The sequence below is a fragment of the Mya arenaria genome, chromosome 2, assembly GCF_026914265.1.
Source record: "Mya arenaria isolate MELC-2E11 chromosome 2, ASM2691426v1".
NCBI classification, from domain to species: domain Eukaryota; kingdom Metazoa; phylum Mollusca; class Bivalvia; order Myida; family Myidae; genus Mya; species Mya arenaria.
The window spans coordinates 48,058,980-48,203,158 of record NC_069123.1 but is presented as its reverse complement, the minus strand read 5'-3'; the positions used below and the strand labels follow the sequence as shown (position 1 = coordinate 48,203,158).

Sequence of the window (144,179 nt, the reverse complement as noted above, 5' to 3'; positions counted from 1 at the left end):
GGTAAACTAGGAATATCTCCATCCAAAGAAGGGTAATAAATTATTTTAAATAATCACGTTTATCATAAAGATTGATACTCAATATATCTTCCTTTACTTCGAGTTGCAGATCTAAATATGATGCTTTTAAATCGGATGTTTTAGATTTATTAAGTTGCAATTGTGAAGCTTATATCGATTTCATATTATCTGTAAATACCGGATTATCCAAACTTGGAATATCATCAATATATCTTAAAGTGCTATTGAATTTATCAACAAGATCTCCAAACTTAGATAACAAGCCTTAAAGGCATATATACGACGGGTTATCATTGGAGCCATAACATTTTTTTATGTGTTGAAAATGCTCCAACGCGTTTTCCGTAATAGTGCCAATGAGTGGAATATGAAGTGAGTGTGGTTTCTTATTTTTCATTTTTAGAGGTTTATACGAGTAATTAAAAAAAATATTGAAGAATGTAGTTCCACATAGGAATGGCCATGAGTTGTTCTAAATGTAAAATTTAATATCTGATCGTCTAGAACTTGTATAACTTGCTAGACGTTAGTGTTGATAACGTAAAAATCTGGATTTTCGTGAGAATTGTTCTCGTACCTTAGGTTTAAGCATTTTCTTTACATGTGTGTGACTTTTTTTATTGACAAAAGGTTGCCGCGTTACAAATTTTAGATCTTTGTTTGTTATACTTGCTGCACTATGATCGATTTTCTGAACGTTGTGGTGCCAATGAATAGGTTGTGGTGCTCATGAATAGTAATTTAGTAGGAAATGAGTTGTGAAAAAACTGTAGCAATTTCATAACATGAAAATAAACTGAATTAATATCATTTTCGATCTTTTTTAAGTATGACCAACTACCACACTGCTTCGCGAACTTTAAGGTTCATTTTGTGTCTAATAAATTAATACTTAATACGTAATTAAACTTCTGTATTTCCAGGTATTATAAGGCAAAAATCTAACGATTGTGTTTACATATTTTCAGATATAAACCATGGACAATTATGTATTATTCAAAATTAAGTATTTTAATATATTGTTATTGAAGAAAATTTTGTATATATTTAATGGTATGACTTAAGGTGATAAAATCGGTAAATGCATACTTGAATATTTGCCACCACAACTGCTATGTTTAAAGTAATTGACCTGTTTGAGGTATTTGATATCTGTCCCAATATGTCTGCTGGCCTCTGTCTGATATCTCTCACCCTTCATATAAACATTTTTTTATAAAGAATACAATCTATCAGGCTTCGACCCTAATTATGTTGGACAACACCAAATCTAAGCTATTTATCGAAAATATTGATTAACCTAAAATGTGTTCAATTGATGGGAAATTAGAATAGATCATGAATAGTAATGATGTTACGCTGGAAGAGAGTCGATCGATCTATCCATCCATCCATACACCCAATCACCCACCGACCCATCCATCCACCCATCCATCCATCAAATGAATTATCTTATATGTTTTATGACATACAGTTCAAAAATGTCCTAACGTTAGGAAGAAGAATAATATATATTCAATTAACAAATCGAACGACACAAAAACCTGGTACAATCATAATTGTTACCGGCGAAAATTGGGTCAACAACAATCTGTGTAGGAATCGCGTCAGTTCAAGGTTAATGTCAAGGGTTGAACCTCATACATCAATATTATAGTGATGAAACTTGGTGAAATGTACAACTCATCAAAACAACACTAATAAGAAATGTTTGTACCTCCTTCTTCCATGGTCAGGGTCACCGTTCCAAGTTCGGCATCAATTTTGGGTGAAAGAGTATGTACCTATGTGATGGGCGCCATTGTCGTTGTGACGTAGAAGTACATACAGTAGCTTCTGTATCCGAGTGCATAATGTGAAAGGTTTAACGCGAAATCTGGGGGCCCATTGTATGTTATTTGCAATGATATGTTTGTGCGGACGTGCGGAAGTCATAAAATGTCCGATAAATTAATGTTTCCATTTTGCTCTATGTTATTTGTAATGAACATGTTAATAGCGGGCCTAATGAACAGTGGGAAGGGGAATGAGGTTTAACAAGCTAGACTCTCACGTGGTGAATCAGATTACAGCAATTATGAAGATGAAAGTCAAATGATAACTTCAAATAAATTTCCAATACACTTTTGCTGCAGAAGGACTGTGTTGTGTTTCATGCCAAGCTTAGGGGTGGGATATCGAAAACAGCGATGTTAGTGCTGCTTGTATAAATGTCTTGCTGGACGTGGTCATTTATCCATATTACTGTGCAAATAGAGCTTGCTTCTCACTGTGAACAATGAGTGAAGACTATGGCTCCTTCCGTTCGGGGCGGGAGCTGCGGGCCGGCGTGCTCATGTGGCAGGTCTGTTCCCCAGTGTTGATTGTGCTGGGAACCATCGGAAACATCATCACCATTATCGTGCTGTCCAAACCGCGCTTTAACCGGTCCGCATCTACCGTGTTCCTGCTAGCGCTTGCAGCCGCCGACCTCAGCATGCTTTACATCGGTCTTCTCCGCCAATGGGTGAAGTATGCGTTTGACTTTGACATCCGACACGCATCCGAAGCCGTTTGCAAGATGCACTGGTGGCTCATGTACGTCATGTCGGACTGGACGGTATGGACACTTACTGCTATCACCGTGGAGCGCCTGGTCGCGACACTTTGTCCATACAAAAGCAAGCGAATCTGTTCGAAACGACTTGCTCAGGCTTCTGTTGGTGGCATTGTTTTGTTGGCTTTACTGGTGAACTGTAACCTGTTGTATGGGTTTGGAGATGTTGACATTATTGAAGGAAATTCGACGATCACTTTGTCATGCATTCCAGTCAACGACAGCTATGCTCGTTTCTTCGGTAAAATATGGACATGGATCGATTTGTGTAAATTTTCATTGGTTCCTTTCGCAATACTGTCTGCGGGGAATGTATGTATCATATACAAACTTCTTCAAAGTCGGCGAAAAGTTGGAAATGGGATAAGGCCAGCGAACCAGGACGCCCCAAGAGACAAGACTTCCAACATGTCGGTGGTATTGGTGTGTCTGAACTTCATGTTCATTATCTTTACCCTGCCTGTATCTGTCTACTTCATAGGCGAGCCTTATTGGATCCCGTCAGACGTGCCACGCGCTGTCCAGCTGCAGGACCCCTGGTGGGCCGTCGTGAACCTCGCCATGTACACGAACAACTCGTGCAACTTCGTGTTGTACTGCCTAACGGGCTCCAGGTTCCGGGAGGAGGTGAAGAGGCTCTTCCGGATATTGAGATCCCGTATTCAGCCCGACCGCGTGTGGACCACGCCCGCCAATCGCACTATTAACGTCTCCGGTACTTTATAAACAAAGTGCTTGGATAAGGAAATTGAAGTCATAACTCCTTTCTATTAAATAATGCATATTTTAAATACTGAAAAACACCTCTTTTTCGCATCCTATGGTGAAACTGATAAAAGGTTCGTTTAACATTGTTAGCGAATAAACTATTCTGGTAAAACTAAATAGAGAAGGATTGATGAATACAAAACAACCCTCAATGTGACGGCCTTATGTACGTAAGTTGTGCTTGGCATTGCTAAATACGAACATATTTTAATAAATGCATGAAGTACAAGAAAACTTTCATTGGTTAATCAAAATATTTATTAGGCTAAAACTTCCATTTGTTACTGTCGTCGACATTTTTCGAGCCTCTGACAACTTCATCTAGTCGCCGATTGGCTCTTAGTCTTTTGAGGAAAACTCCCGAAAAGAATCCGCGAAATGGATTCATGAACAAAACAGGACGGTAACTCGTATGGCAGTTGAAACGTCCATTGAGATACTGTACTACACCTACCATAGCTGTGTGGGTACTGGCCACAGTACTGCAGTGAATGTAACAAGCCGAAAGTTATCTACATTTTTAACAAACGCCTGAATCCGTCGCTGATATGAGTTCCGACCGAAGAACGAAAAAAACAACAACTTATGGTTATGTTTACATAATGCATGGAATATAAATTTAATGAACATGGACACAGTTTTATAATTGCAACTCAATGAGTATGATTTTGAGCTTACAAAAAGCTATCAAATAGAATGTATTTCTACGCGAAACTTGGGCGCTTCGTTTAATGACAGTTTCGTATGCAGATATACTGTGGACGTTTGTACTGATCCTATCAATATTGTTTGGAAATTTCGTACCCATTTGAAATTGTTCTTGCCATTAGTTAACGCACTAAACGAACAGTAGATGTGATGACGATGTGTACCGTTTTATTTTGGTATTATTGATTTCATAATACACAATTTCATATAACCTGAGAGGGTAAACTGGTACTTAGTATTTAATTTTAACTCGAGTCAAAACTTTCTTAAGCACCGGGGTGGCTGTCTACCGACAACGTCATTTCAAGTAAGGACATTATTATAATGAAGTTATTAATATTAAAATATAATAATGAGGTAATTAATATAGAGATATTATATTGATTATATTGTTGTAAATAATATAGAAATATTATATTTAAGTAATTAATCTAAAGATATAGTAAATAAGTAAAAGGTGAGAGCGGAGCGACCATCAGTATTTTCTTTCCTTTACTTTTTCACAATCAGAGATGCCCCCGGCTTTCCGGTGTATCTCTGGAATTGTGAAAGAGATTTTGTGGATGTTAACCTGGTAGGTGTAAGGGGACGGACGGTGGGTCCTTTTTTATTACTGATTTAGGTTAATAGATATGCAACAGGTTGAATAGAATATATATATAAAACGCATGTTAATCATTGGTACCATACTTAATTAATTAACGTACCATAAGACCCTTTTTAACATTTTAAAAGTACACCTTTTAACATCTCATAGACCGAATATACCGGCATGATTGTGTTGAATAAAAAAACGTTTATCCATACTGTCCTGATTCTAGGTGTAAAAAGGAAACAGATACCTATATCAATGCAAGCTCACAAACTCCAGCTGATGCCAATTCTGTTCAGAATATATAGAGACAATGGAACATCTTTTTTCGGGGAATGTAGACTTATACAAAAGTTGTGGAACGATCTTAATAACCTATGCTTGTCAATAAATACACCAATTTGCCTAAATATTAAAACCATAAGCTTTGGATTGTTTCAAAAATCGAACTTTAGTCGTCTTATTAATTTCTTGATTGTGCTGTTGAAAATTTTTACATACTTTATGAAGCTTAGAGATATTACTTCAACTTTTACAGCTTTCAAAACTACACAAGTTTGCGAAACAAAATTGAACATGAAATTGCATTCATGAATGACAACTTAACAGTCAACGAGCAAAAATGGCATGTATTAAAAGAAAGATTACATTTAAGTAACACCTTCTAGTACAGTTTTGTTTTCTTTCTATCTTTTCGTAGTTTATAAATGCTTTATTTACTTGTTAATATTTTGGGTAAAAAATTATCTCTCCTTTTTGTTTTGTCTTTTCTCTTCTTTTTTATAAGTTTGTTTAACAATATATAAATGTTTTCTGTATGGGCACCACTTTCACTTCTTAAAATAAAGCATTACATGATAAACACCATATGTTTAACATTAGGTGTGTATGTGATTAATTGTGTTGTGTAATGTGGAATATTTAATAATAAAAACATGTGTGAATAGGAAGGAATCAGACCCACAAATACGTAAAATTATTTTTACCAGTTATTTTAAAGGTCAAAATGTAGCACTGTGGTCAAGGGAGCTAAGAAAGAACTAGCAAATTTTTGGGTCTTATGCTTTTTTCAAGACTACGGAAGCTATTCATTTATGTCGTGTTTAGAGGGCATAGAATCGCCAGTCTTGAACATTTCGTACAATGCTCATTTATTTCATACACTTCAAATTGATGTGTTTTGTATAGCAGTTTAGGCGAGTTTCCGTAGATAATTTCCATTGTAGCCATGGTATTCAGTTAATGGATTTTTGTAAATTTTGTCGGTACGTTAACTGTGATTGTTTTCAAGAAAAAGGCCGAAACGATAATTATGAGCGTTTACACTGTTTTAGGTGCCTAGGGACATCATTCAACTCACACAAATCAGAATACCTTTGTCAGTTAAGGCCTTAAAGCTATAAATATGATATTGAGTAAAGTAAAACAAAATCGAGTTTACACATAAGTATATTGTAAACTGTTTGATGCATTTGTGGTATCGATAATTAATTAATCATGGGAAGTATAGGGAACTATTTAATCAAAAGGATAAGAACGCGTTCACTTCAGACTTTGTGGCAACATTGTCCTGTAGAAATGCTGCATTATATAGAGAGCTGCATAGATACTCTTTGTTTGTTAACATAAGATTGATTACATACTGGTTTTAAGAACTAAAATCTGACAGTTGCATCATTAATAGTAATATCTAAAAATCTTCATTTCTAAACGACAGCTGAATTAAATTGTCAATGACAGTCTGTATAAAACAGCCACAAACACTACTTTTAATAACATTGCTGTACAAATATACATATCTAAAACCATAATCGGTTACTTTTACTTTTGAAACCAAATTTACTTCGCCGGTTATACAGCCTTGAACAATTTCTTGTTTATAGTTCAAAGTTGTTATTTGCTGACGGCATGGCCATTGTAGGAAAGAGAGCTTGCATCTGGATAACCTTTCAGAATAATGTTGGGTTTATCAATAAATACACTAAACTTTAAAATAATTGTCTTTCGTAAAACAAGAGGCCAATTACTCACGGAGAAGTGGATCTATAATGGAAACCCTTGAAGTTTTATATTTACTTAGGAACTGTTTTGAACTATACTGGTTATTTTGCTTTTAACCAAGGACATTAAGTTATTGGTAAAGCATTAAATGTGCTTAATATTTTATTCTGTCATGCTTTTGAAACTCTTGTTTTTAACTATGCTTCTGGTAATAAAAAGTAATATAGTTACTCATATTTACCCTTTTCGAAACTTTGTTTTCATGGGACATGATCGATGAAATCAGTGTAATGACCACCAGTAAGCAAAAATAAATTTCATATAGTATGATATAGTCTAGAAAACTTTGAAACAAATGATTTCATCGATCATGCCCAATTTAAACTTTTGGCTACTGTGCTTCTTTTTGTAGTTTTTCATATAAATATTGTGAATGTATTATAATAGTGACATTGGTGACTGATCGATTTTGTCCGAAGTTTAAACTGACATATGTGAGTTTGTAAATAACGTGCGTGAAATATTATATGCTTTGATCATGCTGATACCATGACGACAGTCCGCCAAGAAAATACTAATTTGAACAAGAACGTCGTTTCCCTACTGACCAATACAGCAGCTGAAAATTTGGAGGACCGTTTGGCCAATAACACAGCGAAACCAAGGCACTCGGACATCATAAGGAGGAGTAGGACAAATGTAAGTTAAAAGAGGATATTATAATATCTGCGCAATCTCAGAACAGGGAGATACTCTATTATTTAGGAACATTCAAGATCGGGACAAATTTCTGAGGAATTTCAAGTAGACGGTAGATAGAATGAGATTCAAGAGGCTGTTTGTGACTTGCCAGAAACAGATCTAGCCAGTTGGTAGGAGGCCACTAGAAATCGGAACGACCTTGCATATGTGTGCTGATTGTTGATGTAATAAACACTAGCTTTTTGGATCTATCGACGATATAAACCATTTATCCGTCACTGTCTTGATTGCAAAAAGATTAAAAATGCCTTAGTTGCATTTAAATCCAAAAGTATTATTTGTGACGAGTATATACCGTAGTCTGACGCGGAAGATTATGTGACAGTCCGCCACCTGTCCGGACCGGGTGAATTTCCCCTTGTTGAGTCAAATTTAGCCACAGGCGTCGGTCCTGGTGGTGCCCTTTCTTTAATCACTGTAAGTTTCGATTGGCAGTGGCCTTAAGTATGTTTGGACATATGTAAGGTAACTGCATTAATAATTGTACATGCCGACTGTGATCGGAGTATGACATGGGCAATGCACATGCTACATTAACCGTAGTCCAAGTTTACTTGACTACATGTATATCATGCAAAATGAAATTTATTTTTGCTTACTGCTGGTTTTACATTAACTTTATCAATTATGCCCCATTGTCGTTTGATATATTTTGCAACACACATGTATTTACAAAAGACTTTTATGTAAGTGATGAGGAAATCAATTAAACATCAAAAACGGCTTAGTGAATTGCTTATTTCAATAATTTAGTTTAAAATAGTGATAATGGCAACAGTATAGAAAAATCTAACAGATACTGAAAAGGCAGACCAAATATTACGTTTGTTAAGTATATTTCGATTTGTTGTTAAACTGTATTATAACTGATTCTGCTAAATGGTTCGACCAGAAATGTAAACATGCCTGAAACTGGCAAACTTACGTTAATAATAAATCACATAGTTAAGTTAAATGTTAAATTGTGTAGACTGAAACTATTATAAAAAGCTATGTCATAGAAACACAGAGCAGAATTCGAATTTAAACGCTATATTTAAGAGTTTGAAAACCTGAAAAGTAATATACCTTTATATATTCCAGTTCGAAACATGCAAATGATAATGCTAACATAACCCTTAAAGGTTATGAACATGAAGTGTTTGCTAGGAATAACCATGACATAATTGAGATGGCTTATATGTTCAATGCCAATTATGATTTCAAAGACCTAGATAACACGATTACATCAGATGGAATTTTTAAAGGTATTCCTCTGCTTTAGAAGAGTATATCGCTTTGAAAAGACAATTTATTTAATGAGTGTTTTATGAAAACATGTGCTATTTAAGGTGGGTGCAGAAATGTTTAATATTATTTAAACTCCGAATGGTACAATGTAAAGCAATTTTCCAGAGCTATTTACATTTGTTCTTATAAAGAGAATAACTACACTGTAAAAGTAGCATGTTGAATCTGCGATTTTATAAGCGTTTAGATCAAACATGTCAACAATGTTTACGAATTGCTAAGATAATACAGTGTAATCTTGATTATAAAATCCACATGTTTAGAAGGTTTAACACGTGCTAAGATAACAACTAGAGCTATCACTCAGGTGATAAATAACCCCGCAACATCATCTTAAGGTCACATGTGTCATGTTCGACCTTGTCTTGCAGACTATCATAAAGCATCACTATCAATGGTACTTGATATAATAATAATTTTCTTAGTTCAAAGGACGAAAAGTAAAAAACAACAACATATATATATATATATATATATATATATATATATATATATATATATATATATATATATATATATATAACTTCTGGTCAGTGATCACGGGGTCACATTCAACAGTACAATCATTGAAATACAGTATAATCATTGAAATACAGTACAATTATTGAAATAAGTTCAATTATTGAAATAAGTACAATTATTGAAATACTGTACAATCATTGAAATACAGTTCAATTATTGAAATAAGTACAATTATTGAAATGCCGTACACTCATTGAAATACTGTACAATAATTAATTGTAATTAATAAACATGATAATCTACCCTGATTAACACACATGTCAATTAGGGTCAGTCAGGCGTATCGGCGATGACGGACGTGTTATTTCTAGTGTTAGTGAAAATCTTCAATTATGATGTTTTAAAGTAAATTTGTGTCATGGAAATGGAGATAAAGGATAGTTCAGTGTTTGTGATGTCATGTACAGTTCTCAAATATTGTGTTAGGAAATTAACGCATATGGATGACTTTGATGAATATTTCTAGCGAGGTATTGTATTTTGAAATTTCGATTACTCTCACCTAAAACTGTATTGATATTTTACACCTGTCAATCTATTACCTAGGAATTAAAGCTATTTATCCTTGTCCTTTATTAATACCACACCTGTGTTTATTCACCATTTACTGTATTTAATACCGCACTTAATCCCCCCATTGACTGTACTATATAAAACTGATAATCACAGGTTATTTTATTTTGTGATTGTTTGACTACCGCAATCTAGATCATAATGTTTCTTAAAAAGATTTTTCTTTTTTTAATTTGAATTAAGAAATAATTATTGTGTTACTTATAGCTAAAAGATAACTGATTGTTCATTAATTATACTGATATTCAACTGGCTAATTGTTTGGCTTTTTTCAGGTTTTTCCTTTCTTGTACCTCTATTTCTGGTCCGAAACATAATTGTTCTCATAATAGAAAATTCGGTATGCATATGATCAATTTAGTTGAAGTTAGACCTACTTAATGGTAATAATGTACATTCATTGTTCGTGTAAAAGTTATTTCTTTTTAAAGTTAAAAGTTTACACCAGTAGTACTTACTATCAAGATTTCTTTTTTCTTCTTTCTATTCTTATTGTTCTCAAATGTGCATGCTATTCGCTTCATGAAAGTTTGTGGGTACATACCAGTGACATTTATTGTCGTCAATCGCAGGTTACCGGCGGTCATTTTATTCTTGTTTCTTATACACTCTATTTCATGAAAACATCTTGTAATATGACCCCGGCCGCTGGTTTGACACAATTAAACGTCAGGGGAAGTTGGAAAAACAGTATCATTTTTATATTTTCAATTCCAATTATGTGCAGTGTGTTAGCTGTGATTTCCCTTAAATCATACCATGCTCCGCACCCAATACCAATCACTGGTAAAAAATCCGTTCCAACGCAACTAAACACCGCTGTAATGGGTTATGGTTTGTGCTCGTCTTTTCAATATTTGCTTCAATTGTAGTTGAATGTTGGATTGTTGAGCTTATCTTATTATCTGGTGATATTCACCCCAATCCTGGCCCTGATTCAGTTTCACTAGCATCAGAGTCAGGCTCAGAGTTATCCAAACTTCTCTTGTCACAACACCATGTTTCATTCATCCATTACAATGTCCAAAGCTTACAAAGCAAATTAGATATACTTTTCTCGGAACTGAGTGGGTTTGATATAATAGCTTTTACAGAAACATGGCTTAATGATTCAATTTTCTGCGAAGATATATCATTTAATGGTTATCACACGGTTGAGAGACGCGATAGACAAGGAGACAGTCATGGTGGTGTTTGTGTCTTCGTCAAAGATTCTATTCATTTCTCGCGTCGTCCTGATTTAGAGCTCCAATGTCTCGAATGCGTATGGGTCGAGATTACACTAAAGAACCGTAAAAGGTTATTATTTGGTACATTTTACAGACCCCCAAACTCCTCTACCGCATTTTGCGATTCTATAGAGGATTCTGTGGGACTTGCCTTTGATACAGGAATAAGTGATATAATCATCACAGGTGACTTTAACTACAACACCAGCAATATAAGTTACTCTAGACGTGTTCAAACTTTATGTTCACTATATGGTCTATCGCAGGTGATAATAGAGCCAACTCACTTTACTGAAAGTACCTCATCAACACTAGATCTGATTTTCATTGCTAACTCTAATAGTTTAATAACATCGGGTGTCGGAGATCCTTTTCTTCCATCAAACATTCGCTACCATTGCCCAATCTTTGGCATTCTTAAGTTTTCAAAATGTAAGTCTTCCTCTTTCTCGAGAGAAATATGGTATTACGATAGGGGTAATTACGATGAGTTGCGTGATCTTCTCGAGGGAACTGATTGGGACTCTCTTTCTAATTTGAATATCAATATATACACTGACAATATTACCAATGTCATTTTGACTAACGCAAAAAGATGTATCCCGACTAAAACAGTCGTTATTCGACCAGATGATGTACCCTGGATGACTTTACATGTAAAAAATCTTATTCGCAAACGTAAACGTTACTATAGTAAGGCTAAAAATACAAACTCAACCCAACTATGGGGTAAATTTCGTAAACTTCGGAACGAAACAACTTCGGCTATTCGTGACGCAAAAGAAACATATTATTCTAATCTCTCAGAAAAAATTTGCTCAGGGTCTTCTCAGTCTAAAGGATGGTGGACAGTTTTGAAGTCGTTTGTTAATCCTCAACCAAGGCCAAACAACATTAATGCAATCCAAGATCCCTCTGATGGCGAACTCTGCCTAGATGATGCTAGTAAAGCTGAAATACTCAATACCCACTTTAAAAATCAATCTTTATTAGATGATACCGGCCACATTGTTCCGCCAGCCAGTAATCATAACAGTAACCGCAAAATTGACAATATCACAGTACCAAATGAGATAACTGACATTATATCATCATTGCCTGTTAATAAAGCTTCAGGACCAGATGGCATAAGCAATCGAATCCTAAAAGAATGTTCTAACGCGTTAGCTCGCCCGTTGTGCTCCCTATTTAATATGTCTCTCTCAATCGGTAGATTTCCAAAATCATGGAAAGATGCTAATGTGTGTGCAGTTTTCAAAAAGGGTGATTCCATACTTCCTGTTAACTATCGTCTTATCTCCCTACTTAATACAATGGAAAAGGTGTTTGAAAGGGCAATATATAAACACTTCTTTAACCACCTTCGTGACATAAGCTTTTTTACCCCATTCCAGTCAGGCTTTCGGCCAGGCGATTCTACTGTCAATCAGCTTGCATACCTTTACAACACATTTTGTAAGGCATTAGATGATGGCCTAGAGGTTAGAGCAGTATTCTTTGATATCAGTAAGGCATTTGATAAAGTTTGGCACAAGGGCTTGATTGTGAAGCTACAAGAAACTGGTGTCGATGGCAATTTACTTTCGTGGTTTAGTGACTATCTTAGCAAACGTAGGCAACGTTTAATTCTCCCTGGCTCCATATCTAGTTGGGTCTTTCTTAAGGCTGGTGTACCCCAAGGTTCTATTCTAGGTCCCCTCTTAATTTTGATATTTATAAATGACATTGTTGTCAACATTGGAAGTAATGTTAGGCTATTTGCAGACGATACTAGTATTTATATTCTCGTTGACGAGCCCTTAAGGGCCACTGAAATAATCCAGAGAGATATTGATAGCATAAGTACATGGGCTGATAAATGGCTAGTCACCTTTAATCCTGCAAAAACTAAGTCAATCCTGTTCTCCAGGAAACGCCTACCGCGTACTTATCCAGATTTGTCTATGCATGGTCAACAAATCTCAGAAATCAATTCGCATAAACATCTTGGTTTGGTTCTTTCCAGTGACTGTACATGGCATGAACACTTTGAGTACATCAGAAGTAAAGAACTTAAAAGAATATGCATCATGCGAAGGCTTAAGTTCCGTCTGGACAGAAAATGTCTAGAAACTATTTATTTTTCGTACATCCGTCCGATTCTTGAATATGCGGATATTGTCTGGGATAATTGTACGGACTACGAAAAAAACGAACTGCAAAAGATACAAAATGAAGCCAGTAGAATAGTTTGTGGGTCTACTAAGTTAATTTCGATTGATGTTCTCCATACGGAGCTATGTTGGCCTACTCTATCAGAAAGACGCATTAATCACAAACTATGTCTCTTCTATAAAATGAAAAACGGCCTTGCCCCAGAATATCTATCATCCCTTGCACCTTTAAATGTCAGTACACATAATTATCCACTACGGAATGCATCTAACACAAGAACGGTTATGTCACGCACAGATTCTTACTTTTCCTCATTCTTACCTTCAACTATACGTGCATGGAATGAACTTCCACAGAATATGCGGGATTGTCGTTCAATTGCATCCTTTAAATATGCACTTCGTAGTCGATTGCCAGTCTGCCCGCCTTACTATTATTACGGTAACCGCCGATTACAAGCACTTCACACTCGACTGCGTACTAGTTGCAGTGGTCTTAACTATCACCTTTATTGTAAAAATATTATCAGCTCTCCTCTTTGCGAGTGTGGTGAAGTTGAAAGTAGTACTCACTATTTTATGCATTGTCCTTTATATACCGACTCTCGACAAACTTTCTTTCGTGATATGTCAATTATCACAGAAATCAACATTGGTTTCATTCTCTATGGCAATCCAACCCTAAACAACGAGAACAACTCCAAAATATTTGATACTGTTCATAAATTCATACAAGACTCGAAACGTTTCTGATCATAACCTGAATTACAGTGTTTCCCCAATATGGTATGTACCCAACTTCTTGTCTTCCTTCATATCTGTCCACACCCTACTTATATATCCTTTATACTGTCACTTGTGCTTATTTTGTATCTATTATGTATCATGTTTGAACTATTGAATCCATATCTAAAAAATAAAACAAACTTATTCCTATTTTTTTAGCATTAGAAACAACCTTTCTCGCATAAATGATATATATCGTCTAATCGTCAATCATACGCTTTTTTCTGGAAATGAGTAATTTAATTCCTTTGGAGAAGAACTCTATAAGCTTTGCTTTCGTTCCAATCCATTTCAATATTATAGACAACTTGTGTGTGTGTATATTCTGTGTAGTTTGTTTGTATATGTTGAATAAAATATGTTTAAATCAATTATGGTTACATTCTGTAGAAATCCAGTTGCGCCAACAGGTAATTGTGTAAATACAGATCAGCCTGCTGGTTAAAGAACAGCACATTTATGGCATTGGGGTTATCGAATACATATCCAAAATAATAAATGCATGTACTATTAGGGTTTTGAAATATATATGCAAAATCATAATAATTAAACACAAATATATTTTCCTCCTCCTGCGTATCTCTGACAATTTGATTTAGTTTAGAGAATTACAACTAATTATATGAATTTTTGTTAGTTCAAGTTTCATTTAGTTAATTTTGAACTTGTACATACCATATGAATGAAATTTGAAATTGATTAAATGCTTAAGTGTGTTTTCTTTTCTATGTAACACAATGTCTGCAATGTCTCTATATTATAATAAATATTGTTATGTTCCATGCTCATTTATTCATACACATGGGTTTGACTTTACAGTTCAAAGTTAAATTGTTCCCGCCTACCAATTTCAGATTAAAATAATTGTAATCATGATATAAGCATTTTATTTACTTCACCCTGAAATAATGTCACATAAATAAATTGGCTCCTTATTGCTGGGCACTATTTCTTCTTCTCAACAGAAACAAGACACTGGAGCCAATTTCGCTAACACGCCTGCAGTATAAAAATATTATTTATAAACTTTATAAAGCTTTTGCAAAATTAAACTAAACCAAGATATTACTTAGATAGTAGGTGGTCTCCATATATGTTCAACAATTAACGCCCTCTAGGAAAAACACAGTGTCGTGGCATGGGCGCGGATCCTTGAAAAGGGTAGCTCAAAGCGATTATGTTTATTTTTCGGTAACACCAACCAGCATCTCGAGTGGTTCATGTCGAGGTGATGCTGACAATAGACAACATGCCTTTTCCTATATTTGGAACAGAGTGTGAAGCTTTGAACCTGGACTACAAATAATATATTTGTTGTATGTTATAGGTATGAAAGTACCTGAACACATTACTAGGACAAATACCTAAACAAATTAAAGAACAGATTTAAACATAGAAAGAAGTAATAAAATGCCACATAATTGCGACAAAACAATTCTAAAATAGAGTTTTAAAATTTAAACTTTGAATAATGTTTGGTACAAGAAAACACTCAATCCACAAGTGTGCATATATGGCATATTTAAACAACACAGACCAGAATATTTTAACAATTACACTGGTTTATACACACATCTTACCTATGATACAGACATCAGCCTTGATAAACCGGTTTCCGAAATCGAAGGCCTCCTGGCAGGTCATTTCTGATGGTATTCCCGTCCAGTCTTTTTCATCGGTATACGCATAAATAGTGTGTAATTTTGTCTCACCTGATGCTGAGGCGATTACATCGCTTACAGTTGAGTTGTCAGTTCTTAAGAAATCGATTAAATGCAGATGGTGTGTTGAAATTGAGAATTGATTTTATATACGACCTTCGCTTCACTGAGATCGCCATTTAGTGAAACTGCACCTTACTGCAACAACAGGTTTTACTTGAGCATACATAAATTGTCACGTCAGCGGAAGAAATAAAATCGGATTTTTTTTCATGTTTTTTTTTTTGAGTTTTCAAATAATTTGGCGGCGGATCCGTTGACCACTCAATTAAAATAGGCCTTATATATTGCTGTTTTCTCGTTGTATAATTTACAGATCGGTATCAATTACTTCGTCCTTCTCCATTGACAATACTGGGCATATAGAGCAGTTATGCATCGTGGGTACTGCTCACAGTCCAACACCACTGAAAAATATCATGCACTCGTAATATAATACGTAAGAGAAAATAACATGCAATACAAAGCTGTCACAATATATAACAAACACCACATAGTCTGAACTTGTTCTACTTTGGTTGCCTGACTGCCTTTAACACAATTAAAAAATAAACAGACTGATCTCTGTAAAATTTTAAGTCACCAAACCCAGTTTTTAGATTGATAGAGGAATGTCTAGCCTTTTCACAATATTGAACGGTCTATATATCTTTTAAATTACCACAGTATCATCCATTTTTATCATAACATGTTTCATTCAAATGCTTATTACAAGACTGTGATATTCTATGCGTACTGAAACACACACCAATGCCATTAATTACAAAGTACCTTGACCTACTTGGCCTGCTTTACTATATTTCAAAACAATTATATAACAATGACTGATCTCTTTCAATGCCAGTAAACCCAGTTCTTTATCGGAAGAAGGATCAAAATGAATTTTCATATCATAGAACGATCAATGTATCTTTTAAATTACAACAGTTTCATTCAGTTGTATTATTAATAGTTTCGAAATGAAACATACACCATTGCCATTTATTATACAGTATTTAGGCTCACAGTTAATAACATGGCTTTCTGCCAACACAATAACACAATAATTAATTACGCAAGTAATTACAGGCTACTACCAAGTAACCCTGACGCGCAGTCATGGTGATCTGGGTTAAACCATATGTTTTTTTTTTAATTTGTGTTCTCACGAGCGGAGGTTATTTATGGGACATCAATCACTAACAGCTTATTGGATTGAAAAGGATTGGTGCAATTAGCACCATACTCGGTACCCCAGCGTATTCATGACGTAAATGATACTCCGGGGTGCCAAGGATGATTTAGCGCCTGCCAATCTTAATTTGGAAAAGGACTGGTGCATTTGCACCCGGTCAGATTTTATTGTATGTTTACATTCTAAGATATGTAAGGATAAAAGTGCCATAAAGTTGGGTGTATATGAAAGTCCCAAACCAAGTCCAACGGGCCCTTAGACAAGGCTAATAAATCCTATAGTTAATATCAATTAATAAAAAAATGACTGAAAGAAACTATATTGCTTTGAAAATTATGCAAGAAATTAAAGTTATGTCACTCAATGTTGGCCATACCGACCCGACAGTTTAAGGTTGTAAGACACGTTATAGAAACTGCAAAAAAGAAAACACTTCTAATTGACATTTATATCGTGGCATTCCAAACACTGGGTGTACATTAAATTCATCACCAGCACTGAAATCACTCACAAGCCTTGAATTAAAAAAAAAATCTGCAATGAGAAAAACAATAACAAAAAAACTCCCGGTTGCTTTGATATCTCAGCTGTTTAAATAATTTGCTTGTCGCACTCTGGAATAAGATTGTTGAGAATATTTTCGCTCTACAATTTCTGAAATAACCTTATAAGGGAGGATGGTTTTTCACATACATTGTGAACAAAAAGTTAAGTAAGTAGATTGAAGTCGAATAAATCATTGCTACTAGTTAAATTTGCAATATTTTGTTTGAAAGCTTTTGAAATAAGGAAGAATGGTGTCTTATGGTTATATTCATGAATTGTCATCCAAAACAAGACGTGTTGAAATGACTTTGTATTACCTTTTCACACGCATTTATTTTGATTTTATTTGTTTTATTCACAACCATCGTACATGTACACGCTGATATGGTGTGTTCCCACTTTCCCAACCGCTATTTTTCCTATAGAAATTGAGGTTGGGGTTGGGGAGATGTATTGTGTGTTGTAACAATAGAGTTGAAAGGTGGTGATTGACGAAAAATGCTATACTGTGCTGAAAAAGTTGCGTCTCTAGTTTTGAGAAAGACATTCTTAAATTTCACAAACTAACACAAATATAGAGCTGATTATTTATTTGCAATCTGGGATCAATAACACTTCTTCCAGTTGCAATTCATAAGTTCATATAATTAAAAATGCAAGAATATAATGCAATTATGGAAAAACATAAGAATTGAATTAAATTGTGAATATATAATTACACAGCACACTACAGATATAATTATATTCTTCAATTACATATTTTAACAGTATAAATAAATAGCACATATTCAAATATTTATTTATTGATTAATTATGACATTAAAACATATACTTACTCCTAATACAATACTTTAATGCTACCTATTCACATACATTTACTTCAGTTTTACTAAATGGGCAGCAGCATCAACATATGTCATTATATCCATATAGTTTGTAGCTGGAGCTTAAACCTTCCACCATTGGCATGCGCTGGAATATCTTGGCCTCGTTAGCAGTCTACTCTTTCTGGACAATATTAATCAGAGTGTTTACGTTAGGGTGGCAGTGGTTATTCATTTTAAGGTGCCAACCCTCAACATGATTTGTAGTGTGTGGACCTTCATTGCCGTAGTGGTTCCGACGTTTTCTGGTTTTCATGCCATTTAGAACTAGAGTCTGGCCTCCACTGCTATTCTCAATAAACGGTATATTAACTAGCACGTTTGCATTTTTAGGTGGATTATGCATGCCGAGGAAACTGACCGTCTTTTTATACTATGCTAAACAATGACTTACTGTTAGTTTCCTTCTTCTGAATTTCAAACTGTTCATTACCAGGAATGTCTTAATTGCTTTGAAATACTATTCTGCAAGTACAAGTTTGCTGCGTGTAGTTCATTTTTTGTTGAACAGTATAGAAAAATACAAGTAAGTTTGGGGTGCAAAGAGATAATTGGGGATAATTTGTAAGTGTGAAAATTAGCGGTGGGAAAGTGTGAATGTTTATGGTGAATTGGTTAGATACCAGAGTGTGCGACTATCAACTTCTGATGCTGCTGCGTATGGTGAATTGGTTAGATACCAGAGTGTGCGACTATCAACTTCTGATGCTGCTGTTTGTGGTGAATTGGTCAGATATCAGAGTGTGAGACTATCAACTTCTGATGCTGCTGTTTGTGTGAGACTATCAACTTCTGATGCTGCTGTTTGTGGTGAATTGGTCAGATACCAGATTGTGCGACTATCAACTTCTGATGCTGCTGTTTGTGGTGAATTGGTCAGATACCAGAGTGTGCGACTATCAACTTCTGATGCTGCTGTTTGTGGTGAATTGGTTAGATACCAGAGTGTGCGACTATCAACTTCTGATGCTGCTGTTTGTGGTGAATTGGTTAGATACCAGAGTGTGCGACTATCAACTTCTAATGCTGCTGTTTGTGGTGAATTTGTTAGATACCAGAGTGTGAGACTATCAACTTCTGATGCTGCTGTTGTGGTGAATTGGTTAGATACCAGAGTGTGAGACTATCAACTTCTGATGCTGCTGTTTGTGGTGAATTGGTTAGATACCAGAGTGTGCGACTATCAACTTCTGATGCTGCTGTTTGTGGTGAATTGGTTAGATACCAGAGTATGAGACTATCAACTTCTGATGCTGCTGTTTGTAGTGAATTGGTCAGATACCACGGTGTGCGACTATCAACTTCTGATGCTGCTGTTTGTGATGAATTGGTCAGATACCAGAGTGTGAGACTATCAACTTCTGATGCTGCTGTTTGTGGTGAACTGGTTAGATACCAGAGTGTGCGACTATCAACTTCTGATGCTGCTGTTTGTGGTGAATTGGTTAGATACCAGAGTGTGAGACTATCAACTTCTGATGCTGCTGTTTGTAGTGAATTGGTTAGATACCAGAGTGTGAGACTATCAACTTCTGATGCTGCTGTTTGTGGTGAATTGGTCAGATACCAGATTGTGCGACTATCAACTTCTGATGCTGCTGTTTGTGGTGAATTGGTTAGATACCAGAGTGTGAGACAATCAACTTTTATTGCAGCATCGAGTAGATACCTGTTATAAATAAAGTTAAAAAAAGAAAGACTGGTTCAAACTCAAAAAAAGAGATACTATAGCATAAAATATGCTATTTAGAAATGTTGAAGAAAATTGTTTCAGTTCAATTAAGAACCTTCTCACAAGATAAACTTTTTATTACGTATTGTTTATCACACACACAAAAAAACGGATAATATTTTATTGTTTTATTTTTCGAATCGAATCGGACCAGGCATTTTGATTTATTTTCGAACAATAATCGAAAGTTCATAATATCATCTGGGAATACAGTCTTTATACATAGTATCATCATACTCATTTACATGGTTAAACCTGGAATCAGTAGGTAAATTCCCATACACATTTATTGTCTTAGTTACTTAACGAAAGATAAAATCAACACAAACCGCATCAAGGAAAGTCTTTCAGAATTTTATCTCAGGATTTCGCGTTTTCATCATCGTAGTATCGAGTATCGCGTTTCAGATCAACGCATTCGCAAGCGATGGCCCTTACGGAATTTCGTACATTTGTGGGTCGAATACAATAAAATTTGTCATTAACTGCAGTCTCGGAGCGTACGATGAGACCTTTGTTAAGTTCGAACTAAAAAAGGTAGGCAACAGAAAAACACACATCTGAAGAGGGACAGTAAAGTGTTCTTTAAGCCACTAATAGTAGCATTTAAGAGGGAGGATTCCCTAAGGATTGCAAAGTTTAATTGAATCATGCATGGATCACTGTCATATCAGATTAAATGCAAAATCTGTTTATAAGTCAAACAGTTAAGGGGCAATATCTGCACAATATGCAAGATAGAGTTACCATACTTGATTGTTTAAAGTTTCAATGCGATACATCAAGTAGTTATTAAATGGTATGTACTAACATGCAAATAAAATAATGGTATTATATGCAAGATAAGTAATCTTACTTAATTGAATAAAAATGTTTGATGGTTAGGAGATGGTTGATAAGGTCTGAATGCATTATATGATTTGCTGAGTGACTTAGATGTGGTTTTCGAAAATCTTTACGAGCATTTTTAAGTCGAATAATAAATGGCCATTATTTGCAAAAAGTTATTTAACTTATTTATTAAAGCAGGTTGGATGTTGAGTACCGTTGTATTAAGTAGCAATGCAGTACATCTAGTTGTTGCTGAGATATCAACATATGTGTGCTTACATGTAAAACCTTAACTCAAGGTCGAATTATAAAAGCACTAGATTAATTCAGTAAGTTGGATAGTTGGAAACACAAAGTTTTAATGCAATACATGATGTATTTGCTGATATATTGACATAAATGTGATTAAATGCAAAACCTTAATCAGAATTCCATTTGAAATTGAATCGTATTTAAGCTCGTGTTTATCTCGTCTGGTATTGAAACTTTTCCATCAAGATTCAATTTGATAGCAGATATAGTTGGGATCTCTAATCATAGAAGTACTTGGGGTTTACTTATAAGTTTATTATTATTTGTTTTGTTGTTAAGTTTCCTCAAGTTAATGCATACTTTGATAACATTTTCCTTTTGCGTTTTTTTCTTTTTAAGATTGTATGGGTTTGCTGACCGTTCCAAGGCGGAAGTTAACAATCCTTGATAAACATACCTATATTTTGTATAGTGTGTGTGCAATGTGCTGTTTGTGGAGTTTTTTGCTGTTCTTCCATGTTTCTTGTTTGTGATTTTTTTGATGTTCTATGTCTTTGGCGTTTACCCAGTGCCATTAAACCGGGTTCATACTTTGATAAGATTTATCTTTTGCGTTTTATCTTTATTAAGAATTGTAAGGGAATTGTTAGGATAAGAGGTTTGTACACATAAATTGGTTTAAACCCCCAGTAAATTTACATTTTACTGACCGTTCCAAGACGGTACCTAACAATTCTTGATAAACATACCAATTATATATATATATATATATATATATATATATATATATATATATATATATATATATATATATATATATATATATATATATATAGTATTTATGCACTGTGCTGTTTGTAGAGTTGTGTGCTGTTCTATGTTTCTTGTTTGTGAATTTGTGTTCTATGTCTTTGGCGTTGCCCATTGCCATGTGCATGAACATGAACATAATTTTATTCGACGTATACCAACAAGGTACATAGTCATAGAATATAAATACATTTATATAACGTGAATTCAACATGTCACATAATACAGATTCGATACAGGCAATGTCTATACGTAGACATGAATAATTGTCCATACGTGAAAAAAGAATATGCAAATGATAAAACATGAGGATGAGCTGATATAAACTAATCACTATATGTAATGGAAGTTCTATGTTTAAGAGCTTCTTTTATATATTTGGATAATTTAAATACAGTACTTTGTTGTCTAACTTAAGCAGTTCTATAAACTTGTACATGCTTGGTCTGACATAAAAATATTTTTTAATGTATTTCCTTCGGATGTCATTATAACAAGGACATATTAATATTAAATGAAATTCATCTTCTAGATCATTTGAATTACAAAAAGTACAATAACGTTCATTTCTAGGAATGTTGTTATTAGCATATCTACCGGTGTGGATTCTTAATGAATGAGCAGACACTCTTAATCTAGTAATATAAAATCGTAAGTCATGCGGTAGAATGTTCAAATATTGTTCAAGGTCTAATGTACTTTTAATATTATTATACAGGTTTAGAACACTACTTCTAGCTTTGTCATCACCCCATATTTGCTTAAATGTATCATTTTATGTGTCTCTGAATAAACTGACAATTGTATTAACATTATATAGCTGTGGATTATCGAACACATATGCAAAGCCATGTTTGCTTAGAATATCTTTAACATCAGTAACCAAATTATGTTTACCATTTTGACAGTCTTTAACAGACATATTATATATTTCCTTGATTATAATATTATCTGTTTCAATAACTTTGAACCAATACTTTAAAATTCTAATATATCGTAATACATACAGGGGATAACGGCCTAGTTCCCCGTATATAGCACAATTGGAAGTATTGATGCGTACATTTAAGATTCTTTTACAAAACTTTAAATGAATGCGCTCGATTTCTTTTGATTTTCCAAATCCCCAAACCTCAGACCCATAACAGAGTATTGAGCCAACGAAGGCATCAAATAATTGACAACTAACTTTTGGCTTGATATTATACTTATTGCAATTAGCCAATAAAACATTTAGTGCCTTAAGAGCCTTTCCAATTATGTGTTCATGATTCCTGGCAAATGTGCCCCTGTAATTGAAAACAGTTCCCAAATAATTGAAGTCGCTAACAACTTCAATCCAATTATTTTTATATAGAAACTTTTCATTTCTGAACAGACCACCTCTTTTACGAAATACCATGGCTTTTGTTTTACTTGTATTAACCTCTAGACTCCATTTATTACAGTACACTTCTAATAATGACAGTGACCTATTGATATCTTCAAGTGTGTTGCCTAGTATAATCATATCGTCCGCAAACAATAGTAGTATAACTATAAGGTCATTAATAGTGAGGCCTGAATTCATATCTGCTTGTAAAAATAGTTCTAAATCATCTAAAAACAAGGAAAACAAAACCGGAGACATGACTTCACCCTGCCTCAAGCCTATGGCATATTCGAATAAGTCAGAATAGTTATTTAACACCTTAACAGCCGATTTTACTTTTTCATACATATCTTTAACAATTCGTAAAACTTTACCTTTAATACCGGTTTTATACATTTTTAGCCATAACGCATTTCTGTAAATGCAATCAAAAGCCTTTTTAAAATCTACAAAAACACGTTTATTTTCGTTAAGAAATTTTTATATAATACTTAATAAAACAAACTGAGAATCAACTGTTGATCTACCTTTTCTAAAACCATATTGGGCGTCTGATACAACATTCGCTTCATCACAGAAATATATTATTCTTTTGTTTAGTATCGTCGTAAACAGTTTTGACATACAACTAACTAGGGTAATGCCTCTATAATTATTTACATCGTTTTTAGCTCCCTTTTTATGTAAGGATATAACGATTCCTTTAGTCCAGCTTTCGGGGAAATAACCACTGTTTAAAATAGCATTAAGAACATCGCACAAATGTAAACCCAAAAAATCTATAGATTCTATGAAATATTCATTTAACAAGGCATCTGGCCCACAGGACTTGTTACGTTTTAATGCCACTAAACCGGGTTTATGTTTAAACTTTTTGCTACTGAGCATGTTTCTGTAGCTTTTTGCATATATATTTATGTTTAAACTTTTTGTTAAAAAATAATAAACCGACTGATCTCTGTAAAATTTAATGTCACCAAACCCAGTTTTTAGATTGGTAGAGGAATCAACATGTCTAACCTTCCCACAATATAGAACGGTCTATATATCATTTAAATTACAACAGTATCATCCATTTTTATCATAAAATGTTTCTTTCAAATGCTTATTACAAGACTATGATATTCTATGCGTACTGAAACACACACCATTAATTACAAAGTATCTTGACCTACTTGGCCTGCTTTACTATATTTCAAAACAATTATATTACAATGACTGATCTCTTTCAATGCCAGTAAACCCAGTTCTTTATCGGAAGAAGGATTAAAATGAATCACTTTTCCATATTATAGAACGATCAATGGATATTTTAAACAACGACAGTTTCATCCATTGGTATTATTAATTGTTTCGACACACACCATTATCATTGATTATACAGTACTTAGGTCCACAGTAAATAATATGGCCTTCTGCCAACAGGGCCCTACCAAGTAACCTTTACGCGCAGTCATGGTGATCTGGGTCTACCTTTATTTTTTTGTATATTTGCGCTCTCAAGAGCGGAGTTTATTTATGGGACAACAATCACTAACAGCGTATTGGATTAAAAAGGATTGGTGCAATTAGCACCATACTCGGCACCACAGCGTATTCATAATCTAGAGGTAAAAGTGCCATAAAGTATATTAAAGTCCCAAACCAAGTCCAACGGGCCCTTAGACAAGGCTAATAAATTCTATAGATAATATCAGTTAATAAAAGAATGACTGAAAGTAAATATATTGCTTAGATGCAAGAAGTTAAAGTTATGTCACTCAATGTTGGCCATACCGACCCGACAGTTTAAGGTTGTAAGACGTTATAGGATCTGCAAAAAAGAAAACACTTCTAATTGACATTAATATCGTGGCTCTCCAAACACTGGGTGTACATTTACTTCATCACCAGCACTGAAATCACGTACAAGCCTTGAATTAAAAAAAAATCTGCAATGAGAAAAACAATAATAAAAAAACTCCCGGTTGCTTTGATATCTCAGCTGTTTAAAATAATTTGCTTGTCGCACTCTGGAATAAGATCATTGAGAATATTTTCGCTCTACAATTTCTGAAATAACCTTATAAGGGAGGATGGTAATTCACATACATTGTGTACCTAAAGTTAAGTAAGTAGATTGAAGTCGGATAAATCATTATACTAGTTAAATAAGCAATATTTTGTTTGAAAGCTTTTGAAATAAGGAAGAATGGTGTCTTATGGTTTTTATTCATGAATTGTCATCCAAAACAAGACGTGTTGAAATGACTTTGTATTAACTTTTCACACGCGCTTTGTTTTGTTTTTCTGTTTTATACACAACAATACATATCCAAAACAAAAAAATCACTATCAAAAGCATTACATGCATGTACTATTAGGATTTTGAAATATATATCCAAAACCATAATAATTAACACACAAATATATTTTCCTCCGCCTGCGTATCTCTGACAATTTGATTTAGTTTAGAGAATTACAACTAATTATATGATCTTTTGTTAATGTCGCTGACACGCCTGCAGTATAAAAAATATTAGTTATAAACGTTATAAAGCTTTAGCAAATTTTAAATTAACCAAGATTTTAATTACTTAAATAGTAGGTGGTCTCCATATATGTTCAACAATTATCGCCCTCTCTGAAAAACACAGTGTTGTGGCATTGGCTTGGATCTTGATATAGGGTAACTCCACACGATTATGTTAATATTTCTTTAACACCAACCAGCATCTCGAGTGGTTCATGTCGAGGTGATGCTGACAATAGACAGCATGCCTTTTCCTATATTTGGAACAGAGTGTGAAGCTTTGAACCTGGACTGAAAATTTAAAAAAATGGTGTCAACTGTGAGCTCCTTAAACTAGGCCTTCACGTGGAGATGGATCAATAAAAGAACAAGTAAACGCGGATATGGATTTACTTAACGTATCTAATTTTCGTACATTACTACAATCAAAGTTTCATTTATATTTATAGTGAATTTAAACATTTCGATCATTGTTTTAAGATTCCCAGACGACGATTATTGATTTATTTTTTTTCGATCGTATGGTATTTTCGTACCAGCCTAGGCGAAATCCTGGCAATCAAATGGGATCATACGGTATCCGACTGACCGAATTAGATACAAACCACAGCCACGCGCCTTTGATCTTATCACCGCTCGTGCTCTGACGTCACAAATTGTACCGTTTGATCTGCAGCCGACACATTCCAATAAATGTCTTGTTAACTCTCGCAGTATTTTGTTTGGATTTCAGTTGATGGGACTTAAATAAGGCGAAATAAATAACCATTGATAATTGCGGATAAATTAATGTAACGATTAATGGAATGTGTATTGGAACCTGGCAGTTAGCCTGCATGAATTCGCAAAGCCTAGTCGTAAGAAGCCTGCATGATATACGCAAAGCCTAATCGTAAAAAAGTTTTATTTTGGACATGGATATGGATAAATAACACCGCGAACTATAATTCAAAATATTTTCATTAAAAAATCAGCAAAATATGCCACGTGTTTGGACCGTAAACATGCGTTTGCTAATTTGAAGGTATCTGACAGGGTTCGCCGCCCTCCGCCATTTTGTTTCCGTCTCGGTTATACATAATTAGGAATGAAAGTATATTCTCCGAGGACATTGAAAGACAAACCACGAAAATAATAACAATATATTTAAAAAAAAATATTTTTTATGATAGAATTTAAAAAATATTTTTTTTTCTTTTATGTCAAAATTAGGGTCGGCGAGGAAAAAATAGGGTCGGTCGGGTTACCAGAAACACAGGTATTTTTTTGGCCTAATAACACGCACTGACTGTCAATCCGTGGAGTCCTGGTTTTCTGCTTCGCAAATAAAAAAAACAACATCACGTTTTGACAGGTATGTTCAATTGAAGTCAACTGTGTGATAAGCTTAACACTTGACCTGGCCAATTCTAAAATAGAGTTTTAAACATTTACACTTTGAATAATGTTTGGTACAATAAAACACTCAAACCACAAGTGTGCATATATGGCATATTTAAACAACACAAATCGGAATATTTGAAGAATTTCACTGGTTTATATGCATATTCTTACTAGACATAGCCTTGATTATCCAGTTTCCGAAATCGAAGACCTCCTAGCAAGCCATTTCTGGTGGAATCTGCGTGCAGTCTTTTTCATCGGTTGACGCATTAATAGTGTGTAATTTTGCCTTACCTGATCCTGAGGCGATTTCATTGCTTACAGTTGAGTTTCTGTAGTTTTTCATATAAATATGTTCAGCTCATACAAAATTTCTTTAAAATGCAGATGGTGTGTTAAATTTGAGAATTAATTTTATGTGCTACCTCCGCTCCATTGAGGCCGCCATATTGAAAAACAGATTTTAAAAACTGCACTCTACTGTGACAAAGGAGCAGACAACAGGTTTTACTTAAGCAGACAACAATTTCCACGTCCGCAGAAGATAAATATCGGATTTGACTGACACACCTGCAGTATAAAAAATATTTTTTATCAACTTTACTTTGCACCCGCATTCAGTTACCTTTTAAAAGGAATAAGGAAACGTCTTAGTTTTAAACTTGAAAATGAATTTGTATTCAGCAATGCGTTTTTAAAATTGAGATATTTGTTCTGCAGCTTTGGCAAAATTGAACTAAATCAATATTTTGATTACTTGAATACTATGTGGTCTCTATATATGTTCAACAATTAACGCCCTCTAGGACAAATACGGTGTCGTGGCATGGGCTTGGGTCCTTGAATAGGGTAGCTCAAAGCGATTATTCGTTAACACCTACCAGCATCTCGAGTTGTTCAATAAAAAAACCCATCACGTTTTAACAGGTATGTTCAATTGAAGTCCTGTGTGATAAAGCTAAACACTTGATCTGGCCAATTCTAAAATAGAGTTTTAAACATTTAAACTTTGAATAATGTTTGGTAGAAGAAAACACTCAATCCACAAGTGTGCATATATGGCATATTTAAACAACACAGACCAGAATATTTTAACAATTACACTGGTTTATACACATATCTTACCAATGATACAGACATCAGCCTTGATAAACGGGTTTCCGAAATCGAAGGCCTCCTGGCAGGTCATTTCTGATGGTATTCCCGTCCAGTCTTTTTCATCGGTATACGCATAAATAGTGTGTAATTTTGTCTCACCTGATGCTGAGGCGATTACATCGCTTACAGTTGAGTTGTCAGTTCCTAAAAAAATCGTTTAAATGCAGATGGTGTGTTGAAATTGAGAATTGATTTTACGTACGACCTCCGCTTCACTGAGACCGCCATTTAGTAAAACTGCACCTTACTGCAAAAGCAGGTTTTACTTGAGCATACATAAATTTCCACGTCTGCGGAAGAAATAGAATCAGATTTTTTTTACAAACACCACATAGTCTGAACTTGTTCTACTTTGGTTGCCTGACTGCATTTAATACAATAAAAATAAACCGACTGATCTCTGTAAAATTTAATGTCACCTAACCCAGTTCAAGATTGGTAGAGGAATCAACATGTCTAACCTTCCACAATATAGAACGGTCTATATATATATTTTAAATTACAACAGTATCATCCATTTTTATCATAAAATGTTTCATTCAAATGCTTATTACAAGAATATGAGATTCTATGCGTACTGAAACACACACCAATGCCATTAATTACAAAGTACCTTGACCTACTTGGCCTGCTTTACTATATTTCAAAACAATTATATTACAATGACTGATCTCTTTCAATGCCAGTTAACCCAGTTCTATATCGGAAGAAGGATCAAAATGAATCACTTTTCCATATTTTAGAACGATCAATGGATCTTTTAAATAACGACAGTTTCATCCATTTGTATTATTGATTGTTTCGAAATGAGACACACACCATTATCATTGATTATACAGTACTAAGGTCCACAGTAAATAATATGGCCTTCTGCCAACAAGGCTCTACCAAGTATCCTATACGAGCAGTCATGGTGATCTGGGTCTACCTTTATTTTTGTGTATATTTGCGCTCTCACGAGCGGAGTTTATTTATGGGACAACTATCACTAACAGCGTATTGGATTACAAAGGATTGGTGCAATTAGCACCATACTCGGCACCACAGCGTATTCATAATGTATATGATACGCTGGGGTGCCGAGGATGATTTATCACCTGCCAATATTTATTTGGAAAAGGACTGGTGCATTTGCACCCGGTCAGATTTTATTGTATGTTAACATTCTAAGATATGTAATAGGTAAAAGTGCCATAAAGTATATTAAAGTCCCAAACCAAGTCCAACGGGCCCTTAGACAAGGCTAATAAATCCTATAGTTAATATCAGTTAATAAAAAAATGACTGAAAGTAAATATATTGCTTAGATGCAAGAAATCAAAGTTATGTCACTCAACGTGGCCATACCGACCCGACAGTTCAAGGTTGTAAGACGTTTTAGGATCTGCAAAAAAGAGAAGACTTCTAATTGACATTAATATCGTGGCTCTCCAAACACTGGGTGTACATTAACTTCATCACCAGCACTGAAATCACGTACAAGCATTGAATTAAAATTATTTCTGCAATGAGAAAAACAATGATAAAAAACTCCCGGTTGCTTTGATATCTCAGCTGTTTAAAATAATTTGCTTGTCGCACTCTGGAATAAGATTGTTGAGAATATTTTCGCTCTACAATTTCTGAAATAACCTTATAAGGGAGGATGGTAATTCACATACATTGTGTACAAAAAGTTAAGTAAGTAGTTTGAAGTCGGATAAATCATTGCTACTAGTTAAATTAGCAATATTTTGTTTGAAAGCTTTTGAAATAAGGAAGAATGGTGTCTTATGGTTTTATTCATGAATTGTCATCCAAAACAAGACGTGTTGAAATGACTTTGTATTACCTTTTCACACGCGTTTTGTTTTGTTTGTCTGTTTTATTCACAACAATGCTGTCATATTATCTGTAATCTGTATGTATTAGTCTCCTTAATGACTGCAATATTGTTTCTATTTTCATTTCTCATTCTGTTGCTATTCGCATTTTTTTCAAAGTGTCGGTGTAAAATAATCTATTTAACATTCCCACATTGATATCAACCATCGTACATGTACACGCTGATATGGTGTGTTCCCACTTTCCCAACCGCTATTTTTTCCTATAGAAATTGAGGTTGGGGTTGGGGAGATGTATTGTGTGTTGTAACAATAGAGTTGAAAGGTGGTGATTGGCGAAAAATGCTATACTGTGCTGAAAAAGTTGCGTGTCTAGTTTTGAGAAAGTTGTTCTTAAATTCATAAAATAACACAAATATAGAGCTGATTTTTATTTGCAATCTGGGATCAATAACACTTCTTCCAGTTGCAATTCATAAGTTCATATAATTAAAAATGCAATAATATAATGCATTTATGGAAAAACATAAGAATTGATATTAAATTGTGAATATATAATTACACAGCACACTACAGATAGAATTATATTCTTCAATAACACATTTTAACAGTATAAATAAATAGCACATATTCAAATATTTATTTATTGATTGATTATGACATTAAAACATATACTTACTCCTAATACAATACTTTAATGCTACCTATTCACATACATTAACTTCAGTTTTACTAAATGGGCAGCAGCATCAACATATGTCATTATATCCATATAGTTTTTAGCTGGAGCTTAAACCTTCCACCATTGGCATGCGCTGGAATATCTTGGCCTCGTTAGCAGTCTGCTCTTTCTGGACAATATTAATCAGAGTGTTTACATTAGGGTGGCAGTGGTTATTCATTTTATGGTGCCAACCCTCAACATGATTTGAAGTGTGTGGACCTTCATTGCCGTAGTGGTTCCAACGTTTCCTGGTTTTCAGGCTTTACATGTAGCCATTTAGAACTAGAGTCTGGCCTCCACTGCTATTCTCAATGAACGGTATATTTACTAGCACGTTTGCATTTTTAGGTGGATTATGAATGCCGAGGAAACTGACCGTCTTTTTATAATATGCTAAACAATGACTTACCGTTAGTTTCCTTCTTCTGAATTTCAAACTGTTCATTACCAGGAATGTCTTAATTGCTTTGAAATACTATTCTGCAAGTACAAGTTTGCTGCGTTCATTTTTTTGTTGAACAGTATAGAAAAATACAAGTAAGTTTGAGGTGCAAAGAGATAATTGGGGATAATTTGTAAGTGTGAAAATTAGCGTTTGGGAAAGTGGGAGTGTTTATGGCGAATTGGTTAGATACCAGAGTATGAGAAAATCAACTTCTAATGCTGCTGCGTATGGTGAATTGGTTAGATACCAGAGTGTGCGACTATCAACTTCTGATGCTGCTGTTTGTGGAGAATTGGTCAGATACCAGAGTCTGAGACTATCAATTTGATGCTGCTGTGCATGGTGAATTGGTTAGATACCAGAGTGTGAGACTATCAACTTCTGATGCTGCTGTTTGTGGTGAATTGGTCAGATACCAGAGTGTGCGACATTCAACTTCTGATGCTGCTGTGCATGGTGAATTGGTCAGATACCAGAGTGTGAGACTATCAACTTCTGATGCTGCTGTGTGTGGTGAATTGGTCAGATACCAGAGTCTGAGACATTCAACTTCTGATGCTGCTGTGCATGGTGAATTGGTCAGATACCAGAGTGTGAGACTATCAACTTCTAATGCTGCTGTGCATGGTGAATTGGTCAGATACCAGAGTGTGAGACTATCAACTTCTGATGCTGCTGTTTGTGGTGAATTGGTCAGATACCAGAGTGTGAGACTATCAACTTATGATGCTGCTGTGCATGGTGAATTGGTCAGATGCCAGAATGTGAGACTATCAACTTCTGATGCTGCTGTTTGTGGTGAATTGGTTAGATACCAGAGTGTGAGACTATCAACTTCTGATGCTGCTGTGCATGGTGAATTGGTCAGATACCAGAGTGTGAGACTATCAACTTATGATGCTGCTGTGCATGGTGAATTGGTCAGATACCAGAGTGTGAGACTATCAACTTATGATGCTGCTGTGCATGGTGAATTGGTCAGATACCAGAGTGTGAGACTATCAACTTCTGATGCTGCTGTGCATGGTGAATTGGTCAGATACCAGAGTGTGAGACTATCAACTTCTGATGCTGCTGTTTGTGGTGAATTGGTCAGATACCTTAGTGTGAGACTATCAACTTCTGATGCTGCTGTGTATGGTGAATTGGTCAGATACTAGAGTGTGAGACTATCAACTTCTGATGCTGCTGTGTTTGGCGAATAGGTAAGATATCTTGTTGCGAGACAATCAACTTTTATTGCAGCATCGGGTAGATACCTGTTATAAATAAAGTTAAAAAAGAAACACTGGTTCAAACTCAATATAAGAGATACTATAGCATAAAATATGCTATTTAGAAATGTTGAAGAAAATTGTTTCAGTACAATTAAGATCCTTCTCACAAGATAAACCTTTTATTACGTATTGTTTATCACACACACAAAAAACGGATAATATTTTATTGTTTTATTTTTCGAATCGAATCGGACCAGGCATTTTGATTTATTTTCAAACAATAATCGAAAGTTCATAATATCTTCTGGGAATACAGTCTTTATACATAGTATCACCATACTCATTTACATGGTTTAACCTGGAATCAGTAAGAGTAATACAAATAACTATAGTCATGCTTTTTGAAACAGTAGGTAAATTCCCATACACTTTTATTGTCTTAGTTACTTAACGAAAGATACAATCAACACAAACCGCATCAAGGAAAGTCTTTCAGAATTTTATCTCAGGATTTCGCGTTTTCATCATCGTAGTATCGAGTATCGCGTTTCAGATCAACGCATTCGCAAGCGATGGCCCTTACGGAATTCCGTACATTTGTGGGTCGAATACAATAAATTTTGTCATTAACTGCAGTCTCGGAGCGTACGATGAGACCTTTGTTAAGTTCGAACTAAAAAAGGTACGCAACAGAAAAAGGGAACACCTGCTAAAATGTAAAAGCAGCAAACGACAGACAGATAGTGTTCCATCCCCTTCTTATTTTTTCGAGGTAGTTTCCAAATGTGGTAAACATCCTAAAAGCACCTTCCGACTCTAGTAGTAATAACACACATCTAAAGAGGGACAGGAAAGTGTTCTTTAAGCCACTTATAGTAGCATTTAAGAGGGAAGATTCCCTAAGGATTGCAAAGTTTAATTGAATCATGCATGGATCACTGTCATATCAGATTAAATGCAAAATATGTTTATAAGTCAAACAGTAAAGGGGCAATATCTGCACAATATGCAAGATAGAGTTACCATACTTGATTGTTTAAAGTTTCAATGCGATACATCAAGTAGTTTGCTGAGTTATTAAATGGTATGTACTAACATGCAAATAGAATAATGATATTATATGAAAGATAAAGTAATCTTACTTAATTGAATAAAAATGTTTGATGGTTAAGAGATGGTTGATGAGGTCTGAATGCATTACATGATTTGCTGAGTGACTTAGATGTGGTTATCAAAAATCTTTACGAGCATTTTTAAGTCGAATAATAAATGGCCATTATTTGCAAAACGTTATTTAACTTATTTATTAAAGCAGGTTGGATGTTGAGTACCGTTGTATTAAGTATCAATGCAGTACATCTAGTTGTTGCTGAGATATCAACATATGTGTGCTTACATGTAAAACCTTAACTCAAGGTCGAATTATAAAAGCACTTGATTAATTCAGTAAGTTGGATAGTTGGAAACACATGTTTTAAGTTTTAATGCAATACATGATGTATTTGCTGATATATTGACATAAATGTGATTAAATGCAAAACCTTAATCAGAATTCCATTTGAAATTGAATCGTATTTAAGCTCGTGTTTATCCCGTCTGGTATTGAAACTTTTCCATCAAGATTCAATTTGATAGCAGATATAGTTGGGATCTCTAATCATAGAAGTACTTGGTGTTTACTTATAAGTTTATTATTATTATTTGTTTTGTTGTTAAGTTTCCTCAAGTTAATGCATACTTTGATAAAAAAAAATCCTTTTGCGTTTTTTTCTTTTTTAAGATTGTATGGATTTGCTGACCGTTCCAAGGCGGTTTATCCTTGATAAACATACCTATTTTTTATATAGTGTGTGTGCAATGTGCGGTTTGTGGAGTTTTTTTGCTGTTCTTCCATGTTTCTTGTTTGTGATTTTTTTTTATGTTCTATGTCTTTGGCGTTTACCCAGTGCCATTAAACCGGGTTTATGTTTAAACTTTTTGCTACTGAGCTTGTTTTTGTAGTTTTTCGCATAAATATTGAAGCAAACGCAGAGAAACCAGACGAAAACAACCAGTGACGACTCATTTAACTTCGTTTTTTATCCAGTTCATCTTTACCATGTTGTGTACAATTATTCTATTATTGGTCTCATGAAAGACATAAGTATGTATGACCTCAAGGAATTTCTTATCGAGTTGTCGAATTCGTTTCATGATGCTTATTCCATACCATCCGTTGTCTTTAATTAAGTTAATATGAAAATGCTAGTTGTGGGTATTAGAGAAGGATAGTTGTGTCGAGCATGGATGAATTAATCAGTTTCTTTTAAGTGATATGACTATTTAGTCATTGAGACATGTGGGATTGAATTTAACAAGCTATTTTTCAGCTCTGGATATACTGTACTATAACAATCGGTGGTTTCAAAGAGAGTCCACTATTACAGTAAAGACTTGTTTCAGGATACGAGTTTCTAGTTTCTCGAAATATATTAAAGGGGCTAGACACCAGATGGTCCAAAATTCGCCAGATACAGTATTTTCTCAAAACAAGCATAGATTTGTCAATGTAATCTAGAAGAATGCCGATTATACAATATTTTACATGGTTTAAATAATGAACGCAACATTCATGTTGCTGTCTCATCTGTGTTTCCCCGTTTAAAATAGCGCATAATGGTTTACCTGTGTTAATCATGAGTACCTAGTAAACTTCGATTTGGAGAAATGCGCAGAAACTGCAAAAAACGCATGTGTCGTAAGCAATTCGATACATCAGTAAGTAAGATTCAATGCGTTGTACACAATGATGTCAATTTTATGTAAGTTTATGACAACTTTCTTTTCTTGCTAGTGAATCCTGGTATCAGCCCCTTTAAGCGTTACAGGTTTAAGTATTATATTTCATTGAGCAGATTCAATTGCTAGGACTTGAATTTATAAACCAAAACATATTTTCTCATAATTATCTTTAAAATCATTTCCTTTTAAGCTCTCATAATTCGTTAAAACTACGCAGCTTAGCTTAGCTTATCTTGTTAAAAGGGGTTTAGGAAGGAATTTGCACTTGCATGTGGTGTTATAACGCAAAACAGAGTATGCAATTAATATTGTGAAAATAAATTTTAGCATTGCTGTTTCGAAATTACGAATAATTATGTTCTCATAATTTAAGAATACAAACAGGTAGATTTGATAGCTAAGAAAGTGACTTACATCATTTTCAAGTGTATATTATTTTTATATTACTAGTTGATAGAAAAGTGTGATGATTTACAATGGTGCTATTTTAGCCTTCCTTTATAAAAAACATTCTATTATTCATTTCAATGCTTTATTGCCGCCAGTCTCGGAGATATGAGAACATTGTAAATGGTGATATACTGATATTTCATTCAGTGGCGTTCATTCACACCCTTTCCATTGGAAACGTTTAAAAGTGAAACCATGAAAGAGCGATCTTTAAGTTCACTTCTCCCTAACACATCGGTGCTAGCACTAAAAACAATATCAACTGGATATGAAAGAGTTCGTTCATCGAACAAAGTTCATTTTTTTGCCAAGGAAGCCATACCTGACAACAACCGAAGTTTTCTAATCACACATTACAAGAAACATAGTAAAAAACCAATATCATTACGGAAATCATTAGCTCAACGTTAATGATTGCCCCCCGTAAACACATCCGTTGGGTATTTAGTCTCGAAAACTCGGGATCGATCAAATGCGACTTCTTGTGGTTTCAAAAACGACTCTTTTACAAGTGATGAGTAGGCTCCTTATTCAATTTCAAGATAAATTACCGATACGTAACACTAAATCAATTATAACCTTTTGTATTAAGTCTCTTTGAACAAGTAAGTTTAATTCAATGTCATATATACAATATGACATATCCTTGAAGGTCCATTATAACCTACCTGGTAGGTATAATATGACATACCTGGTAGGTACAATATGGTATACATGGTAGATACAATATAACATACCTGGTAAATACAATATGACATACATGGTAGGTACAATATGACTTACCAAGTAAGTACAATATGACATACATGGTAGGTACAATATGACATACCAGGTAAATACAATATGACATACCAGGTAAGTTCAATATAAAATACATGGTAGGTACAATATGACATACCAGGTAAATACAATATGACATACCTGGTAGGTACAATATGACATACCTGTTATGAACAATATGACATACCTGGTACTAACAATATGACATACCTGGTAGGTACAATATGACATACCTGGTAGATACATTATCACATTCCTGGAATGTCCAATATGACCTACTTGGTAGGTACAATACGACATACATGGTAGGTACAATATGACATACCTGGAAGGTCCAATATGACATTCCTGGAAGGTCCAATATGACATTCCTGGAAGGTTCAATATAAGATATTTGGTAGGTAGAATATGACATTTCTGGTTGAATCAATATATAACATATGGTTGGTACAATATGACATTCCTTAAAGGTCCAATATAACATATATGGTAGGTACAATATTTACAGAAAAAGATGTACATGAAATGATGAATACAGTAAGGAAACGCATACATGTATAAAAAATCAGAAGAAACGCACGTTCACAAATAAGTCTGCGTAATTAAGTAAACTAAGAAATACAAGACAAGAAACTATGCTATGTTCGGACAAGGCACTGCCGAATATGTTAATAGACATGTGGTTAAGTTGAAATATACAGAGGAAGTTTGTCACCTAGTTCGGAGTACAGTCCGCAGACCCCAGACCCTCCCTTAACCTGCAAAGTGTTGCCAAGACTCTAAATGCCATGTCCGCCATGCCCGGGAGCAGAGTCTCTGGAAAACATATCTCCCTCTCTGTGGCGTTCATCTTAGTTTCAAGTATGCGTTAAGCAAAGTAGAGATCACTGTTCTTGTAACAAAACAACGACATAGCAAATAGCACGCTAAGGAGGAATTTTTAAAGTGTTATAATATACGCCATGGAAAAAAACCTAGAACGACACATGTAGTACGCAGCAGGCGATAGTTTGTAAATGTAAGTGCTTATATTGTACATTAGACTAAATAAAGGCATTAGAAATAAATTTACTACAGTCTTTGTAGTTTGTTAAAGTTGTATATTCTCATATTAATTTACTGTAATACTGGATAATCGCATATTATGTGTACGGTTAATCAAGTTACTATTTTAAACTATCATCGTATGGTCTTAACAACAAATGCATAAGATTATTTAAGAAGATGTATTTCATCATCAGTTTCCATTAAGCTGGTTCATGGTGCTCCGAGCAATCGTTACGTTAAACCAAAACTGTCTAACATCCTTTATTTGTTAAAGAATACAACAGTTCTAATGTTACATATACATATTATAAAATCAGAAAGAACCTGAGACGTATGTGCACAATTAACATCTAATTGTACAAGTTGCACCTGGTGCCAAGATTCACATTTGTCACAGTAGAAAGTTGCTAAGGTTACACCATTTGATGTACACCAAAGTCTGGCAATTGTCGACATCGCTTGTCAAAAAGAAGTCTTGTTTCGATGTTTGGTATACTTTACATGGCTTAGATAGATAGATTTATTCGTGCATATATATGTCATAGTAACAAACCAAATGTCTCATAAAGTTATAACACAGACTGATTAACAAAGTATTAGTGATGATATCTATACTAAAGCACAACATCATTAGAATGCTTTGGATACATACGTGCGTTAATAAAGATTTAATTCAATGTGACAAATATATAACACAGGATAACCCATTAAAGTTATTTAACTTATTTCCAATGGGGTCCTTATGACAAATATAATTATTTGCCAAGATCTCAGTTGTAAGCTGTTTAAATTAGGTTTACTTATATAAAAATAACATACATGTACTCTTGACCAGTTAAAGAATGATTAAATGTTTGATATCGAACTTTTACAGTTATAATGCAACCGACTGTTAAAACCATATGACACTTTAGCATAATATGATAAAAATCTTTGGACTGATATGCAAGATTAAATGAATAACAATTAATAAAATAGGAAATCTTCCATTTCTGCACATTTCATACCAACAATGAGATGTGATTTCACTTCTTTTTTAAAAGTATTCTTATTTTTCAATTCTTTTAACTTTATTGGAAGACTGTTCCAGTCCTGGATTGCTTGATAAAAGAAAGTATTTAATATAAAACTGTCAGCCTGTGGCACTTTAAAATTTCCAGCACTATGTCTACTGTTGTAAGAATGTGTGGATGAGACTAAAGTAAAATGTTCATGTAAATATGATGGGCATTTGCTATTAAAGATTTTATGTACATGGTTTAGTCGTAGTTGCTTTATCCTATTTTCTATATTAAGCCATCCAATATCACTGAAAGCCGAGACTTTCAGGGAAGTTCTACAATCATAGCCATAAATAAACCTGACAACTTTGTCCGTATGTCCGGATAGGTGTTGTGTTGTTATTGTTGTTGCGTATTCCACAATGATACCTCAAGTGTACGTATTGGAACATTAACTGTATTTTCCCAACACGTAACAAGTCGTACACAAGTAAGAGAAGGAGCGTTTCTAACGCAGCACTCTGGTTCAGACAGGTGATGTAGACGTCTGTTCCACGTTCAGCGTTGTAATAAGTTGTTTCGTGTAAGCTGAACGACGTTGAGATGCAGCTCAACTTTTGTTGAAATACGTGCTGGGCTTTTTGAATATTCGTAAAGAAAACGGTATGTTCAGGTAATGAGCGCCGGTCTGTAGCTCGAGGGGTCGGGTTTGTCATTGCCTTTCACATATAAATAAGGACAATACTACTACAGTGTGTGAATACCATTCGTATTACGTATTACAACGACAAACAGTTCAAAATCCATTTGAACGACAATATAACATTATATTTATGTTCGAACAGTTGTTTTCGTCGGTAATTTGTATGGTATGTAAGCAAATGTTCGAACATTCAGTTTTAAGATCAAGAAAACGTTTGAAAAACGGGATATCTAACATTTTTTTTAATAATTGGTAAGTTATTAATTTCCAAATATATCTTTATTAAAACTTACGTAACATTTCTTTAAATTTTAAATATTGTATTTGCCAACATGTTCTGGTTCAAAGTAAAGTGTTCTGTATAGATCAAGGGAATTAACTACAATGGATTTTAAAAGTAGTTCTATATTTCACTCCTTATTTTGCAGTTAATATATCAAATTGATATTTTCACTGTTGTTATTTCACTGATAAAACTCCATATTTCATCGAAAATTGCATTTTAGTGTTAATTTATAATATGTTAAATGTATTAATGTCATAAGTGTTTGAATTTCACGTTTAAAAGTGAGTTCAGTTGATCTTTTCCCGCGTTATTGTGACGTCATTTGATAAAATGTTTCCGGTTACAGTCGGGTCGTTTCATTTACAGAATGTGTAAGAAAGGATTACTGAAAGATTCTTAAATGAATTGAAGTATTCTTTTAACGATTCTTGAATGAAATAATGAACTATAAGTAATGAATTAAGGGTTTGATGTCATCAACCCCGCAATGCATTCCTTAAATTAATTGATTCAGTGCTCAACTTTTGTTGAAATACGTGCTGGGGTGTGAAAATGTTTTCGAATGTTCGTATAGAAATAAAAAAAACAGTATGTACAGGTAATGAGCACATGTCTGTAACTCGAGTGGTCGGGTTTGTCATTGCCTTTCCCATATAAATAAGGACAATACCACTAATTATCCTGTGGTCAGGTATTTTTTCTTTATGAAGTATCGCGTTAAATGATACAACGTACATTAACGTTAGTGCGATTCCTTCGAAAATGATGTTCTCATTTAGAGTACTTTGAATCCCAAGCTTATGCGTCGAATCAAGGTTTTTAATATTTTTTCTAAGTTCATCAAAGTAGATTTCGAGCATTACGTGCTATCGTTGCATGTTTTCGGATTAAATGTACATTCCTTATTCACCTTAACTATCGTTACAAATATGGTCATCGGTGGATACCTTAAATTACTAAACACTTTTGAGAAATGTTTTATACAGCCTTCGGTCGTGTTTTTCCTCCTCAAACAGGGTTTCATTAACACGGTGATTGCTGCAAATATCGGGTTGTTTGCCACTTTTCCTGCGTAGCAAAATCCAAAAACATCTTGTAATCTATCTCCGCGGTTCGATTTAACTAATCACGTTTGATATTCTCATAAACATAGCAATGCCTTTTGATTCGTTTATATTTACTATTTTCGTCTATAATTTTGTTAAGACCCTGTCTGTCTCTTGGTTTCAGATGTCGCGCATAAATAGTTCAACATCAGAGTTTCAATATAGGGCTTGGCGTGTTCATAAAATGACTATCTGCCCATTATGACTTATTACATATAATTAAAGAAGGCGTTGATTTGGATACGTGCATTATAACAGGTTACAAGGTTTATAAGCTATACATGTGTGATCATTTATTTAAGCTTATTCGGTATATTTGTTCGAGGACAAGCAGCGTTTTGGAGCTGATGAACGCACTTTGCATAGAGAGGGTTTTTTGGCGGTTAGCAACATAGGTAAATGTTGCCTAGTGAGGGTTGTTTGGCGGTTAGAAACATAGGTAAATGTTGCCTAGTGAGGGTTGTTTGGCGGTTAGTAACATAGGCAGATGTTGCCTAATGAGGGTTGTTTGGCGATTAGCAACATAGGTTGATGTTGCCTAGTGAGGTTTGTTTGGCGGTTAGCAACATAGGTAGATGTTGCCTAGTGAGGGTTGTTTGGCGATTAGCAACATAGGTTGATGTTGCTAAGTGAGGTTTGTTTGGCGGTTAGCAACATAGGTAGATGTTGCCTAGTGAGGGTTGTTTCGCGGTTAGCAACATAGGTATATGTTGCCTAGTGAGGGTTGTTTGGCGATTAGAAACATAGGTAGATGTGGCCTAGTGAGGTTTGTTTGGCGGTTAGCAACATAGGTAGATGTTGCCTAGTGAGGGTTGTTTCGCGGTTAGCAACAAAGGTAGAGGTTGCCTAGTGAGGTTTGTTTGGCGGTTAGAAACATAGGTAAATGTTGCCTAGTGGGGTTTGTTTGGCGGTAAGCAACATAGGTAGATGTTGCCTAGTGAGGGTTGTTGGCGGTTAGAAACATAGGTAGATGTTGCCTAGTGAGGTTTGTTTGGCGGTTAGCAACATAGGTTGATGTTGCCTAGTGAGGTTTGTTTGGCGATTAGCAACATAGGTAGATGTTGCCTAGTGAGGGTTGTTTGGCGATTAGCAACATAGGTAGATGTTGCCTAGTGAGGTTTTTTGGCGGTTAGCAACAAAGGTAGATGTTGCCTAGTGAGGGTTGTTTGGCGATTAGCAACATAGGTTGATGTTGCCTAGTGAGGGTTGTTGGCGGTTAGAAACATAGGTAGATGTTGCCTAATGAGGTTTGTTTGGCGGTTAGCAACATAGGTAAATGTTGCCTAGTGAGGTTTGTTTGGCGGTTAGCAACATAGGTAGATGTTGCCTAGTGAGGGTTGTTTGGCGATTAGCAACATAGGTAGATGTTGCCTAGTGAGGGCTGTTTGGCGATTAGCAACATAGGTAGATGTTGCCTAGTGAGGTTTGTTTGGCGGTTAGCAACATAGGTAGATGTTGCCTAGTGAGGGTTGCTTGGCGGTTAGCAACATAGGTAGATGTTGCCTAGTGAGGTTTGTTTGGCGGTTAGCAACATAGGTAGATGTTGCCTAGTGAGGGTTGTTTCGCGGTTAGCAACATAGGTTAATGGTTAGAAGTCATCACCTTATCCTTTTCAAATAGTTGTGATGAAATAACACTCTTTTTGATAGATGGAGTCAGAAACATATAATCTATCGTTGATCGGGTAAGCACAAATGTATAAGAGCGAAGTGTAGTAAACATACTTGGTATAAGACGTTGTTGCAACCAGGAAACCCTATTTATATACCTTTTTTATATTACTTAGTATTAACGTATAATTAAGTACTGGTTTAAATAAGCAAATACCAATAATGAAATTGTTAAGAGTTGTATGTTAACAAGCATTTGCTGATAGTAATAAAGGCTATTCGAATTGGGTTACCAATGTTCAAAAACTTCTAAATGACTATGTTTTTTTTACATTATATTTTGATGTTGTACAAACGGTAAACGTGAATGCATTTGTTCACAAATTTACATGTAGAGTTTTTGATACATTTAAGCAAGAATGGCATGTTTTATTATGTAATAGCTCTATTCTTGATATGTATGAGATATGTAAAAATATACATTCCAGTATGTAGAATATCTCAATATGTTACTAAGGAAATATCGATTTCATCTTTGTAGATTGCGAATATCTCTGTACATCCATTACTTATTCAAACAGGACGATATGCTAGAAATAGTATTCCACGTAATGAACGCTACTGTTTGTGTTGTAACATTCTTGATATTGAAGACGAACACCTTTCTGTGTGTTAATGTCCTAGTTATTTAGTTATCAGACGGAAAAAACATTCAACCACATTATAATGTCCGCACTTCAGTGTATAAATATCAACAATATTTCAACTCTGATTAAAGAGTTGAGCTGATTAAAGTTGAGCTGATTAAGCTCTGTTATTATTAGTTCTGGCTTCCATTACTTTTATGTTGATAATTAATTATTTTTTTTATGTTAACACATAAACACGTCCAAAAAGGTAATATATAACGTGTTCGCTGAAGTTCTTTAGCGATGTTATTATGTAAAATAATCACTTTGTATCCGTACAGCTATTATTAATAATTCTCCACAATACTGTCCATCCTCTATGACAACAATGATAAAATAGTGTTATATTACTGTTCTATAAACAAACATATGTTTATACCTTATTTAAATTAGTTACGTCTCCATATATGCGTTTGATTTAACTAACATATTTGCTATGCACAAACCTTGTACATACACGTACATGACAAATTAAAAAAAGTATGTGTTTAGACGATATACGTTTGTATTAGTCCTAATAAAGTGTCTGTCTGTCTGTCTGTCTGTCAGTCTGTCCTATTCATATTTAGCAGCACTACTGTTCTCGCAAGTTATTATCCCCCGCCGAATCGAAGGTTTCGGGAGGGGGATATTGTTTTGGCGTTGTCCGTCCGTCCGTCATTCCGTCCGTCCGGTACCATATCTTGGTAGGTATTGATCAGAAAATGTTCAAACTTGATCAAATCTCGACCACTTGTAAAAGTTGGCCACAGTAGGTCAAAAACTAGGTCACTAGTTATTGTATAATTCACAGTGTGTTTTGTCATATGTCAATAATTTTAACTGGTTTTGAAAATAAAACTGTGGAACAACATATGGTTTGATTAGCAGGAAGTCTGAAAGGTGAACATCGAAACATAACAATTCTTTTTAATGGCATTAGCTACTTAATATAACGAGTATTTGAAAATTAAAATGACAATTCCTTCCTCAAGTGTTTTCGGAATTAGATGGCAATATTTCCATTCTTCAAATATTTTTTTGTTTTTACTTTTGGTGATTTTGACGTTGATCTTGTATGTGAACACAGGACGATCAAGACTAGGAGCAGTTCCAAACTCTGGGCTTGAATGGCTCAAGCCATTTTGCACAAATATTTAAAATTTCTCAGTAGAAAAAAGTAAAACAACACGTTTCATCAAAAACATTTCCTGGTCTTGCTGAATTTCGATTTTCACGGAATGTAAACATCTTGCACGGCCTCCGAGAGTACTCGAAGGGTAAAACTAGTTTAAATTCCTTAAAAAGCGTTGTTAATGTACTTTTTGGCCTACCAAGTATCCGTGGGCAAAATTCATATCGTGAAAATGACGTCCTGGTGCACGTTTTTTTCTTCGTCGGGTAAATATGCTTTAATATGCTTTGATAATATTACGATTGTGAACGATAACCATTTTTGCAGGAACGAATTTCTATTGGAAAATGTTAATATATATATATATGTGTATTATATAACAGTAATTCATAAGAAGTCATGGTAAGTGCTTTGTATTATACGTTTGTAACATCTCTAGCACAAACAATTAACACACGATAGTGCTTTTTTTACTTTAAAAGTTCTCTTGAATAGTAGATTATATATCTTTATATTAAAAACAAAAACTTTCACATAAGCGAGTGCTCCATAAAACAAAAACACTGCGAGTGAAATCACGAAGATCGTCCGATTTAATCATATCTAAATAAATACTACGCGAAATGAGGAGACATGCAACATATATATTGCATATGGTACAGGTTTTTTGTGTACCAAGTTAGCTTGACAAACATCAAAACTGTTGATACATTCAACATCATGTATGGATAGCAATGCGCATGTGCAAACCACGTGATAATTTGCATACTTCAAATGTGGGCAATGCGAACAGCCTACTGATAGTTAGGATTGACAGAAACTCTTACTCATTACCATATCAAAATCATGTCAGATTAAAAGAAAACAATTGAAAATAGAAAACAATAACAAATTAACACTCAGTGTAAAACATGAACATACAACTTTCATTTACATTTCTAATATCAAGTTCGTGTAAACACAACAAAAACATCTGGAAAACGGGAAAATGGACGGAAACTGTTTGTATAAAAACAACGCTATATCACATCTATATATCACAATCACAACGCTATATCACAACGCTATATCAAATTGTTGGTGTTAATCCCTGCCCACAAGAGCTTGGAGAATTTTCTTGAAGTTGAAGCTCGTGTCATGCTCGATGTATCTAAACAGGGTCTTCTTGGTCAGTTCTAGGAACTCGGCCTTGATCTGGACCATGTCGATCTGAAACAACAACATATAACACATAGTAACAGGTGAACAACGGTAAAAACAGGTGTAAAATCCCCGTTCAGATATCATATTGCGCGGCAATTTACTTAAAATAATTATATATATGGTATTCTGTAGCAAAATAAGTTTATACTTAGTTATGATTCGGTTAAATATCTGATGAATGTTCCGTTTGAAATGAAAACATTCATGACATTCGTATATAGGTCTCTTTTGTATATCATGTTTTACCTCTGATCTGCTAGCGATGATGCGGATGAGCGTATCCTCGTCGGTGCCCAGACCCTTCATGGCCTTCACGAGGCGCTCCGCGAAGTACTTGGGTCGGTTCATGATCGACTGCGCAACCGCCATCAGTCCCTTCTTGTAGCTCCCGGAAGTCTCACTGTCCACCGCGTGCCGGATGTCAGCCTGGGTTATCTGTTTCAAGGCGGGTTTTAAATGTCACATTGTAGGCTCAAACACTTTTTCTTAAAGCTTATAGTCAAACTTCATAGTAAATAATATGACAATAAAGTAAAAATGCGTGTATTTTTATACGCCCGTTTTAAAAAAAAGTAAAGGAATTATTTAATCTGGGCGGGGGGATGCGATCAGGTGGCGTCAATTGAGTTGTCCGCTCAATAACTTAAGAAGCCTTAGTCCAATCATTACCAAATTTAGTCAGATTGTGTATTGGCATTTTATCTATGACAAGTTCTATAACCAGCCATATTGCTTTTGAGAGTTGTCGCCCTTTAAGTATATTAATTACGTAAAACTTAGCTCAATAACTTAAAAAGCCTATGTCCAATCATACCCGTTTTGGGTCAAAGTATGTATTAGCATATCTCGGACAAGATTGTTAACCAGCAATATCGCTCTAAATACTCGAAATCGCCCTTTAGTAATAAAATATCCCTAATATTGGTATTGTCTGTCCATTTTTTAGTCCTTTGTCCAATCATCACCAAATTTAGTCAGAATGTGTATAGATATAATATCTCGGACAAGCCATATCGCTTAAGTCACTTAAGAGTTATCTCCCTTCAATTAAAGTGAAAAGTTTTGTCTGACCATTAATATTAGAATTCTTTGTCCAATCATCACCAAATTTGGTCAGAATTGGTCAGGTTTGATAGGCAGCAGTATCGCTCGAGTCAATGAGTTATCGCCTTATAATTATTTGGTCTTTAATTCTAAAAGCAATTAATCTGAGCATACTTTCTTATATTCATTCACCGCATTATGTCTATACACGAGAATATTTTCAGTATAGCAAGCCCAAATAATGATGAAAGTGAACATACGTACCTTAACATATTGCTTGTATGTTTCCCGGAGTTGGTAGAAGTCCCTGGTGGCGAAGATGAGGTTGAACGTCTCTTCGTCTGTACCCCATCGGTCCTCTCCAGCCTCAAACAGGCGCTTGGCATCCCGCTGTGCCTTCTTCAGGTCCGCAAGCTTGGTGTAGTTCACCTACGTGTAAAGACACGTGGTGTGTCAGTTATTTCACAAATATAATTATTAATGAGGTTTTTACATGTTTCCTTGCCAACTGATGATGATGATGATGATGATGATGATGATGATGATGATGATGATGATGATGATGATGATGATGATGCTGCTGCTGCTGCTGCTGCTGCTGCTGCTGCTGATGATGATGATAGTGGTGGTGGTGGTGGTGGTGATGATGATGATGATGTTTACTAATAGTATTGGAACCTCCCAATGGTTGATGATTCAATGCATTTGTGACTATCTTTATAACAGTACAATACTTTCAGAGCAAACACCTATTCTCCGATTATACAAGAGATGTTTGTCAAACATTATCCCCCCCTGAGCGCCATGTTGTCAGAATTATATGGACAATTGAATGAAATATGCATGGACCGAAATGATAGCTGGTTTGTCACTGACAATGGATGCCGTTGAGGCAGTTTTTAAGAATATGACCATTCAAAGTGTGAGGAAAGAGTGTGTTATGACCATGACCTTTGACCTCAAAATCCATAGGAGTCATCATCTGGTCACAAAAAATCTAAATGTCAAGTTTGAGGGCCATGGTTGCAGGCATTGACAAGTTATCACACAGACAAGATTATTTCGTTCAAGGTCACTGTGACCTTGACCTTAGACCACATAACCCCTAAAATCATAAGGGTCATCTACAGATCAGACGCAACATCAAATCAAGTTTGAGAGCCATGGGTGCAGGCATTGTCGACTTATCACTCGAAACATTTTTGCATTCAAGGTCACTGTAAACTTGACCTTTGACTCGATGACTCCTAAAATCAATATGGGTCATCTTCTGGTCAGGCCCAACTTCCATGTCAAGTTTGATGATCTTAGGTTCAGGCACTGTTGAGATATCACAGAAGATTTGTTAACTTTTTTGCGTTAAATGTTACTGTGACCTTGACCTAGGCCCGACGACCAAAATCAAGAGGGGTCATCTACTGGTCAGGCCAACCCATCATGTCAAGTTTGATGACAAAAGGTCCAGGAGTTGTCGAGTTAGTTTTCAAGGTCACTGTGACCTTGATCTTTGACCCCTAAAATCAATAGGGGTCTTTTACTGGTCAGGCTGAACTTCCAAGTTAAGTTTGAGGGCCATGGGTGCAGGCATTGTTGAGTTATCATTCGGACAACCTTTTATCATTCAAGGTCACTGTGACCTTGACCTTTGGCCCAATGACCCCTAAAGCCAATACGGGCCATCTACTGGTCAGGCCCAACGTCCATGTCAAGTATGAGGGCCATGGGTGCAGGCATTGTCAAGTTATCACTCAGACAACCTTTTACCATTCAAGGTCACTGTGACCTTGACCTTTGGCCCGATGACCCCAAAAAACAATAGGGGTCCTCTACTGGTCAGGCCCAATGTCCATGTCAAGTATGAGGGCCATGGGTGCAGGCATTGTCGTGTTATCACTCAAACAACCTTTTACCATTCAAGGTCACTGTGAACTTGACCTTTGGCCCAATGACCCCGAAAACAATAGGAGTCATCTACTGATCAGGCCCTACCTCAATGTCAAGTATGAGGACCATAGGAGCAGGCATTGTCGAGTTTTCACACTGACAACCTTTTACCATTCAAGATCACTGTGACCTTGACCTTTGGCCCGATGACCCCACCAAAAATAGGGGTCATCTACTGGTCAGGCCCAACCTCCATGTCAGGTCACTGCCTGACCTTGATCTTTGGCCCAATGACCCCCAAAGCCATAGGGGTCATCTACTGGTCAGGCCAAACCTCCATGCCAAGTATGAGGGCCATGGGTGCAGGCATTGTCGAGTTATCACAGGGACAACCTTTTACCATTCGAGGTCACTGTGACCTTTGCCTTCGGCCCCGATGACCCCCAAAATCAATAGGGGTGATATCTACTGGTCAGGCCCAACCTCCATGTCAAGTATGAGGGCCATGGGTGCAGGCATTGTCAAGTTATCACTCGGACCACCTTTTACCATTTAATGTTGGTCCGATGACCCCAAAAAACAATAGGGGTCATCTACTGGTCAGGCCCAACTTCCATATCAAGTTTGATGACCATAGGTCTAGGCATTGTTGAGTTAGCACTCGGACAAGCTTTAAAATTATTTACCCTTAAAGGTCACTGTGACCTTGACCTTTGACCCGATGAACCCTTAAATCAATAGGGGTCATCTAATGGTATGGCCCAACCTTCATGTCAAGTTTGATGACCAAACGTCCAGGAATTGTTGAGTTATCACTCGGACAAGCTTTGGTCTACCGACGGACTGACCGACCGACCGACCGACCGACATGCCTGTGCAAAGCAATATACCCCTCTTCTTCGAAGGGGGCATAATAAGGAGTTCGTAAGCATATTAAGCACACATTTGCTCAAAATACACAGAATTGATGACAAATAAAGCATTACTCGATCGACTAACTTAACAATTGTTCGGACTCTTGCTGTTATGAACACATAGTCAGCTTTGCAGCCTCTATCCAAACAATACTGTCTGATGTCTATTTTTACTAATACTTTGAAAAGTGAAAATGATACTACAGCAGCAAAGATTGTAACACGTAATGTATCTGTGACAAATAATAATCCTGCACTTCATAGTACCTAGAAGACAATCTCGTTTCGACTGAGGCACTACATTGGCAGTAATGGTGAGTACACCACTGTCACACACCAAGCCGCCTAGCTCCTTCTCTAACACAAGGCCCGGAGAAGTCTTGAACCATTTACATTGTATGATAACATCATAGAAAAGAGAAACGTTTCCCATATACCTGATACATGCCCGTGCCGTCGCCGTTTTGATTGATGATTTCCTCCACCGCATTATCCAAGCGTTCCCTGCTGATCTCGTAACGGTTACCCTGGCAACGTAATACACAGTTTTAAAGCGCTGTGCAACCATATGTTTTCCCGATTGTATTCATATAAATCTTGTTTGTTTGTGATCTTTTAACACACATCCATTTTTCAGATTTAAAACCTGAGTTAAACATGTTGATCGAAGCTGATAAAATACAATACAAATTATATAATAAATGCATCCGAAAGCAGTTGAAATTTAAAGCTGTAATTACTAGTAGTATATTCCAATTGGATTAGGTATTTATAATTTGCAGAGAATTTATAATTAATAATCTTTTAAAAAACTAGAATTCAACACAGTAATGAAATAAGGACGTGAGTAGCGGGCGCAGGTAGGAGGGTGGGGAGTGAGAGAGGAAAAGGGGGTAGGGGGTGAGGAAGGGAAAGGGTGAAGAAATATAAAGTCTTTAGATAGATATAAGCATAACACGACACAATGCATGGCCACACCCATCAGTTTATTGTGAACGGTAAATTATGTTTGGAGTCAGAATCACACGCAAAACCTGGGCACAGGACACAAGAAGTCTTTGAAAATCTCCGCTCGTATCGCCCTTCAGGTCATCTTCGATTTGCGTCTCGTAAGTGACCTCGTCCGGCCTGGCAACTGAGAAAGTACAAGACCACCACAGGTGAAGAATAATAATGTAGTTCAAAAAAATAATGACCGACAGACCCTAAATTTTACCACCGACTTTTTTGCGTAATTTCGATACAGAAATGTTCCGAATAGGTACGAACCACGGGTACGAATTTGAGTGGTACGAAAGTGGTGAGTACCAATCTACCGAAGATGTTCGGATGTTTAGTTTAACTGAAAAAACAACAATATGGCAGCCTCCATGACAGCTTCATGTCTTCTTACTGTTGTTGCAAAACTTTTTCCATCTTAAATGATGTCAAGGACGAGTTTGTTTTGGTGAGGTAGCATTAATGTAAAATAATACTTTTGAGCTAGTATCAAAACTATGTGTAAGAAATAAATAGCACTTACAAATGTTAATACCAGTAAACTGTGAAACAAATATTATTTCACATATTTGTACCCGTTTGTCAAATGTTTGTAGCTCAGACATTGTGCTCAATATTAAAGTTATTAGTCTGTTTGTCTTCGGAACATCATCTGAGAGGTCAGAAGAAATCTCAAAAACTCTGAAGTAGGCAGACACATATTTCTGGGTAAACCAGTATATATTTTAGCATCAGTCATCATAAGTCGGCTGCTTAAGATTCCGTGTGAACCTGCTCAAGATTTGATGTGACAAACTCTCTGCCTAAACCCTCAGGCCCACGGCTTATGTGGGATGTTGTGTATCACTCCCCGGCCGCTTTGGTACAAAGCAGGTTGTAGCATGCTACAGAGCACGAGTAAAAGCCACAAGGTACATAAAAGCTGTGTTTAGAATTCAACATCTACAGCCAGAATTTGCAGAAAATACGTGCATATGAATGAGAAAGGGCATGTTAAGAAAATGAATAAATACACTCGGAAGACAAAACCGACCTACCTACCCTAATATTTACAGACATGCCACAGGAACCATACATAATACTTCATTGGAAGACAAACTACAGGGACAAGCCGGATAATCAACAATCAACTAATATATTGTTAGGCGGCACAGGGGATCAAACGACCGAACACGCAACACCCACATAGACTAGCAGTTCTCTACCATGTTTTACAGTATCAATGGTACTCATATTTTACATGACAAGTGGTATTGAACTATCCTTATAACGACGTTCAGCTTCGAAGACAGATTTTGATGAATGTCCATTTTACAAAAAGAACTGAAAACAACAATTGTTTCTTTATCTAGAAAATGAAATATTTAGGAGAGGCACTTGATCGGACGTATTGTAAAGAGCTTCAAGGACACCCCAATTCTTATACGTGTACAATGGAAACTACAGGGAAAGCACAATAGCCAAACATGAAACAAAGATGGTGTTTGAAGGCACAAGGGTGATATCCCAAATACACTGAACGAGACACACAACATATGAAGCAACACAGACACCGCATCTGCATCAGACTATCTACATTAATAAGTGTTGTAGTATTTCGCCTTGAAACTGTCACCGTAACAGGACTTTAGAGGGTTTGAAAGGAATTAATCAAGCCAGAGCGTCATTACCAACTCATCAAGGTATAATACAGTCACGCAAAGACAGATATCCGACACAACTGTCTATGTAAAGAAGTAGAAAAAGAAGAGGAACAAGGATTGGATAGGAGGTTTTTAATTCCCACCAGGGACACATTTACTCCTAAAACAGTTAAATCAGAACGACAGCATGACTGTGAGTAATCGTTTGTCTGATATTTCATATACTTTCAACAAATCTTTGTCAGGATGATAGAGTGGGTGGGACTCGATACGACGGGGCAGGACGTGACGCGAAACACGCAACTTTTATAAGTATTAAAAATAATATTTACATCACCCTCAATGTTTAAGAATTCAACAAAATAACAAATTTTCTTCAAACAATCGATAATACAATCTACATAAACAGTAGATTTAATGCACATTTTGCATTTTCATCTAAAACGTTGTTTTGTAACTCTGCAAAAAATTCGCTATTGACTTAAGAATTACATTTGTCTCTCATATTATTTCTCGAAATGTAAAAAGCGTGTATCAAAGAAGAAAATAATTGGACGGCTACAAACCAGAGTTGGGCAACGTTGCCATGACATAATAGATGATTTCGAATGTTTGAAGTCTTTTTTGCTACTCTAAGAATAACAACTACTGAACATGCTATGGTTCTGACGATTCTATTTGTAATGGGCTACATAAATTATAATGGCAAGCACCTGAGCTGCAGAAATGAGCAGCTTTTTAAAATATCCGCTCGTGTCGCCTTTAATATCGTCCTCGAGCAGCGTCGCGCGCGTCTTCTTGTCAGGCCTAGCAACTAGGTGAAATGTAAACAAACATGCTCAATCCAAATTGTAACGTCATGCAAAACATAGTTACCCGGAAGTCATATTATTATTTCTGACCAGAAAGTGGCCGACATGTTGTCATGAAAATCATAAACGAAGCATACTCTCATATTTATTACTCTCATGATATACCACTGTAAAGATTTATCATCTGAAAAAGATGTCGTTGACAACCGATACAGGCTAAAATCACTGCAATTTTGCCGTAGATGTAACATTTTCGACGACCTTTAAGCGAATGATTTGAAAGACAATGGTACCACAATTTGAGGACTTTGGTTGGTTTCTTCGCTTCTAGTACGAGACTCCTTCCACAATTATTAGACATTAACACGGGGACGCACGGTATTACAAGAGACTCGTACTAACACCACTAGCGGATCCAGGTAGGGGCCTAAAATACATTAAATTCGGGTTACCCAACCCTACCTACGAAATAGGCACCGACCCTACCGTTTTTATAGTCAGTTTGAAAATAAAATGAAAACTTTTTTTATTGCTATTCTATACCTAGTTCAAAACCATGAATGCTTTATACAGAAGATTACTTTAACACAATTCTCTAATTATGAAAATGACATTCTTATATGCATGTAAAACCCAATAAAAAATAAAAATAAAAAAGCCTACCTACCCTACCTATTTTTGAAAAAGATGTCACCCTTAACAAACCTTTTTAGGCCTTAGCCCAAAGTTTATTTTTAACGTTAATAGCGGAGATATTAAAATACGTCACAATGCACCAATTCACTGTCGCTTTAATCTAGACGATGGAAATTGACTCAGATTAATATTTCATTATCATATTATTTATATCAGCACAATTGCAGTCAGTTCAATGACTAGTTTTATAGACTCCAGGCCCAAGACAACTGACCCTAAATAATATAACAAAAATACTCTAGTCAAATCTTAATTTCATTCTCAATTTATTTTACCATATAAAGGCATATTATTATAATTCTAGTATGTTTTTAATGTTTTTAAAAAGATATTTCCTGATAGAATATGTAAGTAGAAACGTTTCGTCAATATTTCAAAGAAAACTTATTCTGGCGCGAAAAAATACTTAAATAGAGTAAATGTTAAAATGGTTCAGTTTTTACATTTTATACTGTAGAATGTTTTCTTTTTTGGGATCTTGATTAAAAATTTTAATCAACTTATTCTATGAGAGAATGCGCTTTAAAAAAGTTTGAATCATATATGATTTTTAATATTTTTTATGCTTAGTCGTAAAATGAGTTGAGTCTTTGTTATATTTTGGCCTGACTTATGGATAAGGTAATTAAACTCTAACCTTCAGTGTGTGTATACCACGTGATAAATGACGTCAAATATGCTACGTCAGAAGGCAATATTTTGCTTAAAATAAAGACTTAAATCAAAGATAACTTTTCGCTTATTTCACCATTTTAAATGAAACAAAGGCCAGTCTATGCAGCTTAAAGAGCGCCACCTTTGTTTTATAACCGGAGTTTGATAAGGTGATTAGTTTCATCAAACACTTCGACAAACCTGTTTCCCAAACAATGTTTTGACAGTGCTCCGTCAGACGGCCGTATCGTGAAAAGGTTTGTCGAAGTGTTATAAGCAGGGGCGTAGCTTGACGAAAGTATATGTGTAGGCCACTTTCTGAGGAGGGGGGGGGGGTCACGAGGGCATGCATCCCCGGGATTTCGTTTTAGCTAGGTGGTGCGTTTTAGCGTATATTTCTTTGTTGTAAAAACATTAATGAGAGTAACGATATCAATATCATTATGTTTTACCTTAAATAAATGTTGTATGTAATGAACAGCGTCAAAGCGCAGACTACTGGTATGCAAATTTCGACAAATTAGATACGTAACATTTATGTCGTATTTTAGTGAAAAGGAAAACGATAGATTTGAAATACCTGGTTTCAGATATATAAATTAAGTTTTTATTGCAGATTTGGCTTTTTTTCTGAAAATTGTGTAGGCCGCAGCCTACATGGCCTATAGGAAGCTACGCCCCTGAACTCTCAATCAAAATTCGGTAAAAGTCCGAAGGCGGGGCTCCGTAAGCTGCATAGACTGCGCTATGTTTCATTAAAAATGGTAAAGAAAATGAAAAGTTATCATTGTTTTAAGTCTTCAATCGAAGCAAAATATTGCCTTCCGACGTAGCATTTAGGACGCAATTTATCACGTGGAATACACACACTGACCTTGTTATGTCCATTTTGTTCAAAAGTTGGTTAAAGCCGAAAGTGAAGCCGAATAAGAGTTGCACCTCTAAATATAGAATTTCAACTCTCTAAGTAAGATAACGGCCAGTATTCAATATTGATCGTATCCTTATCACTAGACATGCCTCAGTGATTCCATTCAGCCTATTGGTCAGCTAAATATACTAGCCAATCAAAACATTTAATTTCTAATCTTAACTTTAAGTTCAATCTAAGTTGCTTATTGAATACGGCTCTAAATATATTTATGAAAAAGAGTTTCACCTCTATATATGGAATCAATGATAAAATCCTACTCCCTGTCTATATTTAGATATGTACCTTTATTTTAAGGTTTGATAAAGTAAACCTCGATGTGTAGAACTGAATCTCAAAATTAGAGATGCACATCTATTTTATATGTGTATTATTTTAAACAGTTTGTGGGAGGCGACCCAAATGGTATGTCATGAAACCTAATTTCTTCAATACTTATAACCTTGCCATGGAAAAGTCCATTCAGGACATGCTCACATTTCTTAAACAAGAACCAAACAGAGTTCTGATTGGAAACTACTGTTAATAAAGAAAAGATGATAATCAAGAGTTGGATTTTTTTCACATAATCCATTATATAAAAACATATGCATTTTTTTTCAATTTAAATACACATGTTATTATTTCACAAACAATCTAAATTACAAACAAAAGATAATTATCGTTTGAAGTCTTGATTCTACATTGGTTTATCCAGGAAATATTATCAAAGAGGGATTTAAAAAAAAATGGCATACTAGTATCATGTTTTAAATCAATTTTAAAAACTAAGCCATCAAACAAAATTAAAACCTAACAAAGCATGAACATTAAGGCTAAGGGATGCGAGTGAACTGTATGAAGTACATACCCTCGCCATAGACACTCTTCATCTCCTTGATCTGCTGGTTGGTGCGCGTCATGAGGATCTCAATCAGGGCCAACTCGTCTGTGCCCAAACCCTGAAACACACATACACTGTCCACAATACCCTGTCCACACAAATACACTGTCCACACACATACACTGACCACACACATACACTGTCCACACACATACACTGTCCACAATACCCTGTCCACAATACACTGTCCACACACATACACTGTCCACACACATACACTGTCCACAATACCCTGTCCACACACATACACTGTCCACACACATACACTGTCCACACACATACACTGTCCACAATACACTGTCCACACACATACACTGTCCACACACATACACTGTCCACAATACCCTGTCCACACACATACCCTGTCCACACACATACACTGTCCACACACATACACTGTCCACACTCATACACTGTCCACACACATTCACTGTCCACACACATACACTTTCCACACACATACACTGTCCACAATACACTGTCCACACACATACCATGTCCACACTCATACACTGTCCACACACACATACACTGTCCACAATACACTGTCCACACACATACACTGTCCACAATACACTGTCCACACACATACCATGTCCACCCTCATACACTGTCCACACACATACACTGTTCACAATACACTGTCCACACACATACACTGTCCACACACATACTCTGACCACAATACACTGTCCACACTCATACACTGTCCACACACATACACTGTCAACAATACACTGTCCACACACATACACTGTCCACACACATACACTGTCCACACACATACACTGGCCACACGGAAACAATGGCTACACACATTCACTGTCAAGACACATACACTGTCCACACACATACACTTTCCACACACATACACTGTCCACAATACACTGTCCACACACATACCATGTCCACACTCATACACTGTCCACACACACATACACTGTCCACAATACACTGTCCACACACACACACACTGTCCACAATACACTGTCCACACACATACCATGTCCACCCTCATACACTGTCCACACACATACACTGTTCACAATACACTGTCCACACACATACACTGTCCATACACATACTCTGACCACAATACACTGTCCACACTCATACACTGTCCACACACATACACTGTCAACAATACACTGTCCACACACATACACTGTCCACACACATACACTGGCCACACGGAAACAATGGCTACACACATTCACTGTCAAGACACATACACTGTCCAGACACATACACTGTCCACACACATAAACTGTCCACATACAAACACTGTCTACACACATACACTGTCTACACTCATACACTGTCCACACACATACACTAATTGTGTCCAGTAAAATAGTTAAAGGATTTTTACTATTAAATTTTACACAATATGAATTGCATTTATTTAAATAAAACTTTCATCAGAAAACATACTCTTAAAACGGGCGTCAAATACATTAAAGCAGTTGTGCTTACATAAATAGCCTTTTTGACAGCTTTGGCGTCATAGTAGGCCGGGGACACAAAGCAAGCGAGGATGGCATCCTTGTAGTCGCCGCTCAACTCACTCTTGATGTCCTCAATCAGGTCCTGGTGGTAAACAATTGAAAACATACTGTATTAACGAAGCTATAAATAACTGTCTTTGTATATTGCCAAACACATGGTACAATGTTGGAACAAGTCAATTTGATCATTTCTCTTACCATGTTTATTTTTTGGGAAGGGTTACTGAACTTATTCACTGTGGCAACATTGAAACTGAGACAATTTTTTTGTTTTCATTTTCATCACCTCTCTGTTGATTTTCCTATCTGTACATTAAACCCTATATTGCCTGTGTCAGAACTCACCCGGCCATACATCGTCTTGAACATCTCCTTCAGCCTCTGTCTTTGGCTGTTCGATCTTGTTGAAACAATGTGTGTGATAATACTTTCGTCGGTACCTGGAATCACATGATCCTTTAAGTTTAAGATAAATATTTGATTTTTTTTTATAAAACATAACTTACCATAGGCTACTGTAGAACAAATGGAAAAATAAGTTTACACAATTTCGACGCTACAACATACCCAGTCCCTTCATGGCCGCCCGGAGGTATTCACAATCGGCCTCTGGGTCCCACTCCTGGTCTTTGAGCTCAGTGTCCCTCTCCTCTCGGTAAAAGTTCACCTGATTATGAGTAGCATAAGTAAGAGTTACCGTACAATGAAATAATGACATGTTGTCGCACATGCATGCTCAATTCATACTGGTTTCGTGTGTTTGATTTTCAATGATTTTTTTAAAAGATAAATTGGCCAAAATGAAACAAAATTTTGCAATATGCCATCAAAAACTAGAAAGGCTGCAGGCTCTAGCCAAGGTATACTCACGACAATATCGTCCTCAGGGTATTTAATAAGCGGCCCGACCGTGCCCTGCACCATCTCCAGGGTGCCACTGATCTGGTAGCGCCTCATTAACTCCTCGACAAACATCGACCGGAATCGCTGCTTCACCTCCTCATCTATATCATTACCAGAGTCCTGGAAAATAAGCACCACTGGATGATTGTCTATTGATAATTGATGACCATTACAAGGTAAATGTTAAAAATGTGTTTTGTTTATGAAATTCTAAAAGAGTCATTTTAGTCAATATTGCTTCTTATATAAATGTTATGACTTTGTGTATGTTGTTGAAGATCACCAGAAGGGTCAAGGCATGCGACAATTTATATAAACTATTAACATAAAACTGTGTTATGCGATGTAGAGTAGTGATACTGAAAAGAAGAAACATAAAAAGTATAAAAAAAATACCTTACAACCTTTTAAAAAAACAAGAGGGCCATGATGGCCCTAAAACGCTCACCTAAGCAAAGGGCCACAACTCTGTGATAAAGCATTAATAAAAATGTTGCAATTTAGACACATCTTTACTGATGACGATGCCTTGTTTTATATTTGTAAAGGGTCATGCAATGAATCTACCAGTATAGTTGCATTGAATTTGGTCTGGTAGTTTCAGAGATTTTTTTAAAGCAAAACAGTTAGTCGGCCATTTTGTTGTTGTTGTTGTTTTTGATTAATCTCAATGCCTTGTTGTATTTTTGTAGAGGGTCATGCAATAAAGCTTCCTGTAATGTTTCAGTGAATTTGGCCAGGTAGTTTCAGAGATGTTTTTTAAAGCAAAACAGGAAGTTGGCCAGATTGTTGTTGTTGTTGATCAATCGCGACCCCTTGTTGTATTTTTGTAGAAGGTTACACAAGGAAGCTTCCTGTAAATTTTCATTGAATTTGGGTTGGTAGTTATAGAGGAGATGTTTTTTGTAAGCAAAACAGTTAGTTGGCCATTTTGTTGTTGTGGTTGTGGTGTTAATCAATCGTGACCCCTTCTTGTATTTTTATAGAGGGTCAGCCAGGGAAGCTTCCTGTAAAGTGTCATTGAATTTGGAATGGTAGTTTCAGAGTAGATGGTTTTTTAAGCAAAACAGGAAGTCAGCCATGTTGTTGTTGTTGTTGAGCAATCATGACCCCTTGTTGTATTTATGTACAGGGTCACCCAAGAAAGCTTCCTGTAAAGTTTCATTGAATTTAGAATGGTAATTACAGAGGAGATACTTTTTAAAGCAAAACAGGAAGTCGGCCATTTTGATGTTAATCAATCGTGACCACTTGTTGTATTTTTTCAGAGGGACACCAAAGTAAGCTTCCTGTGAAGTTGCATTGAATTTGGCCAGGTAGTTTCAGAGGAGATGTTTTTAAGCGATTGTTGACGGACGGACGACGGACAAAGACAGATTAAAATATATCGATTATACCTCTGAACATGAAACATTGTGTAACGATCCACCGTATGCGGATGTGTGTTCATATTATAACATTCTGTTATAGATGGAAGTATGTTCATATTACGTTAATGTACTTGTTTGGTAATATGCAAATTAGCAAAGCCCGAGTTCCGTGTGGATTGAGAATTTACTGTATATAAAGACCAGAGGACCCCTTCAAGGTCGAGCATGCTTTTCTCTGAAGGGATCTGTTAGCCTTGTTGGTCTCGCGAGTAAAAATTGTTTATATCGAATTCATAAACTTGAAATTGTATATTGTTATCTATAGATACAATAGCTTATCTTAGAACGTGTTCTCTATGTTGGAAAGGAATTAGACGTGGCTGTGAAAAATAAAGAGGTTCAGTCGAAAAGGAATTATTATTATTAATTATTATTATTTTGAATTGATTAAAAAAAAAGCCTTGGCAAGATTTTATGAAGTTTGTTCAACCAGTTACAATTTCATAGTAATGACCATGAATGTGAAGTTCTGTGTGTCATTAATAAATCACTGAAAACTACAGGGACAATCGCAATAATAATATGATAATTTACAGTGTTAGATACATTTAACGTTGCTATGTTGAGCGCACATGTTCATGCAATTCTTTAATGAAATCATGTCAAAAGTTATAACACAAGTCCACACTACTTAACGCGACACTCAAAATCAATACACGAACGTGTATAACAAAAATCCATTTTGACTGATAAACCTTTTACTACTTACTAAATAATGCATTTATGGAAAATACTAATTACTGATAACAAGATTATAACCGTGTATTTAATAGCAGAAAGCGCAAAAATATTAAATGATTAGTGAATGCTTAAAGATTTAATGTGGTCTACTATAGTCTCATAAGGTAAAAATACCGTGTTTTATGCATATTTCTTTCAAATTAAACTCGGTTATCCTTCATAAGAACCATTGTTTTCGACATTTATTCATCCTTTTTGGAATATTAAAACAATATCATTAATTTTGGTAAATCTTATTTGGGAGTAAGAGTGCATCTTTAAAAACTTTAATCCTGTCCATTTATAATATATAAGGCTGTTATTTCATGCCGCAATGAATAAGGATTCTGTTACAACCATCAATTCAATGGTTGTATGGTTTATCTTTATACATGTACTTAGTTTGGCTACACATATCCCGTGCTTTCTATAATATTTGCCCAGTTGCCTGAGATATACTAATAAAGTGCACCTAGCTTGATTTCACCTGAAATCAATACAACCGAATAAGTATATAACTTAAATAAGGTGTTTGCACAAACATAAAAAGCAACAAAGAAAAATATTGTTCAATCAATGGCTAAGCACTTTATAACCCGAATATTTGAATGAACATTTACACAGTTGATTTGTCTTCAAATAAAGAATAAAAACTGTGCTGAAAAAATAACTAAAATTTAATATCGACCAACAATAGGAAAATAAAATTAAAGATCGTACGATGATATGGTTGATCCATTCACCATTGTGAATTATAAATATTAGCAAGTTACAATACAGTGAAAATATTTATTCAAATATAGCAGAGACAAGGCAAAAAGTACACAAAAGAAAAAGCAGAAATTACCACACGTGAGTAGTGTAGAAATGGAGGAAAAAAAGCCACCTGGGGCCGAAAGCCACTTGGGGCCAAAAGTCACCTGGGGCCAAAAGTCACCTGGGGCCAAAAGCCACCTGGGGCTAAAAGTCACCTGGGGGAAAGAGCCACTTAAACCATGGTATACGTGTGACGTAGCCGAGCTAACCCTTACTGGAGTCCTTAACCTCGACCTTAACCCTAGAGGTGGGGTGTATATTGTCATACATTACGAGCGCTATACCAGGGAAGGCAACTGCATACTCCGATTTCGCTTTACGCGCGATAGAGTCGCTTATCTTAGATCATATAGCTTATGAACTCGGTTAAATGTATTAGCGCAGTATAAACTTAAATATGTTTATAACTAAGTGTACTTAACCCATGAGTGTATGTTAACTGTTATTTCCAAAAAAACGTTCTCACAGACAACTATTGAGAGGTCAGGAAGCGAGGCATGGCTCTCTACTGCCTGTCTCCTCATTGCCTCCTCATTGCCTCCTTATTGCCTCCTCATACCTCCTCATTGCCTCCTCCTCATTTCTCCTCATTGCCTCCTCATCCATCCTCATTGCCTCCACATTGTTTCATCATAACAATGAGATGGACTTTTGAGGGATAGAAAACGTCCGCAAAAATGGAACGAAATGCGCAAGAAAATAGCATATTTCAATGTTCCAAATGCGCCTACGTGTTCTTCTTTTGGAGAAATCTTTTGCATCATTTAAGAATATGGCATACTAGTGCGTATTATTCTAATAAATGTGTATGCTGCGATAAAACGTTTCAAGATAGGAGAACATTTTTTGATCATTTGAAACTTAGACTGGAAACTAAAATTTCGTGACACAATACTGGCGGATGTCGAGAGGTAAAGACGTGTATTTAAAAATGGATTTGTTCGATAAAAATAACAAGACGGCGAACAGGAAGTTTAAAAAGGGTGTTCGCAAAACAAATCAGATGCCTTATTCTAAAATGGTAATAAGAATGGTTTTACCAGCTGAGCAGACGACGGCTATCGCCAAGAGTATGCTAGAACGTCAGTCAAAGCCTACCCGGACATTGATAGATCTGGAGTTACAGCGAATGGCGGAAGCCAGTAAAAGACGAAATCGCAAAAGTCCCGGGGCCAAGTCGGAAAGCCTTCGTAAGAAGAACAACAAGCGATCTAGAAAAGAGGCGTCCTCTAAGGAAGGAAAGCCCAGGCAGAACTCCAACAAGCTCGAGTCCATCACGACCATTGGAGAAATATTAAACTGAATGCTGTCCCGACTCCTCCTCAGTATCGTTCGAGACGTTGAGGACAATGCACCAGTGCGATATTTGTTTAAAGTATTTTGGAAGGCAAGATAATATGTTACGACACAAAAAGTCTGCTCATTCCGACGTGGACTCTGAAGAAGACGCGATGTCGGATACTAGTGTTCAAGAGGATATTTTTGGACCTGTCCCGAAACCGTTTCCGATAGCAGCGACGACGAAGACGATGACGTATCTGTTACCTCTGAGGACTTTGTCGATATTGATCCCTGGCAAGACATTGTTGAGGAAGCGTTTGATAAGTGTCAGTCACAATACGAGGCTGATGTAAATGGACTTATGGAGGAGGATGCAAATATGAGTGAGCGTGAAGCTAAGGAACATGTCTTTGTAGACATGAAAAACACTTTTCGAAAAGCTATGATGAATGTTTTTGGTGGCAAACTAGGCTGGTTCACCGTTATGAAAAAAGATTCGGTGTATAAAGCTGTGAAAAATACAGCGAATAAGCTCGTAGCGGAAGAAAACTATGAACCGGAGGAAGCTTTAAAGTACGCCATTCTGAAGCGGAGGTTCCTCTTTGATAAAGTCTTGGATACTTACGATATTCCTCAGTTAGAGAACGACGAAGACATGGAACAAGAATAAAAGTCCAGAGTGACTTTGATACGACTTATGTTATGCTGCCCTTTGAACATTTGCGAGTACTTTCTCTCGCAAAAGCGCCAAGAGAACTATAGTAATATATTTATACTCGATTAAAGTTATGACTTAAATCTGAGACGACTATGTGTTCTATTACAAAATGTGGATGCTGCGTAAACGTTTTGATCATGTTGCATATATTTGGTTTATGTTGCATATATCGCATTATAACAAATGCACATGTACATTTTGCTGCCAACGATATAACATGTAATGTTAGCAGCTATTATTATAATACTTATACTTGCGCGGTATCATTCGACTTATAATATCGAGAATAGAGCTATATTTTCTAAGTCTCACCTATGCAGAGTTGCTTTCATGCTAACAAACTGACGTTTATAGACAAATGAATTTGATATAAACGGTTAAAAGAAAAGAATAAATAGTGAACAAAATACGGTGTTTGCCTTTGTTTTTTTTATTTAGCATATACAATTAGGATGGATTGCCAAAAAACAACGCTAGCAAACGCATAGCCGAACAAAGTATGAATCGAATTGAACCGAAAGAATTTAAAAAAAGTCAACTGAGGAATTGTTCGTCAAAGATTATGGATTCGAACCAAGTACTAACGAGTTGAATGAATCCCTTATCAAATACAGTCTATACCTGAAAGCGCGACCCTATAGTATCTCACGTATAAAACATGATTGATTTTTAAAAATGACCGCGCTTTATGAAAAACGGTATGATATCGGGTGTTTATCTAAACAAAGCGCGTTATCGCAGTTAAACAAATTTATTTTGCTATAAAATAGACAACCACTTCTGGTACGATTTTAAATTCACTTCAATGACGCCGGCAAGTTGTGCCATTCCATCACGTTAATACTCTCAGAAAAGCGAACAAAGAATACCAAAACGAAAACTGTTCAATAAATGTAATAGAATACTAATGAATATGCGCGCGAAAATGAAAACATTAGTATAGTCGAGTCAGGAAACCTTTTCACATGAATGACATTCTGAAATACGACACTCGATTCGAAATGAGATGTCTGATTTGGTAAATACGTTATTAGTATTAGCTTTACCCTTAGATACGTTTTAAACAGTTGTATATATTCCATAATTATACATAAACTCGCAACAAATACATGGTCTACCCTTACATTAGTTTAAAGCGGTTATTTATATTCCACATTTATATATAAGCTAACCAAACTGTACAATAACACATTTCAATGTCCTTTTGTTAATCGGGAAACTAATCGCTCGTATTTTAAACGGGCTGTCTCACGTATTGGCACCAAGAATAAATAATTTCTTTAACGAATCTCAGGACAATTATCTAATAGAATGTGTTACGCTTTGATATCATAATTATAAAAAGAGTACCAAACTGTAAAAATAAAATTGTGTCGGAGACCGGGTTCGAACCCGTGTCGCCAAAATGCAGTCCAGCGCCGTACTTACAAAGCTACGAAGGCTTGTTCTAATCGGGTGACATAATTAAGCTATACACCTACCTCGGTAATATCACGTGATAACACCGACTAGCCAATCACGCATAAGGCATGAATTCTACCTGGTAGACATACCCGGTCTTTTTAAATGGAAAAATATGAATAATCTACGAAAAATGATTTAATTGTAAACAATGTGATTCTCCAGTAAGTAAGTTTCAATAACAATAAACCAGGTGTCGATGTGTACAATGTTATTGAAATTAACTTACTGGAGAATCACATTGTTTACAATTAAATCATTTTTCGTTTTTTGGAAATAACAGTTAACATACACTCATGGGTTAAGTACACTTAGTTATAAACATATTTAAGTTTATACTGCGCTAATACATTTAACCGAGTTCATAAGCTATATGATCTAAGATACGCGACTCTATCGCGCGTAAAGCGAAATCGGAGTATGCAGTTGCCTACCCTGGTATAGCGCTCGTAATGTATGACAATATACACCCCACCTCTAGGGTTAAGGTCGAGGTTAAGGACTCCAGTAAGGGTTAGCTCGGCTACGTCACACGTATACCATGGTTTAAGTGGCTCTTTCCCCCAGGTGACTTTTAGCCCCAGGTGGCTTTTGGCCCCAGGTGGCTTTTGGCCCCAGGTGGCTTTCGGCCACAGGTGGCTTTCCCCCCCCCCCCCCCCTGCATTTCTACACTACTCACGTGTAGCAACACATGTACGCTGGATCGTTTCTTACCATCTGGCTTTCTTTCACCATATGCTATGGTAATATATAGGTGGCAATAATTCTGCTACATGTACATTTAATTTGTTGTATGCTTTAAATATAAATTAACTATTACATACAGCACTAAGGCACACATAGTTCCGGAAATTTATTTTTGCTACAGTTAAACCAATGAAACAAACTTTGATAATGTTAACGTTCCGTGTAGTAGAAACAACAAGCATATTCACGCCTACTTATTGCCAGCTACACCACACATAGGTGGTGAAAGAAATTGAGCTGTCAACAATTCCCTAACAGCCTATACAATGTAACTGCCAATACACAATGTAACTGTCTAAACAATGAATCTGCCTATTCAATGTAACTGCCTATACACAATGTAACTGCCTATAGAACGAATCTGCCTATACAATGTAACTGCCTAAACAATGAATCTGCCTATACAATGTAACTGCCTAAACAATGAATCTGCCTATACAATGTAACTGCCTACACTATATTGCCTATACAATGGAACAGCCTAATTAACTGCCTAAGCAATGTAACTGCCAATACAATAAATCTGCTTATAAAATGTAACTGCCTATAAAATGTAAATGTCTATAAAATATAACTGTTTTTACAATGTAACTGTCTATACAATGTACATGCCTATACAATGTACCTGCATATACAATGTAACTGCCTATAAAATATATCTGTCTATACATTGTTACTGCTTATATAATTTAACTGCCAATACATACATAACTGCCTAAACAATGTAACTGCCTATACAATGTAACTGCCTATACAATATAACTGCCTACGCAATGTAACTGCCTATGTAATGTTACTGATTATACATACATAGCTGCCTTAACAATGAAACTGCCTTTACAATGAAAATGCCTTTACAATGTGACTGCCTTGGAATGTGACTGCCTATACAATACAACTGCCTATATAATTAAACTGCCTCTACAATAAAACTGCCTATACCATATAACTGCCTGTACAATAGAACTGCCTATACAATATAATTGCATATACAATGTGACTGACTACACAATGTAACTGCCTATGCATTGTAACTGCCTATACAATGTGACTGACTACACAATGTAACTGCCTATGCATTGTAACTGCCTATACAATGTAACTGCCTATACAATGTGACTGCCTATGCATTGTAACTGCCTATACAATGTGACTGCCTATACAATGTGACTGCCTATGCATTGTAACTGCCTATACAATGTGACTGCCTATACAATGTAACTGCCTATACAATGTGACTGCCTATACAATGTAACTGCCTATACAATGTGACTGCCTATGCATTGTAACTACCTATACAATGTGACTGCCTATACAATGTAACTGCCTATACAATGTGACTGCCTATACAATGTAACTGCCTATACAATGTGACTGCCTATACAATGTAACTGCCTATACAATGTAACTGCCTATACAATGTGACTGCCTATACAATGTAACTGCCTATACAATGTAACTGCCTATACAATGTGACTGCCTACACAATGCACCTGCCTTTTCATTGTTACTGCCTATACATACATAACTGCTTACACATTATATATTATACAATGTCACTGCCTATACAATGTGAGTGCCTACAATATGTAACTGCCTATACATTGTAACTGCCTATACATACATAATTGCCTGCACAATGTAAATGCTTATACAATGTCACTGCCTATACGATGTAACTGCCTATGCAATACTTAACTGCCTATGCAATGTAACTACCTACAAAATGTAACTGCCTTCACAGCACAACTATTTACATAATGGAACTGCCTATAACATGTAACTGCCTTTACAATGTAACCACCTACACATGTAACCACCAACACAACAGTTAACTGCCTATTCAATAAAACTGACTATTCAATGTAACTCCCTAAAGAAAGTAAAGTTCTGCCTTCACAGTACAACTCTTTACATAATGTAACTACCTATGCAATGTTACTGCCTTCAAAGTATAACTGTCTAAATAATGTAACTGCCTATACAATGTAACTGTCTATACAGTGTAACTGCCTAAACTGTGTAAGTGCCTATACAATGTAAAAGCATATACAATGTTACTGTCTAAACTATGTAACCGCCTATAAAATAAAACTGCCTATACAATGTAACTGCCTTAACTGTGTAACTGCCTGTACAGTACAACTGTCGTAACTATGTAACTGCCTATACAATGTAACTGCCTTAACTGTGTTACTGCCTGTACAGTACAACTGTCTAAACTATGTAACTGCCTATACAATGTAACTGCCTAAAATATGTTACTGCCTAAACTACGTAATTGCCTAAACTATGTAACTGCCTATACTATGTAACTGCCTAAAATATGTTACTGCCTTCACAGTACAACTGTCTAAACTATGTAACTGCCTATTCTATGTAACTGCCTATATAATCTAACTGCCTTAACTTTGTTACTGCCTTCACAGTAGAACTGTCTAAACTATGTAACTGCCTATTCTATGTAACTGCCATCAATGTACGTACCTCTGGTTCTTCTGTGACTACGACCTTTGCCTGTTCCATATCATCCTCAGGGGCAGGCTGAGCCTACAATTGAAACAAGCGTAGGTAGGAGCAATGCACTCTTATATGAACCTTACAACATTTTTATGATTTCAAATAAGAAACTGTTTTTTGGACATTTTGAAGACCAGTTCAAATTTAAATAAACCATGCCGACATAGAAGGAATCTTGTATTGTGAGTGTATATATATAAACTTGACAGGTGTAAGGGAACTCATTCTTACACAAACATAATGAATATGACAGCCTAGAAATGTTGCCAAGAGGAATAAATTACCATTAAGTCTTAATGCTTACCTGTGCCTTTGGAGCTCTAAATCCCATTTGCTGCAATGGAAATGTTGAAGTAAAATATATATTTCTTTCTAAAAGCATATCAATAAAGTCATTAACTTAATATATATATGTAGTTTGTAACTTTTGCTAAATATATTATGAATGACTGATATATAATATATAAAAATATAAAATTAAAACAACATGAAAGTAAGAAAGAATTGTTATTATATACATGTATATACATGTAGAATAGTGTTATCACTAACCTGGTAGATGTGCCTCTGCATTTCAAGGTCATGCTGTTGCTGCATTTGTGGCACATTGGAGTAGGACTGGGGCATGGGTGGAGCTGGGGGTGGGGGCTGCCCAATTAAGAGATACATTTAAACAAGAGTAATTCTCATCCATTATTCTCAGCCTATCAAAGGGCACAATGCAACAAACATTTCAGCTTATGAGTTATGGCAATGGTACAAATCGTTCACAACAGCGACACCAACATCAAGGCTACGACAATACAACGAGAAAACACACTCTCCAAACTGTTAAAAGATAAATTAAACTTATATGAAATATAAACCGAAATCAGAAATGGGCAGGTTATACAGTTGTTACCAACATGTATTTGACACTCACCATATTTCCCATGGGGTAATTCTGGCTCATCTGCTGCATAGCAGGGCAACCAAAGCCAGGTTGTCCACCTGAAGTATGTATTAATGTAGGTTGACATATGTTTTGGTGTGCTAGATTATTAAACATGTAAAAAGAAAGCACTTCAAGCTGATATTTTACTCAAAGGATAAAGCAGCAGAACACTATCATCAACCAGAGTGAAAGATATTGCTACACAATATACCAGTAATACATAGGGTCATAAGTCACAAAGATAATCATCTTGATCTTAATACCGCGTAGATATTTTCAGAAAACAATAAAGTAACATTTATTCAAATAAAAAATGATTTTTGAAACACTCCAACAAACCTCCCATGTTCATTTGAAAGTTGAAGCCAGACTGGTTGTTGTAGGCACTCTGCTGGAATGCGCCCATCCCCATTCCCATCCCCATTCCCATGCTCATGCCCATGCCCATGCCCATGCCCATGCCCATGGGTGGGGGAGGTGGTCCAGAGTTGCGGGGATTAAAATTTCCATACCCGCCATATCCTTGAAAGCTGCCAAAACTTGGTGGATAGTTACTCTGTAAACAAACTCTATAATTTAGGTAACTGATGATTGATTGTATCTGCATTGGTTTCAAATGTCTTGTCTTAAAATCAGAGATTGAGTAATAAGAAAAGTTCAAACAAGAGCCAGAGGGTGATTGAGGTCCCAAAATATAGGGGTGGGGGAATTGACATTTTGCAGAATACAAAGGACCATAAATCTGACAATATTAAAGCATGAATTACATAACTTGTATAAATTAAAAGCTTGTTATTACTCTGAGCAAGAATTGAAAGTTTGAACTTAATTAATATTATCTTGAACAGTTTATAAGTAATTTGCTAAACCAAAAAAATAAATAATTATTTTAAGTATACATAGGGCCATAAAATGTGACCATATTTAAGCATACCAAGTAAGTTACATAACTTATCACTATCAAGCATGAGCAAGCAAAGATTTTTTTAACTTAACATCTGGACCAGTATTTAAGTGATTTCAAAAATAGCAACTGATACACAACGTTTTGATAGCAATTTCTGTTTTGTTTTTTAAATAAGTACATAACTATATATAGGCTCACCATAGCGAAGAGTTGAGTTCGTGACAGACAACACTGACAGGAATTTATCTGGAGACCTGCACAAGAAACATGCAAATAGTTTATACTAATGTCTATATGTCTAGCTAGTATATTTGTTTGAGAAAATATTTCATAAATCGTCAAATAATATCTTGGTCAACCCTGTCATTTTACAGAAACAATTTATTTAATACTTAAACTTACGAGGTGAAAGGCTTTGATCACGCTTTCTCGCTTCCTAGTGATAATGTAAACAAGATTAATACTGAACTTGATTCAATAGATTTTACCGATTTTCATAATCGATTAACAATCATGATTTGCAACTGGCAGCGAAACGATGAACAACCCGTCTCCGTGGCTTAGTGGTTAAGCTTCCGTGGGTCGTGGGTTCAATCCGTGGCCGCGTCATACCAAAAGCAATTTAAAGTTGGTAAAATTAGCTCCCTTGCCTGGCGCTCGGCATTTAAAGGGTTGCGCGTGGAAAAGTGGTGTATTCAGTACTCGTTTAACCCAGGAAAGTTGTACCCCGTGTATCGGTGCCGCCGAGCACGTAAACGAACCAAGGAGTCTTCGAAAAAGCTAGGGTTTAATTGGTTTTTACCAGCTTAATTGACATTATGATTTGGAGTTCAAATTGCTGCAATTAAAGGCACATCTAGTTTTCAGAATTATTCAAACTCTGATTTAGCAACCTTAATAAAGTTATATGGACTACTTTTGCGAAATGAAAGCTTTTTTAGATTTACAAGGACGGGTGAAAAGTATTTGCCAAATGTACTGCAACACCTGATACCTGTTGCTTAGGAATCTAACAAATTCTTGGCACTCCAAATGTTACAGTAATATTCAATTTGGAGTGCCTGAAAAGAAAGCTTCTTGATTCTACATTCTTTCTGTATGACATATTGGACCAGGAGAATCATGAACCTACAATTAACCTTTTGCATCTATTGAGATAGGGAGCTATCAGGACAGTAACAGAGGACAATACAAGAATGGCCAACTGCTGCATTTAGTGAGTTATCTAATGCATTCAAATTAAGACGGAGAAAATAATTCTTATTTTTTCCAAACTACTTCCTTAAGCATCTTGTACATGTATGTAGTTGTCTTTTACAATGATTGTTCAAAGTTACAATGACCCTGTGGGTTAAAGATGCTCTGTCCACGGGGTAACAGGTTTTGTACATAATAGGGTTATAAGTACTGCGTTTTGATCCAGGAGGTTGTATTCGACTCAAGTAGATTTTTGCAGATTCTGATTTCACAAGGCACAAGCCGAGTAAAATCAAAATCTAAAAAAAACACTACCAGAATCAGATATGACACTACGCCATATCCGGATCAAAACGCAGCACTAATAACTCTTTTATTATATACATTACTGATTAAATCACTTAGAAGCCACATCTTTGCATAATAATTTTTATTTTAAGGATGCACTCATTGGTTTAATGACGTCAATTTAATATTGCGCAACATACTTGTTATGACGGGACGTCACAAGAGTGGTATATGGCCGTATTGCACTGTCCAGAGCGGAATATGGGTTAAAGTATGTTGTGATATGTATTGCATGTGGATTGATGATGGGTATAAAATAAAGAATAAAATTATGTTTGGTAATCCATTCTCACTAGCAGTGTGATGAATTGCTGACACCATGTTATGAAATTTAATGGTCAAAGTATTTAAAAGACATTTCAATATTTCATACTTTAAAAACGATATTCATCTCATCTTAGTCTACTCAACTTGCTTTGCTATGTACAAAAGTCTGCAGCAGTAATATGAATAGCATTAAACAGAAGGCAGTGCCTAATATTTATCAACAGCACTAAGTTATCATGGTAATTTAACATGTTATATGAATTGAATACCAAGCACAAATTAAGAGGGAAATAATAATTCTTCACTTTTTAGATAAAAACTATTTCCTAATAGCATTGTGTATGCAGTCTGACATAGGTGTACAATGTAGATGTCTTTTATAAAAGTTGTTCAAAGTATGGCCCTGTGGTTTAAAGCTCCCCTAAAAAAGAGGTGACAGGTGTTCTATATAGTATATAATTACATCATTGAAAATCTTCTCTGAAACTGCAAATAACAGTCCTTTGATAAAAAAGGATTTGATCAAATTAAAGAAGTATGTGTGCCAACCACGTAAATTAATTTGTACAAGTCTTATTTAACGACTTTGAGAAATTCAAAAGAACTATGACTTTATCTGATTTAACGCTTTAACCCCCACCCCCTTCCTCACTCTACACACACTTAACTAGATTTTTCAAATTTCCTTTGCAGCTTGCAAGCAGTTTTAGTCTAAAGTTTAAGCTAGCCCATTAAACAGTGACCCCTTGTGATGTGAGCCGATCTTTTCAATGCTTAGAACATGGTTGTCAACATTCCCCTGAATGAAGCCCTAGTTCATCAGTGCTTTCAGCACTTTGATTATTGCATATAAATCAACCGACCTGGGAATTGCAGACTGCATCCCGATTCTATACAGTATACATCACTGGTACTTTCGTACGTGTGTATTTCCAACGTGACCTTGGTTTGAGACAATCACGGAATCGGGGATAGAATAAACGAGCGCGAATTAACAATCGACCACAGTATTGCTATATAAAAACGAATGATTCGCGAACTTGTATAAACGTGAAATACTGGCTTTTCACGCTTTATGCCTACCAAACTTATTATACTAATATGTCAACATCTTAAACAAAGGCTAAAAAAGTTTTGGAGTCCTTTCACTCTGTTCGTCTGCCTATGAGTTGGTGTTCCGAAAATATATATTCTGTTGCAGCAAAAAACATCAACAACTTTATTTGAATTCACATTTATTACAATTACATAAGTTACATATAATAAATATAAGTGAATAGGTTAAAATGAAAGCATAACTTATAAGGTATCCCTCCGCATGAATTCAAGTACACGATTTGCATTATTATGCGTACATGTAGGCCAAGTTAGACGTTGCATGTACATATTTATTTGTATGCAATTTATGAAAAAAATGTAACTGTTACTTATATCTAGTATCAGCAGAGATCATAGAGATATGGCCCTAGACTTAGCAATAACATCAAATTTCAAGCTTGTGGCATACGTTTGGGAACTATTCATTTTGTACCCAGACCATTTATTACCTTCCGAATGTTGGTCATTTCGTAACGGTGCAAAAATTGGAGGGTACGAAATGACTATAAACCATATGTTTCGACTATTTTTATGAATTAGCCGATAAATAACCGACATATAGTAATTATTCCACCGTTGATCAACGAGGGTCATTCAGCAAATGCTATCACGTTTTTAAAAGCCTTTCTCCAGAACCCTCATCAAGATGTAAAACAAAATAATACTGACTTTACGTTTCATTGCGAAACCGGTTTAACAGTGAAGAAAGTAGGACAAAGTCAAAAAGCGGAAAATGAAACCGAAGAAAAAAGAAAAAGTGATCAAGGCAGAAAGAAACGAAGCTGATATTGAAAAATGGCTCCAGACTTTTACAAGTTCGACTTTGATTCCCCATTCTTTCATTACTAATATGTGGAAGACTGCTCGAAGAATTATCATATAATTTCGCGATGTTCAATTGTATGATATTTACTGTCGTAAACAATGGAAACTATTCTTTATATGCTGATTGTCCTGAGTGCGTTGCTACTTAGCTTTCAATACTACAGCTCAAGTTGAAATTTAAAATTGAAGTCGTTATGTAGACCAGTTTTTGTTTTCTTTTCCCTTAAAGCTGCACTCTCACAGAGTGACCATTTTAACAACTTTTTTATTTTTTGTCTTAGAAAGAGCAAATTTTTTGGGTAAATATCTGCAATCCAATGGTATGAGATTGCTGATAAAAAAATCAGATCGTAGATTTACATATTTACGTTCGATAATGTTTTATGGCATAAAACATAATTTTTAGCTTGACTATTCGAAGAATATGGAGAGCTATACTACTCACCTAAGCGTCGGCGTCCGCGTCACCCCTTGGTTAAGGTTTTGCGTGCAAGCACACATAGGTTAATATCTCAGCAACTACTTGAGGTATTGCATTGAGACTTTATACAATGGTACTCAACCATCCAACCTTCTTAATTAACCAAGTTTGATAACTCTACTTTGTATTTAATGCCAATAATAGGCCTTTATTATTTGACTTAGAAATTCTGGTTAAGGTTTTGCGTGCAAGCACACATAGGTTAATATCTCAGCAACTACTTGAGGAATTGCATTGAGACTTTATACAATGGTACTCAATCATCCAACCTACTTAATTAATCAAGTTTGATAACTCTACTTTGCATTTAATGCCAATAATAGGCCTTTATTATTTGACTTAGAAATTCTGGTTAAGGTTTTGCGTGCAAGCACACATAGGTTAATATCTCAGCAACTACTTGAGGTATTGCATTGAGACTTGATACAATGGTACTCAACCATCCAACCTACTCAATTACAGACAATGCAAATGTCCGTCGGACAGTCGGACATGTCCGGTATATTTCCATTCTGACCGACGAAACTTTTGTTTTGGTCAGTCACAATGTCCGGTGAAAAATTACAGTCAGCACCGTATAATTTTCGGAAAATTTACTTTCAGTTTCTAAATAAATGTTCAGAGTTATTTTTAACTATTATATCATGATTATTCAGGGTGTTAATCCGTGTATCACTATTTGTAAACCCCGTTTCGACATGTTTCCGTAAAAGCCGATAAAACGCGTAAGGTTCCGATTTCAGCTCATACTCTAATACTTTTATTTTACGGAAATGTTCGGAAATTACAAAATTCCGTATGTATTTATTTTCGGCGAAGTGGTTCCCGGCAATCATTTTAATTTAGATATGAGCTGACTTTCTTTCTGCTCTGTTTAACTTTGCCAATAACAAGAAATCTACTTTCGTTTTTGCATAAATGTTGTTCCTGAGTTTGACTTGTAGTACAATTCGTTACATTTTATAACCGTGCTGTATCTTTAATTTAAAGATGAATTAAAAGAGTAAGATCTAGCTGTTCCATGGGTAGACGAACCAGATATGAGTTTTTTTGGGGAGGAAAGGGAAGAAAAAAATTATGACATAAGATCCGAATATTGATTTTTTTTACATGAAATTTAGCTTTTTTTGTAATTTATTATAGAACTGTAAGACAAATCTAACTAAAAAGATCTAAACCTGTTATAATGGGGATTTACAAAACTTATTTAAAAAAGAGGCTTAAAATCAAGGTTTAGGCTGATGTAACCGAATACTGTTTGTAACATTGCGACAGGTAAAAATTTGTTGCGACAGGTAAACTTAAGGTGTTTACCTGTCGCAATGTCCTGTGAAGAAGAAAAAGTTTTCGCGTTGTCTGCAATTAACCAAGTTAGATAGCTCTAGTTTGCATTTAATGCCAATAATAGGCCTTTATTATTTGACTTAGAAATTCTGGTTAAGGTTTTGCGTGCAAGCACACATAGGTTAATATCTCGGCAACTACTTGAGTTATTGCATTGAGACTTGATGCATTGGTACTCAACCATCAATCCTACTTAATTAACCAAGTTAGATAACTCTAGTTTGCATTTAATTCAAATAAGAGGCCTTTATTATTTGACTTAGAAATTCTGGTTAAGGTTTTGCGTGCAAGCACACATAGGTTAATATCTCTGCAACTACTTGTGGTATTGCATTGAGACTTGATACAATGGTACTCAACCATCCAACCCAATTAATTAACCAAGTTAGATAATCTACTTTGCATTTAATGCAAATAATTGCCCTTTATTATTCGACTTAGAAATTCTGGTTAAGGTTTTGTGTGCAAGCACACATTATTTTAATATCAAAGCAACTACTTGATGTATTACATTGAGACTCGATACAATGGTACTTGACCATCCAACCTACTTAATTAACCATGTAAGATAACTCTAGTTTCATTGAATGCAAATAATTGCCCTTTATTATTCGACATAGAAACTCTGGTCAAGGTTTTGCGTGTAAGCACACATAGGTTAATTTCTAAGTAACTACTCGATGTATTGAATTGAGACTTTATAGAATGGTATTCAACCACTCAACGTAATTGAATAACCAAGATATATAACTGTATTTTGCAAATAATTGCCCTTTATTATTAGATTTAAAAAATCTGGTTGAAATTTTCCATGTAACCACATTTATGTTACTATCTCAGCACATCATGAATTGCATTGAACTCTAATCAAACAGTGATCCATGCATGTTTCAGTTTGGCCAAAACTTTTCAATTCTTACATTGAAAAGCGGCAGAATAGTCGAGCGCGCTGTCTCTGTGACAGCTCTTGTTTGAACTTATACATAAAAATCTGCGATCTGATTTTTTGTCAGCAATCTTACATAACTGGTTTTGATGGATTTCCGCAAAAATTAGCTTGTTTCAAGACAAAAAATAAAAAAAAGTTGACAAAACGTTCAATCTGTGAGAGTGCAGCTTTAACTTGGCTCTTTATTTATTTTATCCTGTCACTTGCATACATATCGATCCAATAACAAGATGCCGTGTAAATTTTAGTTTATTAGGATAGTAGACCACGTGATGTTTATCTACAGTCAGGTGGTCATGTGACCGCGAAAACGAACTTCTTTTCTATATCCTGCAATGTCAGAGGAACAGCACAAATACTGTTTCAGTATCTTATCAATGGACCACCAACAGCCGACCTCAACAATCACTCGCCCATAAAGTCCCATCATTATGCAAGATAATGACACTGGCAAAACAATCGACCTGAAAATCTACATGTGATGTGAAAATCTTACCCCACCCACTAATGCTGGAAACTGTGAAACAGCATTCAACGATACTCGTCGATAGTTTATTCCATTTCTGTGGTGAATGACAAAATCTCACTTACAACAGAAATGTATGATCTCTTCGCCGGTGCAGTTCTGAACATCCAACACTATTAACATGAATTAAATCCATTTAATATTTGTCGATTATTTGTAAACACTCTTGATCTTGAATCTTGACCTGTGTACTGTACTCTGTGACTTGCGGAATAATTGTTACATCATCAGATCATGTTTAGAGACTGATCCATGCTTATGCACGTTTAAAAGCTTTTTATGTTTTGAATTGATATTTACGTATTAAAATGCAATGACTTTGAATATAAACGTATTGAAAAAAGTTGAACAGTTTTGAGAACTATTTTGGGGGCGATTTAAACATGGATACCGGGTGTGATGACGTCAACAGGGGAAAAAACAGTTGGCTCCCTTATTTTTAAAGATACTTAATAATTTTAAGGTTTTTATAGTGTTTAATTAACAAAGTAACAGGATAAATAGAATACTAGGTTAGTGCCGTGAAGGAGAAAGTTTATCTGGCTCGGCTTCGATTTTATCGGGTTCGCCTTCGGCTCACCCGATAAATTCCTCCGCCTTGCCAGATAAACTTCCTCCATCCACGGCACTAATCTAGTATTTTATATATATTTGATATTCCCTGACCTTAGAAGCTGACGTTAAATAGGAATAAGGATCCTCTAAAACAGAGGTTAGAACGGTCTGGTGAAAATGGTAAAGATGGATTTGTTTAATGGTATTCTAGGTGCCCCCCTCTCACTAACAGTTTGTAGGTTCCATCTCCAGCAGGGGTACTTTATCATGGTCTCTAGAAGAAAACAAGCACTGGTTTCAGCAGACTGTAAACAAGGAACCAGACTCAAGAGGGATTCATATCAGCTTTTAACTGTTTTTCAGAATTGATCTAAAAAAAAGTTTTTAAATGAATTATGCCTTTTCTAAAAGTTTTATAAACCCTTTTATGTGTCAAAATCCCCTAGTCCGCCGTCAATGAGTCTTTTGACGATTTTTTTACTATGGCAGACTCGTAACATCCACCATCCCAGCAAAAAGCAACAAATTGTCCTTATGCAGTGAATCCTCACGGACACAGTTTTAAAATTATCTCTGTTACAAATTCAAATCTATTAAAATATTATTGCCTACTATTAAACACATATTTATACATGTCATTATGCCAAAAAAACATGTTCAGGTATCATAAAACACTTACATGTGTCGATTGTTTATCAAGTATCCAGATATCTGTAAATCTGGGACAAATCTGACAGGTGCACATTTATAAAACTGTATTTGTGACCCAGAATATATTTATGTAAAAATAATGACTCTAATGACAAATTCAATCCAGTTTAGATCACTGTCGGGTATATATTGAAAAAAATTGTCATTATTATTCAACATTGATGCATAATATTAATTATTACTATATATTCTTTTGCCCTGTGTTAAACGGTAGAGAGTTGAAGCATTTAATACGGGGATACATAAGAAATGTCAAAAGTGACTATAAGAGCTCTAAGAAAGTCCAAGTTCTCAACACCAACTGATTTTCAAATCTATTTTTGAACTCCTTGTAATTCTATCTGGAAAAAATATATCAACAGTTATATGTTATCAAAATTAAGGATTTGATACATAAATGCTTCTTTTAATATGACCAAAATTGGGCAATTTAATAGTCATAAGTAAGAGGTCTTGCCTGTTTGCACCAAAACATTCCATTACACTTGCGCAAGTTTTCAAACAAGTTGTTTAACACTTTATTTCAATTGCAGAACCAACACAGATCTACAGATACCTACGGACAAGACATCTTGTTTCAGTAAGGTGTTTTAGCGTTTTTACCATTCATTTATGTTTATGTGACTACTTGAATATTGTTAGAAAAAACAAAATGCGCAAAACAAATAGCTGCACAACACTGGATGTATTCAATTGTAATTTGTATATACATGCCTAAAACTGTGAAAAAAATTAGTAATTAATGTTAGTTAAATGTAAGAATTGGCTGCATTATATATTAATATTTAATACACATGTACAATGTATTTTGAGTAAGTTGTTAAAATCACACTTATGTAACAGTAACATTTAAAATATTTGTTTGCAGCCATTGTTTCTCCAGCGGAATTTGTGGTATATGAAGCACAGAAGGAAACCCAATCCACTTAGGTATGCTCGATTATCAAGCTATTATTTGGGTATGTCTGATCAACAAGGTATGTCTGATCATCTATGAATGTCTTATCATGTGGATATGTCTGATTATCTGAATGTATCTGATCATATAAAGATGTATCGCTGATTCTTTTGGTAAGAATGATCATCTGGATATTTAAGTATGTCTGATCATCTTTTTATGTCTGATAATGTATGTCTGATCATCTGGGTATGGCTGATCTTTTGAATAATTCCATCTCAGTCATGTAAAAGAATATGTATAAAATTAAATGAAAATTAGACATGCATTTAAACATGCATTTAATGTTTTATTTGAATTATAAATATCTATCAACTAACTATCAATTTTGATTTTTAAATCTAAATATTTATAAAATGCAAATGAAAAAGTTTTTGATAATAATAATATGCCATTATTGATATTTAAGGAAGAGTTTTAAAGTTGACAGCCTACTAGAGAAGAAGAAACCAGTCCAAGAAGAGAATAGCAAACAGTGGTGAGAATGATTTCTATCAGATAATATTTTTCTGCGCATGTTATCAGTTTCTTATGAGGATACTTCTGATATTTCATGCAATTTTAAAACTTAAGATCACCAATCATAAGAAGCAAACTTTGCATATAACTTTAATGTATTGTTCACATAGTATAGAAGCATCAGTTGTACATTGTGTATGTTATTTGAAATTGCCTAGTATAAAGCTTAAACTCATTTATTTTACGATTGTGAAATAAGTTATTACAACATAATATTTATCACTGTCATTGGCACGATGTTACACAGTGTTATAGGGGAATTCGGATAACCCGGAGGAAACCCACTTGTACGGCTTGATGACCACAACCCAAACTCACATGCGCCCAGGCCAGGAATCGAACCGGGGTCGCCTTGGTAAGAAGCAAGTGCGCTAACCGGACAATTGCCTAGATCTGTTGATTATTTTCCCTTGTCTTTGTTTTAGTGTTGGGAGTCGTCACCTGCGACTGGACCTAGAGGGGTTTTATGATGACCATCTGCCCCAGGGTGTCACAGAAGTCGAGGTGGAGGCCATTCTTACTCGCATACAGCACACACGCAAGGTTGGCTTAAGACACATTATTGTTAATGAATTATTTTTGCATTTCTTACTTATGTTATTTAAGTTATTAACAACAAGCATTAGTTATGTTTGATTACAATGAGGAAGGTTGGGATTTATGTTTTTTTACAATAACCAGACAAAATTAGGCAATTCTATATTAAAATAATGTTTGCAATATATCAGCTACTTCAGTCTTCAAAATTGACTTTTGAAATTAATCATATATTCTAGAAACCTATTTTTGAAAATTTGCCTACCCAAATAAATATTGACCTGCCCAAAATAGTGTGTGTAATTTGTAAACTGTAAATGCTCTAAAAGACAAATATGTTGTTATATATAGAATTATTTTATTGAAACTTACATGTATTACACAGAATAAGACACAGGAGTCTTTTATTTATTCTCTACTGTACAAATCATGTTTTCAATTTCGCTTCATACTGCCTTTTTCATGTTTTTATTATGCCCCCTTTTGAAAAAAGTGGGGTATATTGTTTTGCACATGTCGGTCGGTCGGTCGGTCGGTCGGTCTGTCTGTCGGTCGGTCGGTCGGTCGGAATACCAAATGGTTTCCGATCAATAACTTGAGAACGCTTTGACCGAGGGACCTCATACTTGGTATGTGTATTGGTCATCACCAGCAGATGAACCCTATTGATTTTGAGGTCAGTGGGTCAAAGGTCAAGGTCAGTGTGACCTTTACATGAAAAACGGTTTCCGATCAATAACTTGAGAACGCTTTGACCCAGGAACCTCATACTTGGTAGGTGTATTGGTCATGACCAGCAGATGAACCCTATTGATTTTGAGGTCAGTGGGTCAAAGGTCAAGGTCAGTGTGACCTTAACATGAAAAACGGTTTCCGATCAATAACTTGAGAACGCTTTGACCCAGGGACCTCATACTAGGTAGGCTTATTGGTCATGACCAGCAGATGAACCCTATTGATTTTGAGGTCAGTGGGTCAAAGGTCAAGGTCAGTGTGACCTTTACATGAAAAACGGTTTCCGATCAATAACTTGAGAACGCTTTGACCCAGGAACCTCATACTTGGTAGGTGTATTGGTCATGACCAGCAGATGAACCCTATTGATTTTGAGGTCAAAGGTCAAGGTCAGTGTGACCTTAACATGAAAAACGGTTTCCGATCAATAACTTGAGAACGCTTTGACCCAGGGACCTCATACTAGGTAGGCTTATTGGTCATGACCAGCAGATGAACCCTATTGATTTTGAGGTCAGTGGGTCAAAGGTCAAGGTCAGTGTGACTGTAAGCTGAAAAAAGGTTTTCTGATTGTCCATATTTTATTTTCTTATATAGTAGACAGTAGAAATTTATATGTCACTAAATGCATGAGTTGAAGTATCAGTTTTCAGTGAACATCTAGTTCCCTTTTAATTCAGTATACCAGGCCAAGCATCATTCACATACTACAATTTGGCAAATAATTTCATAAAAAAAAATAGAAACAAAATAAGCTCAACACTGGCATCTGATTATTATTGGTTCCTAACTAATAATTTTGTGCTGACGTCACTCAGAAATCGTTCTTAGATCTATAAATGGTAAATTGTGATCATGTGCAAGTCTTTACAACTTATTTGAATAATTTATGATATAATAATTTATTTTGCAATTTATCAAACTTCATAAAGGTAGTGGCAAGATCATTTAATTTTTTCAGCATGGTGATGAAGTATTGAATGTTAAGCCGACAAGTTTGGGAAAGGTTAATGTACCAGTCAACCCCAACTGGACCAAGTCTAGCCTGGATGGTACTCAGTGTGAGGAAAGCACTGAGCCATGCCTAGCCAAAATCATCTCCAAGGATGGGCTGACATTCCAGCCCCATGACGGCCAACACAGCATCAGTCTTCATCTCAGTGTCACCTGTCATCTCAGCCTTAGTGTCTCGAATGGAGGAGGCAATGGAGACAATGCAGGTGAGTTTCTAAAATGAGAAGGTAGTGGGGACAATTCAGGTGACTGAGGTGAGTCTCTCGAATGGAGGAAACAGTTGGGACAATACAGGTGACTGAGATGAGTCTTTTAAATGGAGGAGGCAGTGGGGACAATGCAGGTAAGTCTCTCCAATGGAGGAGGCAGTGGGGACAATGTAGTAGTCTCTCAAATGGAGCAGGTAGTTGGGACAAGGTGAGTCTCTCGAATGGAGGGGGTAGTGGGGACAATGCAGGTGAGTCTCTTGAATGGAGGGGGCAGTGGGGACAATGCAGGTGAGTCTCTTGAATGGTGGAGGCAGTTGCGACAATGCAGGTGAGTCTCTTGAATGGAGGGGGTAGTGGGGACAATACAGGTGAGTCTCTTGAATGGAGGGGGCAGTGGGGATAATGCAGGTGAGTCTCTTGAATGGAGGAGGTAGTGGGGACAATGCAGGTGAGTCTCTTGAATGGAGGGGGTAGTGGGGACAATACAGGTGAGTCTCTTGAATGGAGGGGGCAGTGGGGATAATGCAGGTGAGTCTCTTGAATGGAGGAGGTAGTGGGGACAATACAGGTGAGTCTCTTGAATGGAGGGGGTAGTGGGGACAATGCAGGTGAGTCTCTTGAATGGAGGAGGTAGTGGGGACAATGCAGGTGAGTCTCTTGAATGGAGGGGGTAGTGGGGATAATGCAGGTGAGTCTCTTGAATGGAGGGGGTAGTGGGGACAATGCAGGTGAGTCTCTTGAATGGAGGGGGCAGTGGGGACAATGCAGGTGAGTCTCTTGAATGGAGGGGATAGTGGGGACAATGCAGGTGAGTCATTTGAATGGAGGAGGCAGTGGGGACAATGCAGGTGAGTCTCTTGAATGGAGGAGGCAGTGGGGACAATGCAGGTGAGTCTCTTGAATGGAGGAGGCAGTGGGGACAATGCAGGTGAGTCTCTTGAATGGAGGAAGCTGTGGGGACAATGCAGGTGAGTCTCTTGAATAGAGGAGGCAGTGGGGACAATGCAGGTGAGTCTCTCGAATGGAGGATGCAGTGGGGACAATGCTGGTGAGTCCCTTAAATGGAGGAGGTAGTGGGGACAATGCAGGTGAGTCTCAATGCAGGTGAGTCTCTTGAATGGAGGAGGCAGTGGGGACAATGCAGGTGCGTCTCTTGAATGGTGGAGGCAGTTGCGACAATGCAGGTGAGTCTCTCGAATGGAGGAGGCAGTGGGGACAATGCAGGTGAGTCTCTCGAATGGAGGAGGCAGTGGGGACAATGCAGGTGAGTCTCTCGAATAGAGGAGGCAGTGGGGACAATGCAGGTCCCTTGAATGGAGAAGGCAGTGGAGACACCTATCTGTACCTTATAATTGATTGTTTATTGATTTTTTCTACATATCTGTAGAAATGTGTATTTATTATTGTTGGTTATTATCATTGCTCATACACATTGGCACATTATATTATAAAATGTATGTGTTGTGACGATATACTAGGTGCAAGTCAATAAATTGTCTGTTTGTCTGTCATGTAGATGAGCCTGCGAGTAAGAAGCGTCGAAATGTACCTGGGTCGAACCCATCTAGGCTAGAGGAGAACGTGGTGGTATATGGTGCTGAGCTCTCGCTGTATGGTCGCCAACATCGATGCCTCCTTGATGCCGGCATGTATGACCTCATCCTGCAGGAGCAAGGATCCAAGTTCTCAACACAAGGCACACGCTGGGAGACTGCCGCGGGCAAGAGGGTGGGGTATTTAAAGAAGTTCATCTGTAGTCATGAATATAGTGTCCTTTATAACTTCAAATGAGGAGATTTCTACATCTACCTCTCAGTCTCCTTTTCGTATGTCTGATATTGAAATAAAATAGAAAAAGGGCATGTCTGGTTTGCATGGTTAGCTTATGAGTATAGTACCCAGGGTTATCAATAAGTTTCGGTTTAACCGTCTCAAATAGTAAAGTAAACGACCAGCTTCTACTTATTCTACTGAAAATTCATTTAGTTTTCCAAATTTGAACCGGCCCTATTGCCATTTGAACCGTCCATTTTGGCCGGCAGCCGGTTCTTATTGAGAACACTGAGTACCTTGACTTTCTACATAAAAACCTGAAAAATATCCACAGAACCTGATACTGGCTCAGCCTACTGTCAAATTGACATCTATGTGTGTCACAAAAAGTCTTGCCATTATGTGTAAGGGCCATAAGGTACTATAACTGTGTTGACTGCTGCAGCCTATTGATGTCCTGGAAGTATTTGCTATGTGAAACTTCTATTAAAGTACTATACGGTACTTGTCTTGTTGTAGACAATTGATTTTCTGTAAATATTTGCAAAGTGCAAGAACTATTTAAATACATAACTATTTTGACTGTTGCAGCCAATTGATGTCCTGGAAGTTTTTGACACCAGCCCAACACTGAAGTTCAAGCTGTCATGGACAGACGATGCAGAGGGGCTTAAACCAAGCACTATACCACCCTGTGAATATGCCAGAAACAACAACTACCCCACCTCTGGCTCTGGTAAGATGGGGCTTAACCAATATTTTGGATTTTATCTGAATGAGGGTTTAAGCTGAAGGGTCATGGAAGGGTGCTGCACCCTGTCCTATTTTAGTAGCACCCTTCTGCCCTCGATAAGACCAGCATGGGCACCCTTCTCCCTTCATAGAATTAATTGCTCATGCCTGTCAAAAATTTCTTTCGTATTGTTTAAATCTTATAATTATATTCTAAATACATACACACTTTTTGGCAGTTGCATCCTCATATTACTTCAATTAATAACAATTTCTAACATATTCTGCCGTATTCAAGTTTTTCATTGCCCGGTTCATTGGGTCCTCTTTTCCCTTAGCACCCTTTCCCTTTCTGAAGCACCCTTTCCCTTTCTGAAGCACCCTGTTCTTTTTAAATCCTGGCTAGAACCCTATCAACAAATGTGTACACTTTCTTCACAGATTCCTCGAGTCTTCAAATAAAGGAAGAAGGCCAATCCACTCCTCAAAAGAAAATTCAGGTATTACTTGTATAATAATCCTTAGGTTAGCTTTCTCTCAATCAATGTTATCTATGTGAAGTAAGACAAATTATCTTACTTGTTATGTTTGAAAATAGTATGCTTTAATAGTTTAAAATATTAAATGGATTTGAATTATTGTGAATGTCAGTCATTACGACTGCAAGTACTAAATAAAGCTGAATTGAATATAATGAAGGATCTTTTTTATAGACAAGAACTTCATGTTTACTTTTGTTAGGTTGTGTACAACTTCTTGTACGATGAGAACACACGACAGCAGACGGATGCACGTGAGGACCTTGTGTGCCCCTGGTGCACGATCAACAGTGGCGACCTCTACAGTCTGCTTAAACACCTCAGGCTGTGTCATCCCAGGCTCAACTTCATCTACACAGTCAGTTCCACTTATAATATAAAAAAAATTAGCTCACGTTATTCAAATGTAAATGTCTGGTTATTGTGATGCTGATGGTATTATCCTAGGCGTTGTGCAAAAACTTGACCTTGACCATATCTCAAACCCTGTTTAAGATAATCAAATGAAAATTGGTATACATGTTGTTGGAGACAATATGCACATGTGTAGCAAGGCTCGTTCTCTGACTAATAATTGTAAAGTTATGCCCATTTTTTCACACTAACATTCAAAAACTTTAACCATGGCAATTTTTCAAGAGATTTTTATAAAATTTGATGAAAATTGGTTCGCAGGTTGCCAGAAAAAATATGCACATTTACAGCAAAGCCAATAACTCTGAATTTAATCATTAATGAGTTATGCCCCTTTTTTACAAATAAAATTATGCAAAATGTGTTCAAGATATTCAAATGACACCACAACAGCATGTTACCAAATATAATACACATTGGGGTTAAGTCAATAACCTTTACTTGAGTAAGCATCGAGATCTGCTCCTTTTTTGGACCAAAAAACAATTGACAAGGATTGGTGTTTGCCCTGCGACCCTCTCAAGTTTTCGATGGTGCAACACTTACTCCCTCTGACTGCTGTACAACATAAACTTTGCCTTTGATGTGAGTAGTCACTGGTTTGATCCTCTCTCAGAAGTACAACATATCCCCATATATCCTGGAATCTTACATTTTCACTAAATTATTCATAATATCTGTACATGCACCAGTATATAAAGGCTAAAGATGACAAAAATGGCTAAATTAAAACAAACAGGACTGAATTCCTGAAAAACAATTGTTCACCTGCTTGTGATTACATTAAGCTACTTTTCAGCCGACACCAACTGGTCATCAGATTGATGTATCTCTCAACGACTGTTATGACGGGGCGTATGCGGGAAACCCCCAGGACCTGAACTCCCATTTAGGCTTTGCCTTTCACAGACTTGGTCCTGTACAACGCACGTCCATCACACACGTCATTGTCTACAGGTAGGCTGGGATAAAATTATTATGGCTCTACTTTAAAATCATGGATCCCCTCATTGTACTTTATTAAAGGCTTGGACGAAGTAAATAATAACATTGTATGCCTCTATTTTGTGAATTAAGTTGTGTTGATGAATGTCTTAATTTTTGAACACTGAAGTGTTAAAAGCTATCAATTTCAAAATGATATTTTAAATATTTAGTTATTTTGCAAATTGTTAACTTGCCCTTTAAAGATAAAATAAAGGGAGAATGGTACTTTTTTAAATAACCTTTTTTTCGCTGAACTTCAGCTATCTCATCAACCACTCACCAGTATTTTGTACATGTTCTTATTTTGGTCATCTACACTGAATGTTGGTGTTGTCATGTGTACATTTCCAACTGATATTTTCAGACCAAAAATTCCATCTCAGACCCTGCAGGAATTCTTTGAACCAGAGAAGGAGAACCAGGTCTGCAGGCAGATTATCCAGGGACATAACAGGTAAACCCACAGGCTCCAGGCCTACCCTTGTCAGGCAGTATAATTAAGGATGGGTTCAGTAAAAAATAAATTAAGTATGCAAAAAATGTATTTAAAATCAATACAAACAGGTGCTCAAATTCATGATTTTATAAAAGAGGGCTTGTAAATTGTAGGTTGTATTACCGTACGATCACATGCCAGCCATTGAAGCCGCAAGAAGTGAACCAAGACAGCGAGGATGAAGTGACACCTGGATGGCTGTGTCAGAAGTCTGTCAATGTACGTACTATATTGGCTGTGTCAGAATTCTATCAATGTACAAACCATGTTGTCTGTGTTAGAAGACTGTCAATATATGTACAATGTTGGCTGTGTCTGAAGTCTGTCAATGTACATACTATGTTGGCTGTGTCAGAAGTCTGTCAATGTACATACTATGTTGGCTGTGTCTGAAGTCTGTCAATGTACATACTATGTTGGCTGTGTCAGAAGTCTGTCAATGTACGTACTATATTGGCTGTGTCAGAATTCTATCAATGTACAAACCATGCTGTCTGTGTTAGAAGACTGTCAATATATGTACAATGTTAGCTGTGTCTGAAGTCTGTCAATGTACATACTATGTTGGCTGTGTCAGAAGTCTGTCTATATATGTACTATATTGGCTTTGTCAGAAGTCTGTCTATGTACCAACCATATTGGCTGTGTCAGAAGTCTATTAATGTACATATCATGTTGGTTGTGTTAGAATTAAGTCAATGAACATGTTGTCTGTGTCAGAAGTCTGTCAATGTATGTTAATAGCAATGATGTCTGTGTCAGAAGTCGGTTAATGTACATACCATGTTAGCTGTGTCAAAATTCTGTCAATGTATGTACAATGTTGGCCGTGTCAGAAGTCTGTCAATGTACATACTACATGTATGTTGGCTGTGTCAGAAGTGTGTCAATGTATGTACAATGTTGGCTGTGTCAGAAGTCTGTCAATGTATGTACAATGTTGGCTGTGTCAGAAGTATGTCAATGTACTAGTATGTACTATGTTGGCTGTGTCAGAAGTCTGTCAATGTATGTACAATGTTGGCTGTGTCAGAAGTCTGTCAGTTTATGTACAATGTTGGCTGTGTCAGAAGTCTGTCAATGAACATACTATGTTGGCTGTGTCAGAAGTCTGTCAATGAACATGCTATGTTGGCTATCTCAGTAGTCTGTCAATGTATGTACAATGAGTTGTGTCAGAAGTTTGTTAGTGTACATACCATGTTAGTTGTGTCAGAAGTCTGTCAATGAACGTACTTTGTTGGCTGTGTCAGAAGTCTTTCAATGTATGTGCAATGTTAGTTGTGTCAGAAGTCTGTCAATGAACATACTATGATGGCTGTGTCAGACATAGGTCAAAGAACACAGTATGTATTTTTATGCCATATATGACCCATGATGAAGGATTGAAGGTCATTTGGCGGTTATTTATCGATAATGAATTTTCTGGAATTGATGAATGCCCTGGTCAAGATGGCAATTTGCATGCTAAAAAAGTAGTAAAATTTCAACAACAAAAATGAGTATAACTCTGTACATGTACTATGTATTAATGGAAAGGTTCTCTCATTGTCCTTAGTAAACTATATTTTCATCATCTTTTCATAATAAAGAATAACATCATTTTCTTTTGTAAACTATATTTATATGTTTTTAGAAATTATATACAATGTAATTTTATAAGGTTTCTGATTTACATTTCAGTTGACATTTTGATCATAATCATGTGCACATTATAACTTTAAAGATCATGTCTTTAATACAATTTATGAGTGTAAATGTGTGTATTCATTGCAGCTGATAGATGAGTTTACGGATGTAAATGAAGGAGAGAAAGAGCTGATGAAGATGTGGAACACACACTGCATGAAATACGCGTAAGGCTCAATAAGTTACCTTAAATTGAACAAGGAATACATTAAATATAGAAAAACAATCGCAGTAGTAGTATGTTGATCTTGTCTTCCTTAATTAGACAAGAAGTTTCATGGCCATGACTTGATTGCATTTATAAATTGCCATTTGAAACTGAAACAAGTGATATTTAGTGTCTCCCTAAAGTTGATCACAGGTATGGTCAAGCCTTTATGAATAATTAATATAAATTGTAGTAAACAAAAAAAGCTTCAGTATGCCATTATTCACTTTGACACTCACCATTTTTTGCATATTTGTTATATATCCAGGTACATCGCAGACTGTCAGATTGGTCAGGCGTGTCAGTCGTTCCTGGAGGAGCATGGTCGTGAGGTCGTCACCAAGAACATCGTCAAGAACTTCATACTGCACCTCTCCAGCCTGTATGACTACAGCCTGATAAGCCTCGACATTGTCCAGCGCTCCATGTGGCAGCTTTACACTGTCCAGGATGACCTTGAGACTGCGGGGCTGGTGCCAACCAATAGCTGATGAGATCGGCCCTAGTTTCTTTTTGTGACAAATTCATGCACTTTCTAACAATGTGTAGTAGAGTTTAAAGGGTTTTTTTCTGTTCATGACCTGTTGTGTGGAGAATGTTGGTGCTATCCATGTGACTCATGTTTGAAGACAGTGGAGTACCTGTGAAATAAAGAAACAGATAACATGTATGTTCTAGCTCAAGATCGACTCTTTTGACTGTGTGCCACTGTGTTTATAAACATTCAACAACAAGGCCATCAAATTATAAACTGTAAAATTCCAGAAATCTTTATTTTCTGTACTGTGCAATTTTTTTTCATTTTTAACTGAATAAACTACTGCAGTTCTAAACAATGGTGATTTTATCGTTATTATGTATGTTTACGTAGTCCTATGGGTCTTGAGATTATACACACATTTTCTGGTACTCAGAGCCAGATTTAGTGAGATTATACACGAGCACTTGTGTGGCACCAACAACCCGAGTTATTAAGATCATACACGGCCCCTTACGCGACACCCACAGCTATTCGCGCGAGTGTAAATTTCAGTCACAATAATTGTGGTTGACAGTAATTGTTATCAAGAAAAGCATTCATATAAAAATTCAATAAATAACATGCGGTATGGTGTATAACATTTTAATATACCCGGTAGCGTTATAGAACGTTAACGCCCATTACGCTTGATACCGTTCCAGTATGGAAGTTAATGTGTAGACAAAAAAATAGACAAAAGTCTCAAACATGGTACAAAGCCTTTCAGTGGGACTTGTTTCATGTCCTCGCACCATGACAGAAACAATAGTATGAAACTGTTTCAGTGTGACAATTTCGTTAGAATAACATTTTAAATTCATTCGATAATTGATCACAACACAAAAATATGTCTCCGAAGTTGACACCACTATAAGATGAAGTGCTTTTGGGTCTGTGATTTTAGTGTTTTTTTCGGAGAAAAATCTTGCGACTTGGCTTCATTGTTCTCAGTGTGCAAACACTTTAGCACCACTCAAACCGTTCTAAGATAATTTGGTACGCATGTTAATATATAGCTTGGCCATTTACTCTGACGTGAATAAATGAAATAATGAGTTGTGCCGCATTTTCGACATTAAAACAAGAAACGAACGTTGGCTTTCGCTCAGCGGCGGTCTTGTATTTTTTTGCCAGTTATTTAATTCCATAGCCATAAACGCGTTTTGTGTCAGAGCCGGGTTAATTTCGTTAATGTGTTTCACATGTGCTCGTTGAAAAGGTTATAAAGCTTATGTATGTTTACGTATGTTACGTTTTAGGAGAATACATATAAAGACAAAGTGAAATGGGAGTTTCTCTGCATCAGTGGAAAGCACTATGCATTTGTCTTCAGTAATACGACTTGTACTGTCCTGCTATGTGCGCGGTAGGTCGAATCTAACTCAGGGCCGTCTTGGTGCAGGAGTAGCAGTGGTTGCCGCTCATGCTCCGGAGACTTCTCGGACGTGCAAATTCCCTCGTTGCAGAAACGCGTTACGATTCGAGCATGTAACCGAAGATCCATTGGTGACTGACTATACACAGTGGACTAAAGGGACTTCCAGGAACACGAGGCCGTCGAGACATCTGAGTGCAACGTTTTCATGGGTGAAATTGTGTTAGAAATTACTAGTAATACTGACGTTAAGCGTCTTCATAACAAATGGTCGATGGTATTGGAACATCTGTAGAAAAGTTAGTGCATGTTGAGCTACCCAAGCAAAACGAAACAGTCGATTCTGTAAATATTCTTTCCGACCGGTTGAAAAATGTTGAAAAGTCGGCAGCAGAATATCAATCTCAACAAAATTAACCCATTTGAATAATAAGCTAACTAGCACATTAGGTCATAGATGATAAAGAGATAAACAGTATACTGAAAATGATCAATGGATTATATAAACTTTATATAAACATTTCAAATATACTTGAGAAAAAACACCATTCAGGCTTGATCACGTTTTTGCTTTAAAAGAAAAAAATGATATAAAACTTGATAAAACAAATTTTGTTTTAAATGAATTACTCCCTTTGAAGTAATCAGTTTAAAAGTTATAAAACAAAGTGGGGTTATAGTAACACCAAATGCTGCCTCTATCATAAATAATAGCATCAGGGAATGAATATAAACAGATAAATCAAAAACCGCACAAGTGTTACCGTTATATGAAACGTATATTGAAAACAATACACATTCAGTGTTTCCGGAAAAAAAATCCTGTATTAACGCATTGAATTGTTTGATAGATACTTGGGTTAGAGATGTCGACAGCGGCAAGCTTATTGGAAATATTTGTCTTCAACCCAGGAAACATTTGATTTAATGGATCATGAAATCTTTTTGCACATATTAAAATTGTACGTTTTTTCAGACAATGCATTGGCGTGAATAACCGACTGGAAATAATGGAGTAGCTTAATATCAACATCAACATCTAACTCTGATTTTTCGAATCCCCAACTGGCAACTAGCAGGTTGTTAAATATTCGAATGCCCAACTGGCAACTAGCAGGTAGTTGTAGTTGAATATTCGAATCTCCAACTGGCAACTAGCAGGTAGTTAAATATTCGAATGCCCAACTGGCAACTAGCAGGTAGTTAAATATTCGAATCCCCAACTGGCAACAAGCAGGTAGTTGAATATTCGAATGTCCAACTGGCAACAAGCAGGTAGTTGAATATTCGAATGCCCAACTGGCAACAAGCAGGTAGTTAAATATTCGAGTCCCCAACTGGCAACTAGCAGGTAGTTAAATATTCGAATCCCCAACTGGCAACTAGCAGGTAGTTGAATATTCGAATCCCCAACTGGCAACTAGCAGGTAGTTGAATATTCGAATGCCCAACTGGCAACTAGCAGGTAGTTAAATATTCGAATGCCCAACTGGCAACTAGCAGGTAGTTGAATATTCGAATCTCCAACTGGCAACTAGCAGGTAGTTAGATATTCGAATCCCCAACTGGCAACTAGCAGGTAGTTGAATATTCCAATCCCCATCTGGCATCTAGCAGGTAGTTGGATATTGGAATTCCCAACTACCAACTACGCGTGCGTGCGTGCGTATGTTGTGTGTGTGCGCGTGTGTGTGTGCGTGTGTGTGTGTGGAATTGTCTTACATGTCTTAGAAAACGTTATCAATATTCCTTTGTTCTGGTCACGACTCCTTAATTGAAAAAGGCAGACATAAAAATATAGATAGAGAATATAAATGTTGCCTTTATGTCTTAAGAAAAAATGTCAATACTATCGAGGACACATTTTATTTCATGTTATTTTTCCCTCTAGTTGCGGTGAAGCTCAGCCGAGCAATGTATCTAAATAGTTACCGAACGCATTTGTATAACGAAACAAGTTTCTGTTAGGTTATTAAACCCTTGCTGTTTAAATGTATGTTTCTACTTACTTAGATACTTGAATCATTATTATCTAAGAACCTGTGTAACTATTCAACCTTTAGCACTTTTAGATGTATTATTTTGTTTAAACTGTATTATGTACAATAACGCTATTGAATTTGTATTGAGCTAGATGCCGTTCATTGCCATGAACCCATGCTAATTAAGTTACCATCCAGGATATAATAGCCGAGAAATGAAAGTCGATTGAGTTTGAACTATAATTTCGACATACATATATATTATGTATATACTCGGCAAAACCTTTTTTTATGTTTGTCTTAATTCAGGGAAGTTTAAATGTGAATATAACACATATTGTGGTAAAATAGTGGTAAACTGAACATTAAAAACCGTAGGCTGCAAACAATACAACCAATAAGAATGAAGGTGCAGCGTATTTCACAAGAACCCTGAAGTACAGTGTGTGACTGATGTGCCTGACGTTAACGGCAAATCACCGCAACAACGTACTCTTAACACCGCGTGCTATTAGTTAACTTCATTGACATAAACAAATAATCCATTTAACGGATTAGTGCACTTCCACGAAATCAGTATAAACGTCCTTGTCGCTTAGAATATCTTTAAGTATAAAATCATAAGTGATATAAGTGGTGATATTATTAATTGTGCTCGTCGAAATGAGACATAAAGGTTCGTATACTGCAGTAACCTAGCACTTATTAATTAGTTATTAAAATCAATTATGCGTATATAATTCATTTACACATCTCTTAATATTTTTTTTCTGTAAACAAGAAAGTATAATTGTTTTTTTAATTAACATGCTACGTCAAAAAACAGCATGCGATGTCATATATAATATTTGTTGTTTTCAGACTCTGTGTTCGTTGTTGGGGTGATAACTCTGCTTCAAATTGCCTACAGCAATGCTGCAAAGTAAGTTATTCCATGATCGTGTTTTGTTTGTTTTTGTTGTTTTGTACGGCATCATCTCATTTAGCTGTTATTTCACCGTTATTTTAACGTGTGTACGGCATCATCTCATTTAGCTGTACTTTCACCGTTATTTTAACGTGTGTACGGCATCATTTCATTTAGCTGTTATTTCACCGTTATTTTAACGTGTGTACGGCATCATCTCATTTAGCTGTACTTTCACCGTTATTTTAACGTGTGTACGGCATCATCTCATTTAGCTGTACTTTCACCGTTATTTTAACGTGTGTACGGCATCATCTCATTTAGCTGTACTTTCACCGTTATTTTAACGTGTGTACGGCATCATCTCATTTAGCTGTACTTTCACCGTTATTTTAACGTGTGTACGGCATCATCTCATTTAGCTGTACTTTCACCGTTATTTTAACGTGTGTACGGCATCATCTCATTTAGCTGTTATTTCACCGTTATTTTAACGTGTGTACGGCATCATCTCATTTAGCTGTTATTTCACCGTTATTTTAACGTGTGCACGGCATCATCTCATTTAGCTGTTATTTCACCGTTATTTTAACGTGTGCACGGCATCATCTCATTTAGCTGTACTTTCACCGTTATTTAAACGTGTGCACGGCAACATCTCATTTAGCTGTACTTTCACCGTTATTTTAACGTGTGCACGGCAACATCTCATTTAGCTGTACTTTCACCGTTATTTTAACGTGTGCACGGCAACATCTCATTTAGCTGTACTTTCACCGTTATTTTAACGTGTGCACGGCATCATCTCATTTAGCTGTACTTTCAGCGTTATTTTAACGTGTGTACGGCATCATCTCATTTAGCTGTACTGTCAGCGTTATTTTAACGTGTGTACGGCATCATCTCATTTAGCTGTACTGTCAGCGTTATTTTAACGTGTGTACGGCATCATCTCATTTAGCTGTACTTTCAGCGTTATTTTAACGTGTGTACGGCATCATCTCATTTAGCTGTTATTTCACCGTTATTTTAACGTGTGTACGGCATCATCTCATTTAGCTGTTATTTCACCGTTATTTTAACGTGTGTACGGCATTATGTCAAACTATTACTATTATGAATTTTAAGATGAAAATAATTGTAACACTAGAATATTACATGTTCACCCGCCAAAATTGTTTTCTGTCATGAAAGATATAGCAATTTGATATAAGACTTCGACATCTTTGCACGGGTCATGTTGTTTTACAGTTCGTTCATATTCGTGTCCCCAAACGTGTTCCGGCCTGGGAACGAGTATATCGTGCACGGGAAGCTGCTGGCGGCCCCGGGCAGCCCCGTCACTATCACCGCCAATCTTTTCGGCAAGGAGACGGTGGCCATTGAATCCATTACCACACAGAATCAGTCCGGTAACACAAATTCCAGCAAAATACACCATAACCGTTACCATTTATACAACAGTGAGCGGTAAACTTCAATGTGAAAATCTCCTTTTTATTTTTCACCCATGAACAGTCTTGCTTTATTCGGAATATTTCGATAACTCCCAATGTATTGATGTTCATCAAAGTAATTTAATAGATAGTTAATACTAAATGGAGTTACGTGATAAAAGCACGAACAAAGTCATTTTATTACTTAGTGAAGAAATGTGTACAAAATCACATACAAAATACTTCATTTTTTTCAGATATAAAGATAAATCTCCAGGTAAGTTTATAAATACATCAGACACCGCATTATTAACACTTACACGATCATGGTTAAAACTTTAATGAAATTGTATAATTCATTATTAATGATGAATTTGTATTGTGCGTTTCATTTACTTTGAGGTTTATATAAACATTAAAAATGCCCTCTTACTCACACATAAGATTTACCACAATAAATACAATTGTTTAATTATACCAAAACAGGAGGAATAAATTTCAAAAACAATGTTTTTATGAAGGATACTGAGTTTAATTTAAACGAAAAGGGCAGACAATTCGTTATTTCTACCTTATGAGATAGTAGATCACAGGAAATATTTTAGCACTCACCAATCATTGAATATTTTTGCGTTTTTAACTATTAAATACTCGGTTACAATCTTGTTATCAGTAATTAATATTTTCCATTATGCATTAATTAGTAAGTAGTTAAAGGTTTATCACTCACAATTTCTGTTTGTTTTACATGTGTACATATTGATTTTGAATACGAGTGTTACTTTAATCATTTGATAGAGAGGGTATACATATAGTAAGGATCAGCAAAGCTGAACCCTTCTTGTCAAAATAATTTAATGCACACGTAAACGATCGAGTGAATGAATCCGACAATAATTATTGACAATGAAAATAAAAATGAATTTCTGCTTAAGGTTTTGCATGTAACCACATTTAAGTCAATACCTCAGCAAACACATCATGTATTGCAATAAAACCTTATGCAAGCACTTCCAACCTTCCAACCATCTTAATTGAAAAAGTTAGATAACTCTATCATACATTTAATATTATTTTGCCTCTTTATTATTCGACTTAGAAATTCTGGTTAAGGTATTGTATGTCAGCACATATACGTCGATAACTGAGCAACTAGTTGATGTAGTGCATTGACTTCATATTTGGGTCCAAGAGCAAGATATTCAAAACAAACAATCAGCAAAAGTGAATTTACTTCATTTCCTGTTTACTAAAAGCAAATTTATTTCGTATTAAAAGCCATTACCATTATTCCACAAGACAGTGTTTAATGGGAAGTCTTGAATATTATGTCACAAAAAAATCCTTCTGGAAAGACTTTTCAAAACAAATTGTAAATGCTTTTAGATCCAAAAGTTGATAAAAACTCCTTATTACACCTCCATATTGCCCAAGATGTTTGTATTTGGCTTGCTCAACGCTGAACCCCAAAACAAGAGCTATCACAGAGATGCGCGCTCGACTATTTCGCCGATTTCAAGATCAAGAATTGGAATATTCGTAGAAAATGCACCGAACACTTTAAAATTAAATTACATGAAAAACCTTAACCAGAATTACTAATTAAAAATAAAAAGGGGAAAAGTTTGCATTATATGCTATATGCAAGACAGAGTTCTCATTCTTGATTCTCTCCTTATAACATAAAATTTAATTTGCAAAGGATGTATGTAAAATTTCTGGCCTTTCCTACCGGTCTTTGCACTGTGGAAGGTCCTTTAAAAACATCAACATTTTAATTTTCAGGTGTTTGTGAAGATCCATTAATGATAACTCGTAAGCGAGTCAAATGTTAATTTCGAATTTTAATTTAATCATTTAGGTCCCTTTTCAAATAAGATCAATTTGAATTCGCCTTATTATTACTTAGATTCCTTTAAACCTGGTGACTGACAGTTTCCGGTTGGAGGTGAGAGGGACGGGCGGACTGACCTTCAGAAAAGTCAAGGACATCTCCTTGGAAACCAAGGTCACCGACTTATACATACAGACCGACAAATCCATCTACAAGCCGGGACAAACAGGTAACAACGCATTTCCTTTGCATGAAATAATCTGGTATAAACTTATTAAATTAAGATAAAATTAATAAAATAAGCATACAGTATATGAAAATTATCGTAATCTACATGAGCATCAAGAGATGTCAGTAATTTATATTTTCAATAAATGTATTATTAAGTTAGTAGTTAAAGGTTTATCACTAAAAATATATGTTTGTTTTACATGTGTACATTGATTTTGAATAAGAGTGTTACTTTAATAAAATTATATGATTTTGATTTCAGTGCATTTCCGTGTGTTTGGGATTATCCCGGACCTCCGAGTGGTCATCGAAGACGTGAACGTGGAGCTGTTTGTAAGTACAGGTTGACTTAGAGCAATAGTGAGAACTCTTCACTTGACGGACTTTTCAAAGTGCATATACGTGCGAGGTTGTGTATCAAGCAGTTCTTTTACACAGTTTATAAGACGCGGCCTATAGGGATACATGTTTGCAATTGTCAATGGGGAATTGTATACGAATAAATTTTAGTTTTGAAAAAAAGGAGATTTGTTAATGATATCAACTCTTATTCAACTTTACTTAAAATTTGTCGTCAATAACCGTTTTGATGCATGTAAAACTTCCAAAACGTCATATAAAACGAATAAGCCTAATGTTTAAAATAGGGGGAAAAAAGTTATTCACTGTGTTTTTGTATTAACTGGTCGCCGGTCATACGAGTTCGTTATTTTAGAAATTTAATTTCTGTGAAAACGATTTATATACACGCTGTGGTAGTAAATAAGCATGTGAGAATTTACGGGCATATTGTGAATAATAGTTTAAATTATGCATTTGATAACAAATATAAGTGCCTTAACACGACATTAATTGACTATTTTAAAATGAAGTGAATTAAAATGGAAGTACAAAGCTTAATTTTAATTTTCACGCGATTTTACTAACAAATATTAGTCGCAATAACGAAATTAACACAATTTAAATTTAACTGATATAAAATGAAAGTTCAAAGCGTAATTTACACGATTTAAAACAAACATTAATGAATAAAAGTAGGCCGAAAAGGATCAGGTCGAAATGATATCTCGGCCGAATCGACCCGACACCAATAATTTTATCGGTGATAATGTAAGGTACCAGTCTAAATAATTTACGCATGCCGGAGACGACTGAGTAACTATGATCTAGAAAGTTGATTAAACCGTCATAGTTCGGCTCTGTCCGTGTTTATTCGAAATGTTAACAATTGTATATATTGTCACATGACTTTATTGAGCCAATTGGGTTTCGATATTTTTCACGTGACACAACGATTCAGCATCCTCCTCCATCGTTTTGCGGGGAAAGAAAACGCGAAAACTCACTATGGTAAGAGGTGTTTTTAGGACATTTTCACCAAGGGCAAACTTTGTTTTCTCCATACAATGGCATGCAATGTACCGCTATGGCTCTGGTTGCATTATTGGCTTTTTTTAGTTACGAACACAACCACATGTCCTCATTAACGGCTGTCGATGTAGACTGTATACTGAATGAGGGAAATGCTTTGTATTCTACCATAGTCGAAAGTATAAACGAGGCTCGATATTTATCGCATAATGATTTGCCAACATCCGTTAGGTTTAAAAATGATTTATTTTGTCCGCAATATATGCTTGAGGTTTACTATGGTAACGTAAACGGTGATAATGACGTCCATTTGGGTCAATCCCCATTCAGCCTAACATGAACATTCGTCTTGTCATATATTAATTTTTTGAACTATTCGCAGTGCCCGTAAAACACAACCCCCATTCAACAACGCCGTTGGTTTATTTGTTTAAACCATTTTTTTGTTATCAGGACCCTAAAGGTAACAAGATAAACCAGTGGTCAGTAAGTGCGACTGAGCTGTCCAGTGTTGGCGGGGTTTACGTCCAGGAGCAGGCCATGTCTGACAAGCCAGTACTCGGCACCTGGAAAATCAAGGCCAAGTTACTCTCCAACGAGGTACTTCTGCGTGTGTCTTGCTACATAAGACATTGCTTTATTAACACTGTGCTGTAAAAAGGTTATACTATCCATGCAACTAATGTTTTACACTGTTTGAATGTGCGTATGCCGTTGTGTTTGGCTGGTTTACAGTTAACTACTTACAATGAAGCCAATTTGTATATTCGACTGTTTGTATGGAGTGGGGCGGGGGGAGGGGGTGAGGAGCGACATATTTTTTTTTTTAATTTAATGAGTCATTATTAACTTATGGAAACTTTCATTTCCTTCAGGGCGATTTGCAGGAAAAGACATTTGTTGTTGACGAATACGGTGAGTATTAAAGCTGCCCTCTCACAGGTTGACCTTTTGACAACATTACTTTTTGTCTTGGAATGAGCCAAATTATGTGTAGGTGTCTGAAATCTGGTGATTTAAGACTGCTGATATAATATCAGAATCATGTAGCAGTTTTTAATATTTACGTTCGAAAAAATGTTTTTTTTATGGTTTAAAGCGTTTCAAATCGCTTTAAGAAAAATGAAATTTTCGGCAATTTTACAACAATTTAAATATGTTCTATTGTGAGTTATTTTATAATCTTATGTCCTAATTCTTTATCCTGTCTACCTCTCCTCCTGTGCTGCATCATGTTATAATGTCCTGAGTTCTCCCTCATTCTGTCTCCTTTACCTCTAGTGCTGCATCATGTTATAATGTCTCGAGTCCTCCCTCATTCTGTTTCCTTCTCATCTAGTGCTGCATCATGTTATAATGTCGTGCATTCTCCCTCATTCTGTCTCCTTTCTAAATGTGCTACATCATGTTATAATGTCTCGAGTCCTCCCTCATTCTGTTTACTTCTCCTCTAGTGCTGTATCATGTTATAATGTATTGAGTCTTATCTCATTTTTGTCTTCTTTCCCTCTAGTGCTGCATCATCTTATAATTTCCTGAGTTCTCCCTCATTCTGTCTCCTTTACCTCTAGTGCAGCATCATGTTATAATGTCCTGAGTTCTCCCTCATTCTGTCTCCTTTTCCTCTAGTGCTGCGTCATGTTATAATGTCTCGAGTTTTCCCTCATTCTGTCTCCTTTCTCTCTAGTGCTGCATCATGTTAAAATGTATTGAGTCTTCTCTCATTTTGTCTTCTTTCTCTCTAGTGCTGCATCATCTTATAATTTCCTGAGTTCTCCCTGATTCTGTCTCCTTTACCTCTAGTGCTGCATCATGTTATAATGTCCTGAGTTCTCCCTCATTCTGTCTCCTTTCTCTCTAGTGCTGCATCATGTTATAATGTCCTGAGTTCTCCCTCATTCTGTCTCCTTTCTCTCTAGTGCTGCATCATGTTATAATGTCATGAGTTCTCCTTCATTCTGTCTCTTTCGCCTCTAGTGCTGCATCATGTTATAATGTCTTGAGTTCTCCCTCATTTGGTCTTCTTCCCCTCTAGTGCTGCATCGTGTTATAATGCCTTGAGTTCTCCCTCATTCTGTCTCCTTTACATCTAGTGCTGCATCATTTTATAATGTCCTGAGTTCTCCCTCATTCTGTCTCCTTTACCTCTAGTGCTGCATCATGTTATTATGCCTCGAGTTTTCCCTCATTCTGTCTCCCTATCCTCTAGTGCAGCATCATGTTATAATGTCTCGAGTTCTCCCTCATTCTGTCTCCCTCTCCTCTAGTGCTGCGTCATGTTATAATGTTTTGAGTTCTCCCTCATTCTGTCTCCTTTACCTCCAGTGCTGCATCATGTTATAATATCTTGAGTTTACCTTAATTATGTCTCTCTTCCCTGCAGTGCTGCCTAAGTTTGAGGTAGAGCTTGACCTTCCGGCCTTCGGACGGACCCAGGAGAAGGGCATTACGGGAAATATCAAAGCCAAGTAAGAACTTATTCACACTTCCCCTGGTGTAATGACGTTAATTTAGGAATAAATTCTGTTGGGGTTTGTTTGGCTCTGAACTACCTCTGAACAGGTGAAAGGAAATGCTTTTTTTTTAAATATTCTTTATTATTTATACAAAATGACACTATCCAATCAGGCGAAGAAATAATGACGTGTGCATGCAATGAACGTATGTTTGTTTTTTGTGTGTCAGATACACGTTCGGGAAGCCGGTGAAAGGCGAGGTGGAGCTCCGTATCCGGCCCGCTGTGGAGCGCTTTGAGTTGCGGAATAGTGAGAAGGTCAAAATCAGCTCAGGGATAGAGATGAAGTTCCCGGTAAGGCTGCATGCCTTAATCTCATTAAAGTATCGTTAGACACGTGAAATTAGTGGTTATGTTTCAGCAGATCTTAACTCAAACCGGTTCTCTTCTGGTATTGATCTGGTACTCGAAAAAGTAAACCTGTTTCCGGAATGAAGTTTGTCCCTTTTTGGACCAATATTTTACATATTCAAATACTCAGTTTTTAAAAAACAAACAAACAAAAAACGTGTTCTTTGCAAAGACTAAACTACACTGATAACGCCGCTTAACACACATCGTCATTTATGAACTATTTCAGATCGACGGGAAGGCGAGTTTCACGGTGGCGACGTCACGTCTAGAGGAAGTAGAACGTTTCCTGGACGGCAAAACACTTGTTTTTGAGGCAAATGTAACCGAGAGTGTCACGAAACTGCGACAGAACGACTTGCAGGAATTGACCTTCTACCGACAACCTATACAACTCGAATTTCCTAAATCACTGCCGGAAACATTCAAGCCGGGAATGACCTACGACGCTGTGGTAACACATGAATACCTTTCTAACAAAGATCATTTTATTAGGTCATATTAAATTGATTTTGCATAGTTAGTAAAGTAAAATTAAATGAAGTTCAGATTAAAACAATAATGATGTCGATCGGAAGTTTATGTATATGTACAAGTATGTAAAATGTTTCCACCTCTAGGTAAAGGTATCTCAGCGGGACGGATCACCCCCAGACGCGGTGAACGGGGAGCTCAGGGTCACCATCACCGAGTACCGAAAACCCTTACCAGTCCGGCCACAGCAGTTGACCCTTAGACGGTCCAACCTACCCGGCTTCCTACCCCGACCGCCGCAGAGGAGTTGGATGGGGTCTGAACCTTTGACTCTCAGGCGGTCAAACCTCCCCGACTTCCTACCCGACTTCAGACAGCCGTCCATGGGACCACAGCCCCTGCTGCGGAGGCGGAGAAGGACGGAGTCTGAGCGCCTCCCACCGGTTTCCTACACGATACCGGCTGACGGCATTGTGGAGTTCTCATTCACTACGGACATCCGCCTGGAGAGCGTCATAGTCAAGGTCAGTCTTCGTTTGTAAAGAAGGTCCGTATGGGTGTAAAGGGCAGGATAATTTTAAATAAGGAAGAACAAGTATAATATTGCAATTACTTGGAAAACTCATTTCACATAAAAGTTTACCCTAATTTAATGGCGATCAATACAAACATATTGTTGTTGTTTTTAAATAGTCTTCTTGCCGGAATTTTAATGATTGCCGGTTTCAATATTCCGATACTCTTTTACACCAGGCGGAGTATAAGGACGCATCTATATCGCGGACGTTCAAGAGGCGGCATTCCCCAAGTGACAACTTCCTGCAGCTCCGGTCCACCACCCTCAACCCAACGGTACGACACGCTGCTGTTCACTCCAGTTCTATGTCATACCGTACATACTTATTGAAAATTATCAATAATTCCATTTCGCGTTATTTTAGAAGAGCTGTTTTGACGAATATGCTGCAGGTCTCTATCATGTCTCCAAATTTAGATAACATTATGATGTTGTGTTTTAACTGCTTTACTCTTTCTTCGACTTTAATATCTAACTATCACTAGTATAATAACTATATGAATGTTTTACCAGGCTTGGCAGGATGCAGAGTTCAACATCAAGACCACAGAACATGTCGACCATCTAACTTACCAGGTAAGAAAACTTCCTTTGAAAATTCTTTCAGAAACGTACACATTAAAAAATGCCTTTATAATGTTATGATTACTGTGCGTGGACAAAACAAAGAGTTATCGATTAGGTTTGAAACCTTCAACGACTTTTCTAAGTATAAACTGTTCTGCCAGGTTTACTCCCGGGGGATGTTAGTGGATGCCGGAACCATTCGAATGAGCGGGAAGAAGACAACATGGGGACTTCCGGTGACGTCAAGCATGGCACCACGTGCGCGTGTTGTCGCCTTCTACGTTCGATCGAACGGCGAGGTTGTTGCCGACTCTTTAACCATTAATGTGGAAGGCGTCTTTGAAAACAAGGTAAGTTGGCTTCTCGTGTTATATTTCCTTGATACTTCTTGTTCTATTATCGTTAAGTGCCATGCTAGTATGTAGCCCTTATATGCTCATTGTCGGTGTCATTTTCCTTCTTTATAGGTCAGCGTTAGTTTCAACAAGACAGAAGCGCAACCTGCTGACATAATACGTTTTGACGTGAAAGCCGACGTTGGTTCCATCGTCAACGTTCTGGGCGTCGACAAGAGCGTGCTGCTGATGGGAACCGGAAATGACATCACTACGTCACAGGTAGATATCATTGTCTTTCTATTGAATTGCAAATTGATTTATTTCAAAAAGTTGTCAAACCTATTTTGTTATATGGATGTGAATGTTGGGGTTATGGTAATATGAATATTCTCGAGAAAGTGCAACTAAAATATTTGAAATATGTTTTAAGTGTCAAGAGCAGTACACCAAACTGTATTGTATATGGCGAAACTGGTGTTAAACCTCTAAATATTGACATTAATACACGTTTGATTGACTTTTGGTTAAAATTAATAACCCCACCGTTACCTAAATTTACTGTATCTTTGTATAATATTGTCATAAGTAGATTTATGTTTTCCGAAAATCAACGACAGTCCCATTTCTAATGGATTCGTAATATTAAAGAAATATTGATTAAATGCGGGCTTGTTAACATTTGGCAGAGTCATGACTTTTGAAACAGATGATGGTTACAGAAAACTGTTTATCAAAATTTGTCCGATCTCTTTATAAATGAATGGTTTTCTACTATAAATTCTTCTAGAAAATGTATAAATTATAGATTGTATAAAGAAGTTTGAATTTGAAAATTATCTTGTACAGACACCTTACAAGATCTTGCGATATATGATAAAATTTAGAACAAAAAATAACGAATGAGTTGTGGAAATTGAAAGCTGGAATTATGTAAAATACAATGATAGAAAGTGTATATTTTGTAACGATAATAGCATAGGAGATGAATATCATTATTTTCTGGAATGTCAAGAAGTTGTTGGTATGAGAAAAAAGTTGTTTTGATAAAAAATATATTAGACATCCAAATACTATTAAATTTAAACAAGTTATGCAAATAAGACCTAATTCAGGTATACATTTTGATAAACTCTGTAAACTTATTAAAGAGATAATGGTTAGATTTTGATAATGATACATACATTGATGCATTTTGTTTCCCTTTTTAATGCCTCCTCCATTATAAAGGTATAATGTTAATATTGTATGACACTGATTGAATTTATTGATTCTTAATATAGATTATGTCTTAAAAATGTTGAGACTATTCTCGTTCTTTACATAGTTTTATATATATATATAGTTACATAGTTAACATATATATATATATATATATTTGAATGTTGTACACCTCTTGAACAGGATCTTGTCGAAAAGAGCGTTAATTAAGCAGTTATCAGTTGTATTTATAATGAGCAAATAATTACATGTAGGTTATCGCCGATTTGAACGACTACTCTCTCAAGTCGATGCGGACCGGAAGACAGCGGCCGGTGTGTGACTGGTTATGCTTGCGGTCGCCTGTCTCCGTTGGCGGCGAGGACACCAAGGACATATTTGACGTAAGTTGTTTATAAATGTAAATATCGCAAGTTTTGATTGATAAACTTTTTATTTATTTCATGTATCACGTGATACTCAGCTTATTCTCTTTACATCTAGACAAAGGTGCGCCAGGAGGTGGACAAATAACAACAACCGGAACATAACGCTTAAACGTTCAACCATTTGCAGTTATTATGCTACTTTTATCTTATGACTCTATACTGGAAAAAGGTCTTACATCTGATTACAAGTTAAAAGCTAAAAATCTCTTTTTCTCGATACAGGATGCTGGTGTTCTTGTTTTTACCGACGCCGAAATATATGAGCGTAAGTATGCAATAAAACACTTATTGGTAAAATATCTATTTAATTTTCGTTTGAAGCTGAACTGCTAAAAAACTTATTACCGATACGATGTATATAATAACAAATGGGAATGTAGACAGATATTCCGTCTACTCGAGCACGGATACCATTATGTGGCCAACTATGTTGTACATATGTTGAGTAGACATTTTTATACCAAACGATCGATGTACATAATTACAGATATACCTGCGGTCAAACCAGTCCCAAGGCTCGGGGGGTTTTCTGGCGGATCCAGGGGTGTTGGCGGCGGGGGTGTTGGCGTCGAGCAGTCGTTAGCGTTCGGCGGCAGCGGTGGTGGTGGTGGCTTACAAATGGTAAGTCTCGATAGATCTATGAATGGAATTATGATGATGGCAGATTCTGCACCGGAGCCGGTGTCATTTGGAGTGGAGTTCGATAGCCAGGAGATGGGCGATATTGTGCCTTTTGCGGAGCTGGTACCTGTACGGCGGACCCGGAAACTGTTCCCGGAGACATGGTTGTGGCGCAGCGAAATAGTCGAGTACGTACTTTTTTATTCATTCGCGTCTTCATTTATCTCACTTCTTTGGTCATTTAGATAAACCGTATACGTGATGTGTAAAGCGTCGGCGATAGAATATAAGAAAAAAGGCACCGTTATGGCTTCCAGTGGAAGAAAGTCATAGTGAATCTGAAACTAAAGCAAGAACATGTGAAGAGTTGTGTGCATTCTCCACATATGTCAGTGTGCATCTACATTACGAGGGCCCTTGCTGTTTTTAAGCAAGATCTCTTGTTAAAATCGTGTATATAAGATATAAACTCTAAATTAATAATTGTTGATATTTATAATAGAAACAGAGTTTTCTAGTTGACATAATAATAAAATGTGTACACAAACATATATTGTTTATTGGAAAATACAGTAAATCCGAACTGCTTGTATGCAATCCTATAATAACCTCCCCTTATAAATGTGCCAGGTCTAATGGGTTTGCACGCATCGAGGAGACGGTCCCTGACGCCATCACCTCATGGATCGCAACGGCCTTCGCCGTCCATCCGGACACCGGCCTCGGGGTCGCACAGGAAACCACTCAGGTAACCTTGTCTAACCCATTATATACAGTACATGGAATAGTCAAGGCCAACAAGCATATTATGGTGCATCGAACCGCATCCATGAAATTCTCAAAATATTTGTAGTATTCTGCTTATCAACATAAGCAAAAGCATTAAAGTTGATGATTTCATTTGGGGTGGTACATTAATGAACACGACAGAATTAGGGTGTTTGTGCACTGTACCTTTTGTCATTGCCACCTATCCATATACAAGTGTAGAAGGTCCGAAGTCTGATATAAAGACACTTCTCGGGGTTCTCGTATGTTTACCGTGGTTATTTAAACCTATAAACATAACATTTATTACACAAAACTAAAGACATAATATATTTGAATAGAACACAAGACCAATGTTAAAAATACATAATACAGGTTACAATACAAAGACCACGCCCGTGTAATAGAACATAATAGAAATACAAATGTGTTTAATAATTATTTAGATATTATCTACTAATCTTTATCTGTGTAATAAAACAAAATAGCTTACCAGGATATGATACGATATACTTTAAAAAGAATAAACAGTTTTGCGATAAACTGAGTAATAATGTTTTACTGTAATAAAATGCCTTCAAACTTTACAGTTTGAAGTTCAGATAAGGAGTGGTTAGAGGAAAGGAGAAAGTTAGCGTGGTGCCGTGAAGATATAAATATCGTCCAATGAGATTTTGAATTAAAATATATAAAACCCGTTTAAAACATCACCCCACACAGAACATTGTACATACATGAAGATTACATGGACTGAACGAATGACAATTACATGGACAGCACAAGTGACAAAACAAAACGGACTGCTGGGGTGGAGTTGACCTGTCTACACAAGTTTTATTGCAATACCATAAGTAGTGTTAAAGAAATGCTCTGGTCAAGAAAAAGCGGCAAAGGGCAACAATTCTGTAATTAGCTGAAATACAGCTCTTTATATTGGGGATTTATCATGAAGGGGTACATATATGAAATAAAAATTTAACAATTAATAATAACTTTCGAAGTACTTTAATAAACATTATCTTTTCGTCTGAAAGTTGAAAACATAAATAGTACCAATATATATAACAGGAAATCTATATGAAAACAATAATCCTTAAAGGCCATTATTATTTAAACTGAATTAATGAAAGTGTAAGATTTATGAAGTTCCCGCGAAAACATCTTATCACATGACTTACTCGACCAATCGTTTTGTGCGCACTGTGTAGTGTTCTAAAAATAAAACAAATCGGGGCACATTTACAAATAAAGTTAGGTGAACATTTCATCCCGATATCGATTAAATTAAATAAAACAGCTTACCTTATGGTTTATCAATGCAGTAAACATAACAAAACAAAATAAAACATAATTATTCACATTCACATAATTACCGGTCCACACATTTTACATTTCCGGCACATGATTACAGGTAACCAATCGGAGAACGTAAACCAATTGGGAACAATTATTAAACTTATTTGTCGTTCTTCCGAAATAATGTTTTGAAGATAAATTAAAGACAATCTATTCAACCATAAATAGCATTTTTAACACTCATGCAATCACCATCTCGTTGCATTATTTAATCATAATAAAATAACAATAAAACCCAACTGTCAATCAAATTAAAAACCGCTCCCACCACTAACTAAAATAAATTCCCATTCCATAATAGGCGCGCACTTCAGTGCGGCGCCAATAAAAACAAATGACAAATGATGCTGTTATATGTGTGTTTATCTTACTTTTTTAGTTTAACGACGTGTCCCTGGTAGCGTCTAGACCCACGTGTCCCTGGTAGCGTCTAGACCCATGTGTGTTCGTGTGGTATTTTAAATTGACCACTTTACTCTTAAACCTGTATGTTTAAGCTATACACAATTCAGTGAGGACTCCAGATGTTGATTACCACTGTTACTATACAATCATGCGTTTGTATTTCAGCTGCAAGTGTCCCTGCCGTTTTTCGTGGCAGTGAGCATGCCTTACTCCGTAACCCGAGGCGAGAAGGTCATACTGCAGGTCAACATCCACAACTACCGATCCAAACGGCTCATGGTAAGGAAAATGGCAATCAATCCAAATATTTACAAAATCGCTAAATGATATAGAAATATCCAGCTACGATTATTTCATTTACAGAGTAAGATTGCTTTTGTAACATCACTTAAATACATAATTAGCTCTAGTTTTATATCGTTTACAGTTGTAACAGTATCATATCTCTTGCAGACACACGTGATCTTAAAGAAGAGCGAGGACTTTGACAATATCGTTATTGATGGGACATTTCAGTCCAGATCATCGCTTGACGTGCGCAGAATTATATCGGTAAACCATCTATAAATGTTCACTTTAATGGTAAATGGCCAATGCGAGATTTAACTAGGTCATGCATTCATGATAAAATATTTCTCAATAACCTAAAAAATGGAAAAAAGTTTGTTACGGTGCTCACAAGAGTTACGTTCCATACCTGCTCTAGGTGGGTTCGGACGAGGTTGTGGCTGTGTATTTCCCGATAGTGGCCAAGACGATCGGCCTGATCGACATCTCTGTGAGGGCCCGGACTAGGATGAGCGCGGACGCAGTGCACAAAAAACTACTCGTCGAGGTGAGAACATTCGCGATTCATACATTCAAGTCAATATTGTGCCTGTACCAGTTGTATATGGCATCAATTATCATCGCAAATTTATATTATCATCAACAGGTCCAGTTCTTTGCTATTGCTTATCATAAATATGTTTGCATAAACGATAAAATATACTATTAATGTTTTATTGTGTATACTTAAGGTATAATATTACTAAATAAAATGCGACCTAGTTAAAATGCATATAAACAATTGTAGTGTGGTGTTGCAGGCGGAGGGTTCCCCGCGCGAATACAACGTCCCGTTTGTGGTTGATCTGAAGACAACTGGAACACAGAGCAAAACTGTCAACGTAGAGTACCCCCTGAGGACGGTGGTCGGCTCTGAAAGGGTCAAGGTCACGGCCGTGGCGGATCTGATGGGCCCAAGTATCAGCGGCCTCGACAAGCTGCTGAAGCTGCCTACCGGATGTGGAGAACAAAACATGCTCAACTTCGCCCCAAACATTTTCGTCATTAAGTACCTGGAGGCGACTGATAACCTCGACGCAACCATCATGAACAAAGCAAAGAAGTTTATGGAAACAGGTAGAATATTTTCGTTTTATAGTAAGAAATAATTGTTGTACGTTGCCTTACGTTGCCTTACGGTCAACTTAATGTAGCTATAATTATACTAACATTACAATTTCTTCCTTCTACATGATTATCCCCCATCAGGTTACCAGCGCGAGTTGACTTACAGGCACAGTGACGGCTCGTTCAGCGCGTTCGGGGACCGTGACAAGTCGGGCAGCACGTGGCTAACGGCCTTCGTGATAAAGTCCTTCGTACAGGCCATGGACTACGTGTTCGTAGACGAAAAAGTTATCCACAAGGCCGTGAACTGGCTCGTCGACCAGCAGAATGCGGACGGCACCTTTAATGAACCGGGAAAGGTGCTCAGCAAGGAAATGCAGGTAAACTGCGCCTTTATGAACCAGTCAATTGTAACCACGGCCCCCAGGTCCGGAGGTATACCGGGGATAGCTGGGGAAATGGGCCATGTTTTTACCTTCGGGTCGCCCCGCAGTGCCTGGTGAATGCGGTGGTTTTGTCTTCGCGCCAATAATAGCGGGAGATGGTCCTTACCTAGGATCCTTGGAGTGAAGGGGCATTTTGCGGGGATTTAACCAGCAGTTCTTCCCCGCAGAGTTGGGATTTTACCCGGGCTTAGCTGGACCGAAAGTCAAAGTCCCCGCTTTGCCGCGGACCTGAGGGGCGTGGTTACAATTGACTGGTGCATTAGTCTGTGTTAGAATGGATGACTGTTATTGATTGACATCATAGCGTATCTTCGGAAGTCATTCGCTCTGAAAAAGTTTAACTTTTTATGAACTAATTAATATATGCGTTTGTTCTGTAAACAGTGAATTATTTGAATCTAGAAAAAAATATTAAATCTAGAATGCTTAGACCAAGTTGAGATTGATATCTTATATCAACACAGTGCATAGACTCTATACACTATATGGATATGCTCGATACACCGTGACAGTACATACACTGGTGTTATATTCTATACCAGTATATACTGTGCACGGTATATATTCTATTCATTCTCAGAGGTGTTGAAGCAGTGCTTCAACACCCCTGTTCTCTATACAATGTATACAGCCAGAGATTTTGAAGATTTACTTCAACTCCTCTGTTATAGTCTATATACATTGTGGAAGCGTGCACTATACTCTATTCATTGTCAAGAGGTGTTGAAGCAGTGCTTCAACACCCCTGTTCTCTATACAATGTATACAGCCAGAGATTTTGAAGATTTACTTCAACTCCTCTGTTATAGTCTATATACATTGTGGAAGCGTGCACTATACTCTATTCATTGTCAAGAGGTGTTGAAGCGGTGCTTCAACACCCCTGTTCTCTATGCAATGTATACAGCCAGAGATTTTGAAGATTTACTTCAACTTCTTTGTTATAGTCTATATACATTGTGGTAGCGTGTGCTATACTCTATTCATTTTCAGAGGTGTTGAAGCAGTGCTTCAACACCCCTGTTCTCTATGCAATGTATCAACCAGAGATTTTGAAACTTTACATCAATTCCTCTGTTATAGTCTATATACATTGTGGTGGCGTGCACTATTCTCTATCTGTAAATTTGAACCTGTGTTATAGTCTATATACATTGTGGTAGCGTGCACTATACTCTATACTCATTCTCAGAGGTGTTGAAGCAGTGCTTCAACACCTCTGTTCTCTATTCAATGTATACAAACGGAGATTTTTGAACAAAAAATGGAGAAAACTGCACAAAAATAATTTTGATGAATTTATGTCATATCAGGCAACATATTTAATATACTTAAATCATAGAACAATTATATGGCGCAAAAAATGATTTTTGGGGTAAAATGTTGGAAAAATTAAATGAAAATGACAATTTATGAATTTTGCCAATAACTCTGCCTTATTTTGCAATAAAAACACCAGAACTACTGCAGCTAATATATATCATTTAACATTATTATATATTATATAGAAACACAGTTTTTTTTTAAAATATGATTTTCGGGGTAAACTGTATGAAAAATTAAATGGAAATGAGAATTTCTGGAATTTGCCAATAACTTTTTAAAATATTGCAATAGAATGACCAGAATTACTGTATTTCATAAATATTACAGTTTAATATATCAAAAGTAAAGAAACTATGTAATTTTGTGAAATGTGAATTTTGGGGAAAATGTTTGAAAAATTAAATAAAAATGAGAATTTCTGAAATTGCAAATTATTAGCACAAATTTTGCAATACAATGACCAGAAATTTTACTGTATTCAATAGATACTCTAATACAGTATAACAAACCTAAAGTGTAGAAACCATGTATTGTGTGAAGTGTGATTTGGGGGGTAAAATGAAATTAAATAAAAATCGACACACAGCAGTTATCAAACAACACAAATAAACAAAAATCATTTATGTGCATTTTTCTGAAATTGTCTCCTTAATTTTTGAAGCTCTGCATCAATCCTCTGTCAAATCAATTAACCTTGTTCTCTGTATTCATTTATGATGATCCCCTTTTAGTTAATAAATCTTTTGAAATCATTGAAAATTGACCTTTTTCTCTGTCACCTGTATGTCGATGAATTTTATAATGCAGATATTTGCCAGACTCGCAAAATTCATAACAAACCAAAAGCCCAAGGCATTTTTTCAAGAATATAATGCGACAGTCACTTGGGTGAAGAGCCTTGCCCAGCAACGTCTACATTTTTAAATTGTCATAGCCTAAAATTGTCATTTCCCGACATGCCAACGTTTAGACATATCCAACATGATAACCCAAACTAAAGTCTCCCTGGGCTAAATACTTTTCCAGCTAGACACTAGAATTGGACCTACAATATCGAAGATGTCCATAAAACCCAATTCACATAACAGGACAGGAGACCAGGACAACCAAAAGACATGGTTGTCTATGTTATAAACAAACAAGACTATGCATTTACCATAACTGTATCTATTTTGAACATGAACAGAACATTAGTAAATTTAATCCTAAGAATCTGATGTCAATAATCCCGTACATGTATGTATATCTATGTCCATCAATATGATAAGAAATGGAAGTTTCTTCTAAAACATACACAGAAACAGCTATTGTTCATATAAACCATAACATAAGGTGTCTTATGATTATGTCAACAAGAGCTGTCTTTGGACAGCACGCTCAATTAAATGAGGCTTTGTCTTAAAAATGAATACAATAATGATGTAATATGTGCCTGTCGAAAGCAATAAAAAGAGTCAAATTAAAAAGTTAACTAGAAATGCTGCAATGCAACAAGAACTTCAGCCTTTATTGTGAGATTCAGTTTTAAATGTATTAAAACTGAAGTTATTCAGTACCAAGCATTTTTCTATTTTTAGTTACAGTGACCATGACCCTAGGGACCCAAATCAAATATAAAAATGAATGGAAATTTTGCATTTAGACAGTTATTAAATGGTAAATAATATTTGACAGTTATCTATGTACATCTACATTTTAACTTTAAAAAGGTTTCCTTGACATTAAACAATCATTTGTTTTTATAAACAAAAAATTAACAAAACAATGTGGCGAACAGATCAAGAATCTAGGTTTAAGAAGTGACATTTCTAGAGGCTTACCATGAGCTCCAATATGTATGGAACTTAATAACCATGATTTTATTGAATTTATACTGTCATATAGGGTAATGTGCAATATAGTTAACAGAACACTCAAAAGTACAATGAAACATTTAGGTTAGAAGTTAAAATATAATTAGACAATTAGCCATAATTGACCAAGTCAGTATGGAAATTAACAACAGAACAAGGTAACTAAAAAAAATATAGATTAAAAATAATAATATATGATTTGCATTCATTTAATTCAAGTTTAAAACAAACTTTTAATAATGAGCTAGCTCAATTGTTACTAAGCAATGTGCTTTATTGCTCACCTCAGAACCAGACACATTAGAAGAACTCTAGCCATTTCTGATATTTATATTTTTCATCACACCGTTTAATTTACAGGGTGGCTCCATAGGAGGACAGACTTCCCTTACAGCGTACGTGCTGATATCCTTACTGGAGGCCAGATCCGTACAGGGGGTAAACACATTCGTCTTCTATCGATGTAATTAAATGTGTGATGATTTGAAGACAAACTATGACAATTCAAATGTACTGTAGTCATAGATTTTCGGAAAGAAATACTCATGTCGCCTACAGTTATGCATGGCACGTGGGGAGACATTAGAACATATGTACAAGAGACTGGGAATTATTTGCATAAACTGAGCTCTATTTAGCACTTAGCAGTATACTTTATTTCTTTGAAGAATCTATCATCATATTTGATTATCATGAAACGTCTTTTAACTTTCAAAGGTGTCCACAAAAACTTCAGTAGCACGATCGAATTCCCAGACATACCTCGAGGGACAAATAAGTCAGATTACGAATGTGTATGACCTTGCGATTGTCGGATATGCCCTCCAAATGGCCGGGAGTTCCAAGGCCGACGATGCGTGGACCAAGTTGGATAACAAAGCCATCGAGCGAGGTTTGTTTAAAGCTGCACTCTCACAGATTGAACGTTTTGACAACTGTTTTTTATCTTTTGTCTTTGAACGAGCCATTTTTTTGCGAATATCCATGGAAACCGGTTATATAAGACTGCTGACAAAAAAAAAATCGCAGATTTTTATATTTTAGTCCAAAAATTAATGTTTTATGCATTTTTCTTAAACCGTAAGCCATAAAACATTAATTTTCGAATGGAAATATGAAAATCTACGATCTGATTTTTTGTCAGCAATCTTATATCATTGGTTTGCCGATATATACACAAAAAATGCTCTTTCCAAGACAAAAAAAAGTTATAAAAATGGTATATCTGTGAGAGTGCAGCTTTAATTAAGAAGCTGCTATTTAATAATAAAGCAGATTAACACCAACAATAAGAAGAATAACTCCACCATCATAGATTTATTAACGGTATTCAAACGTAGTCATTTTTATCTGAAATAAGTTTTTTCAAACGCGCTACTTAGTAGACTGTGTTGGAGTTTTGTCTTTTTGCGAGATTGATCCTATTGTATTCCATTGAAACCAAATTTATCAGATCAAGGATTGCAACTTCTCAATCACTTAATATATATAATATAAACCTGAAATCTTGAGTCTGGATGAAAATGTTAACTAACGTCCAATGCAGACGGTACCAAACACTGGGAGAAGGCTAGCCAAACCAACACGGACAGCAAGCCGTGGGCGAACCGGAAGGGAAAGGCGGTGAACGTGGAATTGACGTCATACGCGCTACTGACACTCGCCCAACGGAAGGACATCGCCAACGGCGTACAGGTGCTCAAGTGGCTGACCACCCAGAGGAACGCGCATGGAGGATTCCACTCCACACAGGTTCGTGTTCACACCCTGCGCTCCTGGAGAAATATATACTAATAAAAGATCTTGTAACTTGTTCCAGTTCTTCGAGCATCATTGAAATGAAAATGTTAGATATAAGTATGTAAGTCATAATTTATATGATTGACATACAGATTTATAGGTCACATGGGTATCCTGATAAGGTCATAGCCCGGGACTTTTACATAAATGCCTCAAGTAAAAGCACATCTTTATTTCCAGGACACAGTGATAGCCCTTCAGGGTCTTTCGGAGATCGCGGCCCTCGTATTCTCAAAGAACGTTGCCATGACAATCGCCATCTCGGGAAAGGGATATGAAAACTCTATAACCATCGATAACACGAACGCCCGCGTTCTACAGACTAGAGATGTACGTGTAGAACTTGTTTAGTGACAGTCTAAGCTTTTCAACAAGTATTGCTGATTGGAGTTCTTAATATCAAGTCAAAACATCACCTTTCGTGATATATTTGTTTTGTTTGACATTTGTAGGATACTGTGATTCTAAAACTACTATTCTGGTGTTTTAGCTGCCAGCAGACGTCGGGCCTGTAACCCTAACGGCAACCGGGATGGGACTTGCGCTGGCACAGGTGAGAAGACCTGTCTTGAAGCCCAACTATAAGAACTGATGATGTATTTAATAATAAGCACTCTGACTAATAAATCGACCCACTTATAGCAGACCTTTTTTTATCCTAGTGATTTCATAACGTGTTATTCTGATCAGGTGGAGGTATCGTACAACATTGACGACGACGACCAGAAGAAGAGCTTCAGACTCACTGTGAACGTTCCCAGGGAAACCGCCAACGAATTCGACGTCACCGTCTGTGCAAGGTCGGTATTGAGTCAAAGATTTATCGTATCATGAGCATAGTTCATGTACTTTCATATTCAGATATAAACACTCAAATATTTTATTTTATCTTTTGGTACTTTAAAACAGTATTTCATTTCTAACTTCATGAACAGTTGGCAAGAGGAAGGTTCCAGCTCGATGGCGCTGATTGAGATTGGCATTCCATCCGGGTTCTTCGCAGATCTCGTCGAGTCCACGCCCAAATACAAAGACATCGACTATCCTCCCCGCAAAATCGTCCTCTACTTCGATGAGGTATATCACTATGCCTGTTATCAATGAATTCACTTTTTTTTCAAAGTATTGTGATTGGCTTACTTTTGGCAAACGTAGTCTGTTGTCATAATGGTGTTAGAACTACTGTTAACTGCATATATGCCATCAGGGTTAGTATTTCCTACACAAATCGAGAGACGTCTGTGTCTGAAAGTGGTTTGTCTCATGACACAACTGGTGCTATTAAAGTAACAATTTCATGCTCTGTTGTATCAGATCGGATCAGGGGAGACATGCGTGTCGGCGACCATGTACCGGTTAGATCTAGTGGCGGGCGCCCGACCCGTCGCCGTCACCGTCCTGGACTACTATGACCCAGGTGAGACTTATAGTTAGTGTGTGTGTTTTTCTGAAACCAGTACTTAAAAACATAGACTACACATTCACGAATATGGTTTCTTAAATATCTGATCGGGACCAATTGACTACAAACAGGTCGAATTATTTCTTAAAATATTCATAAAAATTAACGCAATTAAATCAATTGAAACACGTTTTGTTATTACCTGGTTCTCGACAGTCACACCAACATTTATTAAAAACTAATCACGAAAATCATAACTTAGCATTAGAAGAATAGAAAAGAACAGAAAATACAAACCATAGTCTAAAGCTATAGTTTACAGATGAATAACATAATTATTAGGTAAAAACAGTTTTTTGTAAACAAAGGCAGTGAGAAAATTTTATTTAACTTTGTTACATTAAGATGTGCTATACATAATTGAATTACGTATAACACATGTCTCTTTCTTATATTTACCAGTATTCTTAATTTCTTCATTATCAGATGAAGTCAGTAATTTATGAAACTTAAATAAAGATGGATTGATATGGAAAGAACGTTTGATGTAAATTTGTTGTAGTTGAAAATAACATCGACACATATAGAATAAGTGGTTTTCATTTTCTATGTCCCTAGTATTGCAACATAAGCAATAACGCTTTTTCGAGGTTTATACATATGTGCACATCGTCCTGTTCGTATTTTAAATTGGTGAACAGCAGCCCTCACTTTAAAGAAGTACAATCGAAGGAACTAAATCTAAATATCGATCATTTTCAAAAGTGGTTTTAGAATCTTCATCCATATCCGAAACAGAACTTTTACTAATTTTTACACAACGCTGTTTTTAAATGTATCTATTATTCACAGTTATAAATGCGTCAACATGTTTGTGCGGTATTGTAGTTATCAAATACATACGCAGAACCATAATTATTTAACAGTTGCTTGTTTACTTTAAAAAATCCAGTTTATATTGGTTTGTTATTTTTGTAACCAATATCCTTGTTAAACTAAGAATTTTATAGTTCTTACATATCTATTGATATATAAAGTATATACAATGAATTCCTAGTTCACCATATATTGCAGCATAACATGTTTTTATGTTAACTTGCAACACTCTTTTGCAAATTTGAACTGTGAACGCTTTACAAATGTTTTTTTTTTGTTAATTGTAAAACAGCCTGTATAATTTTAAACATTGCTTCAAGTTAAAATTGTCATTTTTTTTTCTGGTCATTATAAGTCCATGTCTTGACATTTTTCGCCCCTTTATCGTAAAAGGTTGTTTACGTTTTTGATGTGATAACTTTTAGACCATATGCATTACAATGTAAACGTATGTTGATAAACACTTTATGACTATTCTGGACAGGTAAACAAGTGACGGAGTTTTTTGTGCCCAAGGCTGTGAGCGAGTCGGAGGTTTGCGATGTATGTGGAGCGGAGTGTGACTTTTGTCGTCCCTAGATGGCCAACAGACATTCCACGACTGCAGAGCATTATTAATTATCCACCTCTTAAATTTATATATCTCTTACACCTGTATATTTATTTACAATAAATGTTATAATCAATTTTCCCAATTTATTACTTGTCTTTGTCATAACTGCCATGTGTTAAATTAAAACAAATGTAAAGATTGGTAAATGTAAAAGTGTGTGGTTCATCTTCGTTATAATGAGCCTTACCGCCAAAGATTTGTATTCTATACAGAAATTTAGTAATCAGGACACTGTTTCCATGGAACCCGTAAGAATAATACTGTCTGATAGTTCTTCATCAATTTTGTTTTATTTCCCCTCGGAAAGTTTTAGTTATTTTCCCTGCTGTTTGGGAAACCTTTTATGATGTAGATACATAAATTGACTTCAGGAGCAAAGCAACATGTTTATGTTGATAGACGAGACCGATGGTCAGTGTACGGACCAATATGAGTGGGTGTAAGAGGTGAAAAAAAATCTAGAGCGAACGAACGCGCATTAAGAAGTGTGTGTGTGTGCGTGCGTGCGTGCGTGTGCGTGTGCGTGTGTGTGGTGGGGGGGGGGGGGTCAACCAGCGGCTGTATGTAGCCAAAGACACCAAGCCCTAATGCCGTCCCCTTTCATAAATCAGACAATTCGCATGAGCCAATTAAAAGGTGGAAGCCAAAGACCCAAACCGCTAATGCCATCCCCGTTAATAAAAAGAAATACGCATACGCAACCAATTGAAAAACATGGCAATGAATTGTTTGGCCAATTTCTTTTTTCTTTGTTTTGTGCTTCTATTGAATTGAACTTGCGGAAAAAAAAACTGAACGCAAAAAAGGTTTTGTTGCCATTGTCGCCACAGTGTCAAATCAACAAAAGCAAATTTCCCGCTTAAATTTCTTATACTATAAATCGAAATTGCAGAAAAAAAGTCCCATTCGTTAGCAAAGACAAGACCAGTACGGTAAATTAATAAAGCAGCCACTGTATGTATTATGTATTAGCAAATATTAATCTTAAAATGGTGACTCGAGTTTTTCTACGTGCTCGGGGAGAATTATACAATTATTGCGCGCAATATCAAGTATGTCTGAAACGTAGTTTTATAAGATACTGTAGGAAGTAGGAACATCTGTATAAAGAAACAAATAATGTGTTCTCTTTTTATTAAAGAATTCGATGTACATTTACAGGGACGATAAGTTTCGTCGTAGGCAGCTGAGTCGTGTCAAAATTTGAACCTTTGTGCTTGGTCATGTTATTAAAGATATTCACATGCAACTTAATACATAAGTATACTTCTTATACAAAAATGATATTTGCACATGGAGGAAACCCACAATTATTTTTTGGATATTTCGTCCGAAGAAGTCTTAGCTGACCAGTGTAGGCAACTATTTACATACATCTTAGTAACTTTATATGTTTGGAACTTATACTATTGCAAAGTTTTCTTATAACTAACACTTGATTTTATTTCTGAACGTTTTATAATTTATCAAAATCGGTAACAAACGAAATCCAGTGAAATAAGATATGCAGAGTGAAAAACAGACAAAGGACTATACAAATGGAAAGAAAAAGGTGCATGTAACATTAGCACGACTATTTGAAAACTAATGTTTCGAATATATTCTAAATGATATTTTAAATGTTTATGTTTTTATAGTATATAAATATAGATATTGTTCATGCATTTCAATGAAATATTGAGTTTTATCAGTGAAATAACAACAGTGAAAATATCAATTTTAGATTTTACTGCAAATTAAGGAGTTTAAATAGAAGTTTTAAGAATTACTTTTAAAATTCATTGAATAACATAACCTTTGTGAATGGATAGTGTCCATCCAATATTCAAGATATTAAATTATAATATTTCTTAGCATTGTATAAAAATTAAGGACGAGATATTGGTAATCTCTGGTAAAATAAAGTTATGTCACTTGGTCAATAAAGAATACAAATGCGTTTATAACATGTATTTATCTGATATTCATGAAACTCGGCAGAACATTGGTTAACATGATATACAGGACCAGGGTAAATATGGATCATCTCGGTTAAAAAACTAGGTCAATAGGTCTAATATTGCTTGTATTGCACAAAACAAGTATGCCCAAAATCTTCTAGACAGTAACCCCCTTATACATTCCTGTAGGAGCACGATCGTCACCAGGAACATCGTCATGAACATTGTACTCAGCCCCTCAAACCTTTTCGACTACAGCCTGATCAGTTTCGACATGTGGCAGCTTTACGCCGCCCGGGATGACAATGAGACCGCCGCGCTGATGCCAGCCAACTGTTGATGTGATCGGCCTTAGTATTTAATGGTGACAGTGGACGATCTTTCTTACAATGTGTTACATTGAAGTTTAAAGTGGCTCAGTTCTATTTATGACCTGTTCTGTTGTGCTAATCAAGTGACTAAGTTGAAAGACAGGGGAGCATCTGAAATAAAGGAACGCCAACGCTTACTTAATTTCTAGCTTAAGATTGACTACTTTAAGCTTTTCTCCGCTGTTTATATAAACGTTCAACACGGTTCAAATGATTTTGATCACTAGAAAATACAAATTTGTGTATTTTCTGTGCTGGGCAATTTTATTTTAAAATTACCTGAAATTACCTTACCGCCGATACACCCAATGCGATGTTGTCGTTAAACCCACAGTGGCCACTGTGGTTAAACCAGGGCCTTGATGTTTTAAAATCAGTAACGGCGCCAACATCCCGAGTAATTCAGACTATATACGGTCGTCGTAGCGCGACTGTATCATTTTAATCACAATTGCGGTTGACGTAATTGTTTTCTACCAGGTTGTCTAGAAAAACACTGCATTGATTAAAACACATGCGGTGTAAGTGAATAGTGTTGTAATGTATCCGCGCGGTGGTTATAGAACGATAACGCCAATTATACCTGTTTCCAGGGGCGGCTCTATGATTCAACGTTAGACGGGGGCTTTACATAGGGGAATCCTTTTGACTTGCGCCCTTGGTTTAAAGTGATGGCAGGGGGCTTTGGGTACTCCCGCAAGATTTTTTTTACAATTTTTAGTCCGAAATGCTGCATTTTGGGGCATATTCTATTATTTTTATCTCCTATCATTTTGAAATACAAAGTAAACTTGGACGATTTTAGAGGAGGTGGGGGGGGGGGTGTCCCCCCTCCCTGTATCCGCTTGTTGTTACAGTTCCGATATCGGAGTGAATGTGTAAATGAGAAAGAAGAAAGCACTATCAAACATGGTAGATGGGCAATGCAATGGGACTTGTTTCTTGTTATTATACTGGGACAGAAAACAATCATGTGTAACTGATTCAGTGTTAGAATAATTATATTTGAATGACATTTTAAATTCATTTGGTAATTGATCACTTCAGATGTATCTGTTTGAAGGTTGAGGCCACAATGAGACGACATTGTGTTTTTCGGTCTATGTTCTTCGCTCGTCTGGTTTTCGGAGAAAGTCTTAACCTTGGCGTCGTTGTCATCATCAGCGTGCAACAACATTTACCTTAACTGTAACTCAAAACCTTTAAAGATGTTCCAACGAAACTCGGTACACATGTTAATAATACGGTCCATAACTCTGGGCTCAATAATAATTTATGATATGCCGCGAATATCGAATTTTATTTTCGAATAAAAAACAACAAATTGGACGTTCGAGGCGCTCTTTTCATTCTTTACTTGTTATTTAATTGTATGGCTATAACTGTGTTTTATGCCCTATTCGGGTCATTTCGGTAAATATGTTACGTTTGTGCAAGTTGAAAAGGTTATAAAACTAATTCTAATAAATCTACAATGCTTTTATCTCATGTAAGGTATATTCACTTCGGAATATCAAATCGATTTGCAATTTTGAGTTTTTTTAAACGTTTAATTTCATCTATATAAATGTGTATACTCATCTAAATGTTTTCCTGTTTATCTTAATTCGGGAATGTTTATAAATGCAATGTTAAACGTGTGCTAGTAAAATGATAATTAAAACCCGTAGCCTGCAAAATATTCAAACACAACCAATAAAATTGACGGTGCAGAGCATTTCACAATTTGATACCTTGAAAAACAGTTGATTTATGTATCTAACGTCACCGGCCACTCACCGTAACAACGCGCTCATAACACCGCTTGCCATGTATTACTAGTTTACTGCATAAACAAATTATCCGTTAAACGGACGAGTCCACTTCCGCGAATTAAGTATAAACATCCGTGTCACTTTGAATAGCTATTTGTATAAAAGAAACACTGATATAAGTGGTGATATTATTAATTGTGCTCGTCAAGATGAGGCATAAAGGTTCGTATACAGTACTGTAACGCAGTACTTATTAATTCGAATTATTAAACTATTTGATATACGAAATCAAAGAAATCAAATATATTCTTAGATCTGTTAAGAAGTTGTTTTTTATTTGCAAACGCAAAATTCATTATTTTAGTGTAAAGTGTCTAATTAATTAAAATAATCCACCAGAAAAAAACGTGAACCGCAGAGTCATATATAATATTTGTTGTTTTCAGACTCTGTGTTCGTTGTTGGAGTGATAACTCTGCTCCAAATTGCCTACAGCAATGCTGCAAAGTAAGTTATTCCATGATCGTGTTTTATTGTTGTTTTGTTGTTGTTGTTGTTGTTTTTGGGGAGGGAGGGGATAAAACAAGATATCATGTCCATGCATTTACGATCTTCAGTTTTATCTTTGAGCCCGATTTGTTTGTGTCATTACAGAATAAGCCGAATTAAATTTTAATCTTTTACGTCATCGCACGGGTCATGTTGTTTTACAGTTCGTTCATATTCGTGTCACCTAACGTGTTCCGGCCTGGGCACGAGTATATCGTGCACGGGAAGCTGCTGGCGACCCCGTACGGCCCCGTCACAATCACCGCCAAGCTGTTCGGCAAGGAGACGGTGGCCCTTGGATCCAGGACAACACAGGATCAGTCCGGTAACACAAATTCCAGCCAGATACACCATAACCATTACCGTAACTCCCGGTCGCATTTATAGAAAATCGCCTTTAATCTTTCACCCTTCAAAAGTACCGTTGAACTTATTGTTGTTTATGAAAGTAGTTTACTAGTCAGTTTATATTCTATTTAATTACGTGATAAAAGCACGAACAAGACCACTATATTACTCAGTAAAATTATATAACATGCAATAATATCAAAACATTTCATATTTTTTTCAGATATACAGATAAATCTCCAGGTAAGTCATTTTTTTTTGTACGATCATAGTTAAAACGGGATTCATGAAATGTTACCTTAAATAATTTAAGCAATTTTTTGATCGAGTGTTCACTGAATATGTATACATATCTATATTAAGTCCTACGATAGAGAGAGTATTCATATAAATTGCTGCTTACAGAATATGGCTTGTTTACGCAAGCCGGGGGATCGTGACAGCCTTTGTTTATTAATTACTTAATCGAGAATGGTTTTTGTCACCATCAATATGATAAATGCATCTGAAAAAAGATATGTCACCGCATAGCGCAATTGTTGTCTCGAGTGTCAATGTGCCCTACAAGGGGTGTCTAACAAAGATGCAAGGACGCATATTCGAGAAAAATGTTCTAGCCGAATCCTGTTATTTCAAAAGTAATTCACATGTATACTATCATAATACATATACATTGTCAAAGATTTAATACTGTTTACCCGTAATCGAGTCAAGTAATAGTTTGATGACATGCAGTAACATTTTAATGATTAAGAATGGGCGGAATGGTCGAAGCGATTGAGCCCTTCTTAACCATTAAAATATTACTTCATTTCATCTTACTGTCTTAGAATACTACCACATCGGCTGACAAATTGTCAACGCAAACTCTGACGCAGGGATTGTGTATCGGATGAGTGGCAGTGAGCGGACTTTTAACAACCCGCGAAAGTTTAATTTTTTAATGATTAAGGGTAGTACTGAATGATTGCCGTTCTGCAATTTCATTGGCTGAACATGTAGGTTGTATTTTGAATGTTTGTAGAACAGTTCATTTTATTTCAAAGAATCAAAAATCCGCATTCCCGTTATTATCCCACAGATCCCCGTGAACGTGACGGCTGACAGTTTCCGGTTGGAGGTAAGCGGGACGGGCGGGCTGACCTTCAAGGAGGTCAAGGACGTCTCCCTTGAAACCAAGGTCATCGACCTGTACCTACAGACCGACAAACCAATCTACAAGCCGGGACAAACAGGTTACATTGCATTTTCCTTATCATGAAATATTCTATAATTCTGAAATTTAGATATAGTTACTATGGTTATCATAACCGACAATTGATGAAACTGAACAAAATCTACACGATACCCAGATAACCTTTTAATACATATTATTTAATTTTGATCAATTTATTTCAGTGCATTTCCGTGTGTTCGGAATTACCTCGAATCTCCGAGTGGTCTTCGACAAACTGAAAGTCGAACTGTTTGTAAGTATAGGTGTTACACTTAAAGCTGCAATATCACCTATTGACAGTTCTGAAACTTTTTAAATTATTGTCTCAGAATCAGCTGATTTTGACATCAATGGCTTCAATTCAGTCATTAAAGATAAATCATGATAAAACCTATATAAATTGTTCGGAAAACGGCAGAAAATTTCAAATTTCTTTAAAGCGTTAGTAACGCTTTTAGCCAGAAAATATCAATTTCTACGTATGTATGGAAAATGCGATCTAACTTTAGTCAGCTGTCTAATATCACTGGTTCCAAGACATTGACACTAAATTAAGCTTATTCCAAGACAAATAATAAAAAAAATGCCAAAACGGTCAAACTGACTGAGTGCGGCTTTAAAGGATTCTAGAGCAATAGTGATATGCTACCCGGACTATTGAACGTTTATTTACGTGCGAGTCTGTGTATCAAGTCTCAGAAGTAAAGCAGTTCTTTTACACAGTTTATATATTTATCAAAAATTTATTATTTTACTATATGCAGTGCCCGTAAAACTCACAACACAATCCCTATTCAACAACGCCGGCGGTTTATTTGTTAACACCATCTCGTTTTGTTACCAGGACCCCAAAGGTAACAAGATAAACCAGTGGTCAGTAAGCGGGGCTGAGCTGACCAGTGTGGGCGGTGTTTACGTCCAGGAGCAGGCCATGTCTGACCAGCCAATCCTCGGCACCTGGAAAATCAAGGCAAAGCTCCTCTCATATGAGGTACTTCGGCGTGTGTCTATATAAGACTTTATATAATACAATTGTCTTGGAAACGTTAAAATATACATACACTTTTAAGCAAATGTTCTCGTTAAAATGAGCTTGGTTGGTTTACTGTTAACTTCTTAAGGTTATGCAGTTTTGTTTATTCGACTGACGGACTATTCGCGTGAGGATATTTTAAAACGTTTTCGTTAGAACTTTATATACTTAATGACATTTGTATACTTATTGGCACTTTTTTTCAGGGCGGCTTTCAGGAGAAGACGTTTGTTGTTGACGAATACGGTGAGTATTTATGGTGCTATTCGTGAGCTTTAAATGTCGGTAGGACACCCATTGAGCGGAATAAGTGAAATTCACATCACGAAATAATGTCTTGAGTTCTCCTTAATTCTGTCTCCCTCCCCTGCAGTGCTGCCCAAATTTGAGGTAAAGCTTGACCTTCCGGCCTTCGGACGGACCCAGGAGAAGGACTTTACGGGAAATATCAAAGCCACGTAAGAACTCATCCACTCTTTGTTCTTTTGTACAAGGACTTTTATGTATATACACGTAGGACTAAAACGTTTTCGGTTATAATTTTTCTTAATATTTTAGCCTCGTTCGTGTCTATTTATGAAACGTTAAAGGGACATGCTGTTGATTTTTTCAAAAGTTCATTAACTTAGTAAAAGATCATTTGACGAAAGAAAATTAAGCCATGAACGTTTGAACGACAGTGTTTCTTGTGTTCAGATACACGTTCGGGAAGCCGGTGAAAGGCGAGGTGGAGCTCCGTATCCGGCCCGTTAGGGAGCGCTTCGAGTGGCAGAACAATGCGAGGGTCAAAGTCAGCTCAGAGATAGAGATGAAGTTCCCGGTAAGGAGACATGTTAAATCAAATAAAACTATCATTACGCACGTGTAATTAGTCATTTAATATGTGGCAGCGTATCTAGAATCCAAACGGTTCTCTGCCGCTTTTGATCTAGTTCTCGAAAGTAAAATCTAATTCCTAAATGAAGTATGCTCTTTTTTGAAGAAGATTACTTACCAAATAAAAGTATTTTTTACTCTTCATATTTAAGTTTTCGTAGGAAATGTTATACATCACTATATAGACAACGCCTTTCACACAACATCATTAATGAACTATTTCAGATCAACGGCAAGGCGAGTTTCACGGTGGCGACGTCCCGTCTAGAGGAAGTAGAACGTTTCCTGGACGGCAACACGCTCGTGTTTGAGGCGAACGTCACCGAGGGTGTCACTAAACTACGACAGAACGATTCGCAGGAATTGACCTTCTACCGACAACCGATACAACTCGAGTTTCCTAAATCACTGCCGGAAACATTCAAGCCGGGAATGACATACGACGCTGTGGTAACACATGAATACCTATCTAACAAAGATCATTTTATTGAACAATATAAAATTTACTTTGCATGGCCAAGTTCTGTGTAGTGTAAAAAAAATAATACATAATGATGTGAATTGGAAGCTCCTGTATATGTACAAGAACAAGTACATATGTACAAATGTTTCCACCTCTAGGTAAAGGTATCCCAGCGTGATGGGTCACCCCCAGACGCGGTGAACGGGGAGCTCAGGGTCACCATCACCGAGTACCGAAAACCCTTACCAGTCCGGCCAAAGCAGGAAACTCTAAGCCGGTCCAATCTCCCAGGTTCCCTATCTGACTTCCGGACACGTTTCATGCCTCCGCTACCACCACCTAGGAGGCGAACGGAGTCTGAGCGCCTCCCTCCCGTTTCCTACACGATCCCGGCCGACGGCATAGTGGAGTTCTCTTTCTCAACAGACACTCGCCTAGAGAGCGTCAACGTCGAGGTCAGTGTTGGTTTGTAGCGGCGGTTCGTATTGATGGGACAGGACAGGATAATTAAAAAAGAAGAACAAGTGTAATTTTGCCCTTACTCGGAAGACTCAGTTAACGTTTGGTTTACCATCATTGAAAGGCAACCAACTTAAAGATATCGTTATTGTTTTTTTAAATAGTATACTTCCACTTGTTTTAAGGATTGTTTCAATATGCCGATGCTCTTTTACACCAGGCGGAGTATAACGACGCGTCTGTATCGCGGACGTTCAAGAGGCGGCATTCCCCGAGTGACAACTTCCTGCAGCTCCGGTCCACCACCCTCAATCCAACGGTACGACACACTGCTGTTCATACCATGCAACTACTTGTTGAACGCGATCAAAAACTCTTTTTTTTACCAAACTTGACAAGCTTGTTTTACGAGCGTTCCACATATAATACCTCCATGATTATAGTCTCCTAATTTAAATGACTTTCTGATATTGTATTTTCAACTGTTTTTATATTTCTAAGAATTCATCACCTCATATCACTAGTATAATAATTCTAAATATATATTGGCAGGCTTGGCAAGATGCTGAGTTTCACATCAAGGCCACAGAACGAGTCGCTCATCTGACTTACCAGGTAAACAAAATTGCTTTGACAAAACTTACGTACGCAAACGTTATCGACAAATCTCCATTAATGTCGTTTCACTAACATGCCATTATAAACGCATTTGTTTATAAACGCATTAATTGTTTATGAGAACTTTTAAAAACTGTTCGACGAATTATTAACTATTTCTCCAGGTTTACTCCCGTGGGACGTTAGTGGACGCTGGTAAAATTCTGGTGAGCGGGAAGGAGACTACGTGGCGACTTCCGGTGACGTCAAGCATGGCGCCACGTGCGCGTGTGGTCGCCTTCTACGTTCGAAAGAACGGCGAAGTGGTTGCCGACTCTTTAACCATTAATGTGGAAGGCGTCTTTGAAAACAAGGTAAGTTGGCTTCTCGTGTTATATTTCCTTGATACTTCTTGTTCTATTATCGTTAAGTGCCATGCTAGTATGTAGCCATTATATGCTCATTGTCAGTGTCATTTTCCTTCTTTATAGGTCAGCGTTAGTTTCAACAAGACAGAAGCGCAACCTGCTGACAAAATACGTTTTGACGTGAAAGCCGACGTAGGTTCTACTGTCAATGTTCTGGGCGTCGACAAGAGCGTGCTGCTGCTGGGAACCGGAAATGACATCACTACGTCACAGGTACAAAGCGACGGAATCTTTTGCAGCTTTATAGAATAGTTATGATATCGCCATTTTTCTATCATTATGTTTGTTATCCTCCGCTGAATGGCGAAAGGGATATAGAAAGTGTGTGCGTGTGCGTGTGCGTTTGTGCGTGTGCGTGTGCGTTCACAAGTCCAAAATTCATTGAGGGATTGACTTTCACTTTCCATACCCATATCGTATTGCTACATATAGTTTTAAAATGATTGTTTTTCATAGCGGCACACTAGCAGATAGGCACGTAACTGTTACCAAAATGAAGTCTTAAAGTGTTTGCCCTTAGTTCAATTGCTTACCGCTTTTAAAATACGAAGGAGATATTTTACTTTATTGGTCGGTTCGCGGTCGAAATAAAATGGTTGACAAAAAATTGTTCGGAAAAAAGTAAACGTCAAGAGACCGCGGACCAAAGCTTTGAGACAGATTTAGAGGTGACGGAAAAACCGTTGCTTTAAGATGTCTAGGACTGCTCTTGTTACGACTGGTTTGCTATTTGTCAACGTCCCTTTAGTATTAATCCATCTTCGGTTATTCTCCTCATGCACAGGACCATGAAACAAAGCTTTAAGTGGTTATCAGTATAATTGAATTATAAGCAATCAACTACATGTAGGTTATCGGTGATTTGAGCGACTACTCCTTGAAGTCGAAGCGGACCAGAATACGGCCGGTGTGTGACTGGTTCTGCTTCCGGTGGCCCGTCTCCGTTGGCGGCGTGGACACCAAGGACATATTTGACGTAAGTTTGAATGTAACGTGTGATCATAAAATGAATTGGTCGCTTGATGTTTTGATTGATATCAATACTATTGATGATTGATGCATTAAGTACTTAGCACATTTACTTCACACGTGCAGGCATTAAGAAACCACTACAACATTATGACGCTTAAACGTTCGACCGTTTGTACAGAAATTATGACACTATTATAGTATGACCTTACCCTGGTATAGAGTCTTTTATTTAATAACATAGTGAAAAAAACTCCCTTTTTCGACACAGGATGCTGGTGTTCTTGTTTTTACCGACGCCGAAATATATGAGCGTAAGTATGCAGCTGGACTGGTCAATCATATAATAAGTACTTATTAAAAACAGAAAACCTAAAAGCCTAAATTTATAGTCTTGTTTTATTTAGTACCAATACTATATTATTCATTATAACGCACTGTTAACGCGTTGAAGCAATATACACATGTATTGTGTCTGCTCGGGCACTGATATCATTACGTGGCACACGATGTTGAGTAGGTATTGTTTTATGCCAACCAATGTACAGATATACCTGAACCGGAGATTCTACCAATCCCAATGGAGTGGATGATGAGAGCTGGTGGACCGATGTTAATGGCGAACGATAACATGGCCGAAGCGCAGTCAATGATCCTCATGGCTTCCGCAATCCCACCAGCTGTGCCTTCGTCTGAGCTGGTGCCGGTACAGCGGACCCGTATACTATTCCCGGAGACATGGTTGTGGCGCAGCGAGAAAGTCGAGTATGTTTCCCTTTATGCATTTGCGTGTTCATTTATCTCACTCACTTTAACCATTTAGATAAACGATCTTCGTGGTATGTAAAGCGTCGGCGATGGCATATAAGAAGAAAAGGCAACGTTCTGGCTTCCAGCGGGAGAATAGCAAAGCGTAAACCAAAGCAAGAAAATGCAAAGGGTCGTGATAAGGGCCAGAACCAGGTTATGGCAAGTGGTGATGTGAAACCAGTTGACCGGGCAAGAAAGCATTTTCCAGAAACTTGGCTTTGGGCGTCAGGAAGCGTACAGTAATATCTCCCTCTCGTCAGAATGTATCTGTATCTAGCTATCGTCACTCGAGCCATGTATCCTGTAGAAACATGCACCAGTTTACTTCACCATGTATTCCTGTCGCTACAGATCTTATATTTAAGATGTATTTTTTCCGCACTTACGTCACATATGCATGTATCTCAGTGTAGAAGATTGCCGTTGCTGTTTCTCACGCAAACTGGCATTGTTTATTGAAGCTCATCTCAACAGAACTTCACTTTACATAACTATTATGTGTGTATCAGACCTCTGTATAAATGCATGTACATATTATAGGAACTCTCATTGTTATCATTTATATATTAGAAAAGGACTAATTAAAAGCTGACATAATGTATAACATGCAAACATTGTATACTGGAAAAATTGTGAATTCTAAACCCTCCTTTAAGTCATACGTGCCGTGATATGTATATTATAAACTCCCTTATTGTATGTGTAGGTCAAATGGGTTCGCACGTATCGAGGAGACGGTCCCTGATACCATCACCTCCTGGATCGCAACGGCCTTCGCCGTCCACCCAGACACCGGCCTCGGGGTCGCACCGGAATCCGCACAGGTAACCTTGTTTTATCCTTTCTGTGTATTATGATAATTGGTTTAAAAAAAATATGCTTTTATACTTGTTTTTTTACATGAATAGTTTCACGACGGACTTTCAGACAAACCACTTGTCCATGGTAGCGGCTGAACTGACCGCTTTTCTTTTGGTACTTTGGATTGATGGGTGTTAATTACCACTGTTACTATACAAGCATGCGTTTGTATTTCAGCTGCAAGTGTCCCTGCCGTTTTTCGTGGCAGTGAACATGCCTTACTCCGTAATCCGGGGCGAGAAGGTCATACTGCAGGTCAACATTCACAACTACCGAGCTATACCACTCTCGGTAAGGCGAATATCAATGTCTTCTATTATTAACAAATCGCTAAATAGCATAGAAAATATCCAACAACGATTGTTTCATTAACACAGTAAGACTGATTTTGTTGCATTACTATGGTACATGACTAGTTTGGATTCATCAGTTAGTGCATCGTTTACAGTTGCCAAAGTATTTTCTTTCATGCAGACACACGTGGTCTTGGAGAAGAGCGAGGAGTTTGATAATATCATTATTGACGGGACAAATCAGTCGAGATCGTCGGTTGAAGTGCGCAGAATCATATCGGTAAGCACTCTAGAAATGTTCACTTTATTTGGTAAATGGCCAGTTTGTAGTTTAACTTTTAGTTATTCATTTATTATTGCATTTTTCTAAACAGCTTATATTTCATAGTGAAAAATTTCGTTCAAAATAATAACGTTTCATACCTGCTCTAGGTTGGTTCGGACGAGGTTGTGGCAGTGTATTTCCCGATAGTGGCCAAGACGATCGGCCTGATCGACATCTCTGTGAGGGCCCAGACCACGATCAGCGCGGACGCAGTGAACAAGAAACTACTCGTAGAGGTGAGAACATACAAAGATACTGAGAATCAAGTCGATATTGTGTCTGTATCAGTTGTCCAGAGTCACACTATAAATCACCAATACATACTTTCCACGTCAGATCCAATTTTTAAAGGAACCACATACATGTACATATATTTGTATGAAGGACAAAACGTGTTTTCTAATTTATACTTAAAGTGATTATGCATAAAAAGCAATTCAATTTCGGTGTTGCAGGCGGAGGGTACCCCGCGCGAGTACAACGTCCCGTTTGTGGTAGATCTGAAGACCACTGGAACACAGACCAAAACTGTTAACGTAGAGTACCCTCTGCGGACGGTGGTCGGCTCTGAAAGGGTCAAGGTCACGGCCGTGGCGGATCTGATGGGCCCAAGTATCAGCGGCCTCGACAAGCTGCTCAAGCTGCCTACCGGATGTGGAGAACAAAACATGCTCAACTTCGCCCCAAACATTTTCATCATTAAATACCTGGAGGCGACTGATAACCTCGACGCAACCATCATGAACAAAGCAAAGAAGTTTATGGAAACAGGTAGAAACAGTTCCGTTGTACAGCTCAAACTAGTTGATGTTGGCCTACCATTCGCCTATTGATTTTTAATTGGTTTTGTAATTACATTTGTGACAATAGAGAATATCCGTTATGTAGTTGTCTCATCAATGAATGTTTTTCCGGTAGGTTACCAACGCGAGCTGACGTATAGCCACATTGACGGCTCGTTCAGCGCGTTCGGGGAAAGTGACAAATCCGGCAGCACGTGGCTAACGGCCTTTGTGGTAAAGTCGTTCGTACAGGCCATGGACTACGTGTTCGTAGACGAGAAGGTTATCCACAAGGCCGTGGATTGGCTCATTGAACAGCAGAATGCGAACGGCACCTTTAATGAACCGGGAAGGGTGATACACACAGATATGCAGGTAATGGATAAAGGAAATCGATTATAATTGACATCATAAATGGACTCGTAAAAAGGGTAACTTATTATGACTTCCAGAAATGTTTATTCTTAAAAAGAACCTCAACCATTCCCGTATTATATTTTTTCATCACACCGTTTAATTTACAGGGTGGCTCCATAGGAGGACAGACTTCCCTTACAGCGTACGTGCTGATATCCTTACTGGAGGCCAGATCCGCACAGGGGGTAAACACTCGTCTTCTATCGATGTTTTTAAATGTGTTAAGATTTGAAGACAAACTATGACGGTTCAAATGTACTGTAGTCATAGATTTTCAGAAAGGAATGCTCATGTCGCATGTACTTTAGGTACTTATGGTTATACAAAATGTCCAATGGTCAAGGAATCACTTGCGTAAACAATGAGCTCTATAACACAGTATTTAGTATTGGACTTTATATCTTTGAAGAAAATTATCATAATATTTTATTATCATGAAACGTCTCTGCTATTTCAAAGGTCGCCACAAAAATCTCTGCAGCCCAAGCGAAATCCCAGACATACCTCGAAGGGCAAATAAGTCAGATTACGAATGTGTATGACCTTGCGATTGTCGGATATGCCCTCCAAATGGCCGGCAGTTCCAAGGCCAACGATGTGTGGACCAAGTTGGATAACAAAACCATCGAGCAAGGTTTGTCTAATTAGCCGCTTTTTGCTAATGAAGCAGATAAACAGCAACAATAAGAATAACTCCGTTATCATAGAAATATTAACGGTATTCAAATATTGTCAATTTTTATTGAAATACCAAACATAAAGAACGCTACATTGGCTGTCTTTGAGTCCCGTCTATTTTTTTAGATTGATTCCATGGTATATTAATGCAATCAAGAGATATCAGAACGATGACTTTCCAATCATTTTAAATCAGGAACTATTTTTTTTTAATTCTAAATTAAAATGCAAGTTATCGTTAAATACAGACGGTACAAAACACTGGGAGAAGGCTAGCCAGACCACCGCTGACAGCAAACCGTGGGAGAGCCGGACGGGGAAGGCGGTGAACGTGGAAATTACGTCATACGCGCTCCTGACACTCGCCCAGCGGAAGGACACCGCAAACGGCGTACAGGTGCTCAAGTGGCTGACCACCCAGAGGAACGCGCAGGGAGGATTCCACTCCACTCAGGTTTGTGTACATACCCAGCGCTCCTGGAGAAATATAAACAAAATATCTTCTAACTTGTGTCAGTTCTTCGAGCATCATTGAAATGAAAATGTTAGATATAAGTATGTAAGTCATAATTTATATGATTGACATACAGATGTATAGGTCACATGGGTATCCTGATAAAGTCATAGCCCGGTACTTTTTCATAAATGCCTCAAGTAAAACGTTTTATTTCCAGGACACAGTGATAGCCCTACAGGGTCTTTCGGAGATCGCGGCCCTCTTATTTTCCAAGGAATTTGCCATGACAATCGACATCTCGGGAAAAGGATATGAAAACTCTATAACCATCGATAACACGAACGCCCGCGTTCTTCAGACTAGAGATGTACGTGTAGAACTTGTTTAGTGACAGTCTTAATTTGTCGACAAGTATTGCAGGTCACTGTACATAATATTAAGTTAAAACAAAGAATTTTGTGATTTATTTGTTTGCTTTGACATTTGTGGGATACTGTGATTCTAAAACTACTATTCTGGTGTTTCAGCTGCCAGCAGACGTCGGGCTGGTAACCATAACGGCAACCGGGATGGGACTTGCGCTGGTACAGGTGAGAAGACCTGTCTTGAAACTATAAGGACTGATAATGTATTAAATAATAAGTACTCTAACTTAAATTGACCGTCTTATAGCAGACCTTTTTCACTCCCGTGTTTTTAATTACGTGTTATTCTGATTAGGTGGAGGTATCGTACAACATTGACGACGACGACCAGAAGAAGAGCTTCAGACTCACTGTGGACGTTCCCAGGGAAACCGCCAACGAATTCGACGTGACCGTCTGTGCAAGGTCAGTATTGAGTCAAAATATATTGTGAAACGAGCATAGTTCATGTACTTTCAATTTAAGATCTAGATACTCAATTAGTTCTTCTTTTCTGTACCTTTTAACAGTTATTCATTTCTTTATGATCAGTTGGCTAGAGGAAGGTTCAAGTTCGATGGCGCTGATTGAGATTGGCATGCCATCCGGGTTCTCCGTAGATGCCAGCGGCATTGTGTCCAAGCCACAACACAAACGGATCGAGTTTGAGTCCCGCAAAATTGTCATCTACTTTGCTGAGGTATATCATTGTGTCTGTTATAAATGATTTCACTTAAAAGCAAAATTTCGGTTAAGCTTACTCTTGGTATGCGTATTCTGGTTTTTATGTGTGTGTTAAAAGTACTGTTACTTGCATAAATTAGTGTCTTATAAAGACCACCAGGGTGAGTATTTTTGTACGAATTGAAACGACCGACGTCTGTGTGTGATTATTCACATTATACAATTTTAAATATAAATATATCCATGGTTTCTTCTATCAGATCGGGTCAGGCGGCACGTGCGTGTCGGCGACCATGTACCGGTCTGGTCTCGTGGCGGGCGCCCAACCCGTCGCCGTCGCCGTCTTAGACTACTATGATCCAGGTAAGACTTAAAGTTATGTCAAACCAGTATTTTAATTATACAATGATCATTTACGAACAAGGGTTCGTTTTTTTCGATGGCTGCACCTATTGATCTTTTAAAGACACCATGTCTCTAAATAGACAAACACACTTACAATTCAAAAAATCATTTATTGATTTGAATGTCTAGTAGCACTCAGACATTGACTAAAACATACATGTGGATGTACAAAAAAGTTAAGCATATATAACTTTCAAACAGCATATGAAATAAATATTTCAGTTAATAAACATAATGTTCTTCCAGGTATCTCATTCTGTAATAATGCTAACACTAATTCACACCCACACGCGCGCGCGCGCACGCACGCACACAAACACAAACACGCACAAACACAAACACACGATAATCTTAGATATAACTAAATGCTGATCCAAACATTCTACCATATCCAAATTACTACAATTATATAGTTTATAAAATTATTTTATAAAAGTCGAGCCGTTTAGTAAGTACAATGTTTCGAAGCTGAATGACTATTTAGAGCCTAAAACCATCCGTGTAGAACTAATATCATGCCACCTACTGGACATTACATCAAATCAAGGAAAAATATTTTTTCTCATTATTCATAATTTCAAACGTAGAAAATTATATGTTCGTCCATTATGTTTCTTTACTCCAACATATGTTTAAAATGATATGCACGACCATAAACATGGCTCATTCTTGTGCGATACTATCAACTTAGCAATTACACTCAATGACTTTTTCTGGTCAGGTAAACAAGTGACGGAGTTTTACGTGCCGAAGGCGGTGAGCGGGTCGGAGGTTTGCGATGTGTGTGGAGCGGAGTGTGACTTCTGTCGTCCCTAGATGTCCAACAGACAGTCAATGATTGCAGAAAATAATCATTTCTCCATCTCTTGCTTTTAAATATCTTACATGTATATTTTTATTTTCAATAAATGTTATGTTTTGTTATGTTTCCCATTATTACGACCGTCAAACGCAAAAGAGAAAGATAAAACAAGCCACACAACAACGATATGTATTTACCAAAAAATCTACACAATTAATTTTGAAAAGGTAATCCTAAAATTTAAATACATAGAAAAAGAAAAATGTCTAAAAGCCAAAAGTTCATGGAATGTCTTCACTGATCTGGTATTTGTAATGTTCATATAATTGAATTCACATGCAATATTAAACACAATAAGCGCTATAAATCCAACAACAAATTTTCTGAATAATTCCGCAAAGTTTATAATGAAATCTTCACATAACAACTTAACCAAATTCCAGATTTCAGATAAAAACCAGAAGACACAAGGTAGAACATATTACAAACAAATCCTCCATAACTCTCAAAATCTATCGGAATCGTGTTTGTTCTAAAACTTATATACGTGGAATATATATTTTTTTAGGATATTCTATACAAATCCCTAAAATACATTCTTAATATTTATTTACAGATTTATTTAATACAGAATAGTCAACATACAGAGTGCCGAGAAGAGTACTTGTATAATATCTCTAATGACCTTGACATGTAATGACAACTTAATTAAGATTGCGAAGCAGGATATCTCCATATTGAAAAGTGTATACAAGCGTGCTATGTGCAGCATGTCTTATATGTAGACGTGTAAACTAGAATGTGTATTATGATTGACATGTTTGAAACAAATACAGGTTCGTGAGAACGAATAACCGCAGCTATTCTTTAATTAATTGCTTGAAATACACAGTTTACTTTAATAAACCTAAGTCACCCTAACAATGAAACTTGTCTATTAAAAAGTGTATTTTGAAATACATGTACGTGTGACACTACCAGTATTTATTCCATGTTTTTGACATAATTGGCCTACTTTTGGGGGTAATCTGATACAATTTAGAAACTCCGATGAAATACACCTGCTAAGCTCCATGTATATGTTGACAGACGACCGGTGTTTAATAAGACAACGGACGGACAGATCCGTCAGTGAATTATGTTTATTCGGAAGGAACAATCAACGGCTAAACGGTGCCATAGATAGAAACTCATAAAGAAGCCCCCATTCAACTGTAAGAAACTTACATTAGGGCAACCAACTTATTTTTTTTATTCCTAATGAGGTCCCCAGAAGTAAGACATTTGCATAAGGGCATTTAATGGCCAGGCGTAGCTTATTTACAAATTCCTAAAAAGGTCCCCATTCAAAAGTAAGAAATTTGCATAGAGGCATACAACGGTCAGAAGTAGCGATATATACAAACTCCTGATGGAGTCCCAATTCAAAAGATAAATCACATTGGTGCAACCAACGGTCAGACGTAGCCATGGATGCAATCGCCTTATGAGACCCCTTTATATTGAACCTCGCACTGGGGCAACCTTTGGCCAGACGTAGCCATAAAATATATATATAAAGACTCCTTATGCGGCCCCCATTCAAAAATAAGAAACTTACATTAGGGCTACCAACGGCTGAACCTGGCAATGAGATTTAACGACGCCTGCGGTTACTTACTTTTAGCGTTGGTTTGTTCTTGTCATGAATTGATATTGCAATATAATTAAAAACTAAAGGCAAAACAGACTTTTTGTGGCGAATGACGATAAAGTGTAAATACAACAAAGCAAATTCCTAATTACCCGCCTAAAATTACTACACGAGAAATCGACAACCAAAATGCTTTGACGTTATTTGAAAAAAAAAATCAGTAAAAAGTTAATTGTTGAGGATCTTTGTTTTCGCAGAGACATCTTCCGTTCGTGCTATCTATTAGAAAATAGTGTTGTCTTTTTCTGAGTGTTCGGGGAGCATTATCCGATTATTGCTCAGCTATCAAGGAAATGTGAAAAGAAGTTCTATTGGTCGCACTTAAGCTCACTTGTAAAGTATCATGTGTAAATAACGATCGTCTTTACTACTCGTATAAAAACTTAATTCTTTGTGACTGCACATAAACCGCTATTAAATTTAAACGAAACTTCAGGCGTTTTGTTGATACTAAATTAGTTTCAGTTTCAGTAATGGTTTCAAGGGTTACGGCAGTTTCGAAGCCTGTTTCGAAAGTTTTGCTTAAAGTAACAAATGCATGGTTTTGTGTACAGTTTCAACACCATACGGGCTTTTTCATGTAGCTATGACTTCATAAAGTGACACTCTTATTTAAAATCAATACACACATGTCTATCAAACATACATTTTGAGTGATAAACCTTTAACTACTTACTAAAAATGCATTTATGGAAGCATTTATCACTGATAACTAGATTTTGTAACCGTGTATTTAATAGATGAAAACGCACACTTACTAAATGATTGGTAATTGCTTAATGATTTATATTGATCAACTATCATCTCATATGGTAGAAATATCGTGTTTTCTCCACCTTTCTTAAGTTAAGCACAGTATTCTTCATACAAACTGCTGTTTTCCATATTTATTAACCAGTTTGGGTAAATTAAAACAATTATATTTATTATGTTACATTTTGTTTGGGAATTAGTGTGCATCTTTAATTTCTTCCGAACGATGATAACGCAGATGGTCGTTTGCCTGCTTCATCTAAGTGGTGTTTCAACACACGTGTTTGATCACTGTCCGCCGTGTTATTTCAGTGTGAACTAGGTTTCGGTTGAAAAGAACCGACGAAACTGCATTCAGGGGGTGTTGCGATAGTTTCAAAAATCAGTTTCGGTTTATGCTTAACAAACGATAAACAGATGTTTTACCAACAGAAACGCCCATAGCATAATTTATTGTACTAATGACAATTGATATGTGTAGCAACCCCATACCTTTATATTCTACATATAACACAAAAACAAAAAGTCCCAAACAAGAAACAAGCAGCAACAGCACAAAACTCCACAAACAGAACAGTGCATAATTATATACTATCAAAAATTATTAGGTACTGCCTTGGAAGGGTCAGTAAAAAATGTAAATTTACTGGGGGTTTAAACCAATGTACGTGCTCAAACCTAAAGCCCCTGTCACACTATGCCGACTTTCGGCTACGAGTTGTTGGGAGTTTTAACTCGCCTAAACTCTTCAGGTGTCGTGTTGGACTCGAATCCTTGACGTTGCATGTCGAAGACATGTCTCCTCATGAAGAAAGTACTCGGCAAGCAGTGGCGAAAACTTTAAACGGTTTAAAATTGTCGTACGAGCTTTCATCTCGTACACATATCGAAGACATGAGGTAGGGGTGTCGAACAAACTCGAACACTTGTGGTAGACATGTCTTCACTTGTATTCGCTTCTCGCCGCTTTTAAAAATCGCTCGACAATGTACGAGTTCAGCAGCGAATCAGGGGGACATTATTACGATCTCTCCTCGAGATTAATTCGAGTTGTTGTGAGTTTGTACGTACCCCTTCGACATGTTATCGAGACTGTTGCGACGAGTTCAATGTGATCATATCAAGAAAAATAACTGCATCATTTCTTCTGAAAATTCCTACCAGTAAACATCGCTGTGTTTTCAAGAGGTAAACCATTGTTAGACTAGTCATGCCTTCGAAGAGAAAATGAAAGGCTCCGTTAAGACAAAAGGTGGCTGTGGTACCACACCCTGCACCAACAACACCTTTGAATTTCTACGAAGCGTCACGCTAATCAACTGGAATTCAGTCCTGATGTGCAGCACCATCTGTATTTATACCCAGTTCGCCATGTGTCGTCCTTTCTCGTACATTCTCGTTGCTCACTCTTAATAACTCGTCATAATAACGTGCACATATCGGCATAACTCGTAGAAATCTCCGTGGTTGTCAAACGAGTGTCGTACACAGATCGTACCGATGTTGCTTAAACTCAGGTTTAACAGACGAATATTGTACTACTCTCGTATTCACAAGAAGAGAACTCGAGCAGGTGTCAAACTGATGTACCCAACATCGGAATCCGCGGTCATCTCGTGGCATTTTTTAGCGAGTTATTATTCACCAGCACTCGCGGTAACTAAAATAATGAACTAATAGGTAAACCTCAAGTACTTCACTGATTAGAGATCCCAACTCTATCTGCAGAGTTAGGTATACAATTCAGAGTACCTAATGCAAAAACTCTTCTAAGATACTATGCAGTCATTGTTTGAAACTATGAGCATCACACACAGTCTGCCTTAGAAAATAAAAGGTCTAAAACTGTGTGATCATAACGTTTCATAATAAAAAAGTATCATTGTACTTAAACTGGGACAAATAAAGAAAACATTATTAAAAATAAAAGCGCCATATATTAGCTTATCTTTTCTTCCAAATGTTAACCTATGTAAAATATTTGAAGAAAATGACGTCACATGCCAAAACATTCCGAGTCAGCCAAAGACGGTTTTAAACATAACACGAATCTGCAAAATTTTCATAAAATCAAAGGACTGAAAACTTATTTATGTTAGGATGCTATATTCAACCCTATATTTTGTTTCAGGAACTTCAAAAAACTAGAAGGTAAGTAATCTTTAAAATATTGTCTTTATATTCACGGTTTAAATAAAATCCAAGCAATGAATTGAGTCTATCTGCCCAACTACCTGCTGGAAACATTTTAATTTTACGAAATTTCTTTAATACATCATCATAAAAATCGGGATGAGCAATACTTTAAGAAATCAGGGATTTAAGACTACTATTGTACTTTGATATAATATTATAACGACTATTTACCAAATTATGAGAAAATTTGCCTTAATTTATAATATCTGAAATCCTGTTTTGCAATCCAAGTGCTGCAGACGTCGACGGGCGGACAGATTAGCCTGACGACCGACACGACGCCTACTACAGTCCACTGCTTCTACACACCACCCTCGATGGAAAAAGGTAACGTAGGAATAATTGGGTTGATCGATAAATTATGAGTGCCAATAAATTATTTAATCTACCTATGCATGAGAGAGAACAATACCAAACATGAAAAAGTGGCTTCTGATCAACTTTCAGAAAATATTTTCGATTAGTTCGAGGGACTCCCGGGGACCCCAGAAAGCCACAGGTCCTCCCGTTTTTTTGGCGTAAGCAGTATGTCACTTCCACGGTAAGAGCTTATTATTAGTAGTAATGGTATAGTTTGTTTCGTTTTCTTGCAAATGCTGTATACACCATGTGCCCGGGAGCATTTCATGATACCAACTTGTGTAGCTGGAGTTACTTCAGAGTTCCAAGCCGAACAAACTGAATTCGTCCAAGTAAAACATTTAAGATATGTTCATATTTTTTTTGTTTAATTACGAGTGTAAAGCCACGAAATTCTAAAATGTTTCAAATGTAAATTGAAACCGGTTGAGGTGTGGATTTGTTTAAAGAAAGAGCAAACTAGTCATTAAAACATGACAAAAGACAAAATCATGTACATGTTTGGCTTACCTAATCTCATTTATACTCGGGTTAATGCTTAACATGGGTAGTGAATACATGTACTTTCTGAACGCCTGTGTTTATTCCAGAGTGATCTGTCGTGGCAAGTGGAATTCAAAAATCCGGATGTTGGTTTGACGGCATTCTTCATTCAAGTACACCAAACATCTTGTTTATAAGTCATAAAAGATTTAAATTAATAATTATTTTTCCGGCGTTCTATATCTTATTTGAATATATAGCCATTACACTCTAGTAGATATGCTAAAAGCACTATGTTTATGGCATCGGACAAGGAGAGTGTCCGCGTCCTAAATCCTCCTCCGATTCAACCTTTAACTTGCCGTGTATGGTTGTAGGTGAGTACCCGGGTCTGGACGACTCCGTGCTTGAGTTCACCACCCAGACGCTCGTCATCCCTGACACATACACGTCTCCGGCATGCAGCGGCGACGGTTGCCGGGGGACGCTCGTGTAAACAACACTGACACCACATACCGTGCAGTCATTCGTTTGTCGATTCGTAGATCCATCCACCCGTTACAACCTTGTATAGGCAATAACTTAGTTCGGTTATTATTTTAAATTTTATTCTGTAATGTTTGATGAATCACAAAATTGTAGAACACACGCATTAAATTTGCTCTCTTATCTCAAAGGTCAAGCACACATTTGGAGGTCAACGTTAGTCTCGATCACAGATTTAATTTTTATTTAGTTTTTAGGTTCAATATTTAGCAATCATTATTTATTCATATGTTGCAACATGTGATGCTATGATAAGGAGTTATGGAAATTTTAGGATTTTTTAGCAGATTTCATTTTTTTTAATATATCACCAAGAAGCCAATCGACATTGTTGATAAGGAAGTCGGGGGAATTTTGTCACAATAACAAAGTAAAAATGTCGACAGACTCTTCTGAATGAGTAAATGTGAATGCTTTTTAGCCCAAATCTGATAAAATCTTCTTTCGTAAAATTCCTTAAAACTCCTTAATACCCTTAAAACATGTTACAAAGACTGTAGCTTTACACCAGAAAAAGATCGTTCCTCAAAACTAAATAAAAAACATGGACATTTGAAACGGTTTATTTTGGACTTCACCTCCCACTTTTGTACTTTGGAAGGCCCATAAGTAAGAAATGCATGATTATATGTACAGTTTCAACAACATGATGGAGCTTTTTCATGTAGCCATTACTTTTTAATTTCTACAAAACAATGATAACGCAGATGGTCGTTTACCTGTGTTAACTAAATGATGTTCCAACGAACGTGTTGAATCACTATCCGCCATGTTATTCTCATTTTAAAGTAAACGAGTTTTCGGATAAAACGAACCGACGAAACCGCCTTCGGGTGGGGTTTCGATTTCTCAAAAACAGTTTCGGTTTTTGTTAAACAAACGATAAAATTGGTTTTTAATTTATTTGAAACTGTTTCAACAAATACACAAATCGTGGAACGGATGTTAAGCCAAAACTTGTTTTTACAAACACAAAGCCCTTATTTTACAATTATGGTACGAATGTAAATTGATATGTGTTGCATTTTCATAACTTAGTCTAAGAATATTTTGTCCGAAAAAGCCGATTTGAATGAAGGTATAGCTGACCAATATAATCAGACGAATATACGTTTATTCACATGTTAGGCCTTCATAGTGGCTTATATTATTGTTAAATATTCCATTGTTAACAACATAAAAATAACTTAAATAAATATATAATAATTGTTTGTCATACTAGGATTTGATTTAGGCCTTCTCACAGTTTATCAACATTGAAAACAACCAAAAATATGTTTATCCACCGTGCATTACAGACAAAGGGCAATACATATGCAATCGAATATTATGTCAATAATCCGATACATTCATATGAGCCTTCACATGTGGTGGTCATCAGTAGATACTAGTAGGTGTTGTCTGAAAACAGATACTTGACACTTGAAACCATTTAGTAGTATAGGTTTTCCTTAAAAAAAACTTAGATTGGCATGTTTCTGGTCCAATGAGACGGACCAACACCAAAGATATACTCATTTTAAGCTAAACTCCTAATGTCCTTAATGTGTGTTTCCTTTTGCCAGACGTTACATCTTTATAAAGGCCGATTTGAGCCCAAGCTTATAAAAATGAAGAAAAATATCGGTTCATATCTATAATCATCTGGAAACAACCCAAGAACACTTTCCAAAAAAACTTTGATTTAAATGATGCAGTGTATTCTGATTGGTCCCAACTTTTTGTCGGTATAAGCAGGTTGACAGGTTGTAGGTTCAAGCCGGTTGGTTTTCTATATACAATGCAACGTGAGTGGGCCAAATAACAGTGTCGGTGTAAAGTGTTTGCACTTTTTTATGTTTCACTCGCATTTCATAGGCATTAACACTTTAATGTTGGCATGGGTTGTTTAAATAATGCAAACGGTTGTGATTGCTGAAACAAATTAAAGCTGCACTATCAAAGATTTACCGCTTTGACAACTTTATTTATTTGTTTTGTCTTTGAATGAGCAAATTTTTGTGTAATTATCTGCAAACCAGTTATAAAAGACTGCTGAAAAATATCAGATCGCAGATTTTCTTAATGGCTAAAAGCGTTACTAACAGTTTAAGAAAAATGCATAAAAATATCATTTTTTTGAACTTAAATATATAATAATCTAATATTTTGTTAGCAGTCTTATATGATTGGTTTCCATGCCTCTTATGCGCATAAATTGGCTCGTTCCCAGACGAAAACTAAAAAAGTTGTCAAAACGTTCAATCTGTGAGAGTCCATCTTTAACATATGGAATAATCGATTTGGTGGAAATAAATCCATAAATCAATAGCTGTTTTCTAGTGATCATACGAGTAAACATATGTAATATTGTTTTATCAAATTGACTATT

General features: G+C 36.5%; 5 protein-coding genes across 8 annotated transcripts; 4 read left to right on the top strand and 1 right to left on the bottom strand.

The window, feature by feature from the left end:
* The first annotated feature begins 2,299 nt into the window (after positions 1-2,299).
* On the top strand, positions 2,300-3,343 carry LOC128215306 (G-protein coupled receptor daf-37-like). The gene has a single exon (XM_052922010.1). It carries the CDS (start codon positions 2,300-2,302, stop codon positions 3,341-3,343), a length of 1,044 nt encoding a protein of 347 aa, XP_052777970.1.
* Positions 3,344-44,722: 41,379 nt separating this feature from the next.
* On the bottom strand, positions 44,723-70,213 carry LOC128221510 (annexin A4-like). 3 transcript variants are annotated; one of them, XM_052930125.1, is made up of 18 exons: positions 70,163-70,213; positions 69,959-70,014; positions 69,193-69,409; positions 68,842-68,909; positions 68,472-68,567; positions 68,224-68,253; positions 67,887-67,949; positions 65,367-65,390; positions 58,194-58,346; positions 57,891-57,990; positions 57,669-57,763; positions 57,292-57,405; positions 55,783-55,873; positions 52,553-52,653; positions 49,635-49,724; positions 46,664-46,828; positions 45,602-45,790; positions 44,723-45,361 (listed from the first exon to the last, which is right to left on the bottom strand). In XM_052930125.1, the coding sequence occupies exons 2-18, from the start codon at positions 69,959-69,961 to the stop codon at positions 45,236-45,238; spliced, it is 1,725 nt and encodes a 574-aa protein (XP_052786085.1). In that variant the 5' UTR covers positions 69,962-70,014; positions 70,163-70,213; the 3' UTR covers positions 44,723-45,235. The 3 variants fall into 3 exon arrangements, with proteins under 3 accessions (XP_052786085.1, XP_052786079.1, XP_052786090.1); XM_052930119.1 differs by lacking the exons at positions 52,553-52,653; positions 70,163-70,213 and adding an exon at positions 50,232-50,332; XM_052930130.1 differs by lacking the exons at positions 65,367-65,390; positions 70,163-70,213.
* Positions 70,214-73,363: 3,150 nt separating this feature from the next.
* LOC128223712 (polycomb protein suz12-like) lies at positions 73,364-89,707 on the top strand. Its single transcript, XM_052933045.1, has 15 exons — positions 73,364-73,485; positions 78,595-78,641; positions 78,930-78,991; positions 79,429-79,497; positions 79,964-80,081; positions 81,772-82,030; positions 83,550-83,761; positions 84,398-84,542; positions 84,980-85,038; positions 85,280-85,435; positions 86,291-86,448; positions 86,843-86,932; positions 87,088-87,193; positions 88,751-88,830; positions 89,140-89,707. Exons 1-15 carry the CDS (start codon positions 73,404-73,406, stop codon positions 89,360-89,362), a joined length of 1,866 nt encoding a protein of 621 aa, XP_052789005.1. The 5' UTR covers positions 73,364-73,403; the 3' UTR covers positions 89,363-89,707.
* Positions 89,708-93,206: 3,499 nt separating this feature from the next.
* Positions 93,207-117,929, top strand: LOC128212051 (CD109 antigen-like). Its single transcript, XM_052917297.1, has 34 exons — positions 93,207-93,424; positions 93,610-93,670; positions 94,907-95,067; positions 95,349-95,368; positions 97,001-97,154; positions 97,419-97,489; positions 98,981-99,127; positions 99,403-99,442; positions 100,911-100,995; positions 101,213-101,336; positions 101,623-101,847; positions 102,014-102,391; positions 102,621-102,719; positions 102,958-103,020; positions 103,173-103,361; positions 103,479-103,628; positions 104,822-104,950; positions 105,218-105,260; positions 105,483-105,804; positions 106,247-106,364; positions 108,311-108,424; positions 108,599-108,697; positions 108,852-108,980; positions 109,234-109,549; positions 109,682-109,920; positions 113,526-113,603; positions 113,883-114,057; positions 114,712-114,917; positions 115,146-115,295; positions 115,456-115,518; positions 115,656-115,765; positions 115,901-116,042; positions 116,280-116,382; positions 117,728-117,929. Exons 1-34 carry the CDS (start codon positions 93,412-93,414, stop codon positions 117,820-117,822), a joined length of 4,611 nt encoding a protein of 1,536 aa, XP_052773257.1. The 5' UTR covers positions 93,207-93,411; the 3' UTR covers positions 117,823-117,929.
* A 4,057-nt stretch (positions 117,930-121,986) lies between these two features.
* Positions 121,987-135,895, top strand: LOC128209820 (CD109 antigen-like). 2 transcript variants are annotated; one of them, XM_052914057.1, is made up of 34 exons: positions 121,987-122,143; positions 122,368-122,428; positions 122,635-122,795; positions 123,042-123,061; positions 123,900-124,053; positions 124,217-124,287; positions 124,879-125,025; positions 125,274-125,313; positions 125,441-125,525; positions 125,764-125,887; positions 126,169-126,393; positions 126,565-126,861; positions 127,086-127,184; positions 127,418-127,480; positions 127,648-127,836; positions 127,954-128,103; positions 128,741-128,866; positions 129,131-129,173; positions 129,683-129,908; positions 130,376-130,493; positions 130,708-130,821; positions 131,005-131,103; positions 131,256-131,384; positions 131,604-131,919; positions 132,067-132,305; positions 132,455-132,532; positions 132,807-132,981; positions 133,274-133,479; positions 133,700-133,849; positions 134,010-134,072; positions 134,203-134,312; positions 134,439-134,586; positions 134,831-134,933; positions 135,697-135,895. In XM_052914057.1, exons 1-34 carry the CDS (start codon positions 122,131-122,133, stop codon positions 135,789-135,791), a joined length of 4,437 nt encoding a protein of 1,478 aa, XP_052770017.1. In that variant the 5' UTR covers positions 121,987-122,130; the 3' UTR covers positions 135,792-135,895. The 2 variants fall into 2 exon arrangements, with proteins under 2 accessions (XP_052770017.1, XP_052770025.1); XM_052914065.1 differs by lacking the exon at positions 129,683-129,908 and adding an exon at positions 129,408-129,624.
* The last annotated feature ends 8,284 nt before the right edge of the window (positions 135,896-144,179 follow it).

Excerpts from the sequence above, each read along its gene's own strand:
- LOC128215306 (XM_052922010.1), top strand. The coding sequence starts at position 2,300 with ATGAGTGAAGACTATGGCTCCTTCCGTTCGGGGCGGGAGCTGCGGGCC.
- LOC128221510 (XM_052930125.1), bottom strand. Across the intron at positions 58,347-65,366 it reads TGGTGAAAGAAAGCCAGATG|GACTCTGGTAATGATATAGA; the intron begins GTAAGAAACGAT and ends CTTATTTTCCAG. Across the intron at positions 55,874-57,291 it reads CTGTCAAAAAGGCTATTTAT|GGTTTGGGCACAGACGAGTT; the intron begins GTAAGCACAACT and ends TGTGTGTTTCAG.
- LOC128223712 (XM_052933045.1), top strand. The coding sequence starts at position 73,404 with ATGAAACCGAAGAAAAAAGAAAAAGTGATCAAGGCAGAAAGAAACGAA. Across the intron at positions 86,933-87,087 it reads ATTATCCAGGGACATAACAG|GTTGTATTACCGTACGATCA; the intron begins GTAAACCCACAG and ends TGTAAATTGTAG. Across the intron at positions 87,194-88,750 it reads TGTGTCAGAAGTCTGTCAAT|CTGATAGATGAGTTTACGGA; the intron begins GTACGTACTATA and ends TATTCATTGCAG.
- LOC128212051 (XM_052917297.1), top strand. Across the intron at positions 103,021-103,172 it reads TCGACCATCTAACTTACCAG|GTTTACTCCCGGGGGATGTT; the intron begins GTAAGAAAACTT and ends CTGTTCTGCCAG. Across the intron at positions 115,766-115,900 it reads GACGTCACCGTCTGTGCAAG|TTGGCAAGAGGAAGGTTCCA; the intron begins GTCGGTATTGAG and ends CTTCATGAACAG.
- LOC128209820 (XM_052914057.1), top strand. Across the intron at positions 122,796-123,041 it reads GACAACACAGGATCAGTCCG|ATATACAGATAAATCTCCAG; the intron begins GTAACACAAATT and ends TATTTTTTTCAG. Across the intron at positions 129,174-129,682 it reads CGACGCCGAAATATATGAGC|ATAAACGATCTTCGTGGTAT; the intron begins GTAAGTATGCAG and ends TTAACCATTTAG.